This window comes from Staurois parvus, unplaced genomic scaffold, assembly GCF_062004578.1.
Source record: "Staurois parvus isolate SC_StPar_1 unplaced genomic scaffold, SC_StPar_1.0 ptg000734l, whole genome shotgun sequence".
In the NCBI taxonomy this organism is placed as follows: Eukaryota; Metazoa; Chordata; class Amphibia; order Anura; family Ranidae; genus Staurois; species Staurois parvus.
The window spans coordinates 3,332,147-3,454,042 of NW_028318530.1; the positions used below are offsets into that span (position 1 = coordinate 3,332,147).

Sequence of the window (121,896 nt, forward strand, 5' to 3'; positions counted from 1 at the left end):
CAGGCTCTGGAATATAGGGGGACCTCACCAGGGTGCTGAGAAACTGATGCGTTTCGAAGGATATACCTTTGTCAGATTGACTCTGATGAAGAAGTCAGCCTCCCAGGACCCCAGTGAGGTCCCCCTATTTTCGGAGCCTGAAGAATAGGCTTCTTTTTGTAGTGGCTTCAGGACATCCCCAGTCCTAGAGGGCAGCAAGGCTTGCAGTGAAATCCCTTTGACGTGGAGTCATATCTGTACCAGGCTATCACAGTTATGCGCAGGAGAATTTCTTGGTGAATTTGTATTAATGCACCATAGAGAACATTGCCTTTCACTGTGGTACAGTGTGTCATGCCAACTGCACAGGGAAAATAATCTGTCCCATGTGGTAAAAACTTGAAAGGATTGTTAATCCACATCGGTATACTATCTTTCATATGCAGATATTGTATTAATATTTTGCTCTATAATATTTGCATTGCTTAGAATACATGAATACAGCTGCATTATTTGCACAGGCTATTGCTTACATTTCATAGGTATGTAATGCATTGTAATATTGGAAAACGGGATCATCAGCCAGCTACGTTGGTAAAAACAAAGCAGTCTTCTATTACCCCCAAGGAAAACAAAACTGCTTGACTGTGGCACAAAACAAAACAGTATGCATTCCTGGTACAAAACAAAAACAATTGGCTTACCACCCGCAGAACTTGTCCTTTAGCAGGGTTATGTAACTACTTGTCTCAGGGGTCCCAAGGAGGAGGTTTCCAGCAACTAAGCAGAGTCTCAGTCATAAGTATTCCACTACTCTTACCTATCAAGGTCCTACCTTTCCTCAAGGCTTGTGCTGCTCCATGTGCTGGCATCCATCTTAGGTCTGCAAAGCATTGTGGGATCCTTTATGCTTTCAGCCCTCTGCGGCTCCTCCCAGGAGGTGGCGGCTTATCACATTTAAGTCTGCTGTTTGTAGCTGTCCATTGCATTCGTGTCCTGTCTGTTGCACAGCAGCAAGCTCCTGTTCAGTTCTCATTGCTCTCCTGGATACCGACTCGGCTTTGGCAAAGACTCCTCCTGGCTTCTGACCACGGCTCTGGCGACCATTCTTCCTGGCTTCTGACCCCGGCTTTGGCTACGATTCCCGCTGGTTCTCGGCTTGATTATCCTGGAAGATGACCTCGACAGGAGAACTTCTGTCCTACCAAGTCATCCGCTGTTGCTGTCGGACTTGAATAGACTCTTGCCTTGTTTCTGTGTAAATAAACCTACCTTTAATTGCACCTCCTTGTGTGTCTGGCTCCTCGCTCCCTGACATTACCCCTCAGTTTGTTCTGCTACACACTCACCTGCTGACAGCTTGCTGTTCGTCTTTAGGCCTTTCCTGTTTGTGTCATAACCCCTTCAGAAGCAAAGTCCCTGTAATCAGTGTTTGGATGCTCTTTCCCACCAAAAGTCTCTCTGAGCCTCTGAATTCTAGGTCTCAAAAGAAGACCGACCATTCCTGAGAGCACTGTAACTCAGTCCTCTCTTCTCCAACTGTACTACCCCAGAAGCCTTCACCCTGCATGAATGTGAACCCTGAATTTTAAAAAATTGCATACAAGTCACCCCCTTATGGATACCACAATCCAAATATCTGCCTTCCAGGACCCCTCCCTGGCATCCTGTTCAGTATGTATGTACTATATAATAGAGCATATGAAGGAATGAATGTATAAGAATATGCATGGTTTTTCTACTGCTGTTTACAGAGAGCTCTTCCTTGTATACACGTATATTTTGTTATATCGAATTCAATGATAAACAAAGAATCTAATCTAATATAATGCCATTGGTTACATTCATTATCTATAATATACACTTTACATGCATGCATGTTGAAACTGGGTCTCCTGGACATCCAGGGGTCCTTAGGTTTTTGCCTAAGTTGCCTTGTGGATGACGAGCTCTGCACAGGTAGGATAAATACACTATCTGCTCTCTGTGATACATATATAATATACTCACTATACATTCTCTGTTATATATGTATGTTATACACAGAGCTATATAATCCACAGGACAAGCTAGGCATGAACCTAGGACCTGGTGGATGGCTGGAGGTCCAGCTACAACATTCTTTCACCTGCAATAACCCAAGGGGAATAGTACAATTGGTCCAAGCCATGCAACTTGCCTGTCACTTCATAACATGGGATGTACAGTATCTGTAAACAGTCATTGCCTAATGGAGTGGGCCCTGCCAGTACAGTCAATGTATATAGGGAGGCTTGTCTGTGTGTACTTGACTCCTTATAACTGTCAGCTGAAGGTATGGAGGCAAAAGCTACTATCTTGCCTAGGGCACCAGTCTGCCTTGATCTGTCCATGTAAACATTACATGTAATCTGTTACATATCTGCAGCACCTCAGTATCTCCTGTGGATCAAATGCAACCTCCAGATTCTAGTAATAACAATAAACCATGGTGTCGCTTTGGGTCAGTCAATACTTGCTCCACACAGGCATTCACACACTTCGTCAATGGCAACCACAATTCTGGGAAAAAAGGAGAGTGACACTCCAACATATTCTAATTTATCGATCCATAAAATCAATTGCACAGGAGATGAACAGATATTGCTAACATTGCTCACGTCCATATGTGCTTGGTTGGGCAGGGACTGAGATATTTATATTGCCTGTTGCAGTGATGTTGGATAAAGAGTGATCTCTTAGCACACAACCTCAGACCATTGTGGATGGATAAGTGTGGCAGCTGGGCATTAAAGCTCACCTTTCCTTCCACGACATATATACGTTAAGTGGTTGGCAAGAGGTTAAAGTGAAATTGTCACATTTGAGGCAGAAGTTTAAAAATTAGTGGTTTGTTCCATTTTTGTTTAAATAGTCTAATTTTCATTTTTATTTGTTGCTTTTTAACTCCCAGATACTACACTAAACCCTTCTACTTATTGAACAATGAATGAGCAGCAGCATAACACTGAGTGATCACTCATTCTACTCTCTCCTCCCATCAGCATGTTCCCTATCAGCACATATGCACTGTAGTTGAGCTCCTAGTGCTGTTCCTGTCTCTCTAGGTTTAAGTCCTGCCAGACAGGGGACTACAAGGAGCTGTTATAAAAATATATACATGTAATTGTTTTAACGAATGCATAACTGCATTAAAGTGTACATTAAACCAAACTTTTTGCTATACTTTTTGATAGAGAAGGAAAGGGTAGGAATAGATTATAACAGAACCCCGGATATTTTTTCTGCTATCTGGGGCACCTCTTGGGGTCCCTCCAGGAACACCTGCCCTTAATCTGTCTACTGCTATATGTGCTCCTATTTAGGAGACTCTGAAAATTATAGTGTTAGGACTGCAGTACACAGAGGAGCCTTGATGTGGGTTCTGCAGCTTACGTATATAGTTGCAAATGTGCGCAAACAAAATCCTCTGTTTTAAAGTAAATGGTTAGACAGGGTAAATTTGGTTGTTTTGCAGGGTGGCTGGTAAATGTGCTGAGAAATCTTTTGTTTGTTTGTGATGTGCGTTGCCTTCCATGTGCACCTTACTGCAAAGGCTAGGTATAGATCGGATTGTTTGCCACTTTTTTGTACACCTGCTCAGGAGCAAGCCCACATAAGTGCCCCCAAAGCAAGCGGCTTGCTACGGTGGGCACTTGGCAAGGGATGGGGGGGAGGGGCCAGGAGGGCTGGCTGGGGACCCCAAAAGAAGAGGATTGAGGCTGCTCTATGCAAAACCATTGCACAGAGCAGGTAAATATGTCATGTTTGTTATTTAAAAATAAATATGGGTTTAAAAGCACTTTAACCTTTTCTATCCAAAATACACAGTGCCTTTAGATACTTTTTGTAATCATTGTATTCTGATCATGACAAAGTGTTCTGTTTTATAAACTGCAGCAGCATAAAGGAGCATAGAAATAATACGTCATCAAACTCTAGGAGAACTTTTGAGCTCAAAGTAGAATGTCCTAATTAAAATATGGAGATTTTTTTTCTTTTTTGCATTGACTAAAACTACAAATGACGACAACAAACAAATCTGAACATACTTAGTGAAAGTACTATACTGCATTAGTGAACTGTGCAAAGGAAGTGGTGGCAACAATACCTCCAGATGTTCTCTCAGGGGGGGTATTGTGCACCAACTGAAAATACTTGACACTTTCTTCACCTATTTCCTTACATTTTATTTTAGTAAATAGAAAAGATAAAGAAGTGCTGAACTTTTTTTAAGATTAAACTTGCTGGTTTTCTTTTATATGCTTCCTTTATACACTGCTCTACTTTTGCTTTACATGTTTTTCATTATTATGCAGCACAAGTAAAACAGACATCAAAAAGTATAACCGTGACTGTATGTTTTCCAAAATTACCATTTTTTTGAGGGGTGAAGCAATACTTAGTGGAATAATACCAGTCAGATAGAATTAAGCCTAACATTTCCAGGAAGAAACGATGATTAAGTTTTAATATGATAGGTCTTAGAGCAATATGCCCGTACCTTGGTGAGCAACTCTTGATCCTATGTCAGTAGTCATAGATGTTAAGTTATTAATGACCAATTGCTTTCCATTGTGTGAGCATGAGGTACTGTATGCATATTTCACCAGTCACCATGAATGGATGGTATCATTCAATGTACAATGTATATTTTCTATTTGAATGACTTGTTTATTCAGTCAGGTTGATCTGCTGTGACTTATATACACTTATACAAAGAAAGATCTCTTAATTAGGAAACAATCACAGTTGTCACCAGGGGCGGGCTGACCATTTGGAAACTTGGGCACTGCCCGAGGGCCCGGGGTCAGTAGGGGGCCCCATGAGATGCCCCTGGTATCTTTTTCATAGGCTTTTTTGTGTTTAGGCAAGGACACAGGGCCCTATGATCCCCTATTGCCCGGGGGCCCCATGAGTTGTCAGTCCGCCCCTGGTTGTCACATAATTCTATTAGATTGTAAACTCTCAGGAACAAGGCCCTCTTGACCCTCTTGTATAAAATTGTATTGTAACTGTTCTGTCTCTCTTTATAATGTAAAGCTCTGTTCAGACAGTAGGTGCTATATAAATCCTGAATAACAATACTAATAATATTAAATACCTGTTTTTTAAATCATTTTGATTGCATTAATTTAGTGCTGAACTGCACCTATATAAAGAAACAGCTGACATACATACATATGTTTGCAATTCTACTAAGTCTGTTTTGTAAGTTACAAATCCAGATGGGTGACCTCATTTTTCTCTATGACAGTTAGTCCTCTGCATACTGGACATTTTTACAGCTGCTATTTTTGGCTTTTGACATTTTTTGACAATTTTTTCTACAGCTAGTAAACCCCACAGCATGTTATCATATGTGTCCATGCACATAGACTGTAATCAAAGTTTTTTTGGCAGTGATGTTTTTTGGCTGGAAAAAAAACCCAGGACTAGTGGGTTTCTAGAGGAGTTTTTTAGCTGTAAAAATGCTCTAACGCTGAAAAACACGGTAAAACACCGCAGACCGGCATTTTTGAATGTTTTTTTTACATAAAAAATGTGAAAAAATGCAAACATGGAAAAACGTGGAAAAACGTGGGAAAACACTGCTAAATGTGGCAAAACGCCGCTAAATGCTAATGCAAAAACGCTAAAAAAAGCTCAAAAACTCATGTTTTTAAAGTGACTTTACACGGCTAACGTTACCAATGTTATCAAAACACCCAGTGTGCATGGAGCCTAAGGCGATACAACTAGGTCACTTCCCTGCCCCCAGCCTGCTGACAGAACAATGTAGAAGGAGCAACCATGTAGAAGTTATATAGTAAATCTCCTACATATGAACATTCAACTTGCAAACTTTCAAAGATACGAACATGCGTTCGCACACAGTCAGTGTTTTTTCTCGTTCAACCCAACAGGCTGAACGAAAAAAAACTGGCAGGTCGCCGTACCAACACAAGCAATGTTGGTGCAGTGATCTTCCCCCCTGTGCCTTTGTGTTCTGATACGGGGCCTGCCTCCGCCAGAACACACTGATCAGTGCTCGCAGCCTTTGACTGCAAGAGCTGATCTTTGCTGGACATATGAACAAGTTAAACTTACGAACGAGCTCCCAGAATGGAACTTTTTCCCCTAATTGGTGCAATTAGGGGAAAAAGTAATATTCTTATATCAAGAACAGAGTTAATCTCCTGTGGCCATTGGTCCTCTAGCAGTTGTTACATCCAATATTACTGTACTAATAATAATCCCATGCTTATCGCCAATATAGTCTTTTAAATGTGCTTTCAGTATGCATGTGAACCAAATCAGATTACAGGAAATAATTTTCAAAATGGGTTACTTAAAATAATAATTTCTATGTATTTATGTAAATTAGGATGAAATTCATTTTTACTTCTTCTCTCAAGTTTCAGGTTGATGATGTGAATGTACGCTATATACAGTATGTAAAGCACTACGTAAATTGACAGCACTATCTAAGTAACTGAAATAAATAAATAGGACTCATTTACAATCCATGAGGCTACAGGAAGGATGGGCAATATTAAACACGTGATAATTGGTGTTTGGATAGCTTGGTGGGGGGGAGCTTAAAGTGGACTTGTTGTTAAATTCATACTTCAGATCTATCCATAGAGTACCTGTGTGCATTACCAAAGTACATTATTATTTTGAGTAGTTTTTGCAATAAACAGAAAACTGCTGATCCAAAGTTCTCTTTTGTTACTTTTTTTTTTTTGCCTCTTTTGTTAGCCCCAATATTGAATGTTTCTTATTTTATCCCCTTTAGTCTGTTAAATATACCATTGAAAGTGTTTCTTATATCTGTTTTATAAGTGCAAAAAATACCTGTTGATTACACCAGGAATTTTTCCAGCTGATAACTTTCTGTGTTCTCTGTCTGTGCTACATTCTTATCAGTTGCACTGCTCTTATTTGACTAACACCCTTCAACATTAGGGAGAAGAGGATGTGTTTTTCTGGCAGAATCACAATGTGAAAATAAAGAATAGAAGTTTGAAAAAAGATCAATGCAGCCCGCTGGCATCTAAGGACTAGTATGATAATATTACATTATATTACATTTTTGTTTATGGGTTTGGATACACTTCACTGGTATCATGGGGGTTTCATATTTCTAGGAGCAGCTATTCACAACCAGGATTTCTCTAGAGGTTGAACAGGTTTTCTTGAGCTGTGGCTGACTAAACTCCCATTTGATGGTGCCTGCACAGCGCAGCGGTGATGTCACTGGTACGTGTGCACTGTGCTCTCAATGGACAGTGCGCCATTCATTTTGAGAGTCGTGCCACAACCGAGACTCCCGCACACATGCAAGGGAGTGACGTCATCGTGTCTCGGCCAGTCAAACGCCAGCATCCCGTGAACCCCGAAGGAAGTCCTAGTGAAGATGGAAGCCCCAGGGAGCCATGAAAGAACTCTACTGGAGGGCTTCATTTTCAGGTAAGTCTTTCATAATGTGCCAGCATGTGATGCATATTAGCACATTATGATGTTACCTTGCAGGAAGAAGATTTTTTTATTACTGCTTTTAATACATTATTTAAAGTGGAACTTCACCCTAGAAGGGAAGTTCCACTGATCCTCCTCTTCCTGTTTTGGCAGATTATTTTGTTTTTAGGGAGCAGGTACATATTTCTGGTAAGTACCCACTCCCACTTCTGCTCAGATTGCCCCAAGACGATCCCAGTGGAAATTCTGTTCCCCTCCCTCCCTGCTCGCAACCACCTGGGATTCATCACGAGTGCCAGGAGGCTGCGGGACCATTCACAGAGCACGGCTCGCACATACACAGTGGGGAGCTGGCTATGAAGCCACAGGGAGTCACAGCTGGATTCTCTCGGAAAACATGTTGACGCAGGGGACCTGAAGACAGGCAAAGAACTGGCCTGGGGGAGGACATTGCTAGGTCCTTCGACAGGTAATAGTCTCTTTAATAAAAGTCAGCAGCTACAGTATTTCTAGCTGCTGACTTTTTTTTTTTTAAATGATTGAAGATCCTCTGCAGTCATTTCATCCCATTTCTGCCAATTCCCCTACAATGAGGGATTCGTTAAGTTAGCAAATTGTAAAATCTTGTCTGCAAAATTTGGAGCTATGCAGCCAGAAATAAGGAACAGCCTATAATACAATGCATAGCCTCTGCTTCTGGTAAAGTCACAAGAGCCAATAATCTGAGGGAATGGACAACTCTTTCTTTAAAAGAGAGGGCTCACAGCAGCCATACTGCCATCTTGTGTTGGAGCTGTTAGAGCTGACTGTGCTATGTGGAGAGTAGTGATGAGATTGGGTTCAGGCTTGGTCTCAATCTAAACTCAAGTTTGTCCAAAGCCAGAACTTAGGTGGCATTGCTGGACCAATGAGCTATGGGCAGAAGATTGAAGTAGTACAGACACATTGTCATATAATGTCGATTTCAGTGCAGCTGCGGGGCAGGAAATTTCCTGCCCGCAGCTCATTGGTCCAGCAGTGACAGCTAATTTCTGATTCTGACCAAACCCAAGCTCATTCCTCGATACGTTTTATTTCATTTTTAAATTCTGCCATTGGTTCATGCTCTTCTTGGCAGCATGTGGTCCACCATGCCTTTTGTTTGACACTAACTTGGTTATTAGTCCTACAAATGGGCAGAATTGAATGACAGAATTCACCCCCTCCCCACAAAGGTCTTCACGGTAAAGTTGCCAAATTTCAAACTTCAAAAGAGTTGCAAAAAATGTTCTTGAATTGAATCCAGGGAGCATCCCTCATGCCTAGTGCTAAAAACCACTGTAAGTTGTAATAGAAGACCTAAAATTCAAATCATATTAAATAATAGCCACTGCTCACTATAAAGACATTTTATTGGTAAAATCTTTTATTCTTATAAAGCTGGCTTCCAGGTAACACAAATGTGTACAAGACTTATTGGATTTTATTGATTTACTTGCTTTGTATTCAGTTTAATGAAAAATGAAGATAACCACATGCAAACTTTTTTTACCCCTCCCTTGGACACAAATAGGCCTTGATATTAATATCTTTTGTTGTCAGATAGAGTTTCATCGATTCAAAAGGATGTTCAGATTAAAAGCTTAAGCAGGGACTGATTCAGCAGGGACTGGTGGAGTTTCAATCCATGTATGGGCAGATTTGTTGTACACAGGTCGGTCTATTGAGTGACTCATATACAACCAGCCTGTTGGAAATTTTTATCTTGATCAGTGCCATTGAGTTTGTGGATGGCAAAAATAAAATGACTTGTGTATGGCCAGCCTTAGATTAAAAAAAATATTGTGAGGTTACAGAAAAATATAGTAAACTTGTTTTTTGTGTTTTGAATAGAGTTTCCCTCAGACTTGACCTTCCATTACTGTATTTGTTTTCATCATGAACATTACAAAAAAATAAGCATCAATGCAATGTGGATGTCAGTGCACACAAACCTAAAGTGGAACTGGTATAGCCCTCTTTTGGGGAAGGGGGGATGAGAAATGGCCAAGTGGAAGAGTGGGATTGATAATAAAGATGGCAGTGCCTTCACCCAGGACAGGGCCTCTGTGAACAGAGAGATTTCTCTTCCTGGGAATATAATCAGTAATCTAAACAAAGTGATTGGGAGCAGAACTACTGCAACCAGCATATGACATTACCCATAAGTATATAGATACACACAAGTACAAATGTTGTATAAGAAGAGATTAATAATAGTACATACATCCAATGTACAAACAGCTATTATAAGTGTCCTGGTGGAACTGTGCACAAATACCCAGGTATAAATAGCTATTAAAAGAGATACCTCCATATGAAAGTTGCAGCAAAGTCCAGTTGCAGAGGCCTGAGTATGATGCAGCATCTGTCTTTGTGTTGGAGATGAGATCCTACTTATCTGGCAATATGTGTCTCTTCTGATCTGGTATTAGTAGCATGGACAGAACATGTGGCTGAGACCTTCTCTCTCTCTCCACAACCTCCTTCCAGGATTTTTTCTCCAACAACCCCAGAAGCAGGAAGTGACATACATAATTATTACAGTGTGATACTAGCAGCTAACAGTGGAGGGCAGTGGATCCCTAGACTGGAAAAATGTTAATCAGCCAGGTTTTTTATGCATTTACACCTCGGTCACATCAAGCCTGACTTTGAAATTGATTTCAAAGTCGGGGGACATGCCGGTTTCAGGTGTGATTTGTAAGACATCTGATACAGATGTCTATGCAAATCGCACCAAAAATAGTACATGTACTACTTTAGAAATTGGTGCGAATCCGACCAAGTCAGAACCGCCCGATATGACCGCTCTAACTGCGGACAGTAGGGTGAGATTTGGCATGCGATTTGCAAGTTGCATAGCATGCAAATTGCATGCCATACCCGATGTGACGGGGGTGTAAAGTTCTTTACCTGCCTGTGTGTGCAGCTCTGTGTACAAATTTTGGCTGAAATGAAATGGCTGAAGATCGGTATCCAATCAAGCTGAAGATGACAGCAGCCAGTGGGGAGCTCCAGGATACTGCAGTTCTGTATAGAAGAGGAGTATTGTTCCATTTTAAGGCTAAGTCCACATTTTGGACCACAATTCATGTTTTTTTTCCCCATATTTAGGGTATAACATGAAGCCTAGTCACATACACCATCTGCATAGAACAACACAGGCTTAACACAAAGGCACACAGGATACAATTGTTTTCGATGTGTATTGTTCACATAATGGCACATTGAGGTGTGGTACTCTACATAAAAATGGAGCGTGTCTGCAGTCTTATCCAGGGCAACTCACTGCACCGCACCCATAAAACACTGTGGTACTTAGACTTGAATGATGAGACTTCAATAAAGTTTAAAAGAGTGAACAGTGTGATACTTTGTAACAATGCATCACACTGACCTGCCACAATGTGCTCTAGCTGGTATAAACAAGCCCTTAAAGCGACAATCAATGATATTTTTATTCTCCATAAGTATTCCAAACAGTTCCACCATTAAATGGCCCTGTAATCTATTTTTCATGAAATCGTTTCTTGACTTTCTGATTCCCTTAAAGTGATTTTAAACCCTTACATAGACCCAGTGAAGTGACTGGCCTCAGATGATACCCAGAGATGAAACAAATCCTCCTACAAAAGTTGCACCTGTTTATCTGCAGTCTTCTCTACATCCATTCAAATGTTAAATCTATAAAGTTTGCCTGAGAGTTCAGAAAAAAAGGGGGTGGAGTTCTGAAATTGCACACTGCAGAGCTCAGTGAGGAGAGCTCTGAAAGCTGATTGAAGGGAACAGACACGCCCTCCTCGACAAAGCTCACAGGAACAGAGCTGAAAGAGTGTCAGGAAAACTTGCCAGGAGTGATTCATGCTGGTAGCACAGGAACAAAGCAGTAGGCAGAAATGACAGGTTTATAGGATTTACAACACTTTACTATCCTCCGTGAGCTCTTGAACCTCCCCTTTCCCCTCTCACTTCCTGTTGTTTGGCATGAGCAGTGTACATTAGTTGTAGTCATGTACTACTCTTTAAACACTACAAATCCCAAAGTCCATAGTCTCTATGTCACCTTCCAAATGAACAAGAGAGGGTAGCTACTTTCTACACACAGTAGGACCATGGAGAACAAACATAGTCGCCTTCTAACAGAAAGTTGGATTATAGCAGCAAAAACAAAAATGAATTTGAAGGTTTGGAGGCCGAGAGCAATAGACTTTTTTGAGATAAAATATAGTAAAGGCCTCAAAGCTTCAACACAGTTGTGAAAACTTTACTGATCATTAAGGCAAGAAACAAAACTTCCTGCATAATAGTCAGTAAATATATCCTTTTTTTAATCTGTAAGAATTGTCCTGTCCCTTTTCTCAATGGTATATGTATGTACAGGTGAAAGTCGAAAAATTTTAATATCATGCAAAAGTTCATTTATTTCAGTAATGCAGCTTAAAAGGTGAAACTAATATATGAGATAGACTCATTACATGCAAAGCAAGATAGTTCAAGCCGTGATTTGTCATAATTGTGATAATTGCAATTACCTTTTGAGGCTTTCTCTCCTTATGGAGGGTGTCAATGATGGTTTTCTGCACAACTGTCAGGTCAGCAGTCTTTCCCATGATTGTGATTCCTACTGAACCAGACTGAGAGACCATTTAAAGGCTCAGGAACCCTTTGCAGGTGTTATGGCTTAATTAGCTGATTAGAGTGGGACACTTTGAGCCTAGAATATTGCACCTTTTCACAATATTCTAATTTTCTGAGATTGTGGATTTGGGGTTTTCATGAGCTGTAAGCCATAATCATCACACTTATGGCAAATCACGGCTTGAACTATCTTGCTTTGCATGTAATGAGTCTATCTCATATATTAGTTTCACATTTTAAGTTGCATTACTGAAATAAATGAACTTTTGCACGATATTCTAATTTTTTGAGTTTCACCTGTATGTCGCACGATGTTAGAAAAGTGTGTTCCCTGCTTGTTTCCCGTAGTGCTTTTAAAACCATTGCCTTTGCAATCTGCACAGGTATCAATACATTGTTAACGGCATTCCAAACACAGACAGCACATTTGTGGGCACCAGATCGCATGATACCACAGTACCATGTGATTTGGTGTGGCATGTTTTTCAAAAGTAGTGTGTACACTCCTTGTTGTGATTCGCAGCCCATTCAAATTAATGGACTGCAAAACTGCACTGCGGGGGAACACGCAAGAATAACACAGGAATGTGGACCGTCTCAGAAGTCTCAGAAATGTTTAACCACTTGCCCTCCTTAGGATTTAGCCCCCTTCCTGACTAGGCCATTTTTTGCGACACGGCGCTGTGTTACTTTAACTGACAATTGCGTGGTCTTGCAACTCTGCTCCCAAATGAAATTTACTTCCTTTTTTTTTTCCACAGAAAGAGCATTCTTTCAGTGGTATTTGATTGCCTGTGCATTTTTTATTTTTTGCGCTATAAACAAAAAAAGACTGACAATTTTGAGAAAAAAAACAATATTTTTAACTTTTTGCTATTAAACGTCCAGTACAAAAATATGTATGAATTAATTGGTTTATGTGAAAGTTATAGCATTTACAAATGGCGGTATATATATATATATATATATATAAAAACGGATTTGTTTTTTAAATTTTTTTTTACTAGTAATGGCAGCGATCAGCGACTTATAGCGGGACTGCGGTGGGTATTCTGACACTGGGGGGCACTGACTTGGTGCCACTGACATCCCCAGTGACGCCAATACAGTGATTACTGCTAATAAAAAGCACTGACACTGTACTAATGGCACTGGGCAGGAAGGGGTTAACATGTGGGGTGATCAAGGGGTTAACTGTGTGCTGTTTCACTGTGTTCTGTGTAAGTGCTTTAACTGTAAGCACACTGCTTTGTATGGCTCTGCTATGCAGAGCCATACAAAACAGTGTGCTGGAGCTGACAGGGGAGAGATTTGTGTTGTTTATACACAGGTCTCTCCTCCATCGGAGATACTCGGCAATCACCGGGTGCCGGCGAGAAATCACCGGCTGGGACATGGTGATTGACAGCCGAGGCTGCAAATGGCAGCTTGGCTAGGGCGCGCGTGCGCCCCCTACCCGAAAGTACCCTGTAATATTTCTGCTATAGGGCGATGCGGAAGCGGTTAAAAAAAGCAAAACTTCTATCTCTCTATTAACACTATCTTTAATCCCTATGTTCCTAGCATTAGTAAATTATTATTATTATACAGAATTTATATAGCACCGACAGTTTGCTCAGCACTTTACATTATGGAGTGAGACAGTACAGTAACAATACAGTTCAATACAAGAGGGATTAGAAGGCCCTGCTCCTTGGAGCTTACAATCTAGGAGGGAGGGGATAGTGGTACAAGAGGTAATTAGCTGTGGGGGATGGAGTGGTAGGAGGAGTAGGGAATTCCAGTATTAGCTGGGGTCGGGGTAGGCTTCCCTGAAGAGATGGGTTTTCAGAGTGCACCTAAAAGTGAGCAGAGTAAGCGATAGCCTGATAGCTTTGGGTAGGGAGTTCCAGAGGATTGGTGAAGCCCTTGAGAAATCCTGGAGACGAGCATGGGAGGAGGAGATGAGGGAGCTAGAGAGTAGGAGGTCTTGCGAGGAGCGGAGAGTACGGTTTGGGTGGTATTTAGAGACAAGGTCGGTGATGTAAATGGGGGCAGTGTTATGAACGGCTTTATACGTCAGTGTTAGTGTTTTGAATTTTATCCGTTGGGCAATTGGAAGCCAGTGGAGGGATTGGCAGAGAGGGGTGGCAGATACAGAGCGGTTAGTAAGGTGAATGAGTCTGGCAGCAGCATTCATGATGGACTGGAGTGGGGATAGCATGCGATGAGGTAGGCCAGTGAGGAGGGAGTTACAGTAGTCAAGGCGTGATATAATAAGGGAGTGAATGAGTTGTTTAGAGATTTCCAAGGTTAGGAACAGTCATATCTTGGAGATGTTGCGGAGGTGAAGTCTACATGAGTTTGTCAGTGATTGGACCTGGGGCTGAAAGGACAGATGGGAGTCCAGGATTACACCTAGTACCCTGGCGTGAGGGGTGGGACTGTTGATAGTGTTGTTGACCTTGATGGGGAAGTCAGGGGAGGGGGCACGGGCTGGGGGGAATACTAGAAGCTCAGTTTTGGAAAGGTTGAGTTTGAGGAAGTGGAGTGACATCCAGTCCGATATGTCACTTAGTAGGCTGGTGATGCGATTGGAGACTGAGGGGGTGAGGTGAGGGGTAGAGAGATATATTTGTGTGTCGTCAGCATAGAGATGGTAGTTGAAGCCGTGGGAATTTATCAGTTGGCCAAGGGAGGAGGTGTAGATGGAGAAGAGAAGGGGTCAGAGGACAGAGCCTTGAGGGACCCCGACAGAGAGAGGGAATGAAGGGGAGGTGGCAGCGTTATAGGTAACACTGAAGGAGCGCTGCGATAGATAAGAGGAGAACCAGGAGAGAGCGGAGTCTCTGAGGCCAAGAAAGTGTAGTTTTTTGAGGAAGAGGGGCTGGTCAACCATGTCAAAAGCCGCAAAGAAGTCAAGTAGTAGGAGTATAGTATAGTGGCCATTGGTTTTGGCAGTTAGTAGGTCATTGGTGAGTTTGAGTAGGCAGTTTCGGTGGAGTGTAGGGGGCGGAAGCCTGACTGTAAAGGGTTGAGAAGGTTGTTGTCGGTGAGATGGGAGCTCAGGCGATTGTAGACTAAGCGTTCTAGGAGTTTAGAGGTAAAGGGCAGTAGGGAGATGGGTCTTAGGTTGTTCAGGTTGGTGGGGTCCAGGGAGGGTGTCAGGAATGGACTGGCCAGCAATAGTGGGACTCGCCTGCCTTATGAGCTGCAGTACCAGGGCTGGCCAGCGGGTGCTCCCAGCAATCAGAGACTCAACCTTGCAGCCAGTCAAACACCTGGAACTAATTATACTGGTGTATTTAAGGGACATTCAGACCTGCAGACTCTGCCTTGGTGTTGTGTTTCTCCTGGGCCCTGTTCCCTGTTCCTGTTCCTGTCTGATTCTCTGCTGACCCTGCTCTGATCCCTGGCTTGTCTGACCATTCTCCTCTGCCTGACCCTCTGTACCACGCTGCCCGCTACCTGCTGAACCTGGCTTGTGACCCTGACCATTATCCGCTTGCTCCCCCTGTACCTACCTGCCCGATTGATATTGACCCGGCCTGCCTGACGACACTTGCATTGCATGTACTGTTATCTGTGGGTGGTTGGTTTGGTTTGTTTGCACTGTGTTATGTTTTAGTATTGCACTGCGTTTATGTTTGTATTGTTAGTGTTAATAAATTAGATATGTTTTATAACATATCTGAAGTCTGCGTTTCCCTGTGTCAGTCACACACCTCTGGTCATACCCGGGAGCCCTGACAGAGGGTTTCTTAAGTATGGAAGTGATGTGCACGTGCTTTGCAGGGGAGGGGAAGGTACCGGTGGAGAGGGAAAGACTGAAGATGTGAGTGGATATATAGATAGGAAAGTACTGTATATTATATTTACTTGTTTTAAACTTTTTTTTTACATTTCTTCAGTTACGTCTTAAGCACACCCTCCTACCTGTATGTCTGAGCTAAGGGCAGGTGGATGCCAAGCAGTAAATGCTACATGAATCATCTGCCCTCAAGATGGCCATGGACAGAAATACTAGGGGGTGTTTTCCAAGGTGATTTCTCAACAAAAAAGCTTGGAGACATGGATGGATGGGTGAGTTTCCTTTGAATATTAAAAATGAATTTAACTACTTCCTGTCCAGACACTTTTACCCCCTTCCTGTCCAGGGCAATTTTCAGCTTTCAGCGCTATCACACTTTGAATGACAATTGCGCAGTCATGCAACACTGTACCCATATGAATTTTTTACCATTTTTTTAGACAAATAAAGCTTTTTTTTGGTGGTATTTATTCACCGCTGGGATTTTTTTTTTTTTTGCTATGTAAATGAAAAATCTTGGCCACAATTTATTCCGTTATCTTTATATTAAAAAAAATAAATAAGCCAAATTAGTTTATAACCAAAAATTATAATTTTTAAACGTTTTTTACATTTTTATTTTATTTCTTTATATTATTATTTGTTTTTTTTTACATACTGTCACCCTTGCAGTACAGTGTGGCTGTAAAAGGATGTAAAAGCAATAATTTCTCTTTCTCTCTGTCTGCATTCTTGCAGCCATTGAGAACTACTGAGTGAGCTGTGATTGGTCACAGCTTGTCACATGGTACAAGGCTGTTGTGAATAGCTTTGTACCATGTGACCTCTGTGATCATTCACAGATTTCACACGTAGTAAGCAATGATGTCACAAGTGGTGACATCTTGCTTACTACTGTGCATGTGATTACTGATTGGCCAATCAGTGATCACATGATCGGGACCTCGTACAGAGGTCCCGTCCGACGATCGGAGGATACAGCGGTCACCGGATCGCGGTGCTGCGCGCTCCCAGGGAGCGCGCACAAGCAGGGTGCGGGGAGGCCGTTTATAAATGGTCACCCGACCCTGCAGTGCCACAGTCCAGCCATTTATATACAATGCCCAGATAGGAGGTGGTTAATAGCTTTTTTAAGTTGTGGTGCTCAGATGCAGTGTAGATCTGCTTTAAGGTGTTCATGTTATACAATTTATATAACATAACAATACATATGTAGCACTACCCCCTTAGGAGTCTCTGATTTTTGGGTCCCCTGAGTCCTGCACAGACAGGCAACATACATTTTCTTCAGACCCTGCACACTGGAGACAGTAAACAGTCCTTGAGCTTTTTTTTTTTTTATTAGGGGTATTGCACTTGGATGGGGTTGAAGGGTTTATGGGATTCTTGCATTCTCTGTCTGCCGCGGATGTCAGTCGCTGGGTCACAGCCCGTCCTTACCAGCTATGTCCCAGCGATTAGTGGCAATCACTGACAGAGAGCAGGGCTGCAGTAGCTGTGCTTTCTGTCAGTTCCCTGACAGCTCCTGACACGCTGCTTGGGACAGAAGAGTTTATCTGTTCCAATCAGCAGTGTTCCCTGCAGTACACACCCCCGCCCCCTAGTAAAACACTCCCCTCACACAGTTAACCCTTTCACTGAATAATAAAGTTAACCTCTTCCTCCCCAGTGCCATTAGTACAGTGTCAGTGGTTTTTTTTTGCACTGATCACTGTATTGGTGTCACTGGGGATGTCAGTGACCCCAAGTCAGTTCCCCCCCAGTGTCAGAATGTCCACCGCAGTCCCGCCATAAGTCGCTGATCGCCGCCAGAAGTCACTGATCGCCGCCACAAGTCGCTGATCGCCGCCATTATTAGTATAAAAAAAAATTAAAAATCCCAGTATCTTTACCACCATTTGTAAACGCTATAACTTTCACGTAAACCAATTAATTTACACGTATTGGGGTTTTTTTTTTTTTAGCAAAGACATGTCGCAGAATGCATTTTGGCAGAAATTTATGACTAAATTTGATTTAAAATTTTTTTTTACTGGACATGTTTTATAGCAAAAAGTCCAAAATATTGTTTTTTTTCCTCAAAATTGTCAGCCTTTTTTTTTATAGCGCAAAAAATAAAAAACCACACAGGCGATCAAATACCACTGAAAGAAAGCTCAATTTGTGGGAAAAAAAAGGATTGCATGACCGCGCAATTGTCCATTAAACTAGCGCAGCGCTGTATAGCAAAAAAAATGGCGTAAATTGCAGTATCTATACCAGTTTGTAGACGCTATAACTTTCACACAAAGCAATCAATATACACTTATTGGTATTTTTTTTACCAAAAACGTAGCAGAATACATGTTGGCCTAAATTTATAACTAACTTTTAGTTTACTATATATTTTTTATAGCTGAAAGTAAAAAATATTATTTTTCTTCATAATTTTTGGTCTTTTTTTGTTGATAGCGTGAAAAATAAAAAGCGCACAGGTGATCAAATACCACCGAAAGAAAGCTCTATTTGTGTGAAAAAAAGGACGGAAATTTCGTTTGGGTGCAGCATTGCATGACCGCGCAATTATCAGTTGAATTAGTTCAGCGCCGAGTAGCAAAGAGGCCTGGTAAGGAAGGGGGGTAAATCCTCAGGTCAAGTGGTTAATACCAGAAGGTGACATTGTTGCAGTGTGATCACTGAGAGAAGACAAGCTTCTTCCTGTCACTGATGACATCACAGCCTGCGCTCATTGGCTGGGTGACATTTTGGGGAGAATGATGCTGTTTGTGTACATTGTGACAGGTCAGGAATTGATTCCTGTAGATTCATGTATGGAGCTGTCAGTAATACAACGTGCATTATTGTTTCTTTCACTTTCACAAATAAAGAGGTGAGTGAGATAACTGCAGAGGTGACTGACGGCACTGACAGGACGGGCGGGAAATGCTGCAAGACCACTGTCTGCCGCCGGGGTCATGTGACTGTCAGAAGCTTAGAGCCTAGCGGAGGAGAACATGCGCAGTGTGGAAACGGGAGGTGCGGGGTCGCGCACGGGGGCGAGCACGTAGGAAGGGATGCATGCTTGTTGTGGTTGATACTGTAGGCTTGCTGCCTGATCTAGAAGACTTGGCGCCAATCGCGGGGTGGCGGGACAGGAGGACGTGTGATGAGAGTGCAGGGCCTGCCATGGTATGTACTAAGAGTTGCTCTGCATCTATCCTGGACTGTCAGGCGGACTATAAGCCATGGATGCAAGGCTTGGCCATGAGGGTGGGAATGAATGTAACTTCTGATGACTATTCTACTGGATGTCTGATCTGATAGGACAGTCCTGATGTGTTATAGTACATAGCCTTCCCATTCACACCTGTGATCAGGGCACCCACCACCTAAGGGGGTCCTCTGACTTCCACTGTCCAATTGTCTTCTCATATGGTCACATGACAGAGCCCAGGCAATGTCTAGTATGGGATGCGGAGGTCCCTGTAGGTGGGGGGGCTAACCCCAAGTCTGAAGATGTCAACTGTCAGCGGGGCCACACCGATCTACATACATCTGGGATAAGCAGCTTCATTAAAAAAAAAAAAAAAAAAGTAAAATTTCAGCAGAGCTGTTAAGGGGGGCTCATGGTGCAGATCAAGAGATGGGCAGGACAGTACGGGGGTGGGGGGCAGAAAGACATCGGGTACCAATGACAAGGGAGCAGGATGGGTAAGAGCATGGCAGGACTGGAAACATATTTAGAAGGGGCTGGTAGTGCTGCAGGATGCAAGAGGAGGCAGTAGGGATCAGTGATTGCGCAGGCTGCGAGAGGAGGCAGAAGGGATCAGTGGTTGTGCAGGAATGCGAGAGGAGGCAGTAGGGATCAGTGGTTGTGCAGAATGCGAGAGGAGGCAGTAGGGATCAGTGGTTGTGCAGAATGCGAGAGGAGGCAGTAGGGATCAGTGGTTGTGCAGAAATGCGAGAGAAGTCAGTAGGGATCAGTGGTTGTGCAGAAATGCGAGAGGAGGCAGTAGGGATCAGTGGTTGCGCAGTCTGCGAGAGGAGGCAGTAGAGATCAGTGGTTGCACAGGATGCGAGAGGAGGCAATAGGGATCAGTGGTTGTGCAGGAATGCGAGAGGAGGCAGTAGGGATCAGTGGTTGTGCAGGAATGCGAGAGGAGGCAGTAGGGATCAGTGGTTGTGCAGGAATGCGAGAGGAGGCAGTAGGGATCAGTGGTTGTGCAGGAATGCAAGAGGAGGCAGTAGGGATTAGTGGTTGCGCAGGATGCGAGAGGAGGCAGTAGGGATCTGTGGTTGTGCAGGAATGCGATAGGAGGCAGTAGGGATCAGTGGTTGCGCAGAATGCAAGAGGAGGCAGTAGGGATCAGTGGTTGTGCAGGAATGCGAGAGGAGGCAGTAGGGATTAGTGGTTGTGCAGGAATGCGAGAGGAGGCAGTAGGGATCAGTGGTTGTGCAGGAATGCGAGAGGAGGCAGTAGGGATTAGTGGTTGCGCAGGATGTGAGAGGAGGCAGTAGGGATCGGTGGTTGCGCAGGAATGCGAGAGGTGGCAGTAGGGATCGGTGGTTGCGCAGGATGCGAGAGGAGGCAGTAGGGATCGGTGGTTGCGCAGGATGCGAGAGGAGGCAGTAGGGATCGGTGGTTGCGCAGGATGCGAGAGGAGGCAGTAGGGATCAGTGGTTATGCAGAATGCGAGAGGAGGCAGTAAGGATCAGTGGTTGTTCAGGAATGTGAAGGAGGCAGTAGGGATCAGTGGTTGTGCAGGATGCGAGAGGACGTAACAGGGATCAGTGGTTGTGTAGGATGCGAGAGGAGGCAGTAGGGATCAGTGGTTGCGCAGTCTGCGAGAGGAGGCAGTAGGGATCAGTGGTTGCACAGGATGCGAGAGGAGGCAATAGGGATCAGTGGTTGTGCAGGAATGCGAGAGGAGGCAGTAGGGATCAGTGGTTGTGCAGGAATGCGAGAGGAGGCAGTAGGGATCAGTGGTTGTGCAGGAATGCGAGAGGAGGCAGTAGGGATCAGTGGTTGTGCAGGAATGCAAGAGGAGGCAGTAGGGATTAGTGGTTGCGCAGGATGCGAGAGGAGGCAGTAGGGATCTGTGGTTGTGCAGGAATGCGAGAGGAGGCAGTAGGGATCAGTGGTTGCGCAGAATGCAAGAGGAGGCAGTAGGGATCGGTGGTTGCGCAGGATGCGAGAGGAGGCAGTAGGTATTGGTGGAGGTGCAGGATGTGAGAGGAGGCAGTAGGTATTGGAGGTGCAGGATGTGAGAGGAGGCAGTAGGGATCAGTGGTTGCGCAGGATGCGAGAGGAGGCAGTAGGGATCAGTGGTTGCGCAGGATGTGAGAGGAGGCAGTAGGGATTAGTGGTTGTGCAGGAATGCGAGAGAAGGCAGTAGGGATCAGTGGTTGTGCAGAATGCGAGAGGAGGCAGTAGGGATCAGTGGTTGTGCAGAAATGCGAGAGGAGGCAGTAGGGATTAGTGGTTGCGCAGGATGTGAGAGGAGGCAGTAGGGATCGGTGGTTGTGCAGGAATGCGAGAGGAGGCAGTAGGGATCAGTGGTTGTGCAGAAATGCGAGAGGAGGCAGTAGGGATTAGTGGTTGCGCAGGATGTGAGAGGAGGCAGTAGGGATCGGTGGTTGTGCAGGAATGCGAGGGGAGGCAGTAGGGATCGGTGGTTGCGCAGGATGCGAGAGGAGGCAGTAGGGATCGTTGTTTACGCAGGATGTGAGAGGAGGCAGCTGGGATCAGTAGTTGCGCAGGATGCGAGAGGAGGCAGTAGGTATTGGTGGAGGTGCAGGATGTGAGAGGAGGCAGTAGGTATTGGAGGTGCAGGATGTGAGAGGAGGCAGTAGGGATCAGTGGTTGCGTAGGATGCGAGAGGAGGCAGTAGGGATCAGTGGTTGTGCAGGATGTGAGAGGAGGCAGTAGGGTTCAGTGGTTGCGTAGGATGTGAGAGGAGGCAGTAGGGATCAGTGGTTGCGCAGGATGTGAGAGGAGGCAGTAGGTATTGGTGGGGGTGCAGCATGTGAGAGGAGGCAGTAGGGATCAATGGTTGTGCAGGATGTGAGAGGAGGCAGTAGGTATTGGTGGGGGTGCAGGATGTGAGAGGAGGCAGTAGGTATTGGTGGGGGTGCAGGATGTGAGAGAAGGCAGTAGGTATTGGTGGGGGTGCAGGATGTGAGAGGAGGCAGTAGGGATCAGTGGTTGCGCAGGATGTTCGGGATGTGAGTTGAAGCAGTAGGGATTGGTGGTGGTGCAGGTTGTAGGTGGAGGCACCAAGATTGATGGTTGTTCGGGATGTGAGAGGAAGCAGTAGGGATTGGTGGTGGTGCAGGATGTGGGAGGAGGCATCAAAGATTGATGGTTGTTCGGGATGTGAGTTGAAGCAGTAGGGATTGGTGGTGGTGCAGGTTGTAGGCGGAGGCACCAAGATTGATGGTTGTTCGGGATGTGAGAGGAAGCAGTAGGGATTGGTGGTGGTGCAGGTTGTAGGCGGAGGCACCAAGATTGATGGTTGTTCGGGATGTGAGAGGAAGCAGTAGGGATTGGTGGTGGTGCAGGATATTAGAAGAGGTATCAGGAATCAGTGATGGTGCAGGATGTGAGAGGGAGGCAGTGAGGATCAGGGATAACAAAGTGGGTCACAGAGATCGATGACAGAAGAGCAGGTTGGGAGAGGGACAACAGAGATCAGTGAATGTAAACGGAGAACTTGGGTTTGAAGAATAGATGACAGGAAGAACAAGGTCACAGAAAAGCACTAGACATTGAAGTGTTTGGCAGCATGTAACCCACAAACTGATAAGCCATGGAGGTTCTCTTGCCAGCTGATGGCGGCGTAACTAGAAACGTCTACATAATGTGTCAATTGGAAAACAGAAAACCTCATAAGAAAATGGTATGACCTGATCACAATTATGGGGCGATGCATCCAAAAATTGTATCATGTATTAACAACAAACACCACAAGGATAAAGCACCTCATTGGCTACAAAAGGCACTATTTATTTAATTGGACATAAAAATACAACGAGTAAAATAAGTATTGAACACGTCACCATTTTTCTCAGTAAATATATTTCTAATGGTGCTATTGACATGAAATTTTCACCACATGTCGTTAACAGCCCATGCAATCTATACATACAAAGAAACTAAAACAAAGAAGTTCAGAACTTACATTATATGTAATAAAATTGAATGACAGGGAAAAGTATTGAACACACTAACTGAAATTTATTTAATACTTCATCCAAAATCCTTTGTTGGCAATGACTGCTGCAAGATGCCTCCTGTATGGAGACACTAGTTGCTTGCATTGCTCAGGGGTGATTTTGGCCCATTCTTCTACAAACAATCTTCAAATCTTGAAGGTTTTGTGGGCCTCTTCTAGGAACTCTGATCTTCAGTTCTTTCCATAGATTTTCTATTGTATTCAAGTCAGGTGATTGGCTGGACCATTCTAGCAGCTTTATTTTCTTTCTATGAAACCAATTCTGTTTTCTTTGGCTTTGTGTTTGGGATCATTGTCTTACTGAAATATCCACCCTCGTTTTATCTTCATCATCCTGGTAGATGGCAGCAGATTTGTATCTAGAATGTCTTGGTGCATTTTTCCATTCATCCTTCAATGACATGAAGTTTGTCAGTACTATATACTGGAAAACAGCCCCCCACGATGATGCTCCCACCTCCAAACCTCACTGTTGGGATGGTGTTTCTGGGGTGATGTGCAGTTCATTTGACCTCCAAACATGGTGTGTATTATGGCATCCAAAGAGTTAAATTTTGGTCTCATTTGACCTGACTATATTCTCCCAGTATTTCACAGGTTTGTCTAAATGTTGTGCAGCAAACTTTAAATGAGCTTCAACATGCTTTTTCTACAGCAATGGAGTCTTGCGTGGTGAGCGTGCATACAGACCATGGAGGATGAGTGCATTACTTATTGTTTTCTTTGAAACAATTGTACCTGCTAATTGCAGGTCTTTTTGAAGCTTTCCAAAAAGTGGTTCTTAGCTTTTGGACAACTCTTCAGATAATTCTTTTCACTCCTCTGTCAGAAATCTTGCGAAGAACACCTGGTCGGGGCTGGTTTATGGTGAAATTATGTTCTTTCCACTTCTGGATTATGACCCCAACAGTGGTTACTGGAACATCCAGAAGTTTAGAAATCCTTCTGTGACCAATGCCATCAGTATGTTTTGCAACAACAAGGTTGTGAAGGTCCTGAGAGAGCTCTTTGCTTTTACCCATCATGAGATGTTTTTTGTGTGACCCCTTGGAAACGAGACACCTTTTTATAGGCCATCATTTAGACTGAACCAACTGATATTAATTCGCACTGAGAAGAGGCAGATTTTCTGAACTTGTTTGTTTTGGTTTCTTTGTATGTATGGATTGCATGGGTTGTTACTGACGTGGTGAATATTCCATGTCAATAGCACCTTTAGAAATATATTTACCTAGAAAAATGGTGACGTGTTCAATACTTAATTTACTCACTGTATATTTGAATCGGGGATGAACAATTCCTATCGCCCGACGCCCGGAACGGTAGTTTTTTTTTTGGCCTTTAGCCCTGCTGTGGGCAAGCAGCAGGCTCACTTGTGAGGTGAAGCAATTGACGGCAGCACTGCCACTGATTGCTTTCACACAGTGCCAGCCTCTCCGCGCCCCCAGCATAAGGTTTCCTGAGCTCTGCTTGCCCATCTGCGGGTCCGGCTCGTTGTCGGCTAGAGGAGAGGGAGAAGCCCACAGTGTCAGCCTCTCCCCTTCTATCGGGGCCATTCATAAAGCGCTGTGAAGCCGCAAGCTGTCACAGCTGGGTGCCCACACTGAAGATATCGGCGCCAGGGAGAGAAGACAGTCTGTGAAACCAGCAGTTGTGAGGACACTGCTGGACCAAGGGACAGGTAAGTGTCAGTATTTTAAAAGTTAGCAGCTACAGTTTTTTTTTTTCTTTTTCAGGTTGAACTCCGCTTTAAGCTGGGTACACACAATTTTTTTTTTTTTTCGTTCAGCCTAGCAAGCTGAAGGAAAAAAACCTGACAGATCGCCGTACTAACACACGTGATGTTAGTGCGGCTATCTTCCCTCCCCCTCTGCGTATTTGTGTTCCCCCGCCTGAACACACTGATTAGTGCTGGCAATCGGATGCTGGCTTTCCAGCATATCCCTTTGATAAAAGCGGGCGTTAGCAGTGGTGCACCAAAATGAAAATTCTGGTACCGAAATTCAAAATACACTTGGCCGAAAACCGAAATATACATTTTTTGGAAAAAAAATACACTTTGATTAAAAAAAACAATATATACCCCAATTGTTTTGTAAAATATGTAAGAGGATGTTACGGCGAGCAAATAGATACCCAACATGTCACGCTTTAAAATTGCCCACGCTCGTGGAATGGCATGAAACTGCGGTACTTAAAAATCTCCATGGGTGATGTTTAAACATTTCTACAGGTTAGCAGTGTAAAGTTACAGAGGAGGTCTTGTGTGAGAATTATTGCTCTTGCTCTGACATTTGTGGCGATACCTCACATGTGTGGTTTGAACACCATGTACATATGTGGGCATGGCCTACGTATGCGTTCAACACTATGTGCAAGCACAGGGGGATGGGAGCACTTTAAACTTAAAAAAAAAAAAAAAAATTAATGTTTTTTTTTTTTTTCTCATTGTTCCTTTTAAAAAAATTGTAATCACTTTTATTCTTATCACAAGAAATGCATGCATCCCTTGTGATAGAAATAATGAGTGACAGGTCCTCTTTATGGAGAGATATGGGGTCAATAAGACCCCACATCTCTCCTCTGCAATGTAAAGTATTAGATTAAAAAAAAAATGACCGAAAGTGACATAGCTCTGGTCCTCCAAGGGCATAGAGATGTGTGGCGACCATCTTTCCTTCACTCATCTCTATGCCCAGCGCCGGGATCGATGGTTTGTCAGGTGAGATTGAACTATTGAGCGGCTGCTGGCGGGTGACGAGGGGTGGGCGGCTTTGAGGGGCGAGGTTTTTACGGCATCTGTATCAAAGCTTTTTTTCATTTCGGCCGACAGGTGAAAGGGGTGTTGTCGACCGAAACGTTTCGGCCACCGGAATTTTGGTGCATCCCTAGTTAGATTGACTTCTGTGAGAAAGACCGCTGTACGCACTGACCGAATGCCGACCAGTGTTTTTTTGTTGAACTGGCAGATACCAGCCCATGTGTACCCAGCCTTAGATGGGAATGATGACTATTCCTTGTAAACAGCTGTCAGCTTTAAAGTATGAGCAGGAGTTAAATCTTTCTAATAAGTAGATGCTTTCTTGTACGATATCTGCATACTGATTTGGGGTCTATATAATCCTAGTAGAAGAGAAAATACTTTGATTTTTTTTTTTTTTTATTGGGGATGAGCATAATTTAGTGTTGCATAAGAACGTAGAAGCTGGTCTGTTGATACTAGTGTGCTTCAGCTGTCACTGGCTGCAGGGTGTCACCTGACAAAGAATAAAAACAATAGATGTGGTTTCAGTTTGATTTTTTTTTTTTTTCCCTTTCACAAAACTTTAATGCAAATGTCCGAGTGTCTGATGTAAACAGCTGAGTAATTGGTTTGTAAAGCCCGTACATGTAAATAGAATTAATGTTTTATGTTCTGTATTGTGCAAGGATGTCAGATTAATTTGTAGCCTAAGCCAGAGTTTTAATGCCGTTTCTTATGTTGGGGTAAAATACAATTACAGCATTGTAAATAAAAAAAATTGTATTTTACTTACAGGTGCAAAGTGCACTAGAGTTTGTACATTTCATCTAACCACAGATTCATGAAGGGATTAATTTGAGCTTGTGAGATTGGTTACTCTTGCATCACTGTTTGCTGTACCCTCTGTCATCCTATAAGCTCATATATATCGGTTCATGCATCATTGCTGAAAAGGATATAGAGGGACAATCTGATATTTTAACCAGTTAAGCTCTGCCCTATAGCAGGTTTACTGCTACAGGGTGGACTTGCTGCACAAAATCACATATATAAATGTCATCCGCGCTCCCGCCGTGTTCGCGGGTAGGGGGTGTGCGCCTGCTGAGTCCGCGGTGCTGTGATTAGGTGCAGCACTGATCAGTCAGCAGATTCAGGCCAGAGATGTTCGGCCTGGATCTGCTGAGTGATCGGTACAATCACAGAACTTCCTGTACCTGTGTTTACATTACACAGGCACAAGAAATGATGCAATATTATCTCACATTCCGTTCCACGTGAGTCAAAGCACCACACACACACACAGAGCAAAAGCACTGTTAGGTCACATTTAACCCCCTGATCGCCCCCAGTTAACCCCTTCACTGCCCTGTCACCAGTGTCATTAGTACAGTGTACAGATTTTTTTTACTGATCACTGTATTAGTGTCACAGGCGACTTTAGATAGCGTAAGCATCCCTGCCAGATAGCGTCAAATTGCCCGCCACTACATCACTCATCACTTTTAACCCTTTGATTACCAGGAACGTGCTTACATATAGTAAACTTCCAATGCTAGTATAGTGTCTGAACGGATCAATATCTTTGATCAGATCAGCACTATACCAGCATTCACAATAGTATAGTGTTCCCAAAAACCCAGCATTAGCTAGATCAGCCCTGGCACCTGTGTTTAGTCCCTACGTTTAACCCCCACCCCCCCCTTCCTTCTCCTCCAACAAGTGCAATGTCAGTAGATCACTGTCACTTGATACATTGCACACAAAACTGCAGGGTTAGCAAGATCATGCCTGATCACTGCTAGCACTGGCAGGTAATTTTTTTTTTTTTCTGGTAGTGGTTCAAGCAGTCCCTGACAGCCAGGTGCTCTTTTTTTCCCGTGCGTCGCACTAGGTACCTGTAAATTTAGTGGACAAAATGTCCAACATGGAAACCTATTACAGTTTCTGAATTTAAAGTTTTTTTTGGGGCCTAACCCTCAACATGGTAATTTCTAAAAAAAATGAATTGTTGTTGTATTGGTCCACAGATCCGATTCATCATATGCCCGTGTTCTCTGCTGCCATGACCAGGCATAGATGTGAGAATATAATGCGTTGTATGCATTTCAGCGACAATACACTCTGTGGTCCTTGGAGTGACACTGAATATGACCAGCTCCACAAAATTTGTCCCCTTATAAATCACCTTAACCAGAAATTTGCAGATGTGTATACTCCTCAGCAAAACATCTGTGTGATGAGTCTCATTAATTTTTCTGGCCGCCTTGCATTCAAACAATTTCTCCCCTGCAAGCGTGCCAGATATGGGGTCAAAATGTATAATACCTGTGAGAGGGCAACAGGCTATACATGTAATTTTCAGGTGTACAAGGAAAAAGATAGTTAATTCAAGCCCCCCAGATGCTCAGACTACAATGGGAATAGTGGCAAGATAGTTTGGGACTTGGTGTCACCCTTTTTCCATATGGGGCACCACTTGCACGTGGACAATTTTTATACAAGCGTGCCACTATTTAGACATTTGTACAATCTTGGAGTTGGCGCCTGTGGCTCCGTGCGACCTAATCGCCGGGGCTTCCCCCAACGGCTTGTAAATACCCATCTTACAAAGGGGGAAAGCCTGCTTGAGAAATGATGAATTGCTCTCAATGAAGTGGAGGGACAAATCTGATGTTTTCATCTTGTCTTCCATTCACGCAGACACGACCATCCATATATCCAAGGCAGCTGTTGTTGAGAAGCCCCTCTGTGTCAATGACTATAACCTTAACATGGGAGGGGTGGACTTCAACAACCAAATGATGAAGCCGTACTTAGTTTCCTGTAAAGCTAGACTCTGGTACAAAAAAGTGTCTGTATATTTATTTCAATTGGCTCTGTACTGTGCTTTTGTGCTTTACAAAGCAACTGGAAGAAGTGGATCCTTTCTAAAATTCCAGGAAGAGATCATCATGGCCCTTTTGTATCCAGAAGGTGCCATGGCCCAAACCTCCAACCCAGATGCAGTGAGCCAGCTACATGAGGCATTTTCCCGATGCCATTTATGGTACCCCAACCCAAAAGTCACCCCAAAAAAGATGTGGCTGTAGCAGTCACGGCATTAGGTGTGACAACAGCTTTTTTTGTTTCTCATGTCCTGGCCCATCTGGTCTCTGCCTCAACTACTACTTTCTGTCGCTACCCATACTGAGGAGAAGTTGCAGAATGTATTTTGGGGTGTAATTACATGGCATGTGTTAGCAATATACCATTTAAATGGCAACTTTGTGTACACAAAAAGTCATATTTCACAAACTTGTGGAAAAAAAAAAATCTTTCATGAGCTCAACATGCACAGATAGCTTAGGGTGTCTACTTTCTGAAAAGGGGTCATTTGGGGGTATTTGTTCTGTCCTAGCATTTTAGCACCTCAAGAAATGTGGTAGGCAGTCAGAAAGTAAAAGCTGTGTAAACAGTGAGAGTAGAAGGAGCATGTGAGTAGTTTTTAACCGGAGAAATAGCTCACTCCTGTGTTGGTGAAGGTAAGCAGTAATTGCTGGGCCTTGCTTAGCAAAGTCCTAGAAGTATTCCAGTCAGGCTTCAGGTGGTATGTAAATGGCCTACACCTATAGCAAGAGCATTATTCAACTTTAGTCAGAGCTGCACAGTTTGCTTTCATCTACAGATGCCCCAAAATTGTATAGGCAGTTTTCTTGGTAAAGGTGAACAAACCCTTTGTTGCTCAGGCCAAAAACTACAGTTGGTTTACTTGAACAAAAACCTACATTCATGCAAAGTGAAAATTGCTTTCACTCACCAATAGGGTTCTGTCATAAAAATCCAACCTGGCAGTGAATTTTTAAATTTTTTTTTTTTTTCTTTTTAGTTTTTAATTCCACTTTATTGTATTTCTGGGTACCATTTTTAAGGGCTAAATCAGATGGACAATGAGTCCTATCCTCATGTCCTGAGCTGAATTCGCTCTGTGTGTGCATCCACCTTGGAGCTGCGTGCAGGCAGCCCATAGAAGAGGATGCAAATGCAACATCTGCACAGACACAGTTGCATGTTAAAATTTGACATGCAGGCAAGAGTAGGTGCATGGATCTAATCCAGGGTGGATAAAAATCAATGATTTTTTTAAAAAAATAAAAAAATCGTTTTTTTTTATTTAAATCAGATTTTTTTTATTTAAATCAGATTTTTTTAAATAAAATGCTTTTTGAGGAAAATATATTACCATCCAAAGGTTATTCCATCATGAAATAAAGATTTGTTTTTTAATTATGTAGAATAAGGCTGTATATGTTTAATTTTTTTGGTAAATAAATTCCATGAATCCATTCACAATGTCATGCTCTTCCAGAGGTTTTTGTAAGATTATTGGGCAGTTTCTCTGCCTACAAGATATTATCACAGATGCTTGGTTTACTTTTGCAGTTCTCAAAACTGAATTTGACTCAGCGGAGATCACATGCCTCTTCTTCACAGCAAAAATGTTATAACATGAACAGAGTTAAGAAAAAGATCTTAATCCTAACTTCTACAAACCTATGAATACAGAATCAACCCCTTCAGTGATCAGTTTCAAGAAGTTCAGTGAATAGAATAGAAACAATATTTTTCTGATTGTTTGGAGTGGAATAGATCTGCACAAGAAGAAAGTGAAACTAAGTGTGAGGAGGAAGGGGCTGACAGTCTAAGTTTCTTCAAATATATATATTTTGTTTAGCAAATTAGTTAACAAACATGGATGTTTGTTTAAGCAAATAACATATGCTGGAATGTTATTGTTTCAGTTGAATAAATCTATTTAAATTGTTATTATTAAGGTAATGATTATTTTTCTCCTTCCTAAGTACAACAGAAAAGTTGTCCAAATATGAATGATTAACCTAATAAACTGGGGATAAAAAAACTAATATGAAAAGTTGTTATTCTAAAAATCTTCATCTACTTGCATATTAAAGTTATACCAGCAAGAATTAGTCTTTATGTAGAAAACTAGGATTTAAATCAAGCCTTACTGACTAGTGATTTAAATCGTGATTTAAATCATGATTTAAATCAGTTTGATTTAAATCAAATCCACCCTGATCTGATCGCACAGTGTCAGGTCTCAAAGCCTGTCTGAGTGAGCCCTTGAGATGGTCTTTCTCAATCTTTTTACCCTAGAGGTAGTCCCCTCAAAAAAATGTTGATGTTTGGAGATCCCCTGCTAAAATTTTTTAATTTTTAAAGGTCTTATTACATTAGTGTAGAAAATGTTTGTGAAATGCACCACAGCATATGACCAGTGATTACCAAACACTTTAAAAGTGTGAATGGCTCTGTGTTAGCAGTGAATAATTTGTACATTTTATGGGCTGCCTAGCTGAGCGTTTCAAATTCGATTGGTGACCTCATTAATAGCTGTATTTTGTTTCTGTTCAAGGATATTCGAAAATTTTTTGGCGTAAGCCCAGTTGCCAAGAAAACATCTAATGAAAAAATTGATAAAAAAGAGAGATCTAATGAGAAAATTGATAAAAAAGAGAGATCAAAATCTTCTGATGAAGTCACGGAACACAAGAGGTCAAAAGCTAAGGTGAGTGTTCCTTTTATACTTTATATATTAGTACACAGTTGGTATACGTAATGGAGGGTGTATAGAATGTGTGTGGCCTCACTAGGGACAGGTACAGTTGATATAAAAAGTCTACACACCCCTGTTAAAAATGTCAGGTTTCTTTGATGTAAAAAAAAATGAGACAAAAAAATAATTTCAGAACTTTTTCCACCTTTAATGTGACCTATAAACTGTACAACTCAATTGAAAAACAAACTGAAATCTTTTAGGGGGGGGGGAAGTAAACATAAAAAAACTAAAATAATATGGTTGCATAAATGTGCACACCCTCTTGTAATGGAGGATGTAGCTGTGTTCAGAATTAAGCAATCACATTCAAAATCATGTTAAATAGGAGTCAGTACTCAGCTGCCATCATTTTAAGGCCCCTCTGGTTAACCCCAAATAAGGTTCAGCTATTCTAGTATGTATTTCCTGACATTTGCTTAGTCGCATCCTATAGCAAAGCCATGATCTGCAGAGAGCTTCCAAAGCATCAGAGGGATCTGATTGTTAAAAGGTATCAGTCTGGAGAAGGGTACAAAAGAATTTCCAAGGCATTAGATATACCATGGAACACAGTGAAGACAGTCCTCATCAAGTGGAGAAAATATGGCGCAACAGTGACATAACCTAGAGATGGACGTCCCTCCAAAATTGATGAAAAGATGAAAAGAAAACTGGTCTGGGAGGCTGCCAAGAGGCCTACAGCAACATTAAAGGAGCTTCAGAAATATCTGGCAAGTCCTGGCTGTGTGGTACATGTGACAACAATATCCCGTATTCTTCATATGTCTGCGCTATGGGGTAGAGTGGTAAGACAGAAGCCTTTTCTTATGAAGAAAAACATCCAAATCTGAAGTCTCCCAAAAGCATGTGGGAAAATGTGTTATGGTCTGATGAAACCAAGGTTGAACTTTTTGGCCATAATTCCAAAAGATATGTTTGGCGCAAAAACAACACTGCACATCACCAAAAGAACACCATACCCACAGTGAAGCATGGTGGTGGCAGCATCATGTTTTGGGGCTGTTTTTCTTCAGCTGGAACTGAGGCCTTAGTCAATGTAGAGGGAATTATGAACAGTCCCAAATACCAGTCAATATTGGTACAAAACCTTCAGGCTTCTGCTAGAAAGCTGAATATGAAGCTTCATCTTTCAGCATGACAACGACCCAAAGCATGCATCCAAATCAACAAAGGAATGGCTTCACCAGAAGAAGATTAAAGTTTTGGAATGGCCCAGCCAGAGCATAGATCTGAATCCAATCCAAAATCTGTGGGCTGATCTGAAGAGGGCTGTGCCCAGGAGATGTTCTCACAATCTGACAGATTTGGAGTGTTTGCAAGGAAGAGTGGGCAAATATTGCCAAGCCAAGATGTGCCATGCTGATAGACTCATACCCAAAAAGACTGAGTGCTGGAATAAAATCAAAATGTGCTTCAACAAAGTATTAATTTAAGGGTGTGCATGCTTGTGTAACCATATTATTTTAGTTTTTTATTTTTACTTCACTTAAAAGATTTCAGTTTGTTATTCATTTGAGTTGTGCAGTTTATAGGTGGAAAACGTTTTGAAATTGTTTTTCTTTGTCTCATTTTTTTATATCACAGAAACCTGACATTTTACCAGGGGTGTGTAGACTTTTTATATCCACTATATGTCTAAGATTGGTGCAGAATGGGGGTCTGGGAGCAGGGGAACATATAATAAGGCTTGCTTCTGCCAAGTTTAAATTGCATCTCTAGGCTTTCCTTTTTAATTGTGGAAGGAATGGGGAATGTTTAGTCCCTTTGTCCCCATTGGGGAGAAGCACCATTCTTTTGTACTGTTAATTATTGTCACTGAAACATAAAGTAAGGGGAAATCCAAAATTTTGGACTTGTCGGCAGAACAGAAGGTGAGGGGGAACCGCTTCAGGCAAAACAGTCTAAGAGGGCAATTCCCATCACTTTGGAAGATTTTCTTTACCTTCCTGCTGAGTCTCTGTGACAGGAAGTGAAGGAAAAATTCCCTAATGGTACAAAACGACCAAAAACAAACGGGCAGAAATATGCGGTTTACAACTAAAAAAGTTTTGGATATATATATAAACAAATAACACAAATTGAAAAAGTAAACCATCTTATGGGATGCAAGATTTTATTATAGAATAAATAGCATAGTGTCTGCAGAAGCCCATAAAAGTGAGCCCAACTGGAAAGTGCTTGACCTGCTATATGATGAGTTGAGCTGTTAGAAGGGTATCTTTCTGTATGCTACACATACAGACTTGCTCTGCGGTTATCGTGTGACCTGTGGTTTTTATTAATTTTTTTTTTTTTGTCTTTTTTAGTTGAAGAGTCCAGTCAGTGATGACGATTTAAAGAAAAAACAGCAAATTAGGAAGAAGAAGAGGGTGATCATTGACTCAGGTCCATATCTTTATCACATTTGTTTCATTGGTCTACATGCTTAACTTGTCATGTGTGGGGCTTTAAAAATACACTGACAGCTATAGTGGACATGATTCTAAGCAATGCACTAAAAGAAGACTTTATCATACTGGAAAACCAACATCCAATCAGCACTCAGAGCCAATAGCCACGAGCACTGATCAGTGTGTTCTGGCGGAGGTTCCCTTGTCAGAAAACAAAGGTACAACGGGGGAGATCTCCATACCAACATCGCTTGTGTTGGTATGGCGATCTGTCAATTTTTTATCGTTGAATGGGGAAAAAAAAAGAGTGTGTTAACCCAGCTTTAGCTGCACAAATGTGCTTTAGTGTGAAAGGGTCCTTAAACCTTACTCCATTGCCCCCTCCTAATCATCACAATGCAATGAGAGCATGTAAGGATTTTTAAAGCAGATATCCACCCAAAAGGAGAAGTTCTGCTCTAAGGCCTCTTCCCAGTTACCAGTTAAGGATTGGCACCTTTGGAAAGCGGTTACCTGATGTTGGCAGGTACCTGATCCCTATTTCGCTGCGATCAGAAGCAGAAGTTCTCCTCAGGACCCTCTCCCCCCTGTACACACTGTCTTCTGCGACGTGGTAGGTTCCAGAGGACTGCGGGACCATTCACAATGTACAGTGGGTACCCGGCTGTGAAGCTGCAAGCTGTCACAGCCGGGTACCCAAACTTAAGATGCTGGGGACACAGGACGGCCGCTGAACTCGGCTTCAGTGAGGACACCGCTGGATCCTAGGACAGGTGTGTGGCTTTTTTTTGTAGCTGCTGGCGTTTATTTTTTTCACCAGAGACTGGAGCTTCGTTCTAAGCAAGCAAAAAACTAACTAGCTATTTTTATTCTTTTTTTTTTTTTTGTCTTTAAGTTATGTTATGTTCATGCAACAAATATAAAGTTTGGCTTCAAAAGAGAACATACACGTTAAACTAAACCTGTAATTTGTCTATGCAGGCCAAAGCAACAGGTTTTTTTTTTTTTTTTTTTCCTTGAATTACTTTAAAACCCCCCCCCCCCCCCATCCCCCTTCCTTATCTTCCCCAGCAGTATATACATACCTTCCTTCACTCCCCATTAGTGCTGTTCAGCCCCTGCTATGAATTTCTAGAGTAGCAGCTTAACAGGGCCATGGGACACCATGTGATACCACTGCATTGGCCCAGCTCTGTCGCATCGAATAAGTTACATGTCCCTCTATACCCAGAAGTGCTGAATATTCGGTTCCTGGTGCTAAATAGAGTGGCAGGTTGCGAGCAGAAGCAAAATATGTTCAAAGGTTATATGGGGGATTAAAGCAAACCTGTTATGGCCTTGATGGGCAAGCCAAAGGCTTGCTTTAAATAATGCCATGCATCTCCAGATATGCTTTGAGTCTTTATTGAACTCTAGGAATCGTCTAATAGGTTTCAGAGAGAGTGCCATTATCCTTTCTTTTTAGAACACAAACTGAAGGCTGACCTCTCCTGAAAATGCTAGTGGCCTGGTTGTAATGATCCTCATATTTTCTTATTGTGGTCCAGGCCAAGTATACAGTTTATAGACCGATCATGATTCACGATTTCATGATGTGCATCTGAGGTAGGTGTTAGAATACTGAAGCCACTAAGAATTTTACACAGCTAACGCTTTATCTAATGAGACCTAATAACTTGCGCTCATCAATCAAGCCTAAACAAACCCTTTGAAACACACAGTACATGATTTTAATAATTTCTTTTGTTTCTGATTAATATGGTGTACAGTGTTTATGTATGTGCTCAAGTCTGATATTGTGAACTGAACGTTTGATACTCTACAGATTCTGAAGAGGATACACCACCGCCTAAGAAGTCTAAAAAACCTCAGGAGACTTCACCACCCATTACAAAGCCTCTCAAAGTTAAAAAGCCAGACCCCGTTCTCTATGTCTCAGATACAGGTATAGTCGGAATCTTAATTCAGTCTTTCAGCATTTCCATTTTGTTTTTTTTTGTCATTCCTAATAATACTGCTTTTTTAACGTTTTTGCTCCCTGCAAAGATATACCTTTCTTAACTAGGAGCCTTGTGGCTACATTGGTACTGCATAGATGGCAGAAACCTCTGCTGATCTGATACTGATAAATCAGTAAAGGTTACTAATAACGGCAGACTGAGAGCAAGTCTGAACCCAGTTTTTCTCAACTCACGCTAGAAACTGTTCTTTATTGTTTATGGTACAGAATTGTGTGCTGTGTGATTAAAAAAAAAACTAAATGGGGGGCGCTCGTGAGCAGCAACCAAGATGGCTGCTTTGTAAATTAACTCCTCGGCCGCCGGACACATCGGCCGATTTTCTCTCCTCAGGGGGGGGTCCCCCTGTTTCCTCCCTGGCCCCCTGTCTCTCTGGTGCCCTGATGGGCAAAAAAACGCCGGCCGCCCGTGCCTCCAGCTCCCGGCAGGCTGCTCCGGAGTTTGCGGCCTACCCGCCGGAGATCGCGGCTGAAGCCGGGGCCTCGATTTTGGGCCGGCTGCCGCGGACTTCCAGGACCCCGGCCACGGGTTCGCGGCTCCCGCCCGGGACCACAGATGGAGCCCCAGCCGCGATTTTGGGTCCCCCGCTGTCACCATCCATAGGTGGGTCGGACCCTGGCAGTGTAGAGGACCTGGCACCAGAGCCATCCCTGCAGTCTCCCATCCCATCTCTGCGGGATGCTGAGCTCCTGCGCCGATTCCAATGTATGCTGCAGTCCGAGTTGTCCTCCGCTACCTCCAAGCTGGCCGACCGTCTTTCGCAGGAGATTCGCGAGTTGGGCAACCGGACGAACGACCTCGAAGATAAGATGGACGCTGCGGCCACGGTCATGGAAAATCACGAACAGGATTTGTGCGACCTCAAGAAAGAATTGGCGGACGCGCTGCTACGGCTTGAGGATTTTGAAAATCGTTCCCGCCGTGGCAATCTGCAGTTAAGGGGTATCCCGGAAACGGTCGCGGATCTTACTTCCACTGCTACAGCTCTGTTTCAGGAGCTGACACCCGCTGTTCCCATTGACCGGCTTGAATTTGACCGCATACATCGTGCGTTGGGCCCCAGACGACCGGATGGGCCCCCGAGGGACATTATCATCAAGTTTACGTATTACCGCACTAAGGAAACTATCCTCTTGGCGGCCAGAAACAACCCTGACCTCAGCTTCCAGGGGCATCGCTACCAGCTCTTTGCGGACCTCTCTCAGACCACTCTTCAGAAGCGTCGCCAATTGAAGCCGTTCACTTCGGTCCTGGTGAAACACAGTATCAAATACGCTTGGGGCTTCCCGTTTCGCCTCACCTTCACCTACCAGGGCCGCAGTCATTCTGTGGCTACGCCGGAGGAGGCCCATTCTCTTCTGGAATCTTTACACCTTCTTTCGCCTGAGGCTGCGAATCGGAGCCCAGCTCATTCATCTGGATCCCCGGCAAGGCCGCTTCTTCCAAGCCGCATCTGGGAGCGGTCATCCAATAGGAAGAGGGCCCTCCCTCAGACCTCTTCACGATCAAGTCCTTCCTGTTCTTCTCCGGGCTGAAGATGTGTCTTGGACTTCCCATGTATCATCTCACCGATGGACTTCCTTGACGGGACCGTGAGTTTGGCCCTTAGGGCTCCCCCAGTTTGTCAGCATTACGGGTTGGGACTGCTCCAGTGTGCCCCCTTGGGTTCCTTCCCTGGTTGGGGGGTCTCCTCATGGATTCGAGAATTATGACTTTCTGCTGCCGCAGCCTATTTTGGGCCTGGGTGATGGTATTCCGGTTTTTGTTGGTAGCACGGAGTGAGGGTTCCCTCTGGTTTCGGGGTGGGAGGTTGATCTGGTAGGCCCGGTTGGGTGGGAGGGGGATAGCCCCATGGTTCTCTGGTTTGCTATGGGGAGGTCATCACGGTGGCCTAGCTCCTTTAGTTTTATTGCTTTGGTACCCCGTTCTATTGTGTTTAGTGCCTTATTGCCCTTTTGCCCCCTGGGGACTTATGTTTCTGATGTTTCCATTTGCAGCCATGTGTCCGGTGGCAGAGCCACCCCTAACTGGTATCCTTCCTTTGTAGGATGCACGTCACCATTGGCGTGACACGATTGCACTATTGTATATTCTTTTTGTGTACTTTTCCTTCTTTCTTTCTGTGTTTTTTTTTCTCCTTTTGGTTTTTTTTTGTTTTTGTTTTCTGCAGGGTTCCGGGACGCCACGGTCCGATCGCCATTGGGAGCAGAAATTGCTAGCTGCTTTATGGTTTCTTCTGCTGAGCGCGTTGCCCTGATGCCGCCATGGCCTCGCCCCTTTTGAAAATTCATTCGCAAAATGTTCAAGGCTTTAATTCGCCTCAGAAGCGGGCTAAAGTTTTTCATCACCTCAAATCACAACAAATTGACGTGGTATGTTTACAAGAGACCAGGTTTTCTCAGTCCTCCGCCCCGCGTTATCTTTCACCTCACTATCCCACCTTTTACACGGCCTCGGCCCCTGAGAAGCGTCGGGGTGTCCTGATCGCTTTTAAACGCAATCTCCCCTTTGTCTGTGCTAGGAATATAGCGGACCCCACGGGCAGGTATCTGCTTCTGCAAGGCACCCTCTGGGATCAGGAGGTTACTTTTGTCTCTTACTACGCGCCTAATCGTTTTCAGGATAAATTCTTTTCACATCTTTGCACCATTGTTTCCCGACACTCCAAGGGTCTTCTTGTTGTTTTGGGGGATTCAAATGTTACTTTGGATTCCGCATTGGATAGGCGCTGCGCACGGGGGGCGGCCCCTTCTCATGACTTGGTGCTGGAGGAACGTATGCGCTCTCTCCTGCGGACAGCGGGGCTGGCGGATGTCTGGAGGGAGCTTCACCCAACGGAACGCGACTTTACATTCTATTCCAGTCCTCATGATAGTTTTTGTAGAATTGATCATATATTTATGCAGGTTCAGCAGCTTCCCTTGGTCAGGCGGATAACTATTCCCTCCTCGCCTTGGTCGGATCACGATCCCTTGGTACTTCTCCTTGCCCTCTCTGGGTCAGAACGGCGCCCATTTCATTGGCGCATCAATGATTCTTTATTGACCACTCAGGCTACCTGCCAACAAATAGAATTTTTTTTACGAACATACTTCACGGAAAACGCGGGATCGGTCTCCTCGGCAGTGCCCCTATGGGAGGCACATAAGGCCACGGTGCGGGGTCATGTTATACAGCTGGCGGCGGTCCGGAAGCGGGAGCGGGAGCGCCGACTTTTGGAGCTTCATTCTCTCCTGGCCTCTGCGGATGCGCGTTGGAAGTCCTCTCCATCTGCGGCCCATAAACGCGCTCGGGACGCTCTGGCGGCAGAGTTAGACCTACTTGCCTCTTCAGAGGCGGAACGGGCCCTGCGTTGGACCAAACACAAATTTTATTCCTGTGCTAATAAGCCAGGCCCGATGCTGGCCAGGAAACTCAATTCTGTGGGGAAACCCCATAAACCGATTCGACTGCGACTTCCTACAGGTGGCTGTACTTCTAATCCCCAGCAGATTGTTTCCCGTTTCTCAGACTTCCTTGCACGCCTCTACGCTAAACCAGATCCCTTCCCCGTGGCTCAAGCAGAGGCATTCTTTCAAGATCTCCGACTTCCTGGGTTATCCGAGGCAGCACAGGTGGCACTCAACGCCGGTGTCACTGTACCAGAAGTGCTCCAAGCTATCAAATCTTTACGGTCCACCGCGGCCCCAGGTCCCGACGGCTTTTCCGGTCTTTATTATAAGAAATTCTCAGCCTTGTTGGCGCCCTTTTTGGCTGAGTATTTTAATGCGTTACGACAGGGCTCCTCGCCCTCCCCAGATGCGCTTAGAGCGCATATCGCCATGATTCCTAAGACGACCGATGATGTACAGGAACCGCAAGCCTTCCGGCCTATTTCTCTTCTTAATGAAGACCTGAAGATATTGGGCAAGATCCTTAGTTTCCGCATTAATAAATATTTGCGTAGCCTGGTCCACAGGGACCAGGTAGGGTTCGTCCCCGGGAGGCAGGCGGGTGATAACGTTCGTAAGGTGGTCCATCTGATACATTTTCTGCAACAGCGGAAAATCCCGGGATTCTTACTGTCTTTAGACATATATAAAGCCTTTGATTCTCTATCCTGGGAATATCTGCGGTTTGTGCTGTCTCGTTGGGGTTTTGGGGATTCTATTCTTTCTTGGATTCAGGCCTTGTATTCTTCTCCTTCGGCCTCCGTCAAATACGCTGGGTATTTTTCAGATCCCTTTCCTATTGGGCGAGGGACGAGACAGGGTTGCCCCCTGTCCCCAGCGCTCTTTGTCCTGGTGCTTGAGCCGTTGGCTTTGGCGCTTCGGACCGATTGCAATGTATCGGGGGTTCCTTACGCGGGACAGGAATTCAAACTGAACCTTTTTGCGGATGATGCCCTCCTGACTCTTACTAACCCCCTGACGACGCTTCCTAATTTGCAACAGGTTCTTGAGCGCTTCTCCTTGATTTCGGGTCTCCGTATCAACTTGGATAAGACTGTCGCCCTCAATATTACTTTGGCTTCAGATTTGGTTTCGCGCCTACAATCCCACTTCCCTTACAAATGGGCTTCCTCTTCTCTTGAATACTTAGGCATTCGCTTGACCCCCACTTATGACTCCTTGTTTGCTGCAAATTACTATCCATTGCTTAGCTCTCTATCCTCTCTTATGCATTCTTGGCAATTTCCGCACCTGTCTTGGATAGGACGGGTTAATTCGGTGAAAATGACCATCTTGCCGAAATTGTTGTATTATTTTCGCACACTCCCGGTGCGGGTTCCCCCTCATTTTCTTCGGTTGCTTCAGGCGAAGTTAATGCGTTTTATCTGGGCCGATAAGCACCCCAGAGTATCCAAAAGTACGCTTTTTGCCCATAGACTTCAGGGTGGTCTTGGGGTGCCTAATGTGACTAAGTATTATCAAGCGAGCCAGATTGCCCCGCTGTCTATGTTGCACGCCTCTTCCGACGTCCCCCTATGGGTCCTGTTGGAACTACCTAATTGTACCCCTATCGCACTGTCGACGCTTCTATGGCTTCCCCCTGCCCTGCGCCCTATGGCACTGAGTCCGATGTTACTTCATGGCCTACAAGTTTGGGACTCGGTGCGTTACTCTGGTGGTCTGATGTCACCTTTTCTGCCTTTGCTCCCAATTATTAACAACCCTCTTTTCCCGCCGGGTTTGGATCACCCAGGGGCGTTTTCTTGGTGGGTGACTAATGGTTTTTCGCAGGTGCGACACTTTTTGATTTTTCGGTCCTTTCCCACCTGGGACTCTCTTCGGGAATCCCGGAATATCCCCCCGGCGGAATTTTTTCGATATCTTCAATTGCGACACTGGCTGCTCTCGCTGCGGGGTACTTCTGCGTTCCCGTACCAGAAATCTGCCTTTGAACAGCTCTGCCAACTGCGTCCGGGCGCTCCGGGCCTTATATCCCTTCTTTATGCAGCTCTGAACAGACGCTCGTCGCATACTTCTCTTTCATATGTTGTTCAGTGGGAGCGCGACCTGGGAGTGGCTGTGGATCCGGAGGACTGGAATAAGGCCTGGTCACTCATAGCTAAATGCTCATTTAATACGACCACACTGGAGGCAGCCTATAAGGTATTGTTTCGTTGGTACTGGGTTCCGGCTCGGCTGGCCCGGGCTAACCCTGCCTGTAGTGATCAATGTTTTCGGGGTTGTGGTCATCGTGGTGATGTATTACATATCTGGTGGTCATGCCCGAGACTGTTTCGTTTTTGGTCTCGTGTATTTGGCCTCCTTTTCACCTTGTTCCATCTCTCCATACGCCGGGATGCTCGGTATGCCTTGCTTCATTGCCCCATACCGGGCCTCTTAGCTCACCAGCAGAAGTTGGCTTCCTATCTGTTTTTATCCGCCACTAGGACAATTGCTCAGGCCTGGAAGAGTCCGTTTGTCCCTCTTCAGGGGGTGCGGGATCGTATGACCACTATGATGCTCAACGAACAGATGTCGAGTATCCGCAACGACTCCCAATGTAAATTTTTGAAAATATGGGAGCCGTGGTTGCAATATGCCCTTCCCTCACTCCCCCCGGCTAGTCTGGGGATGTAATGGCGTTCGGTATTGGCGCTCTTGAATCCCTGCTCTTTGCCCCCCACCCCTTTTTTTTTTTTTTTTTTTTTTCTTTCTCTCTTTTCTTTTTTCTCTCTCTCTCTGTTTTTGGTGTTACTGGACAGCTGCATTTAATTGTTATAATCAGTTACATTACTGTTTTGTACCTTATGTGCCACTGATAGCCCCTGCGTGGGCGTACCTTTTGCCCTGTTGGCATTAGAGCATTGTTTTTCCTTTTTTTTTTATTTTGCATTTTGTTTATCTGTGCAATTGATAGCCCCTGCGTGGGCGTGTTTTATTGCCTCTGTTTATACTGTTTAAAAAATTTAATAAAGACCATTGAAATAGAAAAAAAAAACTAAATAATGTGGCGTGTTTTGTGAACATAACACCAAGAACTGATCATTTTTCTTTTTCAGTAATAATTTTCAAATTCAATTATTTTAATAATGACTAGAAAAGAAATGGAGACAGAAATTTTAGTGACCCCTTATACTGGTGGTCGGTGTACTGCTTCCTTACAATGGTGGTCAGGCAGAAGATTATTCTGCCACTAATCAAGGAAACCCTAGATCCCTGGTTGAGTGGCTACTTTAAGCAATCCATATTCAGTTTTTTATCGATGAGGTAGGCCCTTGCTACTTCTAGATCTTACAAATAGAACCCTGATGGTGCTTGGCTCAAACCTGTATTAATCTGTGTAGATCAACTGATGTGGTGTCTTTAAAGTGGTTGTAAAGGCTCAAGGTTTTTTACTTTCATGCATTTTATGCATGAAGGTAAAAAACCTGTGTGCAGCAGTGCCCCCAGCCCCCTCAATACTTACGTGAGCCCCATCGCAATCCATCGATGGGCACAACAGCCTCGGCTGCCCCGGGTCTCTGCCTCCTCATTGGCTGAGACAGCAAGTGGGAGCCATTGGCTTCTGCTGTCGACAGTCAGTCAGCCAATGAGGAGAGAGAGGGAGTGGGGCCAAGCCATGGCTCCGTGTGTGAATGGAGACACGGAGCAGTGGCTTGGGAACACGCCTGCTCGGGTGCCCCATGGCAAGCTGCTTGCTATGGGGGCACCCAACAGGAAGAGGCAGGGGACCCGAAAAGAGGAGGATCCAGGGTGCACTGTGCAAAACCACTGCACACAGCATAAACGTATAGCATATTTGTTAATCTCCCCAAAAAGTGAACCTTAGTGTTGCTTTTAATCTTTTTGTATATTGATCACAGCCTGATGATAGACTTCTTTATATGCTAGCAAAGTGTGTTGGCTCCATTAACAGCTAATTCTAATGGTGTCTGAGCATCTTGCAGAAAACTGCTCCCAGAATTCCAGGTGTGTACAGATATCTATGGCTGGTAAGCCTGCACGAAGCAATAACAGGCTGGCAGCAGCTGTCCACTAGTGATGATGTAACTGCACAGGGAGTGATTAAAAGCTGTTCAGGACAGGTGAACGCAAGCTATTTGCCTGGTGCTAACCTCAGGTAATTCCTCGCTGTGCTGTTGAAGTACAAACACTGGCAGACAACTGTGGCCATTACTAGCTTCATATAAACTTTCTGGTTGTAGTTTAAAAAAGTTGCTTGATGCGTCATGCCTAATTTTGGCCGTGTGAATAGGACTAGGGATGCACCAATACCATTTTTTTTAATTTTATCAGTGAGTACCGATACGTTCGGTCAAGTACTCACCGATACCGATACTTTGCAATTTGTGTCAGTACAAAATGTGTGGACGCAAATTGCATCACAAATATTAACATGCTATTTGAACAGGAATGCGATTTCCTGTCCAAATCGCATGCGGTTTCCTCATTGCTCCTGTGTGAATGCAGGTTGTCATAGCCTGAGTTCACACAGGAGCGGTGCAGGGAGGTTTCCTGCAACGGAGAGTTGAGATGTATACTATGGTGATAGTTAGTTCATATTCTCAGTGGTAGGAGAGAAATGAAAGCGGCGGGGATTTCAAATGGACTGTGCTGACCAATCAGATGCCGTCTAGCCTGACCTGTCATCGCTGCAAGGAGAGGAGAGAAAGCACTGAGAACATGGAGCAACTGCCTCAATAGTATACATCCCCACACGCCCACTCCCTGTTCAGCCTGGGATCCATGTAGGGAGGTTTCCTCCTGTGTGAACTTGGGCTATAACAAGCAAATCACATTGCAAAGTATTGGTTTCTGATATTGGGAGCATTTTAATGAGTACTCATGAAAATACTCAGTATTGGCGGATCCCTAAATAGGACCATGGAGTTTAACACATCAGCTGTACCAGGGTGACACAATCCTGTGCTATGGCGCAAAATAGACTTGACAAACCTAAAGGATGTTTGCACTTTGATAAACGGACCCTGTACAGCCCTGAAATGTCAGTCGATTTTGATCTGTTACGATAAAGAGCTGTTTTTTCACCAGAGTTTCTTGTGATGCATTGGTGACATCTTTTTAGTTGTCATAAACAACACTATTCTATCAGCCATTAATAGAGAAAACTTATTGAAGGACCTTACATAGTACATGTTAATGAAATTTCATCGTGACACCCATGTTTACTACAGAGTTCAGTAGTATTTATTGTGAACAACCAGCTGAAGACAGTCAGAAGTTCAGAATGGCCCGAATGACATTTTTCTGGCAGTAGCTCTCCTAAGAACTACCTGCGTCTAATTCAAGCAAGGATTTATGCCAGTGTTAGTAAAGTTACTGACACGTACAGAAATTTCAGGTAGTTCCTACTATTGCTACTTTAAGAATCGACCTCTATGGCAGTGAGAAATTCTTTAACCGCTTGCCCTCCTGAGGATTTACCCTCCTTCCTGACCAGGCCATTTTTTGCGTTACGTCGCTGCGTTATTTTAACTGACAGTTGTGCGGTCATGCAACACTGCACCCAAATGTAATTACATCCTTTTTTTCCCCACAAGTTGAACTTTCTTTTGGTGGTATTTGATCGCCTGTGTGTTTTTTTTTTTTTTTTTTTTTTTTTTTTTTTGTGCTATGAAAAAAAAAAGACAGACAATTTTGAGAAAAAAACAATATTTTTGACTTTTTGCTATTAAATCATGTCCAGTAAAAAAATTAAATCTAATTTTGTCATAAATTTAGACCAAAATGTATTCTGCTACATATCTTTGCCAAAAGAAAAAATCCCAATACGTGTAAATTAATTAGTTTATGTGAAAGTTATAGCGTTTACAAATGGCAGTATAGATACTAGATTTTTTTTTTTTTTTACTAATAATGGCGGCGATCAGCAACTTATTGCTGGACTGCGGCGGGCATTCTGACACGGGGGGGAACTGACTTGGTGTCACTGACATCCCCAGTGACACCAATACAGTGGTCAGTGCTAAAAAACAAAAACTGACATGTACTAATGGCACTGGGCAGGAAGGGATTAACATGAGGAGCGATCAAAGGGTTATCTGTGTGCTGAGAGTGTTTTACTGGGGGGGGCGGTGTGTTGGTGCTTCACTATAAGCACACTGCTCTGGATGGCTGTGCTGTGCGCAGCCATGCAGAACATGTGCCCAAGTTGACAGGGAGGAGGACTTTTAGTAAACAAAGCAGCCCTCCTCCTCGTCTCAGATCCTCGGTAATCACCAGGCACTGGCAGGTAATCACCGGCTGGGACCCAGTGATTGACAGCCGTGGCCACGAATGGCGGCGCGAGTAGGGCGCGCGTCCGGCTCATGTGTGACCCGCATCTGCCCCCTACCCGGAGATGCAAAATTGTGTGTGTGTGTGTGTGATTTTTCACACCCCTGCCGCCCTGTAGCAGTATATCTGCTATAGGGTGGCGGGGTTGTGGTTATGGAGAAGTGAGGGGATTACAAAGAGCAAACATACTCACTTAAATGGCTGCAGCATTGGTTTGATGCTGCAGCTCTCCCAGCCAGCTGAGTGATCACTTGACCACTAATCACTCAGTTCCCAGTCCACTTTGAGCATGAAGCAGTGACTCAGTCACCACTCTCTGCTCTGCCCCTCAAGTGCTTACTGGAACGGTGTGCTTGGGAAAGGGTGGGAGTGACTGGTTCCGGCTCTCAGTTGCTCACTGAGTGGCTGAGCCAACTGCCGCTTAGGCATCTGGGTGGATCCTGACAAAGTCGTGATTGCTATTGAGCCCGGACTGGACTGGCTCTGTGACAGGCTAAAGCCTGCTGTCGGATGAATCTGGGTCATATAAAATAATAAGTGGGAAGTAAGTGAAGAGAATTCTTGTAACCCAGAAGAGAAGTATAGCCCAAAGAGCTTGGCAGTAAAAACTGGCAGTAATTAAGACCAACTCTGGTTTAACGTGCAGAGGTAAGCCAGTATTCAGAGTGGGCAGTGCTTGTACTGCAAAGATGTCATGTATGTGCCTCATTTAGCTGTTGGCGGGGGAGATTCCTTGACTGAAAGTGAGATGTAAGCATAAAGGCCTGTGATGCAGGTGATGTCATTACCCAAATATGTCACTGGGTGAACGGAGCCTGATGGAGAATTGAGAAACTAGTTTCCCATCAAGTCTACTTAACTTTGGAGTGACAGCGCACAGCAGTGGCATGATTTGAAAGCTGCGATTGGACTGACTAGTGGCTATAGATTCGCCCACTCCTATGTGCTGTCAATCAAAAATGGTTCGATCGTGATGGGGAAATTACAGACTAGTTTCCCATCAGGACTGTGCCACTTTTGCTCTGCCCACTCCTAGTATAAAACTCCTCATCTAACTGCCTGTCAGCATAACTGACACTGTGGCCGAGAAGATAGAGTGGAAGTGTGTCCCCAGTGCAGATACAGAAAAATACATGCACGTGTCTGTTACAGGTATATGAATTGAGGGCAAGCACCGACACGTTTGGTGCTGTTCCCCAATAGAATTCTTAAGGGTGTCTATGGCACCCTTTATGAGTTCCCCCAGAGTATGCTGTGTACAAAGCACAGGTACTTCATGAAGAACATTCATGAAAACAAACTTTACGTTTTTATATGACCTCGCTGTATATTCCTATAAACAAAACTGGAATTTTGCCTTTTGATCTCGTATGACACTGGTCTTTGTATGTTTTGTTTTTCAGTGCAGATACATTGCACATCTTTCCGTTCTGCAGTGGCCTTGAACACTGTTTGTTTATACTGGCTGCCAGTTTCTAGTTGTAACTCACCTTAGGACACGTGTTGGATTGCCTGCCGGAGAGTTTTCAGTGGATTGTAGCTTGATTTTCGATATCTGTCTGAATTGTGCAGTATGGGGCTTCATGTTTGTCTTATCTGCAGCAAAGTCTTGGCCCGAGGCTTCTCCATGATTCATTATCTTTAGCACAAAATCTGTTTTTCTGTGTAGGCATCATTTATTTTATTGCATATAATAATACATCTGTCTTTGCTACACAAGGTTTTGAAACTGCCTGTTTGCTCAAGGCTCCTTTTGCACTTCAAACTGCCCACGGTAGTATTGCTTGATTGATGACTTAGTTGGAGTGCATGGTCCAAAACTGGCTTCTCTAGTAACTAGCCACTTACTTGACAGCCAGTGTGAACCTAGAGGTTGGTTTCACACTACATCCAGAATTTTTCAAGACACTCTGTGGCAGATGTCCTATGATAATTACCTCTTACAAGTCCTTAGGTCACTGTTCACTTTTGAACTACTTTTAAACTGGTGGCTAAACAATTTTTGCAGTTTTCCATTTTTTTTTTATTTTTCCCTTACAGCTTTCAGAGTTTGTAAAAGATCCCCCCAAACCATACATTTTTCTGAAAGCACATGACCTGTAAAGTAAAAAAAATAAAATGCTACTGATTTTTTTTTTGTGGACCCACAATAGTTGCGTAAATGTTTATCAATTCACTATTTTCACAAAAAATACACTAAAATCATTATTGGTGGATACATACATGGCAAAATTGATAAAATTCCTGCTAAATCTGTATAGACTCCTATTCATTCACAAACCTGGAGTGTAGTAAACACTTCAGTGATGAATGGACACAGGAGCGATCAGTGTTGAATTAGTTTGCTATAAGTGGCCATGCTGTAAGTCACTGACGTGACCATGAGTTTATAGTAGGAGGAGGAATGCAGGTCCGTACAGCGTATGGACCAGGCCAGTTGGAAGCAGTGCTGTAGGTCCGTACTCGTGGTTAATTTACAGAGGAGAGGCTTTTTCTACCGAGGAATCAAAAAACCTCAGCTTCTCATTATGTATTATGTACTGTACATTGTATTTTATAAAGCAGTGAATGTGATTTCACCAAATATTCTCTGGTGGTGAATCAATAATTTAAGACACAGGACTTAGAAGTTTCACCTGCAGAGAATGTTTACTGAATTTTAGATTTACTGCTTATAAAAATCCTGTGAAAAGCAATCTGAGGGGGATTGGCAGCTATACTGTAACTAACACGGTATATTCTGTAGATCATTTTTGTGATGGTGTCTGGTACAGATAGTTAACCTTGTGTGCTCTGGGGAGAATTGCTGTTCAGATTTGTTTGCCTCTTTGTTCACATTGAACATTTTAAGTTTCGTCTACATTTTCCATTGTTTCTGATTTATGTTTATTTACTTTGAGTCACTGTTTGAAGATTTGTTTAGCTTGTACTTTACAAACAAAATAATAGCAATACTGAACTATTTAAAAGCTGCAGTAGTCTGCAGTTCTTGTTTGCACAAATCCCGCCCCCCTTGTTTCTGTGATCTGCATTGGACATCTAGCACACTACCCAGGTTTTTCGCTTGCTTGTTGGTCTTATCAACTGTTCAAAAAATATGAATACATTTAAAAATATTGTATATAGATCACAGAAAATGGTGAAAAAAAATAAAGCATCTTCCTTGGTGATCCTTTATAATTCTCACAACTCCTGAAATTAGAATTAACAGTAAATGATGAATTATTCCTCTCTGATGTTCATGTTGATACCAAATATGTGTTGTTAAATGCAATAGGCATTTATGTACGCACCTTGGTGCGTGTGTGCGTATTTGTGCAGGGTTGCTTTATTTATTTATATTTTAAACTTTTATTGCTGTTGCAAGTGGGCTCTGTGATAGTTCTATTATGTGACATGTCCTCTTTAATATAGTGATTGATGCCTCCCTGTAGTGTGTCTCAGCAGACTGAGGACAAGCGAGTCCCTGATCTCCTTCTCGAGTGGTTCTGGAATCACTGTGTGAATAAAGTTTGAGGAAGGAATTTTCCTTGACTTTCTCCACTGTCCATCCTAAAGGTAAATTTAAGTGGTCCTCCACTACTAGGAGAAACCTGTTTGAAAGGGTGCAGAAGGCTTTACATCTACTTGGGTCACTTCTACATTCAATAAATAATTTGCGCTAGTAAATATATATAAATATATGTAAAGAAATCATCAAATCATAAGTCCAGAAAAATATATATATACCAATACCACAGAAAAATATAAAAAACTTTTTAGGTGCAAAAAAACTTTTGTGCAAAAGGAGTGTCTCAATATAAAAAAAGTGTCTCAATATAAAAAATTTTTCACCAAAAAACCTTGATAATATAATGGCAGATCATCCATAAAAATATCTTCAGAAACGGAAGCTCTCCAACACACCGATCCTCATCGATCGAAATAACAGGACGAAAAACTTTGTAGTTAATCGAAAATCCACTTCTCCAATAGAAAAAGGACCACCTTCAAACGTATCCATGGGGGGAAATGCCAAGCACTCGAGAGAAACAGAAAAACTTCATGGTGTAATATTATAAAAACCAATTCCTTTATTAGATACTCATTGCACTTACTCAAGAGGTGTCCCAGCCGACACCAGCATCAACAGCATAACAGCAATCACATAAACGAGCCTGACTACTCAGCACATGTGCAATAGCTGGCAGTCAAAAACGTAATGACATCACATCAATCAAGCTCCGCCCTACGCGTTTCGTCATCGACGTCCTCACGGAGCGGATAGATGTGAGACGTCTCACCCTCATTAAATATACACTCACAGGAAACGAACAGCTGACATCAATGGGGAATCAAGCAAAGCAAGCCGCCCCAAGGATGACAGAAGTCCACAAAAAGTATACAATATATCCAATATATTTGCCATCACAAGCAAAAAACTTTAAAACAAGGGAACAAAAATAAAAAGAAATTTAAATAAAACAATGATAGTAAATAAATTAAATAAATAAATACATTAACGGGCCAATACCCTCTAAGACTGTGTTTCAAAAAAGGGAACTTAAAGGGCCAGTAACACATTAAGCACAAATAAAGGGGAACTCTAGTGATAATACAAAAATAATGCAGAAATTGTATAAAAAGCACACAATCTTCCATATGTCATCTTTAAACAGTTGCCTATATGAAAATATACTTAAAAAGCATAAAAATTAAAATTTAAATTTTAAAAATTTGTGAGAAAACAGTTCAAATCTATATCGACATTTAACCCGAATGGTTGCAAGGAATTTAGTTCATAAATCCAAAACGTCTCTTTTTTGGAAATCTCATTAACCAAATCCGAGCCCCTCCAATGGGGTTTTACCATCTCAATCCCATAAAAGGTAAGTAAGCTCGGATCACAATTATGTACCAATTTAAAATGTTTGGATACACTATGTTTATCAAATCCTTTTACTATGTTTCTTATATGTTCGCCTATTCTTGTTTTTAAACATCTCCCAGTTCTCCCAATATATCTCAAATGACATGGACATTCTAAAACATAAATCACATGTGTAGAATTACATGTAATCAGGGATTTAATATCATATTCTTTTTTGGAAAATGAAGAGCAGAATGACTTTCTTTTTTTATTACTACCGACTTTTACAGTCCTACATACTTTACACTTCCTACAAGGAAAAAAAAACATTTAAATTTGGAAACAGATCGAACTTTTTTGGGGGTTCGATGACATTGCGAGCCAATTTCATCCTAAGAGACTTATTTTTCTTATAAATGAATTTAGGAGTTTTAGATAAGAATTTATTTAGTATATCATCTTTTAGCAAAATGGGCCAATATTTTTTAAAAATTCGTTCAATATTTTTATATTGCATATTATAGTTAGTAATAAAGGGTACATTATTTTCAAATCCCACATGAGCCTTTTTATTTCCAAGAAATGTCTCCCTATCTTTAATACCAATCGAATTTCTCTCTTTAATCAAAAAGGTCTTATCATACCCTTTCTCTATAAATCTTTCAATTAACACCTCAGATTGATCGAAAAAATCTTTGTTAGCGCTATTTCTTTTTAATCTGGTAAACTGACTTTTTGGAGTGCTATATAACCAATTTGGATGATGTCCACTAGAAATAGGTATATAGCTGTTTTTGTCCACTTCCTTGAAGTAAGTTTTGGTACAAATTTGACCATTATCTTTATATAGGACCAGATCCAAAAAATTAATTCGCTCAAAATCACTAATAACAGTGAATCTCAATCCATAGCGGTTCATGTTAATATATTCCATAAAAGAATCAAGTTTTTCTCTGGATCCATCCCATACCATTATAATGTCATCAATATACCTCTTGTATAGCGCCATCTCTGGCCATTTATTGAAAATACTTTAAAAATATGGTAGAAAATGAGATTAAGAGTATTAATGTTAAAAATTCGTACTGTATCCCACCAGATATAAAATTGGGTATTGATGATCTTGAAAAGAGAAAGAATATAGTAATTAGAAGTGCTGATAAAGGGGGAAGTATTGTTGTTTTAAATAAGAATGACTATGAAAAAGAAATGAAAAGATTATTACAATCTGAAGATACATATAAAATTTTGTCAAAAAATCCCACTAAGAAACTTAAATTACTACTTAAGAGTATTATTAATAAAGGAAAAGAGTTGGGGGTATTAACTGAAAAAGAAGCAAAATATTTACTGATTAAACATCCGAGAATTAGTATATAAAGATGTAGAATCTTTATATACTAACATCGATCAAAATGATGGAATTAATGCGGTAAAATGGGCCCTTAAACATAAATCACTCCTGAAAAGATCGCAGAGGAAATTCGTTGTTGAATTACTTGAATTTGCAATGAATAATAATTTTTTTTGGTATAACAACACTTTTTTTCAGCAATGCAAAGGTGTTGCTATGGGAGCTAAGTATGCTCCCAGTGTTGCAAATCTGGTAATGGATAAATGGGAGGAAGAAAGTATTTTCAATAAATGGCCAGAGATGGCGCTATACAAGAGGTATATTGATGACATTATAATGGTATGGGATGGATCCAGAGAAAAACTCGATTCTTTTATGGAATATATTAACATGAACCGCTATGGATTGAGATTCACTGTTATTAGTGATTTTGAGCGAATTAATTTTTTGGATCTGGTCCTATATAAAGATAATGGTCAAATTTGTACCAAAACTTACTTCAAGGAAGTGGACAAAAACAGCTATATACCTATTTCTAGTGGACATCATCCAAATTGGTTATATAGCACTCCAAAAAGTCAGTTTACCAGATTAAAAAGAAATTGTAGCGCTAACAAAGATTTTTTCGATCAATCTGAGGTGTTAATTGAAAGATTTATAGAGAAAGGGTATGATAAGACCTTTTTGATTAAAGAGAGAAATTCGATTGGTATTAAAGATAGGGAGACATTTCTTGGAAATAAAAAGGCTCATGTGGGATTTGAAAATAATGTACCCTTTATTACTAACTATAATATGCAATATAAAAATATTGAACGAATTTTTAAAAAATATTGGCCCATTTTGCTAAAAGATGATATACTAAATAAATTCTTATCTAAAACTCCTAAATTCATTTATAAGAAAAATAAGTCTCTTAGGATGAAATTGGCTCGCAATGTCATCGAACCCCCAAAAAAGTTCGATCTGTTTCCAAATTTAAATGTTTTTTTTTCCTTGTAGGAAGTGTAAAGTATGTAGGACTGTAAAAGTCGGTAGTAATAAAAAAAGAAAGTCATTCTGCTCTTCATTTTCCAAAAAAGAATATGATATTAAATCCCTGATTACATGTAATTCTACACATGTGATTTATGTTTTAGAATGTCCATGTCATTTGAGATATATTGGGAGAACTGGGAGATGTTTAAAAACAAGAATAGGCGAACATATAAGAAACATAGTAAAAGGATTTGATAAACATAGTGTATCCAAACATTTTAAATTGGTACATAATTGTGATCCGAGCTTACTTACCTTTTATGGGATCGAGATGGTAAAACCCCATTGGAGGGGCTCGGATTTGGTTAATGAGATTTCCAAAAAAGAGACGTTTTGGATTTATGAACTAAATTCCTTGCAACCATTCGGGTTAAATGTCGATATAGATTTGAACTGTTTTCTCACAAATTTTTAAAATTTTAATTTTAATTTTTATGCTTTTTAAGTATATTTTCATATAGGCAACTGTTTAAAGATGATATATGGAAGATTGTGTGCTTTTTATACAATTTCTGCATTATTTTTGTATTATCACTAGAGTTCCCCTTTATTTGTGCTTAATGTGTTACTGGCCCTTTAAGTTCCCTTTTTTGAAACAGTCTTAGAGGGTATTGGCCCGTTAATGTATTTATTTATTTAATTTATTTACTATCATTGTTTTATTTAAATTTCTTTTTATTTTTGTTCCCTTGTTTTAAAGTTTTTTGCTTGTGATGGCAAATATATTGGATATATTGTATACTTTTTGTGGACTTCTGTCATCCTTGGGGCGGCTTGCTTTGCTTGATTCCCCATTGATGTCAGCTGTTCGTTTCCTGTGAGTGTATATTTAATGAGGGTGAGACGTCTCACATCTATCCGCTCCGTGAGGACGTCGATGACGAAACGCGTAGGGCGGAGCTTGATTGATGTGATGTCATTACGTTTTTGACTGCCAGCTATTGCACATGTGCTGAGTAGTCAGGCTCGTTTATGTGATTGCTGTTATGCTGTTGATGCTGGTGTCGGCTGGGACACCTCTTGAGTAAGTGCAATGAGTATCTAATAAAGGAATTGGTTTTTATAATATTACACCATGAAGTTTTTCTGTTTCTCTCGAGTGCTTGGCATTTCCCCCCATGGATACGTTTGAAGGTGGTCCTTTTTCTATTGGAGAAGTGGATTTTCGATTAACTACAAAGTTTTTCGTCCTGTTATTTCGATCGATGAGGATCGGTGTGTTGGAGAGCTTCCGTTTCTGAAGATATTTTTATGGATGATCTGCCATTATATTATCAAGGTTTTTTGGTGAAAAATTTTTTATATTGAGACACTTTTTTTATATTGAGACACTCCTTTTGCACAAAAGTTTTTTTGCACCTAAAAAGTTTTTTATATTTTTCTGTGGTATTGGTATATATATATTTTTCTGGACTTATGATTTGATGATTTCTTTACATATATTTATATATATTTACTAGCGCAAATTATTTATTAATTGGTACACTTTATATATGGTGGTTTTTTTGCAGCTGGTACACTATTAGTAAGTTATACAATTTTGACCATAGGCGCTATTATTAATTTTTCTCACTTCTACATTCACCTGCTTAGCTGGTAGAACAAATATTTAAAAGAAGTTCACAGCTGCCATTGCAGCCTTTAGCATGTTGAACTTTTCGACTGCCAGTGTCCTTGCTATATGTCCTTGGCCATCTAAGAGTTAATGTGGTTTTAAACCCTTACAAATACCTAGTGAATTGACTGGCCTCAGGTGATTCACAGAGATGAAACAAATCATCTTACTTAAGTTGTACCTGTTTATCTGTTGCAGTTTACTTTTCTCTGCATTCGAATTTGTAAAGCTTGTCTGAACTTTCAGAAACGGGATGGAGAGCTCCAATTACATTTTGCAGAGCTCAGTGAGGAGAGCTCATTGGAAGAAAGGGGGACCCCCCCCTCTTTAAACAGCACAGAGGAACAGAGTTGGGACTGTCTATCACTGGCTGTGTACTGGAGGTCCCTCCCCTGTCACTTTTTTTTTTTTTTTCTCTTGGTTTCAGGATATTTCAGAAGTGATGCGGATAGCAGAGGAACAAAGACAAAAATGTCAGTGTCTGAATTGAGTACACACTATAAAGGGATATGCTTTGTTCATAATTCTTTAAAGGATAAGTTCACCTTTTTGGACAAAAATAATAAATGCATATTTTTTGCAGGTAAAAAAATGTGCATTTATTATTTTGTCCAAAGGAGCCTGGTAAGCATTACACCAGCAGTCAGTAGATGTCATGCAGACCTGCCAGAGTATCTGCTTGCCGTACAGGAAAGTACAGCCAAGAAAATATTCTGACAGGAAGCTTCAATGAGCTACCATGGTGCTCCACAGTGCCGTGGTAGTTCATTGAAAACCAAAACCCCACAGCCACTAATGCTGTCGCGACTTGCAGTTCATTAATTCACGGAAGTCCATGAATGAGTGACGCGGCCATGTGGGCGGAGCCCCGCACAGCCACACAGTTTTTAAATCTGACAGATAGTATGGGGAAACTTCTCCCCGTACTATCTGACAGAGGCAAGGGGGGCAGGCGCGACTGCAACATTGGGAACATGTTACATGTTTCACCCTAAAAACGGGTGGAACATGTAACATGTTCCCAAAGGTGAACTTATCCTTTTAAGGCTGAATACACCAGGTAGTGCATTTTGTCAAAGTATGTGAACTTGTCTTACAATCAGCTTCTTGTGACCACCTGTACAGCAGTACTCCATTTGGAGGAGAAGAGCACCATGCTGAGCCATTCTCTTTTGTAAGAATATTTGCTGGGTCAACAGCTGATGGATAGAGAGTGAGCAGAGGGATGACCTCATCAGTAAACAGCTCCTACTTTGTCTAGCCATTAGGGCTAGGGGGATGTTCTTAACCACATTTTGCTGCTGCTGCAGTAGAAGTTGAGGATCTGGCTAATTACATTTCCTTGCATAATTTTGTGTGTAAATACTTCCGGCAATGTTTTATGCCTTTTTTTTTTTTTTTTTTTTTGTAAGTTGTAATTTCTACCATACAGTAATGTCAAGTTCGGATATGCCAACATTTTTTTTTTTTTTACTAAAATTAAGTAGGCACAGCCCTCAGGAGACTTAATGTGACCCACAATAGACATATTGCACCTCCTGCAGATTCAGTCTTCTCTGCCCTATGATATACTAGCTCTCATTGGCATCCTCTTTTTTTTAATTTCTGGAAAGTGATCCTTTTGTACCTGTAGGTTGCACTACCATGGAACTATAAATTGTCACTGCTGCAAATTACAGAGGTCTATTATACTTTTAAACAAGCTGTACAAACACCCCCTGAGTAATATTCTGTAGAGATGTAAGACTAAGGGAGACCACCCCATTCAATCCCTCTAGAAGTTTATTGCACATGTACAGCCAACCAGGGGACAGATGGCTTGTAGAAGTTATAATAAAGCTGCAACTCAGGACTGTCTAAAGCCTGGTACACACTGCAAGTTCTTTTTTTTTCAACTTGCTAGGTTGAATGGAAAAAAAACCTGACAGATCGCCATACCTATACAAGCAATGTTGTTGCAGCGATCTCCCACTTCTCTATTGTGTTCTGAAGAGGGATTCGTCAGTGGGTCAAATTATCCTGCTGGTCTATTTCCTGTTTCATAAGATGCAGCCTGGAAAGAGAGATCGCGGCAGATACTCAAGTTTGTATATCAGAAAAAGAGAAATAAAGGGATGGTACTCCCCTAGCGTAAAACCTGTATTGAGATCAACATAAAAGTTCCATTTTGCTAACATTCCCAATGTTATAGGCACCTGTCAAAAGTGCTGGTAGCTTATGCAAGCCAAGCTCATCTATCCGTATGATGCTCAGCTTCTTTTAGCACAGATAAGTGAACCGATCCCTGTGAGCCGTTATGTGCCTATAGAGAAGGACTGGAGGAAATGGCACACAAGCTGCAAAAGTTCCTATGGTAGCCAGACCTGACAGAATTTTTGGAGCCTCCATGGCTGAGAGTGGTGTATCACACACAAGCCCAGCACGTGCAGGCTCGGGAGCGTGAGCTAGAGGTGGCAGTGTGGATTGCCATGGATATTGCTGTGGATAACGCATTAGATGCCTAAAGGAGGCCACCCCGTCTGAAACACTTTGCAGTATCCACGGGGAAATGTGAGTGCAATGGAACTTTTATGTTGATCTGAATAAAGAAGGTTTTACGCTAGGGGGGGGTGCTTCCCTTTCTTTCTTTTTTTCTGGCTTTCATTTCGATTGCCAACAAAGTCTGTGACACCAGTCAAGTATCCTTGGCATTTAAGGAGTCTTACATTAGTGGATGGTTTGGAGTCATTAGAGCGTTGGATTGGAACTTTGTTTTTTTTGTCAAGTTGGTAAATTAATGTAGTTTGATGACTCTGCAAAACATCTAGGCATGGCACAAGATAGTTCTTTGCTGTCAGTCCTCCATTTTATGAATGGAGGCTGAGGTGGAAATGTGCTGATGTCACTGAAGGGCACTTCTACTAATGAAACGGAAATGATTACAGAAGTTCTTTGTAATATGGTCCCTGATATGACGCAAAAGCAATAATGTAAAAGGGATGACATTTTGATTAGAGGCTCGCATTGCTACACACGAAGAAAAAAATAGCCTTGACTTTCACTTTAACAGTAAATAATGTGAGCGTCCTTGGTTTTGAATGTCGCCAGAATACACGTCATTTGTATGCTCTGAAAGCGGTCACACCTTTAATCTGAAGAGCAAGGTCATTTTATAGTGATAAACCTTGGCAAAGTTAACCAGGTTCCCTTGCATGCATTGCGTTGTGTTTAGTTACAGTCCAGCCGTCTGTATTCCCACATATAGTTCAGAGTTTATCAAAAATTAGATATTGCCCAATAGAAGTGAAGAACTGGTCAAGGTTGTCCACTGGTGGTGGTGGTGGGGGGGACTATTCCTCTGATTTAGGAGCCCAAGGTTATGTTAACATAACCACAGGTCAGGGTTACCAGCTAAATTATATTGATTGCGGTCTGTGTTCATCCAGTGTCTAAATTTCTGTGTGTTTTTGAAGAAGGTCCTAATAGGTACAAGGCTGGCCATAGGTGTGAGAGAGTGGTCAAACATATACTCATGGTCTGATTGCCCTCAGAGTAGTAATTGTTTTGCACTCTCCATTAACCACTAGCCTACAGGGCACTTATACCCCTTTCCTGCCCAGGCCAATTTCCAGCTTTCAGCGCTGTCACACTTTGTATGACAATTGCGCGGTCATTCAACACTGTTCCCATATGAAATTTGTATCATTTTTTTGTGACAGAGCTTATTTTGGTGGTATTTAATCACCTCTGGGTTTTCAATTTTTTCTTAAACTAAAAACCAATGAAAACTTTGAAAAAAAAAAACCAAAACGTTTTTTCTTAGTTTTTGTTATAAAATTTTGTAAATAAGTGATTTTTCTCCTTCACTGATGTGCGCTAATGAGCCTGCAGTGATGGACACTGATAGGCTGCACTGATGGACACTGATGAGGAGGCACTGGTAGGTGGCACTGATGGGCATTGACAGGCATCACTGATGGGCACTGAAAGGCAGCACTCCTCTATGGCACTGATAGGTGGCACTGATTGGCATTGATAGGTGACACTGAAAGGCAGCTCAGACGGGCACTGATGTGTCATTGATGTGCACTGGTAGGTAATGATATGTGGCATTGATGTGGCACTGATGGGCACTTGCAGGTGGCATGGATGAGCACTGACAGCTGGCACTGATGGACAATGACAGGTGGCACTGCTGGGGCTACACAGATCGTCAGGGCACACTGGTCAAACAGTGCCCCGATGATCAGTGTAGATGTCCCCTCCAAGGAATGCCCATTACCGGCTCTCCACTCCTCACGAGCTGTCAGCGTGACAGCTCATGAGGAGAGAAATGCCGATAACCGGCATTTCCTTGTTTACATGAGATTAGCTGTGATTGGACACGGCTGATTACATAACCGAGCCGACATCTTCGGTTCTTTCCGTTGATCGGTGATCTGCTGTGTCCAAGGGACACAGCGCACCGCTGATAGCCGCGCTGCTCGCTCCCGGAGCCGTGCATGCGCGGTTAGAATTGGAGGACGTCATATGATGTCCTCCCAGAACGAGAGAACCACCTTGCGCCCGTCATTGTACTATATGGCGGGTGGGAGGCGGTTAACCACTTCCCGACCGGCCGTTGTATATAAACGGCCGGACGGTGGCAGTGCAGGGTCGGGTGGCCATTTATAAACGGCCGCCCGCATCCGAGGCTCGTGCGTGGCTCCTAGAGCGCGCACCCGCAAGCCCGGTGATCGCCGTGTCCCTCGGATACCGGCGATCACCTGACGTGGTACAGGACCGTCCTGTACCATGTGACCGACTGTGTCCAATAAGGACACAGTCTTAATGTAAATAGAAGCCGCATGGTGCGGCTTCCACCCCCTTGACCGCGCACGCGCGTGCCCAGAGATCGCTGGGTCCCTCAGATACAGGGGATCAGGTAACATGGTACAGGACCAATGAAATCGTCCTGTACCATGTGACCAACTGTGTCCAATAAGGACACAGTCTAAATGTAAACAGAAGCCGCATGGTGCGGCTTCCGGCTCCTTCTCCTCACACGGAGTTCTGTCTGTGAGAGAAGGAGCCGGATAGCCTGAGCAAGAGCAAGCCTGATCGCAAGTGTCCCTAATTGTCCCTGATCACGTGTCCCTGACTGTCTGTCCCTGATCACAGTGTCCCTGATCACAGTGTCCCTGATCACAGTGTCCCTGACTGTCTGTCCCTGACCACAAGTGTCCCTGACTGTCTGTCCCTGACCACAAGTGTCCCTGACTGTCTGTCCCTGACCACAAGTGTCCCTGACTGTCTGTCCCTGACCACAAGTGTCCCTGACTGTCTGTCCCTGACCACAAGTGTCCCTGACTGTCTGTCCCTGATCGCCAGCGTCCCTGATCGCCAGCGTCCCTGATCGCCAGCGTCCCTGATCGCCACACAGCGGCCCAGCTGTGTCCCTGATCACTGCATAGCGTCCCAGTGTCCCTGATCTCCACACCAGCAGGTCTTGATCACCTCCACACTACCAGGTCCTGATCATCATACCACCAAGTCTTGATCACCGCCACACCTGCAGGTCCCAATTACAGCAATACCAGCGGGTCCTGATCGCCGCCACACTAGCAGATCCTGATCACAGCCATACCAGCAGGTCCTGATCACCACCCCAGCAGATCCTGATCACCACCAAACTAGTGGGTCCTGATCCCCGCCATACCAGCGGGTTCGGATCGCCGCCACATCATTGGATCCTGATCGCTGCCAAACCCACGGGTCCTGATCACCACCATACCAGTCCTGATCACCTGAGAGCCATTACAGCAAACTGAGTACTTTTTAGTCTTTGCACACAGTTTACACACACACTCACAAAACATTGCCTGCCAGCTCACGGTATCTCTGATCACACATGTGGTATCGCATATTCAGGAAGAGTTATAGAATGTGTTTTGGGGTGTAATTTTAAGTATGCCTATGTTGTATAATAGAAATATCTCATAGATTGACAACTTTGCGTAGAAAAAAAAAACATTTTCATTTTCTTTTCACATTTTCCAAAAACTTTTGGCAAAAAATGCAGTCTTCAGAAGACTCCACATGACTCTTAAAATATACCTTGGAGTGTTTGCTTTCCAAAATGGGGTCATTTTGTGGGTAATTCCATTGTCCTGATGCTCCAGGACCTCCAAAATGGCATTAGGTAGTCAAGAAATTAGATGTGTCATTTTTTCCCCTAGAACTGCAAAAGGTGCTTATTGGATGTGGAGCCCCCTATGTGGCCAGACTGTAAAAAAGTCTCACACATTTGGTATCGCCATATTCAGGAAGAGTTATAGAATGTGTTTTGGGGTGTAATTTTAAGTATGCCTATGTTGTGTAATAGATATATCTCATAGACTGGCAACTTTGCATTGAAAAAAATACATTTTCATCTTCTTTTCACATTTTCCAAAAACATTTGGCAAAAAATGAAGTCTTCAGAAGACTCCACATGACTCTTAAAACATACCTTGGGGTGTTTTCTTTCCAAAATGGGGTCATTTTGTGGGTAATTCCTTTGTCCTGGTGCTCCAGGACCTCCAAAACTGTGATAGACAGTCAAGAAATTAGATGTGTAATTTTTGCCCCTAGAACGCCTAAGGGTGCTTATTGGATGTGGGGCCCTTCTATGTGGCTAGGCTGTGAAAAAGTTTCACACATTTGGTATCACCATACTCAGGAAGAGTAGCAGAATGTGTTTTGGGGTGTAACTGCAAGTATGCCTATGCCGTGTGAGAGAAAGAACTTGTTAAAATAACAACTTTGTGAAAAATTAAAATTATTTACTTTCATCATTTCCCCTTAAAAAATTTGCAAAAAATTACAACTTCAAAAAACTCTCCTTGCCTTTCATTAAATACCTCAGACTGTCTACTTTCCAAAAAGGGGTCATTTGGGGGGTATTTGTATTGTCCTGGCATTTTAGGGCCCTGAGAAACTATATAGGTAGCCAGTACATCAGGATTGATAAATTTTCAAATATATCAAATATATATACCGTGGTCTGTGGACTCTATAACTTTAATACAGACTAAATAATACAAACTGATTTGGGTTATTTCTACCAAACAAAGGTAGCACAATGGATTTTGGCCTAAATTAATGAAGAAAGTATATTTATTTGCAAAATCTAGTAACAAAAACGAAGAAAAACATGTTTATTTTCAAAATTTTCAGTCTTTTTCCACTTTTCTAGAAAAAAATAAAACCCCCAGTGGTGATTAAATACCACTAAATGAAAGCTCTATTTGTGTGAAAAAAATGATAAAAATTTCATTTGGATACAGTGTCGTATGCCTGAGTAACTGTGTGAGAGCACTGAAAGCTGAAAATTAGCCTGGTCAGGAAGGGGGTAAAAGTGTCTGGTCTGGAAGTGGTTAAAGAGCAATTCTACAACTTGGGCTGCTTTAGCGTTTCCAAATATTTAAAGCCAAATTGAACCTTCAATTATAATTTGCTAATACATTCCATGTGCATCAAAACAAAAAGGAGCCAAGTCAGAGGCTCCAAAGTAGGTCAATTGCTCTCTTTGAAGAAGTGATGCTTTCATTGCAGAGGTTTGACACATTCACGCTGCCATCAGCAAAGCTTCTCCTCCCTGCTAATTTGAGAGTTCAGGTTCTGACTCAGCAAGAGGTGTTTTGGATATCTGCAAAGAGATCTCTTTTCCACACAGGGTCAGGTGTCGTCCTCTACAGCATCGCTGGGAGCCGATCATGTAAACGGAGTGGCACACTCTCAGAATAGGTAAGTATTGACGTTTTTCCTATAACAGAGAAGATATAATAGGCTTAGAATGGGGATCGGAGTAGATTTAGGCTTGGCTTTTCATTTGTCTTCCACTCTAAGTAATTTTCCATGGGAGAGAAAGAAGGTTGTCAGTGTTGCCCAACTTCTGAAAATACTAGTTGCCTGGCTGCAATGCTAACCTACTAGATGTTCTGAGCTACTGACCTATGACAAATCATTTTTGCAGCTCAGGAAAGTTAGAGAAAAGCCAGATGTCAACATATTAGCTCCACACAGTAACTTCTTCAGTTGGGTCCCATACATGAAGAGTTTGCACTCTGCTGGGACAAGCAGACTTCCAACTCCCTGTAGGATTGATTAGGGATTGCAGCACTTATGCGCATGAGGAAAAGGACCCGACCTGAAAATGTTGAAGTAGGCTACACAGCACAGACTGGTAATCGTGCGACTTGTCAAAAAGGAATGTGGGAGAGCATCAGAAGTCGTAGTAAGTCCTGTGTATACTCTCTACGTTTGTCCCAGTAGGCATGCATGTCAGTGTAGTTCCTGTTCCTGCTTTTGGCTTTTTTTCCTGTTTTTTTTGTGCTTTTATTTGCTGTCAAGTAAAAATCAGTTGCTTTTTGATAAAAAAATAATCTTCTGAGGTATTTAGTGTTTCCACAGAGCTTCATCTCTGATATTAATACATTGATCTGGGGTGAATGAGGAGCCTGTGGCGATGTGTGCGTGTCATAATATTGCAGAACATGTACACAGTGCAAAGCCTTAGGAAAGCATTAGAAGCAGCAGTCAGCCATGAGTCATTAATTAAAGGATCATGTGCAGTATTAACAAGCAGATTGATGGACAGGCGATATTGCCTTTGAGTGCACGTAAGCTGCTCTGCGCAGTATTACTTCATGTGTTGCTGTAATTGTGTTCCCAAAAATATTGCTTGCCTGTCTGCCTAAACCATATTTAGCAGCAACGCACAAAATGTTCCGGGAACAAGGTGCACCACCTTATACATAGTGTCTTCCTCATCAAGATGAAACGATGAGGATTGGGAAGTGACGAGCTATTGCCAAATAGTTAATACCAATAATAGAAGATGAGTATCTGTGTCAGGGATAATTAAATTTTCTGGGATGCACTGTCCCCTATGCTACTGCTTCAGGGTATGTTCTGCTGAGGGAGAGAGTCTGATGAGGTTTGTGTGTGTTTGTATGCGTACTGTATGTAATATTTATTCACTGCACATTTGACACCCTGACACTACAGTTGTTTAATGATTTTTTTTTTTTCTCATTAATTTACACTTAGTACCTGAAATGACAAAATGAAAACAGAATTTTAGAAATGCTTGCAAATGTATGAAAAAAGAACAGAAATACATTTGGCAGGTATCCAAGCTCTTTCCAACAACACTTTTGAAATTGAACTCCGGTGCCTTCAATGTCTCTTGATCGTTGCAGAGATGTTTCTATACCTTGATTGGATACCAAAATTGAAAAAAGTGAAGGGGATCTGAATACTTTAGGAATGTACTGCATGTACACCAGGGGTGGGCAAACTTTTTGACTTGAGGGCCGCAATGGGTTCATATATTGGACCCGGGGGCCGGACCAAGAGTAGATGAATGATGTGTATGTGTCATCCATAGTAAGTATAGTAATATTCCCCCATAGTAAGCATAGTAATTAATCCCCCATATAGTAATTCATCCCCCATAGTAATTCATCCCCCATATAGTAATTCATCCCCCATATAGTAATTCATCCCCCCTATAGTAATTCATTCCCCATATTAATTCATCCCCCATATTAAGTCCCCAAGTCCCCCCTGTGTCAATTCACTTACCTTTGCTCCGCGCGTTCCTCTCGCCGTGTTCCCGCGCCGTTCCGGTGTAGCATGAAAATCTGTCTCCTATGAGGATCTGTCCCCCCTCGACGTATCTGCGCATGTGCCAGTTTCAGGCATTAGCAGCCGATCGGCGATCTCCGGCACATGCGCAGATACGTCGAGGGGGACAGATCCTCATAGGAGACAGATTTTCATGCTACACCGGTCTTCAGGGCGGACTGTGAGAGGAGCCTAGCTCCGCGGGCAGGATTAAAAGGTCTGCCGGGCCGTAGTTTGCCCATTGCTGATGTACACCCTACCATCTTGAATGAAAAAAGATACTCCTAATACCCTTGGAAGTCAGAGATTATTATCCTTCTTGTTCAGGATTTCTGTACAGTATCACAAACAGTTTGCAGAACCCCTTACAATATAAAGGACAGTACAGTTTAATACTGAAGGATTAGGAGGGCCCTGCTCGTGGAGCTTACAGTCTTAAAGAGGAATCATGTAATTGTTAGTTATTAGTAAACTCTCTCTCGCTTTTGGGCCAGTCTAATGGGATGCTATTGAGCCTGTATGGTGGTCAGAGGCACTTTCTGGGAAATCTTCTTGAGCAGGACTTATTTCTTCTCTCTTCTATGAACAGGTGTGAATGACCAAATTTAGTGTGGGAATGTGTGCACAATGTACAATGGAACCAGTGGTCATGATTGCATCAGATTTTGGCATTCATTGCGTGTATCAATGGGTCTATTCTGTTTTAGGCCCACTAAACAGCATGCCTACATATGTTTGGGGACCGTGCACACTTTATAGCCACAACCTGCCTGTTACCTAGTGGTTGATTGCATCAGGGAAATGCACCATATTACAAAAGCATGCAAATCAGACTTCTTCCATGTTCTTGTTTATCATTTTATGGCAGCCTGCACATTCCGAACTCTTGATCCAATAGAGCAAATGGAGCAAGTTTGCAGCATGAATCTGTAGTTGACAAATCTAGAACTTAAAGTTGAACTCCAGATAAAAGATAAAATAAAAAGTAGCCTTTGCTACTTACCTTCAGGCTGATTCACACTAGAGTGATTTCAGATGCGACTCACACAGAATTGTATGACAAGGGAAATCACATACCGTATTTTCCGGCGTATAAGACGACTTTTTAACCCATGAAAATCTTCTGAAAAGTCGGGGGTCGTCTTATACACCAGTATACGGCGAGCCGGTGTCAGGGTGGCACTTTTTCGGGGGGCGGCGCGTTGCCGCTCCCCCCTTCCAACGGAAGGGACACTAAGTACAGGGGCGGGCAGGGGGCTGCTGTTTCTTACCTGGCTCCGGTCCCACGACGATCCAGTCCAGGAAGCGCGGCTGCTCCTTCATTCAGCTTGGCCGCTCGAAGTTCGCGTGGCCGCTCGGCTCCGCCTCCTCACCGGTGATTGGGCGCCAGAACTGTAGCTCAGGAAAGGCACACAGGCGACCAATCACCGGCGAGAAAGTGGAGCCGAGCGGCCCCGCGAAAATCGAGTGAGGGAGCGGCCGGTAAGTGTGCAGCAGCACCATGCTGGAACACTATTGGCACTATTCCTCCCCCCCCTTGACACCAACGATGGGGCACTATTCCTCCCCCACTGACACCAACAATGAGGCACTATTCCTCCTCCCCACTGACACCAACGATGGGGCACTATTCCTCCCCCCCCCCCCCTACTGACACCAACAATGGGGCACTATTCCACCCCCCACTGACACCAATGATGGAACACTATTCCTTCCCCCACTAACACCAATGATGGGGTACTATTCCCCCCATTGACACCAATGATGGGGCACTATTCTCACCACTGATACCATTGATGGGGCACTATTCTCGCCACTGATACCAATGATGGGGCACAATTCCTGCCACTGATGCCAATGATGGGGTGCTATTCCTCCCACTGACACCAATGATGGGATGCTATTCCTCCCACTGACACCAATGATGGGACGCTATTCCTCCCACTGACACCAATGATGGGACACTATTCCTCCAACTGACATCAATGATGGGACACTATTCCTCCAACTGACACCAATGATGGGACACTTCCTCCAACTGACACCAATGATGGGACACTATTCCTCCAACTGACACCAATGATGGGACACTATTCCTCCAACTGACACCAATGATGGGGCACGATTCCTCCCACTGACACCAATGATGGGGCACGATTCCTCCCACTGACACCAATGATGGGGCATGATTCCTCCCACTGACACCAATGATGGGGCACGATTCCTCCCACTGACACTAATGATGGGACACTATTCCTCACACACTGACACTAATGATGGGGCACCATCATTGGTGTCAGTGCAAGGAATAGTGTCCCATCATTTGTATCAGTGGGAGGAATAGTGCCCCATCATTGGTGTCAGAGCAAGGAATCGTGCCCCATCATTGGTGTCAGTGGGAGGAGTAGCACCCCATCATTGGAATACCATACTGAAATACCATACCATATTGAAATCAAATCTGATGTTTTTTAATTTTTATTTGGTGTGCGTTGGAAGAGGGGTAGTCTTAAACGGCGAGTATAGCCCAAACCCTATATTTTAACAGGAAAAGTAGGGGGTGGTCTTATACGCCGGAAAATACGGTAGTTTTCAATGGCGACTGTTCACATCAGAGAAAACAGCGGGAGCCATTGGCTCCTGCTGCTGTCAATCGCAGCCAGTGAGGAGGGGGCGGGCTCAGGAGCGAGCATGCACGAGATTGCCTCCATAGCAAGCAGCATACTAGGGCGGCAAGGTGGAAGAGCCCAGAGCATCGGCAGGGGACCTGAGAAGAGGAGGATTGGGGCAGCTTTATGCAAAACCCTTGCAGAGAGCGGGTAAGTATAACATGTTTATTATTTTAAAAAAATTAGGCCTTAATATAATTTTGAAGATTGCAGTGCTTCACTCATTCTGTGTTGTTTTTATATATCTGCCTAGAGTTTAGCTTTATTAATACTATCAAAACAACATGGATCGTGTTTAGTATTGCATAGGCATACCTACTAAAGTTACCATGGAGTGTAAATGCAGAAAAAGAAAATGAAAGTCAAGTATTGCATGTTGACAGTCAGCTAAAGTGTTTTTTTTTTTTTTTTTGTGGATTCAGTCTACTGTATTTCTCCTGATAGAACTGCGTGTCTGAAGCACCTAGTGACAAAATTAAGCCGTAGCATATGTCCATACAGGGTCATCAGTCTGGTTGTGTATAGCAGCGGGGGGCTTATCAAACTCTTTTGTGAATAAAATAGTTCTATTCTTATATCTTTGTTACCTAATTGGAGGGTTTCTGCTTCAAACACAGCTTGTCACAGCTATTTATGACTTGTTCTAAACCGTTCTTGGCCTGCTGACCAAAACTACATTTTCACAGCTGTAGAAGGTCAAGTACAAGTGAATCAGACTTTGTGCACCAGACCGTGCTGTCCTAGGGCCAAAAGAACCCCTTTGGACAATGTCTGAGAATTCCTTTTCTTTTCTTCCATGGGGAACCTTTTGGTGCCGGTTTGCACAAGCTCTAACGTAGGCAATTTTCAAACTTTTTTTATTAATAAGTAATCTTTGCAGGAGTTTTATATTTGGGGTAACTGGCCCTAAAACTTATTTAGGAAGAGATTCTTTTTTTTTGTTTGCTCTTGGAGCGATTTTGTAAATTTCACTGATTTCCGTTAGTAACGGTTATTATGCATAGGATTGTATTTGCTTTAAGCTACCAGTTCCCAAAGGCAAGATGCTGATTTGGATCTCTTATTGCTTGATTCTATCTGTAGATAATATACCACAGCTAAAATCATTATTCATGTAAAAGCTTCTTTAATGTTCTGGACACTTGGATTAATCGCTGATAGGTTGTGGAACTGTTTTATTGTTTCCTTTGCCATTCCAACACCATTCCTGATATCCCTTCAATACAAATTGTAATGTTCTAATTCTAGATGAAGAAGACTTTGAAACCTTGAAAAAGAAACCAAAAGAAAATGGGAGATCTGCATTTCCTCTTCCTGCTAAGCCTCAAGTCACAACCACCAAAAGCCATGCTCCTGCCAAAGCCAAAACTCCAGAAAAGCGGATGTGTACATCAGTGGAGGATTTCTTTGGTATGGGCAACATTAAACGATCCAACAAGAAACTTGTAGAAGAGAAGAAGGAAGAGGTACTTTGCTTTTCTTGACTAATGGTTATGTATAAGCATGATAAAATGTTAGATTCCTATGGGTATAAATAGTGGTCTGAGTTGTTTTTTCTGCAATGATGTCAAAATGAGGTTTACATGGCTCTCCATTCAGATCTTGGGCTTCCTTTCTGTTCTATGTTTACAATATATGCATTTACAGGGAGAAAAGAGCAAAGCAACTGATGTGTATTGCAGTCTTTGAAGGGTATCACCCACCAGAACTGGGCCCGTAGTACATTGCTTGAAAAAATTAAAAGACCACTTTTTAATCAGAGTATAGCATCAAGTCAATTAAACTCATGGGATATTGATCTGGTCAGTTAAGTATCAGAGGGGGTTGTTAAATCAGTTTCAGCTGCTTTGGTGTTAATTAAATTAACAGGTGCACTAGATGGGCAACAATGAGATGACCCCCAAAACAGGAATGGTTTTACAGGTGGAGGCCACTGACATTGTTTTCCCTACTCATCTTTTCTGACTGTTTTTCATTAGTTTTACATTTGGCTAGGGTCAATGTCACTACTGGTAGTATGAGGCAATACCTAGACCCTACAGAGGTTGCACAGGCAGTCCAACTGCTCCAGGATGGCACATCAATACGTGCCATTGCCAGAAGGTTTGCTGTGTCTCCCAGCACAGTCTCAAGAGCATAGAGAAGAATCCAGGAGACAGGCAGTTACTCTTGGAGAGCAGGACAGGGCCATGTAGAAGGTCTTTAAGCCATCAGCAGGACCTGTATCTGCTCCTTTGTGCAAGAATGAACAGGATGAGCACTGCCAGAGCCCTACCAAATGATTTCCAGCAGGCCACTGGTGTGAATGTCTCTGACCAAACAGTCAGAAACAGACTTCATGAGGGTTTCCTGAGCCATATCCATGAAGGGACACACAGACCTCTACAAGCTAGACAATGGCACCCTGACTGCTATTAGGTATCAGGAAATACTTGGACCCATTGTCAGACCCTACGCTGGTGCAGTGGGTCCTGGGATCCCCCTTGTGCACGACAATGCCCAGCCTCATGTGGCGAGAGTATGCAGGTAGTTCCTAGAGGATGAAGGAATTGATACCATTGAATGGCCCCCACCCTTTCCTGACCTAAATCCAATAGAACACCTCTGGGATATCATGTTTTGGTCCATCCCACGACTCCAGGTTGCACCTCAGACTGTCCAGGTGCTCAGTGATGCCCAGGTCCACATCTGGGAGGAAATTCCCAGGACACCATCCGTCTTCTCATTAAGAGCATGTCCCGACGTCAGGCATGCATACAAGCACATGGGGGCCATACAAACTACTGAGTACCATTTTAAGTTGGTGCAATGAAATTTCAGCAAAATGGACTAGCCTGCTGCATAATTTTTTCACTTTGATTTTCGGGGTGTCTTTGAATTCAGTCCTCTGTAGGTTGATAATTTTAATTTCCATCAAATGATGGAGCATCCTTGCGCTCCTAACACATTACCCAGTCCATATCTCTATAGATATCCAGCATGAGATTTTCCCCTATTGAGATCTCGTGTGTTTCCAAAGTGTTCCTTTAATTTTTTTGAGCAGTGTATATACGCAGATCAAGAATTTTTGTCTTGGGATGCACATTATCTTTTTATGTTTTTAGCTGGTTTTAGAGTTTGTTGGGAAAATGAATATCAAATCTGGTATTAGGCTGGTATAAATTGACTCCTGGTATTAGGCTGCTTTAAAGTGGACCAAAATGGTATCTGAGCACATAAAGTGAAAATGCTGTTTAATTCATTTTTATTATTTAAATCCAACTCGCCCATCTATCCATGTCATATATGCTTTATTTTGTTGAGAAATCACTTTGAAAAAAAAAAACCCACCTATCATTTCTTGCCATGGCAACCCTGAGTAACGCAAGATGATTCATGTAGCATTTACTTCCTGGAATCCATCTTCCCTTAGATGGTTAGTTTAAGTCTGAGAAAGTATAAACTTTAAAAAGGTGTGGTATTTGAGACTTTTTTTTTTCATTTGATTTATATAGTTAATATAATTTGGTAATTGTTTTTAAATATTGTCTGTTCCCAATGTACAGCCTCGAAAAAGCAGTGCTGACTCTACAATGGATGATGAAGCCATTGCTAGACAGTTACAGCTTGCAGAGGATGAAGAGGTGAGTGAAACCAATTTATTTGATCTAAATCTGTGAATCACATAAATGAAAAGGCTTTGTATTGGTTTTCATTTTAAATAGACAGGGGAGTACCAATGTGTAGATTAGACAACAAGGCTTCAGTGAAATCCTAGGGTTCCTTCAGAGTTTGCCGTGGGTTATTTGAGCTGTGGCTGGCAGACCTCCCCATTTAATGGTGGATACATAGGTTTAGAGACAATACCACTTGCCAGAGCCAGCAACATGGCATCCATTATTTTCTTTTGCTTTTATTAGCTGTCTGTAAGTGTAGCATTCAGACCAGCATTGTAAGGGGGGTATTTTTCCCACTGACCAAAAATTTAGAATGCAGTTCTCTCTCTGCCCCGGATAAGTTTATTTTTTCTTAGCATGGGTAAAACGGTTGTGTTAATCTATAGTTTTATATCTGCAGCTGTCCATATTTGGCACACTGAGCTGTCCGTGAGCGGCTTGATATGCAGCATGTTTGGCCATTAACAATAATGGTTAAATTTGCCATATATATGGAGAGTTGTTGATGCTGACTATCCATATTATTCATTGGACAGTAGATGCAACAATACTATAACCAAATACATGTGCCATTGTGTCCCTAAAACAACTGCTCCATCATTTTAGCAAACTATATCTAGGTGGTAATCCTTTTTGGTTTGAAATTTTTTTTTTTTTGTGCTATTTACTTATATGTGTGTTTTACATATGCTGTAAATGCCAACTGGACCGTTGCATGCTTATAGGTGCGCCAACAGAAACAATACCGTATGCACACACCCACATTTGATTCTCACCTACATAGTTGACCAAGGGATATATACACTATATTGGCACAAGTATCGGGGGACGCTTGCGCACATGAACTTTAATGGCATCCCAGCCTTAGTTTGTAGGGTTCAATATTGAGTTGGCCCACCCTTTGCAGCTATAACAGCTTCAACTCTTCTGGGAAGGCTGTCAACAAGGTTTAGGAGTGTGTCTGTGAAAATGTTTGACCATTCTTCCTGAATCGCATTTGTGAGGTCAGGCACTGATGTTGGATGAGAAGGCCTGGCTCACAGTCTCTGCTCTAATTCATCCCAAAGGTGTTCTATCAGGTTGAGGTCAGGACTCTATGCAGGTCAGTCAAGTTCCTCCACCCCAAACTCGCTCATCCATGTCTTTATGAACCTCGCTTTGTACACTGGTGGGCCATCCCCAAACTGTTCCCACAAAGTTGAGAGCATGGAATTGTCCAAAATGTCTTGGTATGGTGATGGCCTAAGAGTTCCCTTCACTGGAACTAAGGAGCAAAGCCCATCCTCTGAAAAACAACCCCACACTATAATTCCCCCTCCACCAAACTTTCCACTTGACGCAATATAGTCCAAATTTTTTTTTTTTTTATATATACACCTGTGGTCATGGAGGTGATTGGAACACTTGAACCCAATGATTTGGAGGGGTGTCCCAATATTTTTGGCAATATAGTGTATTTTAAACCTGTGCTATATAACGAGTTAACACATCCCTGATGGATTGCATAAAGTTTTCCCAACATTAGACTGTCAGACCAGATTATCAACTGCACCAGTCCAAGGTTGCCAAATATGTATACATTTTTGGAGGAACAAGCCCTGCTCTTATTTACTATTTTGGATTTTGGGACACAGCCAACCTAAGTGGAGTTGTTCTCAAATTTAATAACCTTTTTATTACATAAAACAATATACAGCAAATTAGGATTTTTTTGCTTATTGGACCAGTCATAACTGTCTATTAAACCAAGCCAGCCAAACTTGGGAATTTGGGGTTCCTGGAAAGATAGGCCTGTTTCCAGGAATCTAAACACTTGAATGCAAAATTCGACCACATAGGAGCATGTCCAAAATATATGCTGGTGATACTGAACATCTCTGACATATAGCAGTAGGGTTTATACCCTTTTTTTTTTTTTTTTATCCTTTCAGGGGAATAATATAGCTGGTGAAGAAATGTTAAATTTAATGAGCTTATCAGCCATATTGATAGTGTCTTTAAACTATATCAGTTCCAGATCTCCCTTCGCGATCCCTCTAGAAATGGTATTAAGCGTTTTCAGTTATAAAAAATTCTGGAATGTATGCGAGTCTAGATTGAAGATAGGACCATATATTTGATGTAGGTTTGTTTGAAGATATTGGCTTTGAAAGTTAATGGCACTTCTACACTATTATCATTGATTAGTCTAAAATGGTCTTTCTGTTCTGCAAATGGCAAACTCATAGGCACATTACCAATAGACTTCCAGGCATTTTCTGAGGTGGCCTCCAACATCAGTTAAAATTTTAAAGAGCACACCAAAATTGCACAGAATAACTTAACTGCAGACCTTGCCCAATGCTTTTACTGACCTAAGTTAACTAACTTAATTAACCAAAACACTGGTGGTCTAGTTTGTCAAGGTGGAGAGCGCCAAGGTATTTATATAGCACCCAGACTTCACATGTATGTTGAGAGGTGATGTATAGTCTATACTGAGGTACAATAGATATCTCTGTGAAAAACATTTTCCCTGCAAAATGCACGTTCACCAACACAGGATGGACTTTATTTATGGACTTGTGCCAGTGTTTTGTACCTGCTCCTTTCCAGTCTGTTTGATCTGTCTTTGTTTCCACCAATGGGAGAGATTTACTAAAACTGGATCGCTCAGAATCTGGTGCAACTGTGCATGGTAGCCAATCAGCTTCTACCTTCAGCTTGTTCATTTAAGCTTTGACAAAACCTGGAAGCTGATTGGTTTCTATGCAGAGCTGCACCAGATTGTGCATGCTCCAGTTTTTGTAAATCTCCCCCAATGTTTTGTAATAGCTTAGTGGCCATGTTTAAGGTTCTATACGATTGGCTCAAAAATGTTTTTTGTACAACCGTGCCAGTGTATGTGTCATCTCATTGTGCATTAAAATATATAGTGTTCATTATACTATATGTTTTGGATTTCCCTTTTGACTTTTATATGAACTGCTAAGTCCTTCTACCTAGAATAAGAAAATAAATGTAATCTGCACATTAGTACAGGAGTAATATTGATTATCATTTTCTGAGAAGAAAGGTTACATTTATCTGTTACACAATGTCCTCTAGTTCTGTGTTCATTGAATGATCCCTTATGGCTGCCATGACTCTGATTACAAAGCACACACCTGCAGGTAATGTCCTTCGATAAGGTGTGATTTGTAACTCAGAATAAAGTTTAATAAAAAAATAAACAGATTAGTGATGTGTTTTTATCCATCAGATAAAAATAGAGAAGCAGAGCCAAGACTAACACGTTTACATCTTGATGGAACTTTGTCGTCTTATTGTTGCCAATGAATTACAAACTGCCCTTTGCTAAGACATAGTTTATCAGCTGTCAAACACTGCAGCGCTGGAAGGATAAGGGTTGCACTATTGCTAAATATTTGGGAATGTTCTGTGTGGTTTTTTTGTTTTTTTTCTTTTCATCTGTTTCCTCTCTGGTAGTGATTTATGGATCTGTTTTTGCTTCACATAGCAGCAGATTGCTTCCTTTCTTTCCCAGACTTAAGAAAAATCAATTGGTTGCTCTAGGCAACAGTAGTTATTCTTTTAAATTTAATCTTAAAGCCTACTTTCTCTAATTGGTAAAGAAATGGCTAAATATTTGTTTGGGAATGATGGGGCCACTTCTAAAGACTCAAAAGCCTCAACATGTTTGTATAAAACACCAGTATTGTATACCTGCTATGCTGTGGGCCCACTGCTGGTAATACTGCTTCTTTTTCCCCCTCAAAATTATTCCCCCCTCAAAAAAGTATGACAGTGAAATTGTGTCTGAGCAGATCCAGCATGTGTTACACAAACTGTGTTACAGTCTAACTCCTTCTACACTCACCTTTCCAAATATACCTGAGATAGGTTTAAAGTGGTAGTACACTTGCTCTAAAAAAAATCTCCCTGCAAGTTAGTGTCATAATGTGCTAGTATAATGCATTGCATGGTAGCACATTATGAAAAACGTAGACGAAAGCCCCCCAGTAGCGCGCTGTCGCCGCTGACAGGGCTTCCATCTTCACCCGGTCTTCCTTTCGGGTTTGCGGGCTCTGGCTGCTTGATTGACCAGGCTGCGATGACATCACATGCACGGGAATCTCGGCCATGGCACACAGCTCTGAAGGAAGGGCACTGGTATGCCGTTCCTTCAGAGCACATGTGATGATGATGTCATCGACTGCAGGGGCACTGAATCTCTCCTAAACGGTGCATGTTTAGGAGGTATTCCTTGTACCTACAGGTAAGTTTATAATAAAGCTTACCTTTATGTACAAGTGTCCATTGCGAGTTTACTCCCACTTTAAGGGTTTAAAAGATTTCAAAGCCATATGACCTCCCCCTTACAGGCACAGAGCATACTCACAATGCTTCCACATTTTCCAGCATCAACCATAGACTCACAGACTGGCAGTTAGGCACCAAGTTGGTTGAATACCCTGTACCTGCCATTTTATCTCTTGGACATTTCAACAGTATTTTACTTTTTTTTTTTTTCTTAATTCTCCTGCCCTTCCCACAGCGTTGTAACTAAAGTTTTACTCTTGCAGTTGGTCTTCCAAGTTCTTTTTTCATTTTAAGTTATGGCCATTTGTAATTTGTGGGCAGAAGTGGCAGTTCCTATAGTGATATTGCATCGCTGCATCCCGCAGAAGATATCCAAATCTAGCATGTAGTTTGGGTTGTCAGCAAATATGCAAATCTGAATAATTTATTTTGAGTGCAATTGTGTTTTCAGTCTTTTTTTTTTTGTTTTCTATCCCAGCTGGAAAGACAACTCCATGAAGATGAAGAGTTTGCCCGGACGCTGGCAATGATAGATGATCTACCAAAGTCTAAGGTAAGAGGAATGTTCATGTTTTGATTATTTACTTTTTCTGTATGATCTATTTTTTGCATTTTTGGTATTCAGGCCTAGAACTGTAACAGGTCCTGCCGCTTTTCTGTTAAAAAATTAGACAATAAGCTCAATTCATAAAGCCTTAAAACGGAAATGAACTCCATAAGTAAAGAAATTGCAAACAGGACAGCTCTTTATCGCAGAAGAGTCCTTCAGTGTCTCTTCTGCAGTAAAATACACTTACCTGCGCATTTGCAATCCTCCCCAGAGTTTCCAGCACAGCATCAGTGTGGCAGGATAAATGACTCAAATGCATGCGCTGGAGTGATGTCATCCCATGCCAGCCAATCAGGCCGAAAAGTGGCACCCAGAGGCTGGAGAAAAGGTGCAGGCGAAGGACCTCTCTGTCCGGTATTAGACCATTGGAGCAGAGGTAAGTATTTGTGCCTTTTTAGTTCTGCTATAACACAAGGTCAAATATCTTAATTGAAGCTATGTGACTGCTCATTGGACTCCACTGAAAACAGCTTTTTTTTTTTTTTTTTTTTTTTGGTGTGTTAGCTTTGAATTTGGGATGAGAAGTCAACGGTTTTGATTATTTTCTTTTTTTTTTTTTCTTTTTTTTTTTTTTATCCTTGGGATATTTTGAGAGGTTTTGGTTAGCTATTTTAAAAAGTGCTTGTTAATCCAGACAGATATAATATTCTTTTTCCTAGTAGCCATATACCTGTGCATACACTTTACTTAGTAACATGCTTGTTTAAACTATACAGGAACTTAAAGTCAGCCCAAAGAAGCAGAGCTCAGCAACTGCTGGAATAAGCCCAGTAAAGGGCGAAAAAAGGATTTCTCCAGGTAATGGACATGGCATAAAATATAGAATGTTAATTGAAAGTAAAAATGAAAGGAATGTTCTTACAATGGTTTAAAGGTCTATTTTATTTTTTTATTATCTGTGTTTTTAACATTGCTAATGAAAGTAAAAAGTTAAACTTATATCTGTTGAGAAGATACACTATATTGCCTAAAGTATTAGGACACCCCTCCAAATCACTGGATTCTGGTGTTCCTGTTGCCTCCATGGCCACAGGTGTATAAAATCAAGCACCTAGACATGCAGACTGCTTCTACAAACATTTGTGACAGAATGGGTCACTCTCAGGAGCTTAGTGAATTCAAGTGTGGTACCATGATAGGTTGCCATCTGTGCAATAATTTCATCCTTAAAATCGCCTTGCTACTAAATATTCCTCAGTCAACTGTTAGTGGTATTATAACGTAGTGGAAGCAACTAAGAACAGCAACTCAGCCATGAAGTGGTAGGCCATGTAAAATGAGAGAGAGGGGTCAGCACATGCTGAAGTGCATAGTGTGCAGAAGTCGCCAACTGCCTGCAGAGTCAATAACTAAAGACCTCCAAACTTCGTGTGGCCTTCAGATGGGTACAACAACAGTGCGTAGAGAGCTTCATGGAATTGGTTTCCATGGGCGAGCAGCTACATCCAAGCCTTACATCACCAAGTGCAATACAAAGTGTCAGATGCAATAGTGTAGAGCATGCCGCCACTGGACTCTAGAGCAGTGGAGACGTGTTCTCTGGAGTACTAAATCACCCTTCTCTGTCTAGCAATATGATGGACATGTCTGGGTTTGGCAGTTGCCAGGAGGATGGTACTTGCCTGACTGCATCATGCCAAGTGTAAAGTTTGGTGGAGGGGGGATTATGGTGTGGGATTCTTTTTTAGTAGTTGGGCTTGGCTCCTTAGTTCCACTGAAGGGAACTTTTTAGGCGTCAGCATATCAAGACATTTTGGACAATTTCATGGTCCCTACTTTGTGGGAATAGTTTGAGGATGGCCCCTTCCTGTTCCAACATGACTGCGCACCAGTGCACAAAGCAAGGCCCAGAAAGACATGGATGAGCGAGTTTGGGGTGGAGGAACTTGACTGGCCTGCACAGAGTCCTGACCTCAACCTGATAGAACACTTTTGGGATGAATTAGTGCGAAGACTGCGAGCCAGGCCTTCTCGTCCAACATCAGTGCCTGAACTCAAAAATGTGCTTCTGGCAGAATGGTCAAACATTTCCATAGACACACTACTAAACCTTGTGGACAGTCTTCTCAGAAGAGTTGAAGCTGTTATAGTTGCAAAATGTGGGCCAACTCAATATTGAACCCTAAGGACTGACTGGGATGCCATTAAAGTTCATGTGCATGTAAAGGCAGGCGTCCCAATATATTTGGCAATATGGTGTATGTAAGCCAGAGATTTGGCCTCGTTTTTTTTTTGTGTTTTCTAGTGCCTAGGGTATAGTGTTACAGAGGTCACATCTTTGAGTTGGGCCCATTTCCTTGGCACTGAAAGGTCCTTCAGTCAGCTAAGGCTGGCCATATACGAGTCTTTTACCAAAAAAAAAATGTCTCTTACTCTATCCACACACTCAGTGTGGGTGAGGGAATGCTGCCCACTGTGTTATTGTTATTCTGACTGCAGGTAGACTTCCCTACTGTCAGAATACAGTCATCAACACACCCAGCTATAGCTGGCAGTGGTGATCTACAGAAATATTTCCAACAGGCTGATCAATCAATAGACTGCTGAACTGGCCAAAATTTAATCCATCCATGGCTGGCTTTATAGTGTTATTTGTATTTTATAACTTTTAATATGATGTTGATACTGCCAATTTCACAAGGACTCACTGTTTTAAGACTAATTCATAATTGATTTGATTGATATCTGGGAATTTGCAGGTTATGCCAGTGAAGGGTTTTAGAGTGTCACAATGACCTCTGATTCAGCAGTGTGTGCCATCCAGTTTTGAGGTCTAGGTAAAATTAGGTGGCTTGCAGACTGTAAGGGAAGCTATACTACCCCATTAGGTAGACCCCTAATTTGTGCAGATAACCCCACCTGCTGTTTGTAGGTTTAATTATCTTTTATTCTAAGCGGAATATATGAGATCATTGTGTCAGTGAAATTCCTTCTCTATTGTGGTGTTCTGTACCACAGATTGTACGCGCCATGCTTTTACAAGAAAATGATGATGTGTGACTTTGTATGCTCTGACTGCACTGCATGTATATTTGCTGCAATATACTGTCAATTATGATCTCTTTATTAATAAGTTTGGATTAAAAAAAAAAATTAGGTAACTTATCCAATAATCTCTAAATGCTCTTTTATAGGCAGAATTTCTAGTCCATCAGAGGAATCTTCTGTCAAAAAGGAGAAGGGTATTAAAGAAGGAAATAAGAATTCCTCCCATGCACTGTATGAACCATCCTTTTCACACAAAAGCAAAGCCTCTTCAGACAAGACTTCTCCAGTGAAAACCAGCTCCAAGCTGGCTCTGATGAAACAAAAAGATGACACACAGAAAAAAGAGAAGGAAATATCCAGCCCTGTTAGTAAATCCAAGGTTATTACTCCAAAGAAACAGCAGACTAAAACCAAGGAGATCACTCCAAAGAAAGAACAGCCTAAAGCTGCTGTGGTTATCTCACCAAAGAAGGAGTTGACCACACCAGTAAAATCATCTCCGTATTCCGAGGTAAGCATGCTGGCCTTCTGTTCATCTCATCATAGACAAAGCAAACCTGCCAAGATTCTCATCACATCCCAGGAGAAATTAGGATTTACCTTAACTTCTTCCCTCCCAGCCAATAGCAGATTGACAGCTGCTGGGTAGACCTTTCGTTGCTCCAGGTGGACGTCCTCTCGGTCTCGGTTCGCAGCACATCAATCGGTGGTGAACCGTGTCCCCACACAGTGCATCACTAATCAGGGTAAAGGGCCAATGACATTGGCTCTTTACCACGTGATTGGCTGTGCCCAATCACAACTGTAGACCGGTAACTCGCTGTTACCTGCTTGTTCTCCTCACACACCGATCCTGTGTGAGAAGAATCCTTGAACAATGTGTTCGTCTTAACCCTTTGTTTACGGTGCCCTGATTGCCCTAGGATTAAAGACTACCTGTCACCGCAGCCATCAGTGTACCTGTCCAGGTGTCATCAGAGCTGCCATGTCCAAAAACATTTTATACTAGTGAGAAGGCATTTCAAATCCTCAGTATGATGGATGAGAGCAGCGGAGAACTCTTGACGTCCAATTCAGAGGACAAACCCATTGAAAGTAGTGGATCAGCGACTGAATTGGAAGAGGAAAGGGTCCCTCCTAAAAGATTAAGACACTCTGAAGATCAGGCACTTTACACCCCAATGGTGGTAGGTAGTCAAGAAATTAGATGTGTAATTTATGCCCCTAGAATGCCTGGAGGTGCTCCTTGAATGTTGGGCCTCTCTGTGGCTAGGCTGTGAAAAAGTCTCATGTTGTATCTCCTCACTCAGAACTAGTAGAAAGTGTGTTGGGGGTGTAATTGCAAGTATACTTAAGCCGTGTGTGAGAAATAACTTGTTAATTTTGACAATTTTTGTGAAAAATAATTTTTATTTTCCAAAGAATTGTGGGAAAAAAATACAACTTCAAAACACTCACCATGCCTCTTACTAAATACCTTGGACTGTCTGCTTTCCAAAAAGGGGTCATTTGGGGGGAATTTTGTACTGTCCTGGCAACATGTTACAGTAGAACCTTAAAAATGTGTGGGTTTGTTTTTCAAAATTTTCAATCTATTTTTTACCTTATATCGCAAGAAATGAAAAACCCAGTGGGGATTAAATACCACCAAAAGAAATCTCTATCTTTCTCAAAAAAATTGTTAAAAATTTTGTTTGTGTACAGTGTTGCATGACTGAGCAATTGTCAAAGTATGAGAGCACTGAAAGTTGAAAATTGGCTCAGGCAGGAAGGGGGTAAAAGTGCCCTGTATTGAAGCGGTTAATCTAACAAACCCCACAGTCAACAGAATCTGGTATTCTTGGCAAGTGGCATAATGGAAAATTTATAAATAAAACACCTCCCTTATTCTATCAAAAATAAGAGTTTTTTTTTCCTTGTATTTCTACTTTCGGAATTCAATCAGAGATATGTTATATTTAGTTTGATATGGTGTATACATATAAGAATCTAACAATGATTATCTGTAACAGACCAGTCCTGAAGATTCTGAAAAGAAACGGGGTAACTATATGGCATATAGAAATTATCTCAATCGAGAAGGTCCTAAAGCTTTGGGATCCAAAGATATTCCTCAGGTAAGGAGTTATCATGAAAATATGTGCTCTTCTAAATCAGCATAGCTTGGGTAAATTTTTTTTTTTATAAATCAGATCTTTATTATTTGGTTTTTGAACATTTTAGGTTTTTTTAACAAACAGACGCACAACTTGTGCACAACACACTACAAAAAAAAAATCAAGGACACTGGTCATACAGTGGTAAAACCGCAATCCATAAATAGCACACATTCAATAGAGTGAAGAAAAAAAGAGTAATTTTGTATACACCGTATGAACATATAACCTACAACAATAAAACGATTAAACCAGCACAAGTTGACCCAAGTCTGTTACTCCTTCCTATATTATCTAGCCGCACGTGTCTTTCCGCAAACTTGTAAATGTCAGCTGTTATACCATACAACTAATAGAGAGAAATCTATTTGCTATCATATGGAGCGGAGCCAAACCGGGTGTTGCTAGCCAGGGACCCCATATAATTTCACATTTTCTAATACAGTTTGTTGGAATATTAATTTTTCTCTGGAGATTACATTGTTAACCTGAGTTTTTCACTCTTATGGATGGAAGGCTGGGTGATATCCATTTATGTGCTATATAGAGTAAACTGGTGACAGAAGGCATCAAGTGGGTACAATAGACTCATCAAGCATATTAAGAAGACATATTTTAGGTTCTGCGGACAAGGCAACTTGATAAATGGAGGATATGAGAGAGACAATATCTTGCCAATATCTATTAAGTTTTGTTCATCTCCATAGCATATGAATAAGATCTGCCGGACCTATGTCACATCTAGGACACAAATTTGATTCCATCTATACAATTTAACCAGAGAGCTTGGGTTAAATTTAAATGTTGAAGCTGATGATCTGTCATGGTTGTACCCTGTATAAAAAGTTTTTGTATGTTTTTAAAGGTTAATTTATAGATAGTGAAAACATATAAAAGTTGAGTATATAAAGAATAAAGTCATCGATGCTAACTGACCATTATATAAATAATAAAATAAGGGTGTAGCGCTAAAATGGATATAAATAAATCTATAAATAACTACTATATAATTTGCCAGCACAGAACAACCTGTGTGGATATAATCAATGAATGTCCGCTGATAAAGTTCAAATATAAATAGATAAACCCAGGATGTAAAAAGGAAAATCAGCAGCAGATAGACTTGTGACTCCAACCAATAGTTAAAGTGCACACTCACTGGAAGCGCATGGGTAATGCGCATGTAATATAAACCCTCAAGGTATCTGTAGATGGACAGGATAATCAGGTGAACTTTTCCTCTATGGTGTAGTCATCAAGTCGTAGGGAATTCCAAAGAAATCTGCTGGAAACAGAGGTCCCCTTAAGGATGGGTTTAGGTGCTCAGTCTGAGTACAGGGCTCCTTTTCCTCTGGTCACACTTGTATCTCTGGGGTAACCTGCAGGCCTAATAGCTCCATAAAGGAGCCACAAAACAGTTGCCCATAGTGTAGTATGTTCAGTAAACTTTATTGAAATGACAATAGGTAAGGCAGGGTATAGTAACATCCATATAACAGGAATTTGAGTCACTAACCCTAAGTTAAGATGGCCGCCGGGCTTCCTCCTAGCTTCGGCGGCAGTGATGTCACGTGCTCTCTAGTTCCTCCTGAGGCCTTTTGTGCAATGGCACTTCTTCAGAGGGTTCTCCCTGTGAAGAAGTGCCATTGCACGAAAGGCCTCAGGAGGAACCAGACAGCATGTGACATCACTGCCGCCGGAGCTAGGAGGAAGCCCAGCGGCCATCTTAACTTGGGGTTAGTGACTCAAATTCCTGTCATATGGATGTTACTATACCCTGCCTTACCTATTGTCATTTCAGTAAAGTTTCCTGAACATACTACATTATGGGCACCTGTTTTGTGGCTCCTTTAAGGAGCTATTAAGCCTGCAGGTTATCCCAGAGATACAAGTGTGACCAGAGGAAAAGGAGCCCTGTACTCAGGCTGAGCACCTAAATCCATCCTTAAGGGGACCTCTGGATCCAGCAGATTTCTTTGGTATTCCCTACAACTTGACTACACCCTAGAGGAAAAGTTCACCTGATTATCCTGTCCATCTACAGATACCTTGAGGGTTTATATTACATGCGCATTACCCATGCGTTTCCGGTGAGTGCGCACTTTAACTATTGGTTGGAGTCACAAGTCTATATGCAGCTGATTTTTCCTTTTTACATCCTGGGTTTATCTATTTATTTATTTATATTTGAACTTTATCAGCGGACATTCATTGATTATATGCACACAGGTTGTTTTGTGCTGGCAAATTATATAGTAGTTATTTATAGATTTATTTATATCCATTTTAGCGCTACACCCTTATTTTATTATCTACATTGAAGGTTTTTTATTGGTACCTTTTTGGTGTTTTAGCAGCTGTTTTATAGGATAGCTCACTACCTCTTATATTTTATAAACTGACCATTATAGTTTCCTTTTTGGCAAAAACATTCACTTCTTGGTGATGTGCCTAGACTTGGTTCCTTTTACAGATATTAGTAGGTAAAGCCAGTATTGATTAACCAGATATTCAGTGGTCGTCTGCTAATGGTGGCCCGTGGGAAACACACTACACATAGCTGTTCACATTTACTTAACATTTTGGTTCAGTTGCCTATATGAATATTTGATGAGTTTTTGGGTTATTCGCTGTGTAGAATCAGTACTTATTCAACACACTCCACAGTGAGAAATCTGATTATATTCTCTTTATATGTTGATAGGGTGCAGATAACTGCATGGAGGGGTTGACCTTTGTCATAACTGGAGTCCTAGAATCCATCGAGCGAGATGAAGCCAAGTGTTTAGTTGAACGATATGGTGGAAAGGTAACAGGAAATGTCAGCAAAAAGACCAATTACCTTATCATGGGCCGTGACGCAGGAGAGTCCAAACGTGAGAAGGTATAGTTCTGTATTTTGTATCAATAGAATAGAGTTTATTGAAGCCACAAGTAGCATATGAAAGACATTCTTTTAACATATTTATATGACTTGTTAACAAGATCATAGCTGCAGCTGCATCTCTGTATTTGCAAGTCTGATGCTGTAGGCCTTTTTCATATGTAGCTGGACAAATGCAATCCGTATAATTTGGTTTGTTTTTTTTTTTTTGTTTTTTTTTTTATGTAAGTGGGTATTCTCTCAATTAGTTCAAATGGGTAGCCAGCAAACACTTAGAGATTATTGCAAGGAATAGCAGACCAAGAATAGTAATTTTCTGTAACCTCTTCGAGGAGTATATTAAAGTGCTAGAGATTGTGTGCTCAAGTCTGTTTTTCACCGTAGTATCACACTGCAAGGGTTAATTGCTGGTTTTCTCTAGGGGAGAGGAGAAACAGTGTTCCTTACCTGATCCTCTGCTGCCCCGGAAGGCCTCACTCCCCCACAATCCAGCAGTGGACTGTCCCTCTGCATCTTCACGCCCAGAGCAGGGCAATGGACCCTGCTCTTTTCTTGATGATATCAAGACTCTCGACTGGTGGAGCGTGAGAGTGCACAGACTGCGGGGATGGTCTTGGTGTGGGGAGAAGCAGAGGCTTAGGTAAGTAAATCCTTTTTTTCCCCCGTTTCCCTAAGCAAAAACAAGCGAATAAACCTTGTAGTGTGCGCACAGCCTCACTGCAAGGGATAGTTTTTTTTTTTTTTTTAGATGCCCAGAGTTGGGATTTAAAGCATCCTCTGCTTTAAAACTTGGCACCCACCCCTAAAACAAACCCCAAGTGAGAGATGTGAAGGCTGTGTTCTTATAAACCATATAAATGCTGCGCTACATTCAAACTTATTAAGTGAATGTGGAATCCAATGACACAAATCTAATATTGTGACAATAATAATGAAATAAATAATACGTGCTTACTGATAACAAAATTATCAAATAAAACACCCAAAAAGATGAAAAAAACACAAACTTAAATCTATACGCATGTGCATGTGCATGAAAATACACATACATATGATTACATCACACGTGCAAATGTGAAGTGAAATAATGGTTACTTAATAAACGCAAACAAAAAGTCCAATATAAAAATGTTGAAGGTGAACAAAACTGTAAACGGTGTTTCCAATAATACTGTAAAGTGACCACAAGTGAAAACAAATCGTGCAGGTATCTGGGTGTAGATAGAGCTTGTGAATCCAACCACCTTCTGGATTAGCCTCTCACCTCATCACTTCGACCCTTGCGGATCAAAGAGCAATAATGGATCCCTCTCACAGATCCTCCAGGCACCACAGCACTCCAAAAACGCTTTTCAGGATTTAATATTCCCACTCAAGCTCTTCTCCAGGTATAGGTGAAATATCAATCTGTTCAGAGTGCTTATAGGAGTAGAAGGAGATGAGGACACTCCACAGATGATAAGTATGAAAACCAAAACTATGGCTGTAATTGGCCATAGTTTTGGTTTTCATACTTATCATCTGTGGAGTGTCCTCATCTCCTTCTACTCCTATAAGCACTCTGAACAGATTGATATTTCACCTATACCTGGAGAAGAGCTTGAGTGGGAATATTAAATCCTGAAAAGCGTTTTTGGAGTGCTGTGGTGCCTGGAGGATCTGTGAGAGGGATCCATTATTGCTCTTTGATCCGCAAGGGTCGAAGTGATGAGGTGAGAGGCTAATCCAGAAGGTGGTTGGATTCACAAGCTCTATCTACACCCAGATACCTGCACGATTTGTTTTCACTTGTGGTCACTTTACAGTATTATTGGAAACACCGTTTACAGTTTTGTTCACCTTCAACATTTTTATATTGGACTTTTTGTTTGCGTTTATTAAGTAACCATTATTTCACTTCACATTTGCACGTGTGATGTAATAATATGTATGTGTATTTTCATGCACATGCACATGCGTATAGATTTAAGTTTGTGTTTTTTTCATCTTTTTGGGTGTTTTATTTGATAATTTTGTTATCAGTAAGCACGTATTATTTATTTCATTATTATTGTCACAATATTAGATTTGTGTCATTGGATTCCACATTCACTTAATAAGTTTGAATGTAGCGCAGCATTTATATGGTTTATATTCACTTGATCACTGGTATATGATTTAATGCTAGCAGCTGTTTGGGGTTCATATATTTAATTTGTTTTAATTGTTTAAACACATTATTTGGAGCGCAGGAGGGTCTTACCACTAAGGCTGTGTTCTTGATCTCTCCCTCTGATAATTGCAGGTGATCTGGCTGCGTCTGCCATAATTACTTTAAAATGAGCACAAACATTACATATTCATAGCTGTTAGTCTGCAACTTTGTTGAATTTCATAGACTATAAATACTGAAACTATTGGACAACTATAAAGTAGTAAGACAACTATGAAGTAGTAGTTTCAGAAGAGGCAGCTTCCATACATCTTTAATGTGGGTTTCATGTACCACTTAATCCCCCATTCCCCAAACATCAATCATATAAACCTTAATATGGTAGTACAGCCTAACACTAATTATTCTTAAAAACATTCCCTCCATCCCCTTCCTACCTATCCTGTATACTTTCTTTTTTCAAACCTGCTCTCATTCAGTCACGTGACCCTGAAGCTTCAGCTCCCTTGTGTAAGGTAGTACATGACAATGGATGTGAATTCCGGAAACAGTACCATCACCTATAGGCTCCCATTGGCCCAGCTATTGTCGACACTTTCTGCTCTTCCTTGCTGCAACTGCTCACTAACACAGGAGACAGGAGAGCTGGAGCTGCAGGACTAGGAAACGCTTTTAAGTATAGTTTTTAGGCTTTCTTCCACTTTAATTTGTCCCTAAATAATCTGCCTAATTTAAATTGTTAATAAAAACAATGGGCCCACGCTGCTCATCTGCTTAATCCATTGTAGGCTTACTAACAGCTCAAGAGCACTATACAGTCAGACATCTGACATTAATATCTAAATCTTTAAGTGCTAAAGGTGGAAAGTACACTATATTGCCAAAAGTATTGGAACATTCCTCGAAATCATTGGTTTCAGGTGTTCCAATCACCTCTATGACCACAGGTGTATAAAATCAAGCACCTAGGCATGCAGACTGCTTCTACAAACATTTGTGAAAGAATGGGTCACTCTCAGGAGCTCAGTGAATTCAAACGTGGTACCATTATAGGTTGCAACCTGTGCAATAAGTCCATCCATGAAATTTCCTTGCTACTAAATATTCCATGGTCAACTGTTAATGGTATTATAACAAAGTGAAAGCAACTGGGAACAACAGCAACTCAGCCATGAAATGGTAGGCCACGTAAAATGAGAGAGCGGGGTCAGTGCATGTTGCAGCGCACAGTGCAAAGAAGTTGCCAACTGTCTGCAGAGTCAATAGCTAAAGACCTCCAAACTTCGTGTGGCCTTCAAATTAGCATAACAGTGCATAGAGCGCTTCATGGAATGGGTTTCTATAGCTGAGCAGCTGCATCCAAGCCTTACATCACCAAGTGCAATGCAAAGCACTGGATGCAGTGGTGTAAAGCACACCGCCACTGGACTCTAGAGCAGTGGATACGTGTTCTTTGGAGTGACGAATCGCGCTTCTCTGGCAAATCCGATGGACGTGTCTGGGATTGGCAGTTGCCAGGAGAATGGTACTTGCCTGACTGCATTGTGCCAAGTGTAAAGTTTGGCTCAGGGGGGATTATGATGTGGGGTTGTTTTTCGGGTTGGGCTTGGCCCCTTAGTTCCAGTCAAGGGAACTCTTAAGGCGTCAGCATGCCGAGACATTTTGGACAATTTCATGATCCCAACTTTGTGGGAACAGTTTGAGGATGGCCCCTTCCTGTTCCGAAATGGCTGCACACCAGTGCAAAAAGCAAGGTCCATAAAAACGTAGATGAGCGAGTTTGGGGTGGAGGAACTTGAATGGTCTGCACAGAGTCCTGACCTCAACCTGATAGAACACCTTTGGGATGAAATAGAGTGGAGCCTGCGAGCCAGGCCTTCTCGTCCGACATCAGTGCCTGACCTCACAAGTGCGCTTCTGGAAGAATGGTCAAACATTCCCATAGACACACTCCTAAACCTTGTGGACAGCCTTCCCAGAAGAGTTGAAGCTTTTATAGCTGCAAAGGGTGGTCCAACTCAATATTGAACCCTACAGACTAAGACTTGGATGCCATTAAAGTTCATGTGCATTTTGCAATATAGTGTATATGATGGTCTCGCTAGTGGTAGCAGTGATTCTGTTGATAGTTAACCTGATTCTGAAAATAAGCCCTTTACTTGTTAACTCTCTACCCACATTTAACCAGCAAGACATTGAATACCTAAGCTCTAACAATAACTCATTTTCTTCTGCATACTCCTCTCAGCTTACATTTTGGCAGATGTCAAACGTTGAACTAGCAGACGTTTCTTTCAGTGCAAACAATTCTAAAACTGAAAGATTGGCCACCCCTAACTGCCATATTGTATATGACTTTTGACAGTAGATGGTTACTGAGCTCACTACCTTGCTGTAATTCCCTCTTCCTTGTAAACTTGTTTGTTATACTAGATGAAGAATATTGACCAGACTATACTAGACTATTTCTGCAAAAAACTGTATGGCTTGCAAAGCCAAACCTGTTAAATGGATGAGTCCATCCTTGCCTACTGTAGCCCAGTGGAAATCCTTGATTAATCAGATTTTCCCTTATGTAAACATTATATATGCAAATAGGAACTGTCCTGTAAAAGCCCATATTATGTGGGACCCATGGTGTAATTCTAGTCTTAAATTCATTCTGACCTTCTCAGCCTTTCATTTTTTGGCAACATGTTTCAGTATGTATGGATGTACGTACAGTTGTGTTCAAAATAATAGCAGTGTGTTGAAAAAAGTGAATAAAGCTCAAAATCCTTCTAATAGCTTTTATTTCCATACACACAAATGCATTGGGAACACTACACATTCTATTCCAAATCAAAACATGAAGAAAAATATATCAAATGTGTGTTGTTCTCTAAAAAAAATTGAAGAAAAGTGAATATTAGACTGTTCAAAAAAATAGCAAGTGTTTGTATTCTTTACAAACTCAAACATTCACTATATAAACTGAAAAATGTTTGAAGATTTTGCTTTCCTTTGAATCACTTCATTAATATTTAGTTGTATAAGCACTGTTTCTGAGAACTGCTGTACATCTGTGTTGCATGGAGTCAACCAACTTCTGGCACCTGTGAACAGGTATTCCAGCCCAGAATGATTGGACTACATTCCACAGTTCTTCTCTATTTCTTGGTTTTGCCTCAGAAACTGCATTTTTGATGTCACCCCACAAGTTTTCTATTGGATTAAGATCCGGGGATTGGGCTGGCCACTCCATAACGTCAATCTTGTTGGTCTGGAACCAAGATGTTGCACGTTTACTGGTGTGTTTGGGGTCGTTGTCTTGTTGGAACACCCATTTCAAGGGCATTTCCTCTTCAGCATAAGGCAGCATGACCTCTTCAAGTATTCTGATGTATTCAAACTGATCCATGATCCCTGGTATGCGATAAATAGGCCCAACACCGTAGTATGAGAAACATCCCCATATCATGATGCTTGCGCAACCATGCTTCACTGTCTTCACAGCGTACTGTGGCTTGAATTCAGTGTTTGGGGGTCGTCTGACAAACTGTCTCCAGCCACTAGATCCAAAAGAACAATCTTACCTTCATCAGTCCACAAAATGGACCATTTCTCTTTAGGCCAGTCAGTGTGCTCTTTGGCAAATTGTAACCTCTTCAGCACGTCTTTTTTTCAACAGTGGGACTTTGCGGGGGCTTCTTGCAGATAGCTTGGCTTCACATAGGCGTCTTCTAATTGTAACAGTACTCACAGGTAACTTTACACCTTCTTTGATCTTCCTGGAGCTGATTGTTGGCCGAGTCCTTGCCATGTTAGCTATTCTTCTATCCATTCGAATGGTAGTTTTTCGCTTTCTTCCACGTCTTTCAGGTTTTGGTTGCCATGTTAAAGCATTTGTGATCATTTTAGCTGAATAGCCTATCATTTTCTGCACTTCTTTATATGTTTTCCCCTCGCCAATCAACTTTTTAATCAAGGTACTCTTTTCTTCTGAACAATGTCTGGAATGACCGATTTTCCTCAGAATTTCAGAGAGAAATGCACTGTAACCAGCATGTACAACATTTGCTGCCTTCCTTCCTTAAATAAGGGCAATAATTGCCACCTGTTTTTCAAAGAATGAATGACCTCACTAATATAACTCCACACTGCTATTATTTTGAACATGCCCCTTTCAATTAGTGATTCAATTACACAGAATCAGCAGCATGCATGTCATGACTGTTGGGTCTGTTGGATTTCTATTACTCTACTACACCTGCTAGTAAATTATTTCCCATGTAGAAATATCATTTCTACCAAAAACAGTGATTGATCAGGTTAGTGATGTCTGACTGCTATTATTTTGAACACAACTGTATGTTTGTAACAAAAGCACACAAGAGGCTCTTACTATTTCAGCCACTGTTTATTTATAAAACATATTTCTATTCAGTTGTTTTCTATATGATTAGAATTGTAAATGTTTATGCAATGTTATACTCAAGTACAACGCCCTGTTTAAAAAAAAAAAAAAAAATTATGTAGACCTTAATTTCTAAATGTAACACGTGGTGCTGTATCTGGAAAATATTTTGTGACGCAAATTTTCTGTATGCAGGCAGAAAGCTTTGGAACAAAGATTATTGGTGAGGATGGCCTTTTTCATTTAATTCGCACCTTACCTGGGAAAAAATCCAAGTATGTGATAGCAGCAGAAGCAGAGGTAAGTATGACTGTAATATAGAAGTTAAGTGCAGAAAAATGTTCCTGTGGGGTACTGGGATGACCATCTGTCCAGAGGGATCAGTTGGAGTGGACTGTGTCAGACAGCATGATGTTGACCCATCCAGATAGTTTCCGTGATTTTTCTGGATCCCTACCATTTAGATATTGTTGCAGCAACTGGCTCATCCCTTGGAGTATCTAGAGCTAGTCCTGGCACAGCTCAAGCTAAATTGTTCTTCCAAAGGAGAAATTTCAGGTACTCCAATCTCAGATTCAAGCTCTCCAATCCAGGAGCTATCTGACTTAATAGAATGCATCAGAGTCCTATGTCTTATATTAGTCTCTTTCAAGGCATTCTCATTTGCCCTGCTGCACTCTAGACCTCTACATCTCACCATTCTGTCTTTTTTCGACAAGTCGATACGGTCTTTGGATGTACCAATTTTTCTGAGGACCAGGTTGTCCCTAGCTTGGTGGCTCAGAGATCTAACACTGGAGTCAGGGGATTAATTCCTTCCTGTTTTTTAGAGGATCATCATGATGGATACCAACCTGTTATGTTGGGGAGGAGTGCTGGGCACCTTGTTGGTGCAGGGGACTTGGTTGTCAAAGTAGTCTGGTCTCCCAATCCACACCCTTTGTCTGGATGATGTTTGGGCTGTGTGAGTGAATCTCACAGCTACTGCTTCCTTTGGGAGGACTGATTGCTTTTTATAATCCCCCAATGGAATCCTTAAGGTGCATCAAATTTCATATTCCCATTTCTGTAGATAATTGAAGCAGACCACCTTCCAAGCTTATGGTCTGAGGGATTGGGTTCTACCCTTTTTCTTTCTAGGTGCAAACTACTGGATCTGTCAGTGCTTTTTGAAGTTTTTGTCCTCAAGCAACTATTTCCCAGATTTGCAGGGCTGTCTTGTGTTCCCAAGTTCTACCAGGTGGATTTTGCAGTCTCATTTGATGACGGTTTCAGGCGTAAGGTCTATACCTTAGACCTTACCCTATACGTTAACATACAATCTGAGCTGCAGACAGTCCCCAGTTCTCTGTTGTTTTCTTGGGCCTGCTAGCATTTGTTGTGTTGTCCACCCCTTGTGTGGACTTCTTGTTAACATCCTGAAGGTTACAGACATCTGCGTTCCTCAGTGGATGTGGAAGTTTTGTACTCGACATAAAATCCTCATCATTTTCGTCCACTAGGGGATACAGGAGTTTAGATGGATTATACTGCCACCTATAGGAAGATTTGACTCTGACACCCTCACCTTTATCCAGTGTGCTTTAGTTTTTTTTTTTTTTCTACCAGGATGGGTATCTTTTCCGTAGCTTTGATGAGAAAAGCTTTCCCAATTTTTGTGCTAGCCCGTTTTTTTTTTTGTTTTTTTTTTCCATTCTTTTGTGTGTGGATTCCCCTTCTATTGATTTTCAGTCAAGATTCAATGCTACATTGATGCCTGAACTAGACTCCACATAGCAGCTATCTGGAGCAGCATGTCCTTAGCCTAGCTTTGGAGGCCATACCTGAACCCCATTGGACTGTACTTGTGGGGATATCCTGGATTGTTTTAAACATAAATCAACAGCGCCAAAATTAAACAAATTAAATATACAAATAAATGTTGCTGCTCATCAGTGTAAACCCACACCAAAAAAATATTTAAAACATAAAAACAGTGCAAAAAATATATATATATATATAAAAAAAATAAAAATTTATATCACTCTAAAGTAATATAATAAATTTTATACATATATATATATATATATATATATATATTATTCTTCCCAAAGAAATGAAACGTTCTTCCACCAAAGGTAGTGCTCAAAAAAAATTTATACCGCACTCACCAGATACTGGTGAAAAAAATGCCTTTAGGGTTTTTATGGGATCCTAGACCCAGTCAATAAGCCTCCAGATCTCCACTCCACAGTAAATCCAACCTCCAGGATCACCAGACTCCACTCTCCAAGAACACTCAGTGCAATGTAGGGAAAAAACAAATATATAGCGTAATACTGCAACACTTGGTTAAACTCAATACTCAAGTACCAAGCCACTCACATTCTTAATAATCAAAATCAGCATTTAAATGAATCCAAAATGCCACAACACTAGGGTATTTTCCAGAGATCCCACAGTCAAAAATATGAAAGGTGATAAGAATAAGAGTTATATAAAATTTCGGTCATGTTCCAATGGGTTGTCTTTATAAGATTAAAGAATTTATTTCTTGTGATAGTACTTATGTTACATATTTGCTGGAATGTCCTTGTCATCTCCAGTATATAGGTAGGACTGCTAGGAAACTATAAGATTAGGAGAATACATTAGGAACATAAAAAAGGGTTACTGTTCTGGGGACATCTACCCAGTATCCCCTGAGGGAACTAGCATCTATAAACTGAAACCTGTTACCCCCTTTGTTCTCAGTCTGAACATATATTGCTACACTTTCTCAGATTATTCAGGTGGGGCTGAGTCCCCTGCCCTGTCCTCAGGAACCTGCATGTTTGTTCAGGTGTTTTCAGCTATGTGTGTTCAACTCTATATGCATCCTGACGGCAGAGGCTCTCAACACGCTCAAGTGCCATCCCCTGCAGATCCTGTCTCTGAACCAGGTTCAGAGTGTCAACAGTCTTATTTCTGAAGACTCTGCTTTTAAGGCACTGCAGTCTCCTACTGCCCCCTCATAATTACAGGGGGTCATGTTGGACCTTACTGACGAAGTGCTTTCTACTCTGTATTTATAAGCCTCCTGTCTCCAGCCGTTGGTCTTCTAGAGTTCCTGCTTCTGCAAAGATCTTTCGCTTACACCCACTATTCCTCTATGTGGCGTTTAAGCTAAGAGGTTTTGGGTCGCGCCTGAGTGTGTGGTACAGATGTTCCCATTTTATTGAGGGGATTTGTTAGACCATGGCCTATTCCCACTGTGCAAAAACCACCTTAACAGGAACTCAGTCAGGTGGAAGGTGTTCTTCTAGATTCTATCAAGAGGCAGTTAGAATCTTTCCTCAAATCTTAGTTTAAACTGTCTGCTTTTTCATGTATTGGCAGCATATGTCTCAGTTGGCCTGCAAGGGACATTGCGTCTTTGGCCCTGCACTGGATATCTTATTCAGTAATATTGTAGGAGTGTGCTCCAGCCCCAATGTAGGGGTCTAGGGAGAGGTTGGTTGAATCGCCCTCCAAGCCTGGCTCCTGCTCATCCTGTAGGGCTCAAACCATGCACAAAGGTGTACCCCTACTTCTACAAATAGAGGACAGATTCTGCATCATGATGGGTGCTTCGGTGGTTCTCTTCTCTTGACACTCGGGTGCAGAGAGTCCCCTCTTTTAGTATGAAGGCTAATTCCTTGCCTGGTACACCCTTTAGTTGCTTCTTATCGCCCTTGTACTATTGTAGAGACCCTGCAACTTCAGCAATCACTCTGGAACTCTTTGCTCAAGTCCTTTTGCTAATTAGGGTTCAGGAGATGTACTCCATCCTGACCTTTACTATCTTCCTCAGGACATAAACAGCCCTCATGGTACCCCTCAGGGTATCTCTTCTCCAGGACTCCTTGACCTACATGGTCATCCGGGACTGGCTCTAGCTGTCCCCTACCTGGATTAGACGTTGGCTACGTAATGTCACTAGAGGCATGCTTGTTGGTCCTCTAAGCAATGGCTCGTGTTTTAGCCAGCTTCTTCTTGTGACATCCCTATTGTGGAATTCTCAGTCATTCTCCTGTGAAGTGTATTAACTTTATGCAGCTTGGTTGTTAGCCCCTTCCTGAGCAGCCTAACTCCTGTAATATTCAGCTGCCTAAGTCCCTGCCATGTTCCAGCACTGGCAGCCACCTGTTACCAGGGAATGAGGAGGTACAAGCTTTAGCCATTCCTTTTAAAAGATGAATTTAAGGAGTAAGAGTGGTGAGGGAAACCCTCCTTCTGGATTTTCTTAGTTTCCTATACTTTACCCTCTCTTAAAGCAACCCCCCCCATCCTGCGGTTGCTGGTTTGGGTACTGAAGTGACTAGGGCAGTCTCTTTCTCTTGTTCTTGCTTGACCCTACTCGCTTGAGTACCTCTGACCCCAGCTCTTGTGCATGATTCTTCTGAACAAATAGTTCCCTCCACTGAAGCCTGCCCTGGTTAAGTCTGTTACTTTGGATTTCATTGGACACAATTTCAATCTAAATGTTACAATATCTTCACCTCCAGGAAAGAGTGGGAGTCCTCCGTCCCCCTTTCCCATGGCAGCGAGAGTTGCTTGATCCCTGCTGTGGAAGATGCTGGGAGTGTTCACTTTGCTCAAGCAGGCCTTGTGAAGGATATTGTCTTGGAAATTTGTATATAACTCCTAGTGAGTTATGAATTATTTTTTTTTTATTTTACTGGGTCTTTTCAAAAGAATTGCTATAGGTTACTGCACTTTACTCATAATTGAATAATGTATTATATTTGCACAATTATAACAAGATAGTTTGTATTTATTTTGCTGTTTAGGTGAAAGTGAAAGCAGAAAAGACCCCAGAACAGAAAAAAGAGCCAGAAGTGAAAAAACAAAGCCCGGCAAAGAGGAAATTTACCCCACAGAAGAGAGAATCACCACGGGCGAAGAAACTTGCAACTGCTGCAGAGATTTCAAGTGCTCATATAAAGACTAATCTAAAACAGGAGGAGAAGCCAGCCTCCACCAGATCACTGGAATGGGGAACAACTAGTGGCAAGACAGAGAGCCTACTCTGGGTAGATAAATATAGACCAACATCGCTAAAGGGGATCATAGGGCAGCAGGGAGAGCAAAGCTGTGCTAATAAGCTTATTAGATGGCTGAAAAACTGGCACAAAAACCATTCTGGAGACAAGAAACCTGTTGGTTAGTATTCTTTGTGTGTGTGTGTGTGTCATAAAAAGAAATCAGGGCCCCCCCCCCCCCCCCTCCATTCACTAATGGCTTTCCACTCTTTTGGGCAACAAAAATAATTCTGGCATGGTGTCTTTCTGCTTCTCTACCGTTCTTACCCCCATCTCTGTGTTTTTTTCCCTTTGACTACAATATTAGAATCTGAGCCCAGTAATTGACAGCTTTATAAATGTATAAAAAAATTTGAGAGCGAATGAGGAAAACAATCTTCATTCTTGTCCATTGAAGAATACAGGAAGCCTTAAAGCTGAGCTCCAGGAAACTTGCAGTGGGACTGTACAAGGTCTGCCAAATCCTCAGACAAGCCTTCCTCTGCATGAAGGTGCACTCTGGAAAGTGGGGGGACATTTGTTAGCCTTTCTGAACACTTGGACAGCTTGGACCTAAGATGCTTGGGTGAGGGAAATGGAAGTTCAGCTCCCTACTCACTCCTCCGTTTCTTGCCTCCAACTTTCCTTCTGTGGTCATCAAAGATGCTTACTTGCATGTCTTTTTTTTTCCAGTGCAACAGTGATTCTACCCTTTTCTGTGGGTCCCTTTATAGTACCATTTCCTGGCCCTATCCTTTGGCCTCTATTATGTACCTTGAGTATTCATCAAGGTGCAGACCCCTGTACTTGTTCGGCTGTGTTTCACTTTTTTCCTATGAGGTTTACTTAACAACCAAGCACTTCTAGAATGGACTGAGGAAAACTTTGTGAGTTTGTATGTATAAGGACAACATGTACACTGCCATTCTAGGAGTTCTAGATTGGATTTTATTTTGTTTTTCATATGCTTAGTGTTGCAGTAGACATCTGTCTTTTATTGTGTACAAAGTGCACTTCGGTGTTTGGATTGTGCACACAGTTTAGAAAACACTTCAGTTTGTATCTTACTGTTTTTTACAATGGCATTGTATTTCAGCAAAATATAACAAATTTGGAGGGAAGGATGACGGATCTTCATCTAAAGCAGCTCTGTTATCTGGTCCACCAGGAGTCGGAAAAACCACAACTGCAGTGCTTGTATGCGAGGTAAACTGATTGTGCTTACAATCTTTTGCAGACTTCCCTTTTGTAATGTCATCTGCTGTATTCTGTGCTTTTTCGCAGTATAGGTAAAAAGTGGGGTGGGGGTGTTGCCATTATTCTACATCACTCTCCTGCTGCTCCATTCAGTGCTGGGAGCTGAAGGGAATTCTTACTACTTCCAAGTATGGAGGAATATGTGGCTTGCCCATGTAACAGTGCTGGCCCATTCAGTGCTATCACACGGGAGTCTACAGCCCTGTTTGAACTGACTCACAATTTACTCAGGGCAGTTCTTTCTCTGTGGCAGCTGAACAGAGTGGTGGAAGGAGTGAAAGGATGGTAAGCAATTGTTTGTGGACGTTTGCATTAAAGTGAACCCGCGTCTTTGGCCTGCATGGGTAAAGCACATTCTTTTAAGTGACATGAACGGTGACTGTAATATTTCTGATATGTGTAGGATGGTGTGTTTGAGCCCTCTAAAAATGGCATCTCTGTGCATTAGGAGCTTGGCTACAGTTATGTTGAACTAAATGCCAGTGACACCCGCAGCAAAAACAGCATGAAGGAAGTAGTGGCACAATCTCTGAATAATACCAGCATCAAAGGATTTTATTCAGGTAAAGGATATTGCTCTATACAGTAGTATACACATGCTTTCATTTAGAGATTGTGTTAGATTAGGTATAGCAATTGAAGCTAGATATTACCCTTGTCGTCTGGTCTCTGCTAGAGAAAGGAACAGTGGATATTGGTTAGATACTTTGGTTGGAGAAAGAGAAAGAGACTGTAGCTGATGTGTAATGCCATGTACTGTTCTCTGACCGTGTAACTTCAGTTGTCTCTGTCACCTATCAGGGACAAGTACATCCGTAAGCAACAAGCATGTTCTAATCATGGATGAAGTGGACGGTATGGCAGGAAATGAAGACCGAGGGGGTGTACAGGCAAGTCTACTGCACTTTTGTAGAAATCCCTGTCTCCAGAGGGCACAGTTGTTTAAATATACATTTCATTCTATTTTATAATAGAATTAATTGCTAAAATGAGTCATTTCATTAGTGTTTTGTAGTGAGTGTGTATAGGATTGGTTTGTACTATACTGTAGGTATTATTGATTAGTGCCTCTTTATACTAGTCACCTAGGACTACACAGCCATTGTTTTGATGTTATCGCAATGTTGCATATCTAATTTGCATTACAAACTTGTAGCTGGCTGCTATTGAGGCAATAGCTGATCTTTTTAGCAGGCCCTGGATACTTTGCTTTACAAAGTAGTAGAATAACCTACCTGCATTGAACAAACATTGCATGCATATATAATAATAACCACAGCACAAAAAAAGAATAATAAAATCAAATACATAAAGTCCATAATCTTAAATGTTTTGTGCTTGAGTGCTCCAATAAATAAACATGTGCTCAAAAGAAAAAGAGAATCCAAAAAATAAATATCCCATGCCCTGAAACACAAATGATCTCACCACATAGTGCTCAGTGGACCCTCCCCTACGCTCTCCACACTCACCAGATATGATGGGCTCCTAGCTTTGTGGGCTTAAGAGTCAAAAGCGCTTATTTCTGTGGAATGTGCTCACAGATATGTCCAGGATTCAACAGAGTGCCAGACCCATGGTTATGAAGTGTAGGTACAATCCATCAGTATAATCCATAATTCATCATGCGTGTAATAGAGGGAAGCAGAAAGGACACTAATGGTGTAATACTGTTGAGCTATTAATTTCGCTAAAAACAGCAATACGTATTACACTCACATTTAATCAATAATACAAAAGCCTCTTTAGAAATTTATATTTATTCTGCATATTGTTTCGACACATAGGAGCGTGGGTGATTTGCCGTTTCAAACATTGCATGCAGTTAGTGGAGTTAAGCTTTAAAGAATATGTAAACCCAACATTTCATATTCTTGATATGTTTCCTGTTGTACCATGTCCTTGTATGAAATTGTATCCCGTTTGCTTTGTATTGCTTCCTGTCTGTGGAATCCCTGGTGTTCCTGCTTTCTTTTCAAAAACTGACCACACTTGGTCTGAGAGCACAGCATGGTGATGTCACTACAAGGCTTGTAAAATTCTTGCCGGAACAGCTGCTGATTGCTAAGTTCCTGTTCCATGTTGCTCCAGAACTACATCTCCCAAGAGCCCTTTCTCTACACTCAGTGTGTGGGCAGGTTCTTGGGAGTCAAGGTGGCAGCACTGATTTTCTTGGAAAGAAATCGATGTATGCAGAGTAGGACAGAGGTGGGTAGGAGATAGGTGAAGGAGTTCAGTATTCCGGCAGACATGGTTGACAGCGCTGTATGGGATATTTAGGAGCAGTGTGCAGATAAATTGATGGTTTTCTTGTTGCATTTTTTTGTTTCAGGAGTTAATCTCTTTGATCAAACAATCGAAGATCCCCATTATTTGCATGTGTAATGATCGAAATCACCCTAAAATTCGGTCACTTGCTAACTATTGCTTTGACCTCCGCTTCCAGAGGCCCAGAGTGGAGCAAATTAAGGTCAGAAGATTTCCATGTCTTTTCCCTTCATCATGCGTGACATTTCATTTGTTATTTAACACTTGGAACTTGTTAAATGTAGGGGGCTATGATGTCTGTGGCATTCAAGGAAGGACTGAAGATTCCACCACCAGCTATGAATGAAATTATACTTGGGGCCAACCATGACGTTCGGCAGGTGAGACTTTCTACAGAAGAACAATTTCCTAATTTTTAATCTTCAGTACCTACAAGAACTTGGCTTTGTATCTTGTTCCATCAGGTTCTTCATAACCTCAGTATGTGGAGTGCTCGCAGTAAGGCTTTGACCTATGATGAAGCTAAGAGTAATGCTAAAAATGCCAAAAAGGACATCAAAATAGTAAGTGAGATTCTTGGTTGCTCAGTCCCTGAACCTGGAACAGGTTTCAAATTGGTCGTTTAGTTAAGTTGGGATAAAGTTAGCAGTTTTAAGGGATATCTTAGTTTATAGATTTCTATACAAGCAGATAAATATTTTAAGCTTTGAAGAGTAAACCTTAGAAAAATTGGCATACTCTGCAATCACTTGTGCTTATGGGGGGCATCTTGTGACTTATGAATTATAATTATTTTCAGGGTCCTTTTGATGTTGTACGCAAGGTGTTTGGTAGTGATGGAGACAATGCTCACATGACATTTATAGACAAACTGGACCTCTTCTTCCATGACTACTCGATAGCGCCTCTCTTTGTTCAGGAAAATTATATCCATGTGAAGCCAGCTGCGTCAGGGTGAGGATTTTGGACTGTCTTACAATCTTCTCTGTGCTACCAATTGTATAATTGTATACCAGTTGTATAATTGTTCTTTTGTTAATTTAGAGGGAACTTGAAGAAACACTTACTACTGCTGAGCAAAACGGCTGATAGCATATGTGATGGCGACCTGGTAGACAGGGCTATCCGCAGTAAGCAGACCTGGAGTCTCCTGCCTACACAGGTAGAGTGACAGATCAGAAAATCATTTGTCCACTTCTCTTCTACTGACATTAGTAACTGTCTTTTATATATAAATACTGCATTTCTTTTAACGTGGTAATGTATTATAAATGTAAAGGATGGCTGCACACTCCACGGGGACGATGCAAAAAGACAAAAACTTCACAGCACCTAGGCATAGCAGGAAGGGTTGACTTGTTTCATGCTATTTTTAGCTTTCAGCGCTGTTGCACTTTGACAATTTCACAGTCATGCAACACTGTACCCATATGAAATTTTTATCATTTTATACAAATAGAACTTCTTTTGGTGGTATGTAATTGCCACTGGGTGTTTTTATTTTTTGCACTATAAACAAAAAAAGAGCAAAAAAAATATTTTTATTTGTTTCTATTCTAAAATTTGGCAAACAGGTAATTTTTCTCCTTCACTGATGTGTGTTGATGACGCTGCACTGATGGACACAGATGGGCAGCATTGATGATGTTGCATGGTTAGGCTGCACTGATGAGGTAGCACTGGTAGGCATTGATGATGCTGCGCTGATATGCAGCAATGATGGGCACTGATATAGAGCAGTGTTGGGCGACACTGGTGGATGGCACTGCAGGGCACTGATCATTAGCCGATCTGCTCTGTGACAGTTGCCGGTTATCGGCAGTACTTTCCTCACACTGTGGTAGTGTAAGGAAAGTGCTGCCGATATCGGCAACTGTATTTACTCGGTGAACTGTGTCACTGGACACAGCTGATCACGTGGAAAAAGGCTGCTATGATTGGCCTTTTACCTCATCATGTGATCAGCTGTGTCCATTGGACACCACAATCACTGACAGCGCTGGTTGGGTGCTCCTGGGGGTGTGCGGGAGAGCACGTTCTGGGAGGACGGCACATGACGCCCTCCCAGAACTGGACAACCGTGCTGTAGCCATCATTCGGCTGTAGCGTGGTAAGGATGTGGATAATCATGGTCATTTTGAAGCGCTGTTCAGCGCAAAACAAGTTTTTTTATATATAGATTTTTGATTTCTACAATAAAGTTTTTTTGCATTGTCCCCATGGAGTGGCCATCCATTACTTTTATATTGCTGTGTTGGAGGCGAGCGGGCACCTCTAATACTGGGGCAGTGTTTTTTTTTTTTTGTTTTTTTTTTTTTTTTGTGTGTGTATTTGAACTATGGTAATGTACTGGCTGCAATTGACTACATTTTGTGATACAGTGCTTACCATAGGAGCTTGACACTACAGTGGGTTTAGTCCTCTATGAGCATCCTACAATATGGTCTCCATTTTGCTTGGTGTCCCATAGTTAAAATATCCCTGCTTTTGACACCTTCATGTATCAGACACAGAAAATTAATCCATTTCTGCATCCTCTTTCACAAGAATAGTCAACGTTTCTTCTCTTTGTGAAAGTGAAGCGAGTATCACAGATAAGCTTTTCAGATACAAGTCTGCTTTTTCAGTACTATATTTTTTGTTTCACTCATAAGCCTTTTGAGACCATTTCAAACTCCTCATTGTGGAAGGGAATTTTTTATTTTTGAGTCAGTGGCAAATACAGTGAGGAAAATAATTATATGATCCCCTGCAGATTTTGTAAGTTTGCTGACTTACAAAGAAATGAAGGGTATATAATTTTTTTATCATAGGTGTATTTTAAATGATAGAGACAGAATATCAACCAAAATTCCAAAAAATCACATGATACAAATGTTATAAATTGCTTTGCAGTTCAAAGAGTAAAATAAGTATTTGATCCCCTACCAACCAACAAAATTCCTGGCTCCCACAGACTGGTTATATGCTCATGTGGTACACGATTTAGTCCTGTCATTTTAAGAAGGTGCTCCCAACGACAAATCATTATGTGTATAAAGGACATCTGTCCACAGAATCACATTCTTCTTCACCATCATGGGCAGCCTCTGTATCTCTCTGTACAGGTTTCTTTTAAGTTCCCACTGTCTCGTTCTTTGTGTATCCAATTCTTTCTGTTGATTGCAACCAAACAAACTAGTCTAGTATATGGCAAACCAGAGGCACCCACTGGTTTTAAGTTTAAAGTTATGAAGCAAAACATTCGTATAATCAGGCTGTGATGGAAGCAACTTTCCGAGACGTGTGGCCATATAAATGCTAAGGTCAGTTGGTCATCATAACACCCAGGCAATACACATATTCAGAAGTACATTAGCAATGACAGTCTCCATATTTTTCTGGTGAAAGAACACATTCACTGAGCAGCTAGTACATATCTGACAATGTCCACAACCTGGTACTGTTTCAGCCTTTTGAAGTGTGTGATGAAGATGATTGGTTTTTCTTTTTAGGCCGTCTATGCCAGTGTCCTGCCTGGGGAATTGATGAGGGGTTACATGCCTCAGTTTCCAACTTTTCCTAGCTGGCTTGGGAAACATTCTTCCACTGGGAAATACGACCGTATTACACAGGAGTTGGCTATGCACACATCTTTAAGGTAAAATTGTCCTACTTCTCAGGACTCTCTGGACCAGGGGCGGATTGACCATTTGGAAACTTGGGCACTGCCCGAGGGCCCTGGGTCAGTAGGGGGCCCCATGAGATGCCCCTGGTACCTTTTTCATAGGCTTTTTTGAGTTTGGGCAAGGACACAGGGGCCCCATGATCCCCTGTTGCCCGAGGGCCCCATGAGTTGTCAGTCCGCCCCTGCTCTGGACTGTAATAGCTTTACATAAATAGTAATTTAACATAATAATACATTTTTTAAAAATCTTTCACTTTCATGACATGCCTTAATTTAGATCTAGTGGCATAACTAAGTCTCTGTGCTTCTCTATGAAATGCATGCAGATCATAGCAGGTGGGAAGGGCCAGCACATTGCTGTATAAGCTTCCAAGAAATGATCACAACACCCTGCTTCAGTATTTTTCTACGTAGCCCTGATAGCAAGCAGTGGGTTGGATCTTTAATAATTAAAATGCCTTGATGGGTGGTTGTCAGTGGGGAGCAGTGGGAATTTCTACCTAGAATATACTCTCACCAGTCACTTTGTTAGGTACACCTGCTCAATTGCTTGGTAACACAAATTGCTAATCTGCCAATCACATGGCAGAAACTCAATGCACTTTGGCATCTAGATATGGTGAAGTTGACTTGAAGTTCAAATCAAGGATCAGAATAGGGAAGAAAGGGGATTTAAGTGACTTTGAATGTGGCATGGTTTTTGGTGCCAGTCGGGCTGGACCGATTATTTCATATCTGCTGATCTCCTGGGATTTTCATGCACAGTCATCTCTAGGATTTACAGAGTATGGTCTGAAAAACTGAGAAAATTTTCAGTGAGTGGCAGTTGTGTGGAGGAAAATGCCTTGTTGGTGTCTGAGGTCAGAGGAGAATGGGCAGACTGGTTGCTCTGACATTCAGATGGTAGGGTCAGAACATGAACATGAAAGCATGGATCCATCCTGCCTTGCATCAGTGGTTCAGGCTGGTGGTGATGGTGTAACAGTGTGGGGGATATTTTCTTGGCACTAGCAAGGTGTATCTAATAATGTGGCCGGTGAGTGTAATTGCATGCAGACCCTCCTAGCCTTCATTATTGAAAGAACTGAAATCCAATGCATGAAAGATGCTGTCCAGGGACAGTCAACCGGTGTGGAAGCTGGACTAAGCTGGATATTCTCCAGCCAGGGAATGAGGTGGGCTTTCTCTGGTTTTGTGCAGTTTTTAATGCACACTGTGAGAATCTCAATGTGCAGTGGAATCGGACTAAGCAATTTCAGTACAGGAAAGGAGCCGAAGGATAGGCTGGAGTTTAGCTGTAAAGCCTGAATCTATACATTCAGTGAGAACACAGTCTTTGGTTTGCACTCCATATCAAATGTGGGTTTTTTTTTTAATTGGTCCTAAAGTCAAGACGTTTTTTTACCCCAATGCATTCCCTGCATTCAGGTAAAAAAAATGTACTGGTAATTGTATCAAACCCCTCCCCAACAAGAGGAGGTGGCAGTGGGGGGCAGGTTGAGCTGCGTGTGTCTTTTTGAGGCGCATGGCGCAGCTCAGGAGCGCACCCGCACGAGTGCCCCAATAGCAGACGGCTATGTGACGAACAGGAGAGTGCCAGTGGGGAACATCAGAAAAGGGGATAAGAGCAAAGCACAGAGCAGGTAAATATAATCTTGTTGTTTTTATTTTAGGGGAAAAAGTAGCCTTTATAACCACTTTAAGTTAAAATTTGTATAGCAGGTAAATCATTAGAGCTCTTTCTCCAGTCTGTCAGCAAGTGGGTGGGTAGTGTTTCTAGCTACCTCTGGCTGGATCCTTAAAAAAATAAAATGTATGTGTGTCTGGTCCATAAACCGATGCCCCAAGATCACACACCAGTAAGAGGGAGATGTAAGGGGTGTTTTCATTTAATTGGTGCACTAGATGGGGGGTTGGGGGGGATTACTAAAACTAGAGCTAACCAAATCTGGAGCAGCTGTGCAGAGTAACCAACCAGCTTCTGTCTTTAGCTTGTTTCAGGTAAGCTTTGAAAATGAAAGAAACTGATTGGTTGCTGTGCACAGATACCCAGATTCTGTCTGTTCCACTATCTGCAAATTCCCCTCAAATTTGTAATATATTGATCATACTTAATTTTTTTTATGATTAGAATGCGGGCAAGTAAGAGTGCTTTGAATCTGGATTACCTGTCCTACATGAGGGACAGGCTGGTGCAGCCACTGATAACCCAAGGCTCAGATGGTGTGCAGGACGTTGTGGACCTAATGGACACATACTACTTCGTGAAAGAGGACTTTGATAACATTATGGAGATCTGCAGCTGGGGAGGAAAGCCAAGCCCTTTCTCCAAAGTTGACTCCAAGGTAAGAATTTGGATTAACAGAAAATGAGCAGGTTAATCAAGTTTTTATATCATTTGTCTGTAACCCTGATCATTTTGGATCATACAGTTGTGCTCAAAGGTTTACGTACCCTGGCAGAAATTGTGAAATTTTGGCACTGATATTGAAAATATGACTGATCATGCCAAAAAATGCTCTTTTATTGAAGGATGGTGATCATATGAAGTCATTTATTATAAAATAGTTGTTTGCCTCCTTTTTAAATCATAATGATAACAGAAATCACCCAAATGGCCATGATCAAAAGTTTACATACCCTGGAATGTTTGGCCTTGGTACAGACACACAAGGTGACACACACAGGTTAAAATGCAGATTAGAGGTTAATGTTCCACATCTGCGGCTTTTTAAATTGCAATTAGTGTCCGTGTGTAAATATTCAATGCGTTTGTTAGCGCTTACGTGGAAGCACTGACTAGGCTAGATACTGAGCCATGGGGATCAGAAAAGGACTGTCAAAGTCCTGCGTAACAAGGTAATGGAACTTTATAAAGATGGGGGGCACAGTCTCTGATGGGGGTGCTGCTTATGATGGAGTGCGGCTTTGAATGAGTGCAGAGCAGTTAAACACAGCACTTTAATTATGCCTTCTCTACTTTCACAGGTAACTGCATTTATCTGCTACCTCCACTCTTAACCAGACAAACGCATTGACTCCTGCTGTTCTTCTTTGGGTAACTGCATTTATCTGCTACCTCCACTCTTAACCAGACAAACGCATTGACTCCTGCTGTTCTTCTTTGGGTAACTGCATTTATCTGCTACCTCCACTCTTAACCAGACAAACGCATTGACTCCTGCTGTTCTTCTTTGGGTAACTGCATTTATCTGCTACCTCCACTCTTAACCAGACAAACGCATTGACTCCTGCTGTTCTTCTTTGGGTAACTGCATTTATCTGCTACCTCCACTCTTAACCAGACAAACGCATTGACTCCTGCTGTTCTTCTTTGGGTAACTGCATTTATCTGCTACCTCCACTCTTAACCAGACAAACGCATTGACTCCTGTTAAATTCTCACCAAATGTTGTAATTATATCTGTGTATCTGTTGACTTGTCCTCACCTCTAGGCGCACTCAGGTTTATGACTGTGGCCTGGTTCCTAAGAATCATCCCCCCCTATTCATGTGAGCCTTATCAGCTTCTAATTGGGGCGGAGTTGAATGCTCATTTGAGCATCTCCCTATAAATTTAGTTCAGCTCATGGGGGAGATCTCTGATGGGGGGCACAGTCTCTGATGGGGGTGCTGCTTATGATGGAGTGCGGCTTTGAATGAGTGCAGAGCAGTTAAACACAGCAGTTGAACTAAAGCAGCAGGAAGACACAACAACAGCAAGAAACTCTACTGCATGCTGGACAGACTGCAAGGAAACACCCTGGGAAACATCTCTTACACACCTGAGTCCCACTCCGTGTACCTTTATATAATACACCCCTCTTCTGCTCTTCATATTACTATCCTCTGTTCACAAATCTCATTTCTTTACCCCTCTGCTCCACCCCAAAACTTGTACATCTCCCCCTCATTGCTATCATCTCCCTACTATTGCTTTCATCACCTCCCCAAAATGCCTCTTCCACTCCTCCTTCTCATTTTCCTCTCCTCTGTTCCCAAAATCCATTCACTATATCCCTCTGCTCCTCCCAAACATTTGTATATTGTGCCCTCACTGCTTCCCTCACCCATTTATGGCACCCATCACCTCCTCCTATTACTCCACTCTCCCACTGACCCCAACACCTCCACTAGTAGTTTCTCACGCTCCTGCACATCCCGCTCCCATGCCACCTTTCTCACCCTTCTCCTCCTCATAACCGCGGGGGACATCTCCCCGAATCCTGGCCCTCCACCACCTCCCTCACCCGCACAAAACCCTCCCACCTCCACGTCCTGCCACAACCCCCGCAACTTAGTATCTGTCCCCCTGCTCCCTAAAATCTCCCCCCCGTTTTCATGTGCACTCCTGAACGCCCGATCGGTGTGCAACAAGCTTACCGCCATCCACGACCTCTTTGTTTCCCGCTCCCTCAACCTCCTGGCGATTACGGAAACCTGGATCCAGCCCACTGACTCTACCTCCCCTGCTGCACTCTCCTACGGCGGTCTCACCTGGACCCACTCACCCAGGCCCAACGGTCGTAAAGGTGGTGGGGTTGGCCTGCTCCTATCACCGCTGAGCACCTTCCGAGTCCTCCCAAACCCCCCCTCCCTATCCTTCTCCTCCTTCGAGGCCCACTGCGTCCGACTATTCTCCCCAACCCCCCTGAAGATTGCTGTGATATACCGGCCTCCTGGATCCATACCCCGCTTCCTGGAAGACTTCTCCTCCTGGCTACCCTTCTTCCTCTCCTCTGAGCTACCCACTATCATCCTTGGGGATTTCAACATCCCTGTCAACCTCGACAACCCGGACACAGCCCGTCTCCTCCACTTAACCTCCTCCTTTGCACTTGCACAGTGCATACAATCCACCACCCACTCCGACGGTAATATCCTTGATCTTGTCTTCTCCAACCGCTGCGCTCCCCACAACCTCACTAACACCCCCTTCCCTCTCTCTGACCACAACCTGATCACCTTCTCTATCTCCTCATCCTCCAACGCCTACCCCTCCAAATGTCACACTACTACCAGCCGTAACCTCCGCAACCTTAACCCTGCCTCCCTCCACTCCGCAGTTGATCAACTCCATGACAGCATCCTCCCCCTGTCCTGCCCCGACTTGGCTATGACCGCCTACAACAATGCGCTGTCAACAGCCCTTGACTCACTAGCGCCTTTAACCACACGCAACATCAGACCCCGACCGCTCCAGCCCTGGCAGACTGATCACACCAAAACCCTCAAACGACACAGTCGTGCCCTGGAGCGACTATGGCGCAAAACCAAATCCCAACAAGCCTTCACCCGATACAAATCTGCCTTCCACACCTACACCTCCTTCCTCCATACTGCCAAACAAGCCTACTTCCTGACCCTCATCAAGGCCCTCTCCTCCAATCCTCGCCGACTCTTCTCCACCTTCAACTCTCTACTCTCGCCACCCCCACCTCCACCCAGCACCTCACTCACTGCCCTTGAGATTGCCAATCACTTCAAAAACAAGATTGACACAATTCGCAAGGACATTGCCGCAACTCACACGCCTTCTCAACCCGTCCCCTCTCACACAGCTACCCCCTCATCCCCCCTCCCCCTCGACATAACCCACAGGGACTTCGTCGCTGCTCAAACTCCCTCCAACCCCCTTCCCCCTCACTCAGCTACCCCCTCTACACCCCTCTCCCACGGCCCCACCACTGCTCTGACCTCCTCTCCCACCCCACCCTACATTCCTCATACTGAAGCTCCCCCAACACTCCGCACCTTTGACCTTACTACCATCGAAGAAGTCTCCAAGATCCTCTCTGATGCCCGCCTCACCACCTGCCCCCTTGACCCTATCCCCACACAACTCCTACAACCTCCCTCCCCCTCCATCCTACGCTCCCTCACCCACATCTTCAATCTCTCCCTCTCCTCCGGCACTTTCCCTTCCCCTCTGAAACATGCACACATCACCCCCATACTTAAAAAGCCCTCCCTGGACCCCAATGACCCGAACAACCTCAGACCCATCTCCCTGCTCCCATTTACATCTAAACTCCTTGAGCGCCTAGTCTACGCCCGCCTATGCTCTCACCTCAACGACAACAACCTCCTCGATCCCCTACAGTCCGGCTTCCGTCCCCTACACTCCACCGAAACTGCCTTACTCAAACTCTCCAACGACCTGCTAACCGCCAAAGCTAATGGCCACTATTCAGTGCTCCTACTCCTTGACCTCTCTGCGGCCTTTGACACAGTCGACCACCCCCTCCTCCTCAAAAAACTACACTCCCTCGGCCTCAGAGATTCTGCTCTCTCCTGGCTCTCATCCTACCTGTCACAACGCTCTTTCAGCGTTACCTATAATGCCACCACCTCCCTCTCACTCCCCCTCTCTGTTGGGGTCCCCCAAGGCTCTGTCCTCGGGCCCCTTCTCTTCTCCATCTACACCTCCTCCCTTGGCCAACTCATACACTCTCACGGCTTCAACTACCACCTCTATGCCGACGACACACAAATCTATCTCTCAACCCCCCACCTCACCCCCTCGGTCTCCGCCCGAATCACACACCTGTTGAGCGACATATCAGACTGGATGTCGCTCCACTTCCTTAAACTGAACCTCTCCAAAACCGAGTTTCTTGTCTTCCCTCCAGCCCGGACACCACCCCCCATTGACTTCTCCATCATGTCCAACAACGCCACCATCAAACCCGCCCCGCAGGCCAGAGTACTTGGTGTCATTTTGGACTCCAACCTATCCTTCCAGCCCCAAGTCCACTCTTTAACAAACTCGTGCAGACTCCACCTCCGCAACATCGCCAAAATCCGCACGTTCCTAACTCCAGAAACCACTAAACAGCTCATCCACTCCCTCATCATATCGCGACTCGACTACTGCAACTCCCTCCTCACTGGCCTGCCTCGCCGCTGGCTATCCCCGCTTCAGTCCATCCTGAATACGGCTGCCAGACTCATTCACCTTTCCAACCGCTCCGTTTCCGCCACCCCCCTCTGCCAATCCCTCCACTGGCTTCCGATTGCGCAACGGATCAAATTCAAAATCCTAACACTGACGTACAAAGCTGTCCACCATACTGCCCCGAACTACATCACTGACCTAATATCCAAGTACCGCCCAGCACGCACACTCCGCTCCTCACAAGACCTCCTTCTCTCTAGTTCCCTGGTCTCCTCCTCCCATGCCCGCCTCCAGGACTTCTCCAGGGTGTCACCCATCCTCTGGAACTCCCTGCCCCAACCCATCAGATTATCACCTACTCTCCTCTCCTTTAGGCGCACCCTGAAAACCCATCTCTTCAGGGAAGCCTACCCCGCCCCCTGCTAACTTGCCGACCTCCTCCACTCTTCCTACCACTCCATCCCCCACAGCTATCTCCTCCTGTGCCACCATCCCCTCCCTCCTAGATTGTAAGCTTGAAAGAGCAGGGCCCTCGATCCCCTCATGTTTTGCATTGTATTGGTATTGTTCTGTCACATGTTCTGTCCCCCTTTGTAATGTACAGCGCTGAGCGAACTATTGGCGCTTTATAAATACTGAATAATAATAATAATAATAATAATAAAGATGGAAAAGGACATAAAAAGATGTCCAAAGCCTTGAATATGTCAATCAGTACTGTTAAATCACTTATTAAGAAGTGGAAAGTTCGGGGATCTCTTGATACCAAGCCAAGGTAAATAGACCAAGAAAGATTGTAGACCAAGAAAGATTCAAAGAAAAACCCACAGGCAACCTCAAAAGAAATGCAGGCTGCTCTGGAAAAAGATGGTGCGGTTGTTTTTAAGGAATACAATACGGTTATACTTGAACAAAATGAGCTGTTTGGTTGAGGTGCCAGAAAGGAAGCTTTTACTGAACCAATGCCACACAAAATCCCAGTTAAATTATGCCTGACAACACCTTGACATGCCTAACCAGGCCTTTTTGTGTTGTTGATGCAGTAAAGGCTTCTTTCTGGCACCTCGACCATGCAGCTAATTTTTGTTGAAGTGTCATCATATTGTGCGCCTTCAAAACAACCACACTGTCTTTTTCCAGAGCTGCCTGTATTTTTCTTGTGGTTACCTATGGGTTTCCCTTTGTATCCCGAACAATTCTGGCAGCTATGGCTGCAATCTTTCTTGGTCTACCTGTACTTGGCTAGGTATCAAGAGGTCCCTGAATTTTCTACTTCTTAGTGGAAGTGATGACTGGTATATTTAAGGGTTTTGACATCTTTGTATGTATTTATTTCCATCTTTATAAAGTTCCTTTACCTTGTTACGCAGGACTTTTGACAGTTCTTTTCTGATCTGCACGCCTCAGTATCTAGCCTAGTCAGTGCTTCCATGTAAGAGCTAACAAACTCATTGACTATTTATACACTGACACTAATTGCAATTTAAAAAGCCACAGATGTGGGACATTAACCTCTAATTTGCATTGTAACCCATGTGTGTCACCTTGTGTGTCTGTACCAAGGCCAAACATTCCAGGGGATGTAAACTTTTGATCCGGGCCATTTGGGTGATTTCTGTTATCATTATGATTTAAAAGGGGCCAAAAAACTATTTGATAAGAAATGGCTTCATATGATCATCATCCTTCTATAAAAGAGCATATTTTGGCATGGTCAGTCATATTTTCAATATCAATGCCAAAATGTCACAATTTCTGCTAGGGTATGCAAACTTTTGAACACAACTGTATATAAATAACATAATTAGAAAATGCTTGCATGTTGGTTTGGCTGAGCACAAGCTACCATGGTATATAATTTCCCTGGGGGTCTGACTACACTAAACAGCTAAAATCTAATTGCTGGGCTTTAGCTGGGAAACCATTCTGATTTGTTCACTGACCCTCTCTTGTTTTCTGTGAAATAAAGAACTAGATTTGTAGGTAAAATTGCAGTCCATTTCACATGCAGTAGCTGGACTCTGTCTATGGGATTTAATAATATATCCTGCAGTTTGCTGGAGAGATCTGACATTGAAGACAATAGATATCTGTAACTGCCTTTAACCACTTGCCTACCAGGCACTTATACCCCCTTCTTTACCAGGCCAATTTTCAGCTTTCAGCGCTGCCGCACTTTGATTGACAATTGCGCGGTCATGCAACATTGTACCCATATGAAATTTTGATCATTTTTTTCTCACAAATAGAGCTTTCTTTTGGTGGTATTTAATCGCCACTGGGCGCTTTACTTTTTGCGCTATAAATAAAAAAAGTGCAAAAAATTTGAAAAAAAAAGTTTATTTGTTTCTTTTATAAAATTTTTCAAACAGTTATTTTTTCTCCTTCACTGATGTGCGTTGATGAGGCAGCACTGATGGGCACCACTGATGGGCACTGATAGGCAGCACTAAAGGGCACTGATAGGCAGTACTAATGAGGTGGCACGGATAGGCGGCACTGATAGACAGCACTAATGAGGTGTCACGGATAGGCCGCACTAATATGCAGCACTGATAGGCGGCACTGATAGGTGACACTGATTATGGGTACTGATAGACGGCACTGACTGGCATCACTGCTGGGCACTGACTGGCGGCACTGACTGGCACAACCCCTGGGCACTGGTGGGTGGCACTGGTGGGCAGCACTGCTGGGTGGGCACAGGTGGGTGGCACTGGTGGGCACAGGTGGGTGGCACTGCTGGGCACATGTAGGTGGCACTTCTGGGCACAGGTAGGTGGCACTGCAGAGTGGTACAGGTGGGTGCACTGCTGGGCACAGGTGGGTGCACTGCTGGGCACGGGTGGGCGGAGCTAGTGGGCGCACTGCTGGGCGGAACTTGCGGGTGGCACTGCTGGGCACCGATCATCAGGGCACTGATCATCAGTGCCCTGATGATCGGTGCCGATCCCCGCTCTGACAACTGCCGGTTCTCGGCAGTACTTTCCTCACAATCTGACAGCGTGTGGAAAGTGCAGCCGAGAACCGGCACTTGCATTTCCCTCTGATCAGCGTGTCATTGGACACCGCTGATCACGTGGTAAAAGGCCGCTGTGATTGGCCTTTTACCACATCACGTGATCAGCTGTGTCCGTAGGACACAGCGATCACGGAGATCGCCGGGTGCGCGCCCCCTGGGGCGCGCAGGAGAGCGCGTTCTGGGAGGACGTCATATGACGTCCACCCAGAACTGGCCGGCCGCAGTGAAGCTGTCATTCGGCTGTCTGCGGTCGGCAGCTGGTTAAAATCATGACTGAAAACATTTACTCTGTGAACTGGTGAATTCAAAAAGTGTGCGCTGTTCACTGACAATGGGAATAAACTTGCCACATTTCTATAACCGCAACTGCAGTAGCTAATCAGTAGAGGAAACCCTTCTTGCACATTACTTGACATATAGCTTTGCAAAAATGTATTGAATGTAGGATTTGTGCTTATTAAAGCTTCAAGATTTTTAGACCTTTATGATGGTGTTTTTCATATACCATCTGCAATATACCAAACTTTTATTTTCTTGCTGCTTGCTTATAAAATCTTTTAAATGGTACACACTTGACAGTATGTTACTAGACTGACTTACACTTCTGCCACAGGTGAAAAGTGCTTTTACACGCAGCTACAACAAAGAGGCTCATCTCACCCCTTACTCTCTGCAAATGGTAAAAGCCACTAAACGAGAAACTGCCTCATCACTTGACACGGAGTATAGTGAGGAAATGAATAATGACAATCCGGCTGAAGAAAATGAAGATGATGTAGGTGGAGATGCCATGATCAAGGTAACTCAGCATTTGTTCATCTCTTCAGTTAATAATATAGTCCTTCTTTTTCCTTTAGTGAGGATGTCACCAATGTGTTTGTATGAATTGCTGGTGACAGCTGATACAACAGTGGATCAGTAACACTGAACTCTAGATTTAGTCACCTATATAGTAGAATTTACACTTGTAGAGGGAAAAGTAGAACAAAGAGCCAGTCATTTGTGCTGCAGTGCTTATGTGCTTCTAGGGGACTCGATGATAGGGGGAGAGAGCAGAGAGATGATTCCCAGAAGTCTGATGCTTCTTCACTGTCAAGTCTAGTGTGCATTCTGCAGTGTTGACAGTTTCGATCTGATGTTAGATGAAATCTCATTTTTTGCTGCGGGTGCTTGGTGTGTTCCTGCTGCCTGCACCATGCTCAGTTCTGGTAAACAAGGAAACTGCTATCTTTTTGGATGATAAAAACTATTAAAAAAAAGTAAAGAAAAGGGAATTCTACTACCAAAGATTATTGAATGAAATGCAAATTGTGACCTAGAGACCCTTTTGGCAACTTAATATTAAATAAAGATGTTAAATCTCAGTTTGAAAAAGTGCCTGATTATTAAAAAAGCAAACATTGATTTTTGCTTTGAGCACTTTGTACTAACACCAGCCTTAGTTGTGTCTTTTGTACCTTCCGCTTACTGTGTTATATTTGGATACTAATAGTGTTTATTGAAGCCTTCATCCTTCGGTACTAAATTATTCATTTGCAATGGCCTTCAGCAATGTGTGGGTTCTTAATAATTCTCAGAACAAAATAACGGCCTTAACCTTCCTGTAAATCAAACATCTTATATTTCACTATTAAATTTGGAAGCAAGATAATGCGTAGTTATAACTAGCACATGACTCTGAGGGCTAAAGTCATGTAGTGATGCATAAAATACACCAACCATTGGCAACTGGATAAATCAGCTTTTGTTAATATTAATAGATTCTACTGGGGTTACTGAGCATCACTGATATTTGCTGTGTTTCTAAACAGAATTTTCTTGTAACCGTAACGCAGCGAGGCCCTGCCTCCAGCAATTATACCGTTCCTACTATTTTTTTTTTTTCCCCCCTGAGAGGACCAAAGTCCAACCATATAGATAGAGCAGTGCTTTTAAATACAGTTGGTCATATATGGTCACAATGGAATACTACATCCAACCATCAGATGGCTCTTCATCTAAAAGCTATAACCATTTTCATGGGTTTGACAAACCTTTACATTTGTAGTAGGGTTAGCAGAGAGAAGATTGCAGATTTAATTGGAAATCCTTTGCTAGTCGGTATAGCAAGCTATATATTCTCTACAATGTACATTATCATTGTATATGTAAATGGGGGCAGACCCATCGCTGCATCACATATGCAGACTGTGCTTTACTGTATATCTCACTCATTGCAAGCCTGTCAGTTCTCTCTCTTCTAGTTGGCAGTGATCCTTAAATACAGTATGTGTGAAATGGCAATTCAGCTTTCTACACCGATTACATTAGTAAGAGCCAGTCTTTGTATCTCAGGAATTCAGTACATCAAGGAAATGGCTGCCACTGTTTCATTTAAGCTGGCCAGTGTGGGTTCACAATGGCCACAGAGATGCTGTACAGGAGCTCTGAAGTGGAGCTGACCTGAATTGCATTTCTATAACTTTTTTTTTTTCTTAGTGTTTCTGTGCCTGCAGCAGACATCTGTACAGGTGCACCTCGGTTTACGAATGCCTCCGTTATCATTTTCGGTTTCTGAATGAAAATAATGCCTCAGTTTACAATTTTTTTTCGCAATATGAAGTGTATGTCTGGTGCTGAAGTTTAAATGCAATTGCTGTCTTTTTTTTTTTTTTTCTTCACTATAGCTCACAGAATTAGCTGTCACTTTCCCCAGAGTTAAAGGATACTTTGTTTCTTTTATCTTGGTAAACATACTAAAAGGAAACATTCTTTCTTTTAACTCTGGGAAACAAACTAAAACGAAACATTCTTTCTTTTAGCTGGGGGGAAAGTGATAGCTGAATCTCTGAACTATAGTGAAGGAAAAGAAAGCTGGTAATTACACTTATAAACCGACACTGACCTACAGTGACAGCAACTTTTTTTTTTTTTTTTTACTTTTTTCTGACCTCCAGAATGGATTGATTGGCTTTCAATGCATTCCTATGGGAAACCGCGTTTCGGTTTACAAATTTTTGGCAATACGAAACGCCCCGGAGAACGCATTAAATTTGTAAACTGAGGTACACCTGTATTAAAAGACCAGTTTGGAAGCCTTTTTAAACTTGACGCTTAAACTCAACCACTTTGAAGCATGATTTGATGTTGCATCACACCACTGGTTGCACACATTAGTGCCGCTTCTGCCTAAAGCCTTTTCTATAAGGTACTTGGGTGCTTCCTCCAGCCTTTTACCCATGAGGATTCGTTGAAGGGTGGTCCACACCTGGGTTACTGCATACTACCTTCTGGACACGCTTACCTTATCTCCCACATTATACTCTGCGAGTACCCCACAGGGGAATAACTTCACTTGTAGGTGTGGTGGAAATGATGCGACGGAGCTTATTCAGAATAGCAGGCGAACATTTGCTCTGCAGAAGGCCCACACTACGCTCAACCTCAGAGTGACAATGCATCCCTTGTATTGAGCAAGGACTGATTCAAACACTGCATTCAGCATCCAAATCTATCTCTATTTCAGGCATGCAACAATCAGCCTGCTTGACAAAATGGATTTTTCTGCATCTATGTTCCAGTTTCTTGGACAGACTGTGGTCTTAATACAGCCGTCTTTGTCCTGGGCTCATAAATGCCCCACCTCTTCTACTCCTGTTTCTCAACTGGAGTGTGATCATGATATGCGGGTCCTAGAGTATGTAGAATCAGAACGGAATGAAAAGGATGTTGAGGCAGTGTTGGTGGAACCTGCGGAATATTTCTCTCCACCACGTTATCACTGTACTGAAGAGGGGGCTTCACGCAACATGTTTGCTCATTACCTCTATCCGCAAAAGCCTTGGCTTTGTGCAAATTCACTCTCCTTCATCTCACCATGCCCCTTTGGACACAAGGAGAGTTGCAAAACTTTCCCTGGTCATGAGCAGATAGATTGTGCGGTCTGTTACAATTGGATCTCTGCTGAAAGATTTTCTGTCTCCGAAAAATCTTTGCTGAACCCTATCCAGTGGAAAAAGGGATTGCAAAAAAGGTGGGCTATTTCTGTGGTTGATACTGCAGCCTCTACCTGAAACAAACAAACAAAAAGAAACAAACATGTCTGCCATGAAACATCTGACTGTACCTAACATGTTCCTTCTTTCAAAGATTCTGATGATAGAAAATTTGAGATGCTGTTAAAAGCTCTCTGTAACCTGTCAGGTCCAGCCCTGCAACCAGCTCTTGCTGCTATTTCTATATGTCAGACTGGAATAGGATAATGGGAAAACCAACATGACCCTATTTTCCAGGATCTTGCTGTTAGTACATCTTCCAAGGAATCTTCCAAGAAAGTAATTGTTGTAACTACTTTCTGAGACAGATATCCAGAATGGCTCGAATCTCCATTCATTTGCACAGAATCTCATGTCTAAAGGCTTATAAAGGCACCTCACACGCATGCCCTTCCAAAGAAGACATCTGTTTGATGAGGCACTTGACCAATTCATCAAAGAGGTCACAGGTGGGAAAGTTTTACTTCCTCAGAGGAAGGTTCAAAAGCAACCCACCTCAGAAGCCTGTAGCTCCTCTAACCAGGGTTCTCTAACAAACCTTTCATGACACAATTGACTAAATTATCAAAGCTGTTACAGAAGGACATAATTTGCTTCCACAGCAGAAGATCCCAAAACTCCTCTTCAGTGCCCCTCTAGGTCCTCTAAACGTAGAGCACCTGTCTGTGCAAACTAGGCTCCAGCTTCACAACTTAAGCTCAGCCCTTCCTTTTGGTAAAAGGCTTGGCCCACAAAGGCCAGCAAGCCTTCCCTAAAGCCCTCTTTACAATAAATGGGCACCCTCACTCTTAAGAGTGGGAGGACATCTGTTACAGTTTGCTTCTGTCTGGGTTTCAGATGTCTCAAACTGGATTCTCTAGATTCAGTCGGAGGTTTTTAAAGGGTACAAGATAGAATTCAAAACTGTTCCACCTCACGGCTTTCTTCTTTTAGATCAACCAAATCTGTCCAAGGACAGTCAGATTTGCAGAATGCTCTGAACCATCTGCTTGTCCAAGGGAGTTGTTGTACCAGTACTGCCAGAGAACATGGCATCTGTGGACATCTAAGATGCCGAGCTGCATGTTCCTATTTACCTACCTCATCAGCGATTTCTACACTTTGCAGTGGAAGACTAGCACTTTAAGTAAGCCATCTTGTCTGTCAGACATGTATCTTAACTGGTGGTCCATTTCTGTTAAAAGCCTTTTCTCATACTTCACAAGGTTATATTATGCCCAAGATCATTTATTTCTTCCAAAGGTGGGTTAAGCTTTCCATCTCAATGAGGAAATGGTCCTTGTGCCCTGCTTCTAAGCACCCAAAGGAATTCTCTCTACATTGGTGGGATGTAGATAGAGCCGTTAGAGTGTACCTAAAAGCTACTGGTTACATTAGCGGTTACATAAAGGACAATGCGATACTCGGTCATCAAAATACGCTTTTATTAGCAAAATTGCATATGGAAGACAATAAAGACTGCAAAAAGCCATCACCGCAATTTAAGACCATACACGTCAGTGACATCATGGCTGGCCACACGCATCGGCACTACTCAACAAGTCCGGGTGGGGACACGGAGCACCACGCTTACTTTTGGTGCTCACCAGTCACCATGTGTACCCTCTAGGAAGCGGAGCCTGACCATTGGGGTTCCCAAAGCTGGCGGCTGCCTCCAGGACTCCAGGCATGGATTCGAGCAATTTGAGGAACGTCATACTGTCATTATTTGACCGAGTGGGTGGTGAGTGACGCTTCTCTCACACCTAACTGGATACATAGCCGATAGGCCTCTATCACCAGAAGTCTCTCATGGCGGCAGCCTTATGACTCTCTATTTGTCACTTTTTCACTACAGGATGGGGATTCTACTCCATATCCAACAGTTGGTGCATTGCACCTTGCTTATACAGTTCACTAAGGAATATCACAGTATCTCCATCTAAAAGGTAGTGAGTGACATTGTGGTCTACATCTGGCAGATAACTGGATTCACACGCAGGCAGGGCTCTGCCATTCAAGTCCTCTATGGTGGCTGCCTTATGGACTTCCTTTATCTCAGGATAGTGAATTTTTCATATATTCAGCGGTCTGCCTTCTGCCATTTGTCTACATATTGCTGCTGGACTATACATTTTCAAGGACCTTTATCTTTATCCATTGCCTTGTGAAGGCCTTTTTAGTCAATACTGTATTTATACTTGAGGACTGTCTTCTGGCCACGACTATTGATTTATGGTTTATTATTACCAGGATTACACCAGTGCTTTTAATTGTCACTCATCAACATTAGCATCTATATGTGGAATGTATCCAAATACATGGTCACATTATTTAAGTTCCCATTGCATTTTCTAGTTGGGCTCCTATTTCCATACCAGTTGAAGTTACAAGTGTATTTTTGATGATTGGTGCATAGCCATATTGTATTTTCTCCATGATATCTCTATCCCCACCATGGTGGTGCACCCTGATGTGTTTTTGCTGTCTGTGCAAAGGACCTGTGAGTCGTTGCCCCTGCAGCATAGCATTACTTATGGCCTAGCCATGATGTCTCTCTTTTTTATTTTTGTTTTAAGGTTGCTCTGTGTATTGTCTTAAATAGAGATGATGGCTTTTTGCAGTCTTTACCCTATTGTCTTCCATGTGCAATTTTGCTAATAAAAGCATATTTTGATGATTATTTGAGTATCGCATTGTCCTTTATGTAACCGCTTTTCTTGTGAATTCTTTATTCACGGTTTTTTGTTGCAGGCTTTTTTGGTTATTGGGCAAATTCTGTACTTCAAGTGATACCAGTTACTTTTTAAGCCTCTATTCATATGGTTATTTACTGCTTACATTAGACTGGTTCCGTTTTGAAGAAGGGTGCTCCTTGCGAGGTCCCAAGGGAAAAACAAAGTCCATCATTGCTTGGTGGATCAGGATCTTGATTGCAAGATATTTTTCTCTTCTCTCAAAACCCTCTTCTGTGTCATTGGGGGCTCAGTCCACCATGTCTGGAGGAGTATCCTGGGCCTTTAAGCACCAGGCCATGTCCTCAAAAGCTTGCCAGTTTCCAATCACCTGAAAGTACAAGCCTATAACCCATAGCGTAAGAATAATTTGTTTGTGTACACTACTGTACGCCCAAGTTATGGAATTTACAGGTAAGTCTAAATTCCTCTTTTTCTGAGCTTCCATGTACCAAGGTTGCTGGCTGTAGTGCTTGATATATAAACTACACTAGAAGTAAATCTATGCAAATCTGTTTATGAAATATTTCATAATGTTCTCACTAAACGTAGGCTGTAGAGCTGGCCGGCTATGTTGCTTCCATTCTAATCACCTTATTTAACCACACTAGGCAAAAAAGGCAAAAACGTCAAAACCGTCAAAACCTTCCAAGCCAACCAAAGCCGAAAAGAATGAAGACAAAAAGCAGTGTAAACCGAAGACCAAGAAGGCTAAGTGATGAATGTGTTCAGTGGACACCATGCTCATGCTCACGCTCACGCGCACCTCCTTCAGGGAACAGCGGCTCCTCTACAGAATGAGACTGATGTGGGTGTAGAGAGAAATGGAGCAGTAGGCTCCCTTTCCAGGACTTTAGTGATCCATGTACAGTAGCAGGGAGAAGCGTTTTTACACAGTGTACTAATCAAGCAAACTCATCAAGCTTCTGTATCTTCCCTTCCAGCACTTTTTTTCCTGATGTACTTATTTTACAGTCTTTTGCTGCTCTTTTTTGTACATAGAAATTTGAACAGAATGTTTTTGTTTTGTATGATACATTAATATAACTATATATAATTTCTCATTAAAGTAGTATAACAGAACAAGCATATGTTTTTAATATCTTCTGATCATGTTAACTTTGTCAGGTACCACACAAGCAGTGCAAGAGATGAGAGTAATGTAGAAACCCATAGCCACCAGCAGAGACAGATTGAGGTAGCAGCTTTTTTCTCTGGACATTCACCGAGCCCTACGCTCCTGCCTAGGTTGCTTTGTTACCAGTCTGTCATACAATCATTCTTCTTTAACTACAAAATTCTTTAACCACTTGCGACTAAGCCAATTCTGACAGTTTTCTCCTATATGTAAATAGCAGTTTGTTTGTTTTTTGTTTTTTGCTAGAAAATCACTTGGGGTCCCCAAACATTAGATATTTTTGTAATCCGAGGGCCTAGAGAATAATAAAATGATGGTTGCAATATTTTATGCCAAATGGTATTTGTGCAGCGGTTTTTCACTTTTTTTTTTTTTTTTGGAAAACACACTTTAATGAATTTTAATGCACAAAACACAATATAATACCAATTTTTTGGTAAAATATAAAATGTTACAATGTGTAAATAGATCCCTAACATGTCATGCTTTAAAAGCCTTTACAGCTTACCAGTTTAGAGTTACACAGGAGTTCTGGTGATAGAATTATTGCTCTTGATATAACGTTCTGTGCCAATACCTCACGTGTGGTGCAATCACTGTTTACATATGTGTGCGTGACCTGCATATGCGTTCACCTTTGCCACACCAGGGGGCGGGGGCACTTTACATTTTTTATTTTATTAAAATTGTTTACACTTTTATTATTTTTTATTTTATTGCTATCACAAGGGATGAAAAACATCGCTTGTGATTAGCATGGGCTGTGACAGGTCCTCTTTTTTTTTTTGACGAGATCTGTTTTAGACCCCAGATGTCTCCTCTGGCTTCCAAAGCATCAGATCAAACAGAGAACTGGTTTGATCCAATGCTTTTACAAGCCAGTAATGGCTTGTTCCATGGGACTATAATCGGAAGTGACATAATTATTGCGTCTGGTTTCTGGCATCACAAGGGGAGGAGCAACATTGTTCCTCTACTGTGTCTCAGGAACTAGATGTCACTGGGCTCCCCAACCGTATGGGAGAGCCCGGTAAAGGTGGTGGCGGGTTTTTTTTTAGCTGCTCAGATTACTTTTACAAGATACAGAATTGCTGTCTCTAAAAAAAAAAAAAAAAAAAAAAAAAAAAAAAAATATGGTTAAGCAGGGAGTTGGAGATATTGGATCCATGGGTTCCAAACCCTCTCAAACCTTGAGGAGGTGTCTCAAAAAAATACTAACCTTCTTTTTGTTAGTCGTTATTCACATTTGTTTCCATTTTATCACTGCCAAGTTTACAACTGTACTCGCAATGGCTACTTTAGCTGCTAGGAACATAAAATATATCAAGGTCTGAGTGTGTCTGGATACCTCTTCAGTGGGTTCAAACAGTATGGCTACCATGGGATTTTTAACAGTGTTTACCAGGGGCAGACTGACCATTTGGAAACTCGGGCACTGCCCGAGGGCCCGGGGTCAGTAGGGGGCCCCATGAGATGCCCCTGGTACCTTTTTCATAGGCTTTTTTGAGTTTGGGCAAGGACACAGGGGCCCCATGATCCCCTATTGCCCGGGGGCCCCATGAGTTGTCAGTCCGCCCCTGGTGTTTACTATGGTCGCAGAATAAATCAGGACGTGAACTTGCATCCAAAAATGCTTAACCTTGGTGCACGACCGCCACGTATGGTACATTTTTCCCACCTAGCCACATCCTGGTAGCAAAGTGAAGAGAAGCCCAGGTACATTTTTGACCAACGTTCTGGTTCTAAGTACCATCAAGAAAGTACCTTACTTCTGTTTCGTTATTTGGAGCTTCAGATGTATCTAAATTTCCGAATCACAATAGTAAGAAATTTCAACGTATCCGAAATTAACTATAATGAAAGCAACAAATTTGTTTGCGGCTTCAGAGGGTTTTGTAAGTTCAATAATATGTCATAACTCTGCATTGTTATGATTGGCCAAAGTTGCAAGTAAGTTG

At 42.4% G+C, this 121,896-nt stretch overlaps 1 protein-coding gene across 5 annotated transcripts; it reads left to right on the forward strand.

Annotated features, from left to right (window-relative positions):
* Positions 1–18,923: 18,923 nt before the first annotated feature.
* On the forward strand, positions 18,924–120,275 carry RFC1 (replication factor C subunit 1). Of its 5 annotated transcripts, none has more exons than XM_089654036.1 (25): positions 18,924–19,078; positions 31,281–31,433; positions 33,791–33,869; positions 35,700–35,819; positions 68,024–68,241; positions 70,321–70,398; positions 75,212–75,286; positions 76,060–76,141; positions 78,478–78,842; positions 80,344–80,448; positions 83,192–83,371; positions 90,115–90,219; positions 94,710–95,082; positions 96,037–96,146; positions 96,646–96,760; positions 96,999–97,087; positions 98,530–98,667; positions 98,750–98,845; positions 98,930–99,028; positions 99,265–99,419; positions 99,510–99,627; positions 101,960–102,105; positions 104,264–104,477; positions 112,666–112,851; positions 119,412–120,275. In XM_089654036.1, the coding sequence occupies exons 1-25, from the start codon at positions 18,968–18,970 to the stop codon at positions 119,517–119,519; spliced, it is 3,618 nt and encodes a 1,205-aa protein (XP_089510162.1). In that variant the 5' UTR covers positions 18,924–18,967; the 3' UTR covers positions 119,520–120,275. The 5 variants fall into 5 exon arrangements, with proteins under 5 accessions (XP_089510162.1, XP_089510163.1, XP_089510166.1 ...); XM_089654037.1 differs by having other exon boundaries at positions 119,421–120,275; XM_089654038.1 differs by lacking the exons at positions 18,924–19,078; positions 31,281–31,433; positions 33,791–33,869; positions 35,700–35,819 and adding exons at positions 62,132–62,222; positions 62,452–62,712.
* The last annotated feature ends 1,621 nt before the right edge of the window (positions 120,276–121,896 follow it).

What these genes read in the sequence shown, in the direction of transcription:
- RFC1 (XM_089654036.1), top strand. Translation starts at nt 18,968, where the DNA reads ATGCTTGTTGTGGTTGATACTGTAGGCTTGCTGCCTGATCTAGAAGAC. An exon ending in GTGAAGCCAGCTGCGTCAGG is followed by an intron (nt 99,420 to 99,509) that starts GTGAGGATTTTG and finishes TTGTTAATTTAG; the next exon opens with AGGGAACTTGAAGAAACACT. An exon ending in GCTATGCACACATCTTTAAG is followed by an intron (nt 102,106 to 104,263) that starts GTAAAATTGTCC and finishes TTTTATGATTAG; the next exon opens with AATGCGGGCAAGTAAGAGTG.